Here is a 118,221-nt window from a genome sequence, read left to right as displayed (position 1 = left end):
AGAGTGGCATATAAGGGGGTATAAGGCATAACTGGGGGGCAGGTTATAAAAGGGGAAAAATGCATTATTTCTCAATCATAGTTGTTATTAAATATAAAAAAAATTATTTACATGTGACTACCTACTCTTATAGGGTAGTCTTATATTCAGGCTTTTTCTTTTTTTCTAAATTAATATTCACATTCCTGCGTAATCTTAGCCCAACTCATGAGCAATGGCCTCCAGTTCAGTAATATTCTTGGGTTTGGGTGCTGCAACCACGTTCTTCAAATCCCACCAGATTTTCTATGGAGTTCAAGTTAAGTGACTGATGGCCACTGAAGAATCTTCCTGGGCTACTTCTGCAACTAAGCCTTGGTGGAAGTTGATGTATGCGTGGGATCATTGTCCTGTTGGAAGGTCTAATGACGCTCAAGCTTCAGTTTCCTCGCAGACGGCATGACATTTTCTCCTAGGATTTCCTGATACTTTAAATAGTCCATCTTGCTTTCCACACGCTGCAGGTTTCCAGCGCCAGAGGATGCAAAGCAGCCCCAGAGCATCACCGAGCTACCACCATAGATAGCTGTAGGCAGAGCTGTTCTTTTCAGCGTATGCTCTCTTCTTCCCCTAGACATACTGCTGATCCATCAGGCAGAAAAGTTCCAGTTTTGCTTCATTAGGGCAAGGAACAGAATCCCAAGACTGCTGTGGCTTGTTTATATGATTTTGAACATATTGGAGCCAATATTATCTTGCTTCTGGGTCGGTAGTAGTGTATCTCTTGGAGTTCTTGCATGGAAACCTGCGTGTAGTATGTGCCCTCCTGTACTCACTGAAACCTCAGTGCCTGTTGCCACCAAGTCTGACTGCAAGTCTTTTGCAGTCACTTGATGGTTTTTCTTAAATCTGGTTGCAGCCATTGGTAGCTTCTTTTTTGTGCCCCGTCCAGGGAGTTTACCCAATGTTCCTTTAACTTTGAACTTGCGAACTATGCTTCTAACGGTGTCTCTAGGAACATTTAGTGCCTTTGCTACCTCTGTATCCTGTTCCATGTTTGCTTTAGGTGATGGTCTCTTCTCTTTTGGACCAATTCAGCGGTTTGAATAATTTTGAGAACGTAGAAGTCATTAGTTGCGTTTTTAGTTGAATTTCGAGAAGCCACTGGAAGCATTAGATGTGTTGGGGTATTGAATTGCTTTTGTTTGATTTGTTCAATGCAAACAGCTGAAAGTCTGTAAATTTTTACAGTAAACCTGATTTTATTATTTTAATCTTATTATTTATTGTTTTATATAGCGCCATCAAATTCCGTAGCGCTGTACAATGGGTAGACAGGACATAACAAGTAGCATGTAATATAACAAAATGACTAACAGAGACAACAGGTGAGGAAGGCCCTGCTCAAATGAGCGTACAATCTATATTGATTTGCAAAGGAAGTTGACTGATTTTGATTGCAGCTGTAAATATACTTGTTTGAGCAGTGCCTTCTTTTCCTTTTTGTTTTCTATAATTCAAAATTGTTATGAGGTTGCTACTTGTAATGTCGAATTAACCCATTTTACAGCTCTGTGGAATATGATAGCGCCATATAAATAATAATATCCTTGTATCCGTGTCCTGATTTCTGTTTGCAAAGTAAGGGATGCGGCAAAGTTCTGTGTAAATTATTGTCTCTCTATAAATGATTTAACAAATCATTTGCGTTGTGGATATAGAAATAAATATAAAACTATACGTTGACTGGAGATTGCATTGAATAAAAATGTAATGTTCCATTTCCTCCAGAGGGGAGCAGTTTTCTCAGTGTGGATTAGTCCGTATGTTATGCTGGCTTGTCTATTGGAATTATGTAATTCTACTGTTTTGCCGCTGGGAGGCTAATAAATGAATCCAGCGTAACAATTAGGAAAGTCTCAAAGGGTGAGATTATTCATTTAGTATTATTATTAAAAACAATGTTTATCTTTATCACAACGCAGTCCTGAGTTTAAAAATACCCAATGTTTTAGTTTTTTTCTGCACATTATGGGGCAATAAGTACAGCTAGTGTTTTGCTATTTCAAAACCATTTTTTCGAAATCTGGTAATTCTTCCCCCCCATGTGCCATTTCGGGTATCTTTGGAGCCGGCCAATGCAATTTACCCCCTCAAATCATATATTTTTGAAAACTAGACACCTCTGGCTGTTTGGGGGCAAAAGGGCCACATTTGGGGCATGCACATTTGAACTTTGGCATTTGGTGATCCACTGCCCATGCCCTATTTGGTACATCTTTGATAATCATCTATCATAGGGTAAATGGACTGACTGCATAACTTGAATGTTGAGGAAGAGATGCTGGTCTTTCCATACCCTCCAGAATTAAATTACATCGCTGTGCAGCCTATCTGATGTTCTCTCCAAATACTCTCCCACCATGCTTTTGTTTGATTTGTTCAATGCAAACAGCTGAAAGTCTGTAAATTTTTACAGTAAACCTGATTTTATTATTTTAATCTTATTATTTATTGTTTTATATAGCGCCATCAAATTCCGTAGCGCTGTACAATGGGTAGACAGGACATAACAAGTAGCATGTAATATAACAAAATGACTAACAGAGACAACAGGTGAGGAAGGCCCTGCTCAAATGAGCGTACAATCTATATTGATTTGCAAAGGAAGTTGACTGATTTTGATTGCAGCTGTAAATATACTTGTTTGAGCAGTGCCTTCTTTTCCTTTTTGTTTTCTATAATTCAAAATTGTTATGAGGTTGCTACTTGTAATGTCGAATTAACCCATTTTACAGCTCTGTGGAATATGATAGCGCCATATAAATAATAATATCCTTGTATCCGTGTCCTGATTTCTGTTTGCAAAGTAAGGGATGCGGCAAAGTTCTGTGTAAATTGTTGTCTCTCTATAAATGATTTAACAAATCATTTGCGTTGTGGATATAGAAATAAATATAAAACTATACGTTGACTGGAGATTGCATTGAATAAAAATGTAATGTTCCATTTCCTCCAGAGGGGAGCAGTTTTCTCAGTGTGGATTAGTCCGTATGTTATGCTGGCTTGTCTATTGGAATTATGTAATTCTACTGTTTTGCCGCTGGGAGGCTAATAAATGAATCCAGCGTAACAATTAGGAAAGTCTCAAAGGGTGAGATTATTCATTTAGTATTATTATTAAAAACAATGTTTATCTTTATCACAACGCAGTCCTGAGTTTAAAAATACCCAATGTTTTAGTTTTTTTCTGCACATTATGGGGCAATAAGTACAGCTAGTGTTTTGCTATTTCAAAACCATTTTTTCGAAATCTGGTAATTCTTCCCCCCCATGTGCCATTTCGGGTATCTTTGGAGCCGGCCAATGCAATTTACCCCCTCAAATCATATATTTTTGAAAACTAGACACCTCTGGCTGTTTGGGGGCAAAAGGGCCACATTTGGGGCATGCACATTTGAACTTTGGCATTTGGTGATCCACTGCCCATGCCCTATTTGGTACATCTTTGATAATCATCTATCATAGGGTAAATGGACTGACTGCATAACTTGAATGTTGAGGAAGAGATGCTGGTCTTTCCATACCCTCCAGAATTAAATTACATCGCTGTGCAGCCTATCTGATGTTCTCTCCAAATACTCTCCCAACCATCCTCTCTACAGCCATCATTTGTGTATCTCTTGTGTTATCACTTCCTCTAACTCAAGTCTCTAGGATTTTCCCACAGGTGTGCTTATTCTCTAGAACTCCCCATCCCATTCTGTCAGACTTAAATGATCACAAAAAAAACATGTGTTCAGAGAAGCATTCAGTCTATCCATGTAATGCCTGTAAACTGCTTTCTGGAAACCTTATATTGCCTCTGTCTTCACTGACTTCTCCATCTGACCCAAGAAGTGCCACATCATCTGTACTGTTTCACTTCGACTAATAGTCTGTAAGCTCCCAAGAAGTTTTAATGTATGAATCATATTATTAATATATTGTCAATTTGAATGTTTGTTATAGTAATACAAATATTAAGGGTGCTATATAACACTAAATACAATTTATGTAATCATGATTTTCTGTTAGGGCTGCACAAATGTACATATAATTTAGGAGCCAAGGGACCAAGATGGTATAAACAGACCAAAAAAAAAAAAGGTTTTCTGCTGCAGTCTTAATGGGTCAGCTTGCTGTTAACTGCTGCAAAAAGCTATTTATAAAGCAAAGTTCGATAAGTGGTCTTTCTGCCATAGCAAAGGAACATAGCAGTCATCAGTCACATTCCTGTTGTTGGCATGGTTCTAACACCACATTTAAGAAAAAACATTATCCATGAATACCTTTTGCTTATCTAATTTTCATATTGGTAAAGTAAGCACACTTCTGCATAGACTCTGAATTACAGCTAAACCAAAAGTATTGATAGGATTGGCTTCATTAGCTTGTAGTGTAGGTAATGCGACTTTGAGTGGCAGCATGTTTTCAAATGCCTGCCCGTGATAATCTCATTTGATCTGTTTACTAGTAGACATGTTTTTTTAGATCTTCAAATCCTCGTCGATATGCACATTAGAAAGTGAGGTACATTAAGATGGAACCCAAATAATACAATAATCGTGCCTATGTAACAATGTACTCACCGGTCTACAATTTTAAGTCAAGACACGGAGGCTCATATTGTGCTTAACCCTTTCTTTACTCCCACACAGCAGCAAAGAAAAAATACAACAGTAAATAAGAAAAACAAGTAGGAGTGTACATACAATAACCCCTCCCACATAACATGCATCCCATAAAAGGTGACACACATCCCAAAATCCACCTCTTTCTTTGCTGCTCCCAGACAGCAGATAAGTATTCCTTGATTTGCTCTATATTGATATTACTGTGTTCATTTCAATTGGTGTGCCTGTGTTCGGACTGTGGGTTTCTCCCTAGTGGGGCTTCCCGTGGTCCGGACATTTATACATTCATTTGTACATTCTTTTTTTCATGCATTTATCTTTCTTTAGTATTTTATTGTTTGCTCTCCCTGGTTTTTCTTACCTGGTCTTAGAGTTCCCGTGCTCCCTGTCGGGCCGGGTGCTCGGAGGACCTATCTTGGTTTTGGCTGTCCTCCCCATCCCCCCCCCCTTTGGTGTTTCTTCTTGCAGGCTTCTGCCTGTCTGTCACGTCCTTCCTTCTGTGATTAGCCGGCTTTGTCTTTTCTTGCAGGTTCCTTTCGTCCTCGCCCTGTCTCCAAGATGGTGCCCTGGGACCTGAACCTGGTCCTTCGCAGGCTCATGTTACCACCTTTTGAGCCTCTTCAATCAGTTTCCCTACACCTGTTGTCTCTGAAGACGGCCTTCCTGGTGGCCATTACCTCTGCGAGGCGTATTAGTGAACTCCAGGCCCTTTCAATGAAGGAACCGTTCCTGCGGGTTTTTCCGGATAAGGTCATCCTCGCTTTGCCCCCAGAATTCTCACAGAATGCCCACAGACGGCTTTTCACAGGGACCAAGAAATTGTGTTGCCTACGTTCTTCTCGTCCCCTCAGTCGGTGGAGGAAGAAGCGCTGCATACTTTGGACTTAAAGAGATGTCTTTCAATTTATCTGGAACGTACGCAGCCTCTGCGCAAATCTTCTAGTTTGTTTATAGCCTCTTCTGGTCCCAGTAGAGGTCTTAGCATTTCTAAGCGTACAATGGCAAAATGGATTGTGTCAACTATCAGCTTGGCTTATACAGCATGCTGGCAGGGTTCCCCGTCCCGGGATTCGTGCCCACTCTACCCGCGCAGTTTCCACTTCATGGGCTGAACGATGTCTCGTCTCGCCTGAACACATCTGCAAGACAGCTACGTGGGGAACTCTGAGTACTTTTGTACGACATTATAGACTCTATCAGATGGCGCAGGAGGATGCGCTGCTCGGTCGTACGGTTCTTGGGGCTGTTCTTTCCCCCTTCTTCTTTGTTATATCTCTCATCAGTGTCACCTGGGATGGCAGGGAAACATTAAGTTCTACTTACCGAGAGCTTCTTTTCCCTGCCAATCCCTGGTGACACGTTTGGTTCCCTCCCTTCCTTTCAATAAATGTTTTTTGCAGCAGTTCTGTTTTCCTGTGTGGTCTTTGATATTCACTGAGGGTGCTAGGAGGGGAGGGGCCTTTTAACCTTTTGAGTCCTGCCCTATCTCAGGTACGGAGGAGGAGTCTCTCATCAGTGTCACCAGGGATTGGCAGGGAAAAGAAGCTCTCGGTAAGTAGAACTTAATATTTCTAAAAAGAATTACATGATCCCAGCTCACAATATATATAGATAGATAGATAGATAGATAGATAGATTTCTTGTGTTTTCTCCTATTTGATTTTATGGTATGTTTTGTAACTTGTATTCTGTATGTGATTTATCTCTCTGTATGTTTGTACACAGCACTGTGACGTCTTTTTGTCAGATTCAATGTTTAATTAATCAGCTCATGTCTTTGCTCTCTAATTATATGAACTCACTCTTCCGCCGGATACGTTACCAAAGGGTTAATTATATATATGTCTGATTAGTAAAGTAAGGTGGGTATACTATAATTCTAATGTGTTTGGTGTAACCTAAGACGCCCAGTTTTAACCCCTTAACGACAATTGCCGGTCCTGGCACGACACGGAAAAGCATGTGCTTTACGACAATTGACGTGCCAGGACCGGCACGTCTTTAAACGGGTGCAGAAAGCGATCTGTTTTCGCTTTCTGCACCCAAAAAACGTTGCTGAATGCCTCGACCTCGAGGCATTCAGCAACGCCGCGATCGGAACGAAAGGGCCATCTCTGGCCCCTCCACGGGGCGTCAACATCCGCTGTGATGTAATGTTATGTTGATTTGTGACACTGTTAATGTTGTTAATTTCCAAACTCTAAAGTTCTACCTTAAATACTAATATATGGTCTACCTTAAGTCCTGTTATGCAACTAGTTGAGGGGGCAGCAGGGGGAGAGGAAGAGAGAGCATAGAATAAAGAAGTTTCTGCCTGATCTGTCTGTCTTTATTGTACATACAACACATGGTACCAGGAGTGTATCTAAAGAATAATGGCAAGCAGCACAAGAAACATTCCTCCCCTGGATTTAGAATCTGGAAATGTATCAGAGAACTGGGCAAAGTGGAAGGAGCTGATAGAGCTGGTTTATGCAGGCCCTGATGCAGCACAATGGACTGATCAACAAAAGGCTGCATACTTTCTCATCAGTGTTGGCCAAACAGGCCGGGATGTATGCAGAGCATGGTGTGCAAGTGGAAACATAGCTCCAGAGGACAAGAAAAAGACAGAGGTACTCTTTGCAAAGTTTGATGAATATTGTAATCCACGAAAAAACACCACAGTGCAAAGAAAGCTGTTCTATGAGAGGAACCAAGGGGGCAGTGAATCAGTTGATGAGTGGGTCACACAGTTACAATTGCTTGCAAAAGACTGTGCATTTCATGATAGCAGTGATATGATAAAAGACAGGATATTAATGGGCAGTCAGTTCAAAGAAGTGCAGGAAAAGTTACTGCAAGAGGAAGAATTAACCTTTGAAAAAGCTATCACAATTGCGAGAGCATATGAGATGTCAAGAAAAGACTTGCAGGTACTGGGAGGTCCACAACCACAAGTCAGTGCAATTGAAAAGCAATCTAGAAGTCACATAAGAGAAAAAGCTGACTGGAGAGGGAATAAAAGAGAAAACAGAGCTAGGAACACAGAAACAACCTGTGGATATTGTGGAAACACACACTACAAAGATATGTTATGCCCTGCAAGAGGCCAAATATGTAATAAATGCAGAAAAAAGGGGCACTTTGCCAAAATGTGTCATAATGGAATGAGCTATAGGAAGCTACAGACACGACCAGTGTATAATATAGATGATTTGGACAACCATTCAGATGATGACACAGACGGCTCACAGATATACCTTGCATCGGTGCAGAACACACAACACTCTGCAGATGAAGCAGTGGTCACCTTATATCTAGGGGATGCTAAGATCCCTGTCAAGTTTAAGATTGACACAGGAGCTCAGGTAAATTGCGTGCCAGGGCACATATATCGCAAATTCCTCAGTAAGGAATTACAACTCGAAACGCAAAGGCTACCAAAGCTAAGAGGTTATGGAGGAGAGGTCCTGGATGTTATTGGACATTGTCATACAAAATGTGCCTATAAAGGATCTGAAACTAACTTACAGGTGTTTGTAATAGAAACACAGGCTCCTGCTGTGCTGGGTCTGCGGACGAGCCAAGAGATTGGACTTATCAAAATTATAATGACTGTTAACAACGGTGAAAACATACTTACAGCTCACGGCATTAAACATGATTTCTGTGATGTATTCAGAGGACTCGGATGTCTTCCAGGGAAATGCATAATCCGGATCAAAGAAGGGGCACACCCTGTTATACATGCACCAAGGAAAATACCTTTAACGCTTCAAAGCCAAGTAGAACAAGAACTATCAAGGATGGAAAAATTGGGAGTGATCAAAAAGGTCACAGAACCTTCTGAATGGGTCAGCTCTATGGTGGTGGTGGAAAAGAAAAACACAGGAGCAATCCGTATATGCATTGACCCACGTGATTTGAACAAGGTAATAATGAGAGAACATTACAGACTACCCACTCTAGAGGACATAGCACACAAACTTGTTGGGGCATCAGTGTTCAGTGTACTAGATGCACAGTCTGGGTACTGGCAACTACGTTTAGATGAGAACAGCAGTCGCCTCACCACGTTTAACTCCCCGGTTGGACGATGGAGATTTACAAGAGTACCTTTTGGTGTAGCATCTGCTCAAGAAATGTTCCAGAAAAAAATCACACGAGCTAATTTCAGGCCTGCAGGGTGTGGAAGTCATAATTGATGATTTATTGGTCTATGGCAAAGACCGTGCGGAACATGACAAGAACCTGATTGCTTTGCTTAAGAGATGTCGTGAGAAGAATATGAAGCTCAACCCGAACAAACTGCAGATTGGTGTTGAGGAGGTAAGCTACTTTGGGCATATCATCAGTAAAGATGGTTTAAAACCTGATCCCAACAAGATACAAGCAATCATTAAAATACAAGCACCAACTTCCAGAAAAGAACTAGAAACAGCACTGGGCATTTTCAATTATCTGTCAAAGTTTTCGCAGGGTTTAGCCCAACAAACAGCACCTCTACGAACTCTACTGAAGAAAAATGCATGCTGGTCTTGGGATGCTAATATGCAAACAACGTTTGAGAAAATAAAGGCCACCATAAGCAAACAGCCCGGACCCATCTTGAAATATTTTGATGTAAACTGTGATACTGTTCTTCAAGTAGACGCATCACAATTTGGGTTGGGTGCAGTACTGACACAAAGAGGTCACCCAGTGGCCTATGCCTCGAGGGCACTTACGGCAGCTCAATCCAACTATGCCCAAATGGAAAAGGAAATGCTAGCCATTGTCAACGGATGTGAAAAATGTCATCAATATATCTATGGGCGTCCAGTATTAGTGGAAACGGACCACAAGCCTTTAGAACACATAATGCTGAAACCACTAAGCTTAGTCCCTCCACGCCTACAGAGAATGGTAATGAAGCTGCAACCATATGACCTTACTGTCAAATACAGACCAGGGAAAGAAATCCCAATGGCAGACACGCTATCCAGAGTGTTTCCAGCAGGACATGACGCACGGGATGAACCTGATCTGGAGGAACAAGTGCACACAGTCTTAGTCAATGTACCCGTCTCAGATGTCAGATTGGAAAGTATTCAAAAGGAAACGTTACTGGACAAGCAACTAGAAAAACTTTGCCGGGTCATGTGCAATGGTTGGCCGGAGAAGCGCAAAAAAACTACCACCAGAATTACAGGAATTCTGGCCTGTGAGACATGAATTGTCAAATAACGAGGGCATTATCTTCATGGGTGAACGTATACTCATTCCTAGAAGTCAACGGAAAGTGGTTTTGGAACAAATTCACCAAGGACACTTAGGCATGGCTCTGTGCAAACGACGGGCACGGGAATTGGTTTATTGGCCTAACATAGACTCTGACATTGAGAGGTTTGTGAAGATTTGTGAAACCTGCAACGAATTTCAACGACGAAACAGAAAAGAACCCCTCATCCCCTGGAGTATCCCTTCTCGTGCTTGGCAACGACTGGCTACTGATATTTTTCATACTGAAGGAAATGACTACCTGATTATTGTTGACTATTACAGTAAATACTTTGAAATAGTACAACTGAAGGATCTGAAGTCCTCCTCTGTAATTTCGGCTTTCAAATCAATACTAGCCAGGCATGGTGTATGTGAAGAACTTGTCTCTGACAATGGTCCACAATTCTCCAGCGCTGAATTTCAATCTGAATGGGGCGTCAAGCACAGTCCCGTTAGTCCACATCTACCACAGGCTAACGGACTAGCTGAAAAATATGTAGGCATTGCCAAATCCATTCTAAGGAAAGCACAATCGTCCGGGCAGGATGTTCATTTGGGTCTTCTGAACTATCGTGCAACACCTCTGGAGGGCTTATGTTCTCCTGCACAGTTACTTATGGGCAGAGCACTGAGAACTACAGTGCCCATTTCTCCAAAGAAACTTCAGCCACAGAACCTTGCACACGAGCATGTAGCTGCGCAACGAAACAAAATAATTTCCAAACAAAAGCACAGGACAAGCTGTAAGACACAGAGTAGATGGAAAAACTTGGGAACCTCCACGTATAGTACGAGTATTGGAAACCCCAAGGTCATATGTAATCGAGAATCGGCTGGGTCAGGAACTCAGACGAAACAGATGTCATCTACGTCCTGACTTTTCAAGTTCTGCTACATGTACCTCAAATGATGCTGCAGCTTCCAGCACACCCGCCTTAACAGACAAGCTTGACTCGTTTTCTGAGAACAACACTGAACCATATAAAACTACCGACTCCCTGGGTTTAGCATGTTCTACGGCTCCAGAAAGAGAGAATGCTCTGAACACTCCTATGGAATCAAGGGACACCTACTCTAGTTACGGTCGCAGATTGAAACCTAAAATATGGGAGGACTTTACTCATTTAATGTGTAACAAATGTTTGAGGGGGAAGATGTGATGTAATGTTATGTTGATTTGTGACACTGTTAATGTTGTTAATTTCCAAACTCTAAAGTTCTACCTTAAATACTAATATATGGTCTACCTTAAGTCCTGTTATGCAACTAGTTGAGGGGGCAGCAGGGGGAGAGGAAGAGAGAGCATGGAATAAAGAAGTTTCTGCCTGATCTGTCTGTCTTTATTGTACATACAACACATCCGCCATACTTTGTATGGCGGCGGACGCCCGTTTTAAAAGCGTTTAGGAGGCGATCGATGATCGCCTCCTAAACTTAAATGGTGTCGCTGGAATGCCTCGATCAGGAGACATCCAGCGACACCAAACACTTACCTTTCGATGGGCTGTGACCACTCCGGAGAGCGGTCACAGCCGCAGCTGCCGATGATCTTCGCCATCAAGCAAGATGGCCGCTGCCCTGTAACAGGAACAAACAAATTTTAAAAGTTCGCTAGATGGTCCAGACCATCTAGAGAACTTTGGCTCCACTTGCAGGTTGAATACAGGTACTGCATTCACCATGCAAGTCAATGGAACCCAGCTTTCTAATCACAGTGTGATTAGTAAAAATAAATTAAAAAATAAAATTAATAATAATTAGAAAAAAAATAGTAAAAAACTAGTAAAATTTAAAAATTTCCCACTGATGTCACTATCAGGGGAACCTCCAAGTTGAAAAAAAATGTTAAAAATTTTTTTTAAAAAAAGACAAAAAATATATATATATATATATATAAAAAATATATTTTTGTGAGCAAGTCCTAAAATTAGCATATTAGCTTAAAACAATTCTCGCATGGAAAGAGTTAAAACACTGGCATATTAAATGCCCGTGGGGTGTCTACTTTTAAAAAAGGTATGATTTGATGGGGTAAATTGAATTGGCCGGGTTCAACAACGTCCCAATTAACACCGGGGGAAGGATGGCCACACACCTAATTTCCAATTAGAAAAATGCACACGTACCAAATGTGGCCTTTTAGTTCCCACAAAAATGACACACCCATGCATGTGGGATATCACTGCACTCAGGAGATGTTGCTGAACACATTATGGGGTGTCGTGTGACAGCGGCATATACCAGGAGCTGCAAATTCATACATAAAGTAGGTGTGTGTGGGGAAAATACACACACAAAAATACTACTGCAAACTTTGAAAACATGCTGGTGGTAAAATGTGTGCATGCAAAGAGTTAAAATACCAGCATTTAAAATACCCTGTGGTGTCTAGTTTTGAAAAATATATGGTTTTGTTGGGCACACTGAAATGGCCCGGCTCAAAGATGTACCAAATAGGGCACAGGCAGTGGATCCCCAAATGCCAAAGTTCAACATTGAAAAATGCGCATGCCCCAAATGTGGCCCTTTTGCCCCCAAACAGCCAGAGAAAATCATTCATGTGAGGTATCGCTGTACTCAGGAGATGATGCTGAACACATATTGGGGTGTTTTGTGATAGTGACATATACGAGAACTTTTTAATTCATACCTGAAGTAAAATGTGTGTGGAAAACCAAATGCAAAAAAATGACTACCACAAAGTTTGACAAAGACTGGTGGTAGATATGGTGCATGGAAAGAGTTAAAATACTAGCATTTGAAATACCCTGGGGTGTCTAGTTTTCAAAAATATATGGGTTTATTGGGCACACTGAAATGGCCCGACTCAAAGATGTACCAAATAGGGCATAGGCAGTGGATCCCCAAATGCCAAAGTTCAACATTGAAAAATGCGCATGCCCCAAATGTGGCCCTTTTGCCCCCAAACAGCCAGGCAAAATCATTCATGTGAGGTATCGCTGTACTCAGGAGATGTTGCTGAACACATATTGGGGTGTTTTGTGATAGTGACATAAACGAGAACCTTTTAATTCATACCTGAAGTAAAATGTGTGTGACAAAACAAATGCAAAAAAATGACTACCACAAAGTTTGACAAAAACTGGTGGTAGATATGGTGCATGGAAATAGTTAAAATACTAGCATTTGGAATACTCTGGGCTGTCTAGTTTTCAAAAATATATGATTTGATGGGGTAAATTGCATTGGCCGGGTTCAAAGATACCCGAAATGGCACATGGGGGGAAGAATTACCAGATTTGGAAAAAATGGCTTTGAAATAGCAAAACGCTACCTGTACTTATTGCCCCATAATGGGTAGAAAAAAGCAAAAAAACATAAAAACATTGGGTAGTTCTAAACTCAGGACAAATAGTAGAATCCATTTAGCAGGTTTTTTCATTACCTTTTATAGATGAGTAAAAGATTTTTCAACTAAAAGTTAGAAACAGTCATTTTTTTCTAAATTTTTCACCATATTTTATACTTTTTTTAGTAGTAAATAATATGATACAATCAAAACAACGTCATCTAAAGAAAGCCCTTCTTGTCCTGAAAAAAACAATATCTAATGTGTGTGGGTTCAGTAAATGGGAAAGAAGAAAATTACAGCTAAACACAAGCAGCGCAGAAATGTTAAAAAGGCCATTGTCACGAAGGGTACAAAAAGTAAAATCAGCCTTTGTCACGAAGGGGTTAAAGTTCTTGGTGGTGGCAGCGTGTTTTACACTGGGAGTTTTGGGTTGACTGGTTGGGGTTGGTGGTGGTTGCTTGGTGCACTGCGGGGAAAGTGACCAAACGCACCGGAAGTTTGATTGGCATTGTTATACCCATACACCGATGTCACGGCCGATAGCCCTGCCCGTGACACCTCCCCTGAGGCTTCTATGACGGAACTGCGGCGTGACTTGACCTCCTGGTGCTCAGTCATAGAAGCCCCGGGGGTAGTGCCTGGCACGCGCAGATGTTCACCGGTTGCCCCCACCAGACACCAGGGAGTCTGAAGCACGGGGGACTATATACTGTATGTAGTACTGCTGTTAACATGTTTAGCTGTTGCTGGTTAAGACCCAGACTGTTTAGTTTTGTACCCATCACGACCAAGGCTATTTTAGCACTTTTGCAGTGCTCATGTTTAGCTGTAATTTTCTTCTCTCGCATTTAGTGAACTCACACAAGGTATATATTGTGTTTTTCAAGGCAAGAATGGCTTTCTTCAGATCCCATTTTTGATCATATTCAGTTTACTGTATAATATATATATATATATATATATATATATATAGTGAAAATTTGGAAAAAAAGTCGATTCTACTATTTGTGCTGTGTTTAGAAATACTTTTTTTTTCTTCTTCTTCTGTAGGGCAGTAAGTACAACTAACATATTGCCGTTTCAAAACCATTTTTTCCCCCAAATCTGGTCATTCTGCCCCATTTGCTAGTTGGGCCATCTGTGAAGCCAGCTAATCCAATTTACCTCCTATCAAACCATATATTTTTGAAAATTAGGCACCCCAGGGCATTTTAAGTCTTGGCATTTTAACCTTTTCCATGCACTAATTCTACTACCACCCTTTGTCAAGCTTTGTGGTAATAATTTGTGGGTTTTTTTTGTCTGTTTCCATATAAATTGTAATTCAAGTATAAGTGTACAGCTCCTGAAATATGTCCCTTCAAAACACCAGCATCTCTTGGCGACAGCATGTGTTTGTCAGCTCATTTGGGGGCAAAAAGGCCATATTTGCGACATGCGCAATTCAGGTTTTGACATATGGTCATTCTGCCCCCGTGTCTTAATTGGGCCATCTTTGAAGCTGGCTAATTCAATTTACCTCATCAAACCATAGATTTTTGAAAACTAGACAACCCAAGGTATTTGAAATGCCGGCATTGCCTCCTAAGCTCTTTTAAATCAGGCGGCCGTCGCCAAACACTGTGTGGAAGATGTTGATGTCAGGGGAGGGGCCACACAGGGTGCCTGTATTAACCCCCTTAACGTCCATTGACGGGTCAGTCACGTCACGCATAAACTGTCATGACTTGCCTGGTACGTCATGGGGTTAAATGAGTTCAGAAAGCAATCAAAAGATTTCTCAGATGGTATTGCTGTAATACCTTGTTAGAGAGCGTTTATAGTAATTGAAAAGACGGCATGTCTTTTAAATATGGCGCCGCCTCTAATAGCGTTTAGGAAGCGATTGGCAATCACTTCCTTCACTCAGTTGGTGTTACTGAAATGCCTCAATATTGAGGCATTTCAAGAACACCAACTGAGTGGGAAAAAAACGACCTTTGATTGTTTCTTAAATGAAGTTTCTAGCGGCAGGGCTTTCTAGTGACATCAGGGCCTATAACAAGAACATGGGTGGGGTCGATCAGCTCCTACAGCCCTACCTCATAATGAGGAAGGCAAAGGCCTGGAACAGGAAGGTTGCAATTTATCTGATGCAAATTGCAGCCTGCAACACTTTTTTGTTGCAACTGTCTTTTTTGCAGTTTCAGCTTCGTTATTTCGGGTATCTTGTACCAAGATGCACCTGGTCCCGAGCAGTGATGAGTCTAGCATAATTAGGGCTACCCATTTTATTTTTAGAATTCCTCCTACAAAGCAGCAGAATCCCCCAAAAAGATACAGGGTACGCTACAGCACGGGGCAAAGAAAGGACACCATGATCTACTGTCCAGATTTCCCTGTAGGACCTGCACTCTGCATTGGTAGCTGCTTCAAGCTGTACCAAACAGCTGCCCATTTTTTTTTGATTTTTTTTTTTTGTTCCTGCTCCACTTATATTTACTGCTTTTTAGATTTTATTTGCTGCACCATTTGTATGAGCGTTTATTTGCACTGACAAGTGTCCCCTTTGTCTTATGTGGCTAAGGGTTCGTTTAACGATGCTAGATCAAATCCCTTCTCGGAGAAAGGCCAGGCTTTCTTGTAGCCTGCCCCTTGTGAAAGTTGGGTACAAAAAAAAATTGAATTACACATGTGCCAAATGTTACCTTTTAGCCCCCACACATCCTGACAACCCCATACATGTGGGGTATCACTGTACTCAGATGTTGCTGAACACATATTGGGGTGTTGTTGGACACTGACACATACCATGTATATTTATAACAAATAGTAATTTATTTATTTTTTCACACAATTTCTATTATAAAGTTTGACAAAGCGTGGTCGTATGATCAGTGGATGGAAAGGGTTAAAATACCAGCATTTGAAATACCTTGGGGTGTCTAGGTTTCAAAAATATATAGTTTGATAGGGATAAATTGAGTTAACCAGCTTCAAAGATGGAGGCAGAATGACCAGAATTACGGTTTGGAAATCGTAATATGCTACTTGTACCTATTGCCCTGTAACTTACCCAATGTTTTTTTTTGTATTTCTAAACTCAGGACAAATAAAAGGTGTGTTTTTTCAAAATTTTCACCATTTTTTATTTTTTTTTTATTTAGTAAATTAGATATGATCAAAATAATGGTATCTGAAGAAAGCCCATCTTGTCCTGAAAAAAAAAATAACTTGTGTGGGTACACTAAATGGGTGAGGAGAAAATTACATCTAAACACCGCAATAGTGTTAAAAAAAAGCCCTGGTCCCAAAAGGTACAAAAAGGAAAAATAAGTCCGGTCTTTAAGGGGTTAAATTTCAGTGTTGCTGAATGCCTCAACGTTGCAGCAATACCAGTTAAGCAAAGAAAGCAGTCTTAGATCGCTTTCTAAGCTTATTTAATGCCATGATGTGCCAGGCATGTCATTGGTCGTTAAGTGAGTTTTTTGCGTGGCATGCTTGGCACGTTATTGATCAGTAAGTGGGTTTATCCTTTAGGGATCAGGACATGTTTGTTTCCCTGTAGGAGGCCACGTCAATTAACATTTTTGCTATAACTACATTTAGGTGACCACCTTAGAAACTTTGTCTATGTATATATGTCAATGAGAAGTTAAAGTAGTCCAATACGTAATTTATAGTGTTAAGAAAAAGCACATCGTCCAAGATATATATATATATATATATATATATATATATATATATATATATATATATATATATATATATATATATATATATATATATATATATATATATATATATATATATATATATATATCCTACATAGCTGGCACTCTTAAGGGTTATGTTTTATTTTAAGTAAAGTCTCCCCCCCCTTAGATCTGAGAAAATAAAACTGGTGATGCAACAGCACAAAACTCAAATGGTTCTGTTCCAGTGAAGAGGAGAGATTGAATTTAATTTTATAATAGATTATGAAAGGCCAAAGCTGGTAGGTTTCCCCAACAAGGCGGCCTAAAATGGCCCTGTACAATGCATATTCAATAGGTGAAAATCTTCAGCAGAATCTTCATGATGTGTAGTGAAGGGGCTGAAATCAGTCTCCAGTTAATCGCCTATTCATCAATAATGGCCAGATATCATAGGTGAATTATATGCTCATCTGTGGTTTATAGGCCTTTTTGCTAAAAATGAGACTCCATACAAAAAAAAGACATGAAAAACAATGGGTGAAAATAAGTTTATATATATATATTATACATATTTATGTACAAATGAAAACATACATTGTCTATAAAGGCATATTTTACCACATAATGAGTTTCTACATCTCAGTGGTTTTGTTCTGGGTCATAGATTATATTATTTAGAAAAGGTAAGGTTTAAAAGAATATTAATGTTGAAATAACACTTCGTCTATAGTAATCAGCCTTCTGAACATGAAGTGACTAACCAAAAGTCTTTGCAGATTACTCTGAGTAATTATATACTCCATAAATTTATTTTCCTGGTGCATCTGTCACCTCATCCCTAGATCTACCTTGGATATACTCTGATTGTGGCTGGCAGGAGAGCAGCGGAATCAGGAAACATTTCTCGATTCAGCAATTAGGGCCGTACGCGACACCTAAAACCCGCTATTTCCTGAACCGGCAAGCCATTCTGCAGCAGATCTAGAATCATTTGTCTTTGCCAGGCCATTTAACATTTAAATAAGTGTTATTTCCAATCACCTATGGGAATAATACACTAAACAATTTTACCATAAGTCGATAAAAGAATGTTGTTTAAACGTTTTAATACTAAATAACATAGTACATATATTGACAAGCTTATGAACTTGAGTTCCCTTTTATATGTGAAAATGGTTGATAGCAGCTGCTCACATTTCAGTGTTATGAGGCGCACTGAGTGTTCTCTTCAATGTTTGCATTAACATACAGTACTAAGTGATTTGTCTACTACTCGTACCATTCACTGCATAGTAATAAATTCTGTATAACTATATACAGCCAAAATTATCTTAGTGCAAAAAACTTTTCCATACTGTAACAGCCCTTCGAACAAGAGCCAGATAAAATTTGTTCAGTACCTTGTAGCTACTATACAGTTACATTTTCGGTCGCCAACCATTAATAAATTGCATTATTTTTTTAACCTGCAGTTTGCTCAACTTAAAATCCTCAGACAGGATCTCTTCCGTAAGCTGAACAAGTAAATTCCCATCAATCTTTTCAGTAACAAAAAAGGACAAAACATCTTCAGATAAACCGATGAACCGGAGAGACTTTGACACCTCTTCTATAGAAAGTCCAGAAAGGTCTGATGGAGGCTGCCATGGGGAACCATCACCACATGACCTTGGAGCTAGTTGCATATGCAGAGGAGAAGAAAATGGGTATGAAATAGAGAAAATGTCCTGCATGCCCTTTTTTGCAAAGTAATGCTCCTCTGAGATGTATGGAGAAGTCTTCAATTCATCCTCAGCTCCATCTATTTTTAAAGGCAGAGGCAATGGTTCTGAAACCGAGCTTGACTCGCTGTACTTTGGTACACGTGGTGGTAAAGCAGGACATGACACACTTTGCTTTGTGCTGTTGTCTGCTAAATCTCTTTCTGTGGAACTGTCCAGGGAGTAGCTTGCAGACTTTGGGCAGCCAGATGTAATGTCAGCAAACTCATCAGGTGTCATTGGCACACAGCCTGCCAAGGATTCACATCCACTAAAGTCAAATGGAGCTGGGGGGTTTCTCTTTGGTGTGCCTGGGGTCTTTTGCCGAGGATAGCTGTAATAACTACGACACTGATCCATAAGTAAATCATTAGCGTTCCTACCTTCTGTACCACCACAGTATCTATTTGGCCAGGACAATCTGGAAGGAAGAATTTCAGAACTTCCACAAGGCAACTTACTATCAAGATCACTTAATTCGTTTTTAATCCAGTTACATGGATAACAGGAAACCTGTCCAGTATCTGCTGAGTTGTTCATCTCGTTTTCTGTGATTCCACTAAAAGTAACAAACAAGACCATAGTAAATAAAAATAAAATGAAATATATGTTCTGTAGGTCAATGATTTTTATGAGCTGTTGGTTTCTGTAACTGTATCAGCACATTAGGTATCCATTTCTGAAAGGCAGTAATGACTGCCCTGCTGATAATCTTTAACCAGTTCTAAGTCACTTGCAAGTGACGAGTGGTTACTTTGCACTCGGCATAAATCCTACATGCATTAATCCATCGGTTAGCAAAAGGGTGCTGCCCAATGTGACTTTGAAAGGTTAAAGGAACTCTCAGAATATCATATATAAGGATGTATTTAATGTTACTGTCCTTCACAATATAGGTAAGAAATGGAGTTTAAAGTTTTCAATTACGCAATAAACATATTCTAGTTTTTTTGTAAATATGTTTAACAATACACTGAGGCCAAACAAATTTACACAGAAAAATTAGTGACATTGTGAAATGCGTATTGACAACCCCTGTTCTCTTCTTACCATGGGGAATTCCTGTGTTTACATGTTTGACATTTGCCTTTACACATAATCAACTTTCTGAGAACCAGAATTGTTTCAAAACAGAAAAGACTTTTCAATACTATGATTTTTTTTATAAAGCAGCTTGTACTTTACAAATTGTATGTAAGCATATGGTCAGAATCGCTCTGATCCATAGAACAAATCTTAATTTGAATACTACGCACACACATATACACTAGTTTTTAGGGATGCACAGATATATATCGGCCGAAAATTCTCGTTCGCGGGGGCCAGGGTGCTTACCTGTGTGTTGATCGCACACACTGTGCGAGCAGCGTCTCTAGTACAGGCCAGGAGAAGCAGGAACTCAGCAGAGTCATACACATCACATGACTCTGCTCCCTTCCTTCCCCTGGGGGCGGGACAAGAGAAGCTGGAGAGGGAAGAAGCCGGCCCCTGCAGAAGTCTGCAAGTGAGAGATCTGCAGTTCAGGCAAGGGGGTGGGGGAGGGTGTATGAGCAAGTATGTGTGATTAAGGGAATGAATGAGTGAATGGATGTTTGTGAATCAGTGTGTGTGTGTGTGATAGCATGGATGTGTAAGTAAGGGGGGGGATAGCATGGCGTAGGGAGCCTGTAATCTATCATGCACAAGTTCTAGCATGTTTTGGCTGGCTGGCCATGATAGTGTGATTGCTGTTAGCAATTTATATATATATATATATATATATATATATATATATATATATAAACACATTTTTGTCCAATTTTGTTGTGTTAACCACACTTTCTATTAAAAGTAAGTAACACAACAAAATTGAACAGCAAAATTAAACAATATTTATATATATATTTATGATTAACAGCAATCTCATGCCCAGGCAATCAGTACATGCTAGAACCTGGGCGGGATAGGAGTGTGATTGCTGTTAACAATCATATACCGTATTTGCTCGATTATAAGACCCCTTGTCTTGTAATCGGGTCGTCTTCTAATCAGACCTCAAATGAGGTCTGACTATTAGACTAAGATCCAGATCCCCGCATCGCTGCAGGGGACCTGGATCCTCCTGTATGGTAACCTCAGCTGCTGCCGGCGTCTATCACCGAGCGCTGGCGAAAGTCCCGGCAGCAGCCGAGGTTGCATACGCGCGTACCTTCCTGCTCCCGGGATAGCCCGCCCGCTGCGGGGAAGCAGAGACGGTTGGGGAGATTGCTCCAGAAGCAGGACCGGAACCCAGCGGCACTGTGCCGTCCCAAAGCAGATCCGGTAGACCTCTTCAATTTTCTGGAGGAGGCGGGGCCTAGCGAGGTCACACAGCGTCATGCTGAAATCCCGTGGGAGCTGCAGCAAGCACCTGCTGAGGCATCGCAGTGAGTGGGTATATTAGTGTCTGGGTAGGTAGGTAAGTGTCTCGGTGGGTAGGTAATTTTCTGGGTGGGAAGTGTCTCAGTGGGTAGGGAAGTGTAAGTGTCTGGGTGGGTATGTAAGTGTCCCCCTATATGCCACTCTGTCCCATGATATGCCTTTTAACCCCCTATATACCAGAGTGACATATAGGGGGTTAAAAGGCATAACATGGGGCAGAGTGGCATATAGGAGGGTATAAGGCATGCCTGGGGGCAGATGAGAATAACTGGGGGCAGGTTGGTAAATAAAAGGAAATTAAAAACAAAAAAAAAAGTTTACATGAATTATTATTTACTAGTAAAACTTTTTTCCTATAGGGTCGTCTTATAATCAGGCTTTCTTTTTTCCCTAAATTAATATTCAGATTTTGGTGGGTCGTCTTATAATCAGCAAATACGGTATATTGTATTGATTTATTTTTTTTGCCCAATTTTGGTGTGTTACTTTTAATAAAAGTGTGTGTGGGGGGGGGTGTCATTTTCAGTTTCGGCCAAGTGAATCCTGAATTTTCCGTTTCGGTCCAGAATTTTAATTTCGGGGCATTCCTTCTAGTTATACATGTTTGCTTTCCATAATAGTGCTCCTCCATGTAGAGCCCTTTTAGTTAAGAACCCTTACTAGTGATGTAAGTAAGCAGTTTTTTTTTTTAAAAATAAATTTTTATAGGGATATTTAAATGCTTCAAATGACACACATACGTTGTCATTGTATTAATCTTACATTTTAAGACATTGACAAGACATTTAATACTTATTTTTTAACCGGCTGCTTAGCTAATGACCCCCCAATAGATATGATTTCTAGAAAAGAATCTGGCTGGCCCAAAATAAGTTTCAATATACATATATATAATATATATATTATATATAATAGTTGAAGAGCCTGTTAACAGAAATGCGGAGGCTTACATGCTGTGCAACCCTGAAGAATAGTAAGAGAGCGTAGGACTTGGAGAACGCGTTTGTGGCCTCGCTATTTTTCCTGTTGATGGAGGAACAGATGGGGTGGGGGACGATGGTTTGGAACTGCGTGGAGGCACAGGTGGAGCATTCAGCAGCCTGCATTCTTCTCTTACCTAGAATTGGAAGAAAAAAAATTTTTTTTTACTGATTTCCACTGTCCTAAATTAATACATTAAGATCACTGGTGTGCGACAAACTGTTCTGGAATTAAATTACAGAACATGTTGTGCAACTACATATCATAATGTTCCAAAACACTTTCTCGGTTTCTGACAAAGCAAAATCAAATATTAAAAAACACTGAGTTCCATTTCTATATAGTTGAAAAAAAGCCGGAGTGGTATGAATACTAACCCCCTAACACTGTATGGACATTTTAATACATGTCTTAATACGGATACTAGACAGGGCTCGACAAATCCCAGGTAAGACCGCCGCGTGTTCACGCTGGCCGCTTTAATTTTATTGGCCGGCTTGCACAGACCGTGAGGGGCAGTGCCTCAGTGAGGCTCTTCATCCCGCCCCTTTTAAGATGTGACGCTCAAGGGGGCGGGGCTCACAGAAGCCACTGTGCCCCATGGTATGCCTTTTGACCCCCTATGTGCCACTCTGCCTCCAGAAATGCCTTATACCCCTATATCCCATTCTGGCATTTAGGGGGTTAAAATGCATATTATGGGGCAGAGTGGCATATAGGGAGGTATAAGGCATTCCAGGAGGCAGAGTGGCATTAAGGGAGTTTAAAGGCATTGTATAGAGCACTCTGCCTCCAGAAATGCCTTATACCCCTATATGCCACTCTGGCATTTAGGGGGTTAAAAGGCATATTATGGGGCAGAGTGGCATATAGGGAGGTATAAGGCATTTCAGGAGGCAGAGTGCTCTATTAAATGCCCCCTTAGCGCCACTCTGCCTCCTGAAATGCCTTATACCTCCCTATATGCCACTCTGCCCCATAATATGCCTTTTAACCCCCTAAGTGCCAGAGTGGCATATAGGGGTATAAGGCATTCCAGAAATGCCCTATGCCCCCATTTAACACACACACAAGCGCACACACACACACACACCGGTGCTTCCAATTTCCTGCCAGTGGACGTGACACACCGAACAGCCACCCCAGGACGCGCCGTGACCACTCCGGAAAGCTGTCATAAGCGCCACTGGGAGAATTTGCCACTGGCAAATCGGCTGCGACCTTTCACAAAAAAACAAGTTTCCAAGAGGGTCTCTCCAGACCCTCCTGAGAACTCTGGCTCCCCTTGCAGGTTGACAACAGGTACTGCATTCAACCATGCAAGTCAATGGAGCCCAGCTTTCTAATCACAATGTGATTAATAAAAAAAAAAAATAGTTAAAATAAAAAAGGTAACCTGTAAAAATAATCCTCCACTGATGTCACCATCAGGGGAACCTTCCAGTTCCAAAGAAATGTAAAAATAACCAAATATTTTTTTAATTTTTTTTATGAGCAAGTCCTAAAATTAGGGCTATATCTTTGCAAATAATTCTCACATGTGAAGAGTTAAAATACTGGCATGTTGTTTCCAACGCTGAAGGAACACAAATTCCGCCCTAGTGTTCCCTTGTTATTCCTATTTCAGTCTCGCCAGCCACATACACTTCAGTAAAGAGCCATTAAAGTGTTTATTTCCTGTTATGAGAAAACGAGGAATTTATACTGTATTTTCTGTAGCTGTCGGAGCTTTTCTCAGCATTGGGGATTTTTTTTCTTTCAGCTCACAAAGCAAGGTGGATCTAGGAGGTATAGTAAACTATATAGTTATAGTAAAAATCACATGACTACTACAGACAACTGGCTTGCAATTTTTTTTTTAAGTATTATAATACATCACACTAAATGCTTTTACCAATTGCTTTTAAATACTGGCGTTTTGTTCTTTTTCCACCTGCGGTTTATCGCCCTTTTGTGGTGTTAACCGTACAAAACCTGATAGAGTGACCCGGGGCAGAGATCCCCAATACCACCTCCTGCAGGACCATGACCCGAGACCTAAGTAACTGCTGGCTCTAGCCCATTGTCTATAAGACACAAACGGCAGTTCACAATATCATGAAACAGAGGCGTGTTAGGAGAAGCCGCACTGTGCCTACAATGAAAATGAATTACCATTGGTAATCCTCATTGAATCCATGATCTTATAATACACAACAAATGGCAGAAGTAAAAGGATAACTGCACATGTGCATTAACAGCTCCTTATGGTCTTTATTTACACAGATTAAGTCTGTAGTTTCTATATAAAAAATTGTTGGCGAATTATATGTGATATAATATATACACACATACAGTCTGTGGCAAAGTGCATATGCATGCAGTGCTGTAAGCGTGTTTGCATTGTCACTGTACTATTCTTTTAGAAAATTGCTTTAGATGATTATACTTTAAGGCTTCGGTTTTATGTGAATGATCAGTTATTGTAACATGCTGAGATTAAGCACTATTTCTAATACCTGCCTCACAAACGCTTAAGCAGGCGTGGGTGTTTGGGTTCTAGTATTTATTATTCTTCCTGGATAATGGACGTGTGTAGGAGGCCGGCAGAGAACACAAGCGGCTTTCACTTTTCCCATAAAGCATATAGTTTCGCTAGACTATTATGTATACGTTATTCTGAGACCTCGCACAATAGGTTCTAAAACTATTGCATTTATTTTCTAAAACCAGATTTATATATACGTGTGTGTGTGTGTGTGTGTTTCAAATGCTATGTATGCTACAGTTTGCCATAGTATGAAGTAAAACTGCACATTTAAAAAAATAAACTCTTCCCAAACATGTCTCCCATGGTTGATTCCATATGTGAATTTGTTCACTAAAGAGGGAGTTGGCAGTAAAGTTTCATTGCACGTATCTTTACATTATGGAGGAATAGCTTGGATGGCCCCATGGCAAGGTTAATTTTGCAACAACAACAAAAAAAAGGTACAAGGGCTGCAACAACTAGACCGAAATCACGACCCCTGTAATAACTCCGAGTGAATCCCAAGCTCCTCTAAAGAGAAATATTCCTCTCTGAAAACACTGGAAATATCCATCATACTTAACGATCTTGTGTGTAACGACGCAGGGCGCTGCCGATGAATAAGTGACAAATGACTGGTATGCGGTTACATCTGCACTTGAAGAGTTGCGGGGAAGTGTAGAATACAAGTGTCCCTGCCCTCCGCACAAGCTTCCTATATATATTCTTCTGGCTGATCTAAGGTTTTATGTCTGTGTTATTTATTTTGTTATTATTTCTAAATTAAATACATAATAAATACAATTACGGTTTTCTTACCCAAGGCAATGCTGTTTCATTTTAATAACAGTATCTGGGTATAGAGACACCAGACAGTTCCCTCCCTGCTGTTGCCATTATCCTTTATGTATTAAATGCAGGTTTTGTCAGCAAGTCTAGAAATCCAGATTTCCATGTGGGTAATTTCTAGATTAGATCATTAGTAGCCAGTGGCTCTGTTAAGATTATTTATTGTTTATATAGCACCATCAAATTCCGTAGTGCTGTACATTGGGTTATTGATATACAAGACTATTATTATTATCTTTTATTTATACAGCGCCAACAATGACAGGCATCACATAATTTTTACCAACTAAAAACAATCAAAATCAAAAATGCTGCAATTCCCAGTATGGGCATTCCTAGGCTATCAAGCACAAACTATTATATTATTCTATATGCACAATCCATTTTTATTTGATAACTGATAAAAGTGACGTTGTTGATCTGGTTATCTGATTTGTGATCCTATATCCTTGATTTTGCCTATAATGGCTTAATTTAAGAGCCTGATGCTCAGTGACAGATTCATAAAGCTCAGATATAGAACAGGCTCTTATTTAACCAGCAGATGGCACCAACACATGAGGAGTGCCGGAACCCCAAGACAAGAGTTGCTATTGTTTCTTTTTGCCTAGCAACCCAGGGGCTCAGTTTGAGGTAGCGGAGGAACAGATTGTGGCAAACTCCTTTTTTAACGAGAAAATAAAGCCTAAAGGTTTAGAGATCCCCATTATAATCATATAAAGGATCCCAAGCCTTGCAACATAGTACATGTTAAACGGTAAAGTCAGTTTCTCACAGCTATGGTTACTTATAATTGGTGTGAGGATTACTTATTTAAACTACCTATAACTAACTTGAAGGAATTATTTTCAGAAAAAAGTTATCTGGGACATAGAAGGTAAGATGACCTATCCTGGCACGCACGCACGCACGCACACAGACACACACACACACACACACACACACACACTGGATTTATAATGCAAACCTATTGCTTATTTTAATTTGTATTGAAAAATTTGTTTTTAATTTGTCTGTTATGACAAGTTAAAGGCCGGGGTGGCATTTACTATTGATTGACTAATAACACCATCTTACTCTGCAGCATTGTACAAAGGGTGAGCAGGACATTAGTATATAATGAACAGTAGGGCTGCAACTAACGATTATTTTCATAATCGATTAGTTGGCCGATTATTTTTTCGATTAATCGGATAAAAAAATGAATGTACATTTTTCATTTATTTAAAATAATTTAATAAACAAATGATGTTAAATACAAACGCAGAATAAAAAAAAAACTGATAAAATGCATTTCTTGTCTTTATTTCCCAACCAGCCCCCCCAATTTATGCACATTTGAGCACAGGCTTGCCACGCTGCCTCCCAGACATGCCACTCCACACTGCCTCCCACATATACCACTCCACGCTGCCTCCCACATATACCACTCCACGCTGCCTCCCACATATACCACTCCACGCTGCCTCCCACATATGCCACTCCACGCTGCCTTCCACATATGCCACTCCACACTGCCTCCCACATACACCACTCCACGCTGCCTTCCACATATACCGCTCCACGCTGCCTCCCACATATGCCGCTCCACGCTGCCTCCCACATATGCCACTCCACGCTGCCTCCCACATATACCACTCCACGCTGCGTCCCACATATTCCACTCCACGCTGCCTCCCACATATTCCACTCCACCCTGCCTCCCACATATGCCACTCCACGCTGCCTCCCACATATGCCACGCTGCCTCCCACATATTCCACTCCATGCTGCCTCCCACATATGCCACTCCACGCTGCCTCCCACATATGCCACTCCACGCTGCCTCCCACATATGCCACGCTGCCTCTCACATATTCCACTCCACTCTACCCCCACATATGCCACTGTGCCTGATACGCCTTATACCCCCTGATACACCACTCCATCCTCCCCAGACATGCCACACTGCCTCCCAGACATGCCACGCTGCCCTCCCCACATATGCCTTATATATAGTATATGCCTTATACCCCCAGATATGTCAATCCATCCTCCCCAGATATGCCTTATACCCCCAGATATCTCATAGTCCCCTCAGAGTCACAGACCTGTTCGCATCACACTGACACCATACTTTTATAAATAAATACAGGGTTTATCTTCACTGCCCCCAGGATTTAGATTCCCCTTAGTCTGCCCCCCTTTACCTCTAACTGCGCCTTAAGTTAACTTTATTAAATTAACCCTCAGTCCTCATCATTAAATTAACACTAAACACCCTATTAACCATAACTACCCCTAAATTAACTCTAAATACCCCATCAAACACAACTACCCTAAATTAACCCTAAACACCCCATTAACCACAGCATCCCCTAAATTAACCCTAAAGACCCCCATCAACCACAACAGCCCCTAAATTAACCCTAAACACCCCATTAACCACAACTGCCTCAAATTAACCCCAAACACCCCATTAACCACAGCTGCTCCTATATTAACCCTAAACACCCCATTAACCATAACTGCCCCTAAATTAACCCTAAACACCCCATTAACCATAACTTCCCCTAAATTAACCCTAAACACCCCATTAACCATAACTGCCCCTAAATTAAACCCCACCTCCCCTAACTTTCAGCAGCCCAAATATTAATTTTATACTTACAGTTAGATGAGTGTCACAGCCATGTGGTTCTGGCCTTCTGGGAGAAGGAAGGGGGCGGGGCCAGTTGTCACAGTGATTACAGGGAGGGGCTGGTAAGTAGGAGCTGCTGCTGTGAGTCAGACTAAACGGATTATATAATGAGGGGTATTTTGCTCTGAAAAAACCCTCATTTTATAATCGATAAAAATCGATTCAACTAATCGATAATGAAATTCGTTGGCAACGATTTTCATTATCGATTATTATCGATTTTATCGATTAGTTGTTGCAGCCCTAATGTACAGTTTGGCTCTGCTCAATCATGCTACATTTTATAACACATCCATTTCTATTTTATTTCATCACATAATGGGCCACTTAATACACAACCTATTTGGGATGTGATATTTGCCTGCATAAATTGTATGATGTTGGATACGATACAAGCATTACATTTATTCACATTTTCTGCAGTACATCTATTAGTACCAATGTGAATGAATAGTATGTAGGCCATTTGTACAGATGTAAAAAACAAAAACAACTTACAGCTTCAGATTTTGGAGGCACTGGAGGTGGAGATACTTCTGGACACTTGGTTGTCGGTAGAGATCCCGGAGAGGAGAGCGAGGATGTGCCACCCTTGGGCTGTGAAACTCTAAATGAGTCACACTTGTTCTTGTCACTTTGTGAACGGGTGAGAGGCTGCCCTACCTTCTTGACAGATACTTGTTCTCGCCAGAGCTCCTCATAAGGTAGTTCTGGCTTGGCTGGTAGACATGTTGATTCTTCACTGGGTTCTGGAAAAAGGTAATCGCATCCACTATCACCTGAATCATGATACTGTGGGGAATCTTGAGGAAACCCAGCCCAGTCGCCAGAAAGGTCTCTATAGCCTTGTAAATTCACCTCACTGTTCCCATGAAGGTTATTTCCATACACACAGACTGAAAGCCTATGGAAAGACTGTGTCAGTTCATCACGTGCATAACTAAGAGAACTTGGTATGTGGCTATGGCCAGCACACCAGTTCTTTTTAGGGCTTTTACATTCTTCATTCCAATCCGCTTTCACGTCTCTTACTGCCCGGGAATACTCTTCTATATCGAACTGTTCCTGGCATATATTGTACCAGTGCTGCACCACAGAATCTTGCCAAGCTTCTCCTTTCACCGGGTTGTCCGGAAGGCTAAATTTTGGAACGGACAAATGTAATGGGAAATGCATGGGGATGATTTTGTTGGCACGCAATACGCAGCAAACCACAACAGTCTTGGTCTGAATGTTAACAAGCTTATACCGATGTCCCTCTCGTATGAAATGCAGATCATATGGGTTACGCGGAGGTGGGATAGGCACGGTCACATTTACCGGCAATCTGGTTTTCTCGACAATGTTGCGAATTGTATGTTCTCCTTCCTGCATTTGAATCTCCAGAGGGCTGCGTGTGCTGAATCTCCCTTTACACTGAAAAGGAAGGCTGATGCTTTCATTAGTTCTATGATTCATGCATATCAGACATGGCATTTTGCCTTTACCTAACTTGCTGATGGAATTCAATTTTCCAATTTTCTTAAAAATTGTGTTCAGACGTGACTTTTCCTTGGATGTTTTTGCATAAAGGATTTCAGCCTGCCCCATTAGTGTCAGCTCATCTCCGGTACATAGTGTGATATTATACACTTCTGTGTCTTCGTTGCACTCTCCAGAGGCCACCTGCAATGCACAGAAAGTGTCTTATTACTTCTGTTACGTTCAGCGGAACATTATGCATTCACAACATAGTATAGCAACTTTTGAAAACAATCTGAAATTACACACATAAAACAGGAACATGGCTCGTATTTAACGTGTACAGTAGCAAAATATCCCCAAAATGAAACCGCAAAAAGGGACGTGTAGTGCTATTATTTATTCAGTCTGCCAATGGAGGGGCCAAGGCCCTAAGTAAGGACATACCTCGACCAAGTGAAAAAAGAGCAAGCTGCATTTTACCCCAGTACCAGAAGTTTGTGGAAATCATTTAAAGTAAGTTACTCAAAACTATACTTTTTGCTACAGTAGATTTATTTTAAATAAACATTTTCAGTTATTACTTAGGGGACCTAAGAATATTTTGTAGTATTATAGTCACAGCTTTAAAACCTTGTTCTATCTATACGACGGCCTTGCAGTCTCTTGTCAATTTATATATTTCGGCAGAATTCCCCCTATGTGATTAGCGTCACATAAAATAAAAGATGATTCCAAAGATAGGCAGGAAATGCATTGGAGAATAGTGAACATTTTGTACTGTTAGAAGGTACGTAGAAACATAATATTGGAAGATGTGTTTAAAGCCATGTTACATTTAGCTATGCATTATGCAGGGCCAGCCTGGGCCTCCTGTAATGGTCAGTTAAGTGAGCGAGATGGCACATGAATAAGAATTTTAGCTTGCCCTTTCACTCATGCCAGTCCAGGGTTTGAAATAATCTGCCAACAAGAACTGGGGCCAGGAGTAATGTTAAATCTGCAAGCATGGCTTTGTGACGTCTCAGTGTTTCCTGAAAGGAAGCCATTCACATTTGGTGTTATCTAAACACATCTAATCGCTTCCTACACACCAATCCAGGAAGCTGTCAATGTATTATTGCTCTTATTAACACCCAGCATTATAAACGACCGACCTCATCCAGAAAACTATTTCTCCGTTACCAACACTTTATAAACACATCTGCAGCACAAAGGAACCTTGCAAATAAAGCTCCCAAATTTTTAAGAAGATCAGTACAGAAACAAAACGATAAATACTGTTACGATTTCGGCATATTTTCTTAAAGCATTTTCATTTACTATTTTTTTTGTGTATAAAACAGGTTTCCTAGAATGTACATGATCCTCCCTTATTCATTGGCTGTTTTTTTGTAATTGTATTTCTTTGTTAAATATTGTTCAACTGGAAATACATTATTATTATGTATTTTTTAAACATATCCAGTTGAATAAGAAACTTTTTTTCTGTTTCATTTTTTAAACAGAAACAGTAACAAGTTAAACGATTTAGAAAAACATTACTTTCATCAACATGAACTGTTTTTATTCACCTTTTATTGTTTAGAATACAAAAAGGAAAATAAATGGATAAAAATGAAAAGTTCAACTTTGGAGACACTATGTATTTGGAGGACCTGATGTAGTTAGTCAAAACCCATTGCTGTCACGTATATCGCGCTTGTGGATTAGATTTACCTGGGAGGACTGGTTCAGAATATCTATCTATGTATAATATCTATCTGTCTAGTCAGATATTATATATAGATAAACACATAAGAGCACAGAGGGAGAGATGCTCCATACAAGTTATATAGGAAGCAGCTGACATGAGAAACTGTTAGAAAAACATTAAAACAAAGTGCAGGACAGAACTTCGACACGTCAGCTCTGCGGCAAAACATCTGCACACAGTAGACAACCAGATACACCATAAATGACTGAAAATGGCCTCTCATTTCTAGCCATCTACACTGAATGGGTTACCCACCCCAACACCATAGGTGACAGAAGTGTTAGATAACTAGTATTGCAGACAGTTACTATTTTACACATTTTTGCGAACAAATACAAATATTGTGTTACAGGCTCATTCTCCTTCAAAATGTAACATATTTGGGTCTATAATAATAGTCTGCAAATTCCATTATGTGGTTTTACGATTGGTTGATGCAGCACAAATTATGCATGAACTTATTGATCATGTGGATGCTATTTGGGACGGTTATTTTTAGGCTGGAAAAAAAGCCTCATTACCCTTTTGAAAAAATGACTGTTTCCAGTTGTAACAATCCTCCCAGCATCACCATTCTTCAGGTGACGTATTGCAATCCACATAATTTTTATTTGCAATCCAACAGTGACGATGTCAAATAACGAAGTCTGTACAGAAACAAGATAATGGGTGGCAAACCAGCACAAATTTATGAGATTTGCGCCCTAATCAGAAAAGCGTTCCACCAAACACGGAGGGTGAGCCATAATTAACTCCTATTTCTTTCAGCTGCTAGCAGTAGCCCAGTATTGCATTGTTTCTTTTAGGGCTGAAACAACTAATCGATAATGAAAATTGTCAACGATTTTCATTATCGATTAGTCGAATCGATTTTTATCGATTATAAAGAGGTTTTTTTCAGAGCAAATGCTCTGAAAAACTCCTCTCCTTATATAATCCGACCTCAAACAGAGATCGGATTATAACACTAGAATCCAGATCCCCCGCAACGCTGCAGGGGACCTGGATTCCCCTCACTGTCGGCTGATCTCTCACTTCCGTCTCTCTCACCCTCCCATACATCACTCTGCCTCTCTCCCGACTCCCTGGTGTTTTGTGAACCTCCGTTGCTGACAGGCACTTTCACTGCAGCTTCATAGAAGCCTCAGCGTAAGTGAAGGGCAGTAACGGAGGCTGTCTGTGCGCATCGCGCAGACCCCCACCGGCTGACAGAGAATCATCCTCATCGCACAGACAGCCTCCGTTACTGCCCTTCACTTACGCTGAGGCTTCTTTGAAGCTGCAGTGAAAGTGCCTGTCAGCAACGAAGCCGGGTAGAGAGGCAGAGTGATGTATGGGAGGGGGGAGGAGTCAGAGGGGTGTATAGGAGCCACCCTCCCATACACCACTCTGGCTCCTCCCCCTCCCATACGCCCCTCTGCCTCTCTACCCGGCTCCCTGGTGTCTTGTGAACCTCCGTTGCTGACAGGAGGCAGAGTGGAGTATGGGAGGGGGGAGGCAAAGTGGTGTATGGGAGGGGGGAGGAGGCAAAATGGTGTATGGGAGGGGGGGAGGAGGCAAAGTGGTGTATGGGAGGGGGGGAGGAGGCAAAGGTGTATTGGAGGGGGAGGAGCCATAGTGGTGTATGGGTGAGTTATAGTGGTGTATGGGGGGGTATTATTAATTTCAGGGCATATAGGGGGTATAAGGCATATCAATATTAGGCATATCAGGGGGGCATAAGACATATCTTGGGGTAAAAGGTATATCAGGGGGCTCAGTTGCATATCACTGGCATATAAGGAGTATAAGGCATATTGGGGGCACAGTGGAATCTCTGGCATATAAGAGGTATAAGGCATATATGGGGCAGAGTGGCAAGCTGGGGGTCAGATGTGCATAACTGGGGGCAGTTTGGTAAATAAAAGAAAATATAAACAAGGCTTTTTTCCTCAGTTTTTATTAAATATGAAAAATAGTTTACATATGAATTAATATTTACTAATAACTTTGTATTAAAACCTAGTTTGAGAAACACTGTGTTTGGGTTCTTGTAGCTTTTATTATTATGTCAGTAAAATAAGAAGGTGAATAGAGAGAGGCCATTGCAGTAAAGAGATGAAAGTGTAAATTGTACGTTTTTTATTAAAAAAAATTTATCCGATTAATCGAAAAAATAATCGGCCAACTAATCGATTATTAAAATAATCGTTAGTTGCAGCCCTAGTTCCTTTACACCATGTTAGTGTGTTCAGCAGGTTAGTGTGCCGATGGTTACCAACGGGGTTCAATCAAGAACCCTGAATGTAGAGGAGAATGGATTGCCAGGAGGCAAAGAGCATCTGATGGGAAGCTGATGTACCTAAAAACAAGATCTAAATTAAGTCACAATCTTTAAAATTTAAGTTTGGATTAGTGTTGCCCTCATCCTTCCCCTATGTGTTCTTCTCCTTCCTTTGGAAAGTTATCCACAGACATTGGTGGCTGTGTTCTTTTGAGTATTTTTCTATAGATATAAATATTTGTGTATTGAATATATAACATGTAGCCTAATCCTGATATTTCATCTCTGGTGTGTGTGTGTATATATAATATATTAATTTTGTTTTCTGAACCTTAAAGGTACAATCCAGCTATCATATGCACTTATGACAGATGTGTCCCTTTAAATCTTTATTTCATACCCCTTGCAAATACAGAATCCCCCAGCTGCTAGCCTAACATCTCCCTGCTTGCCAATGTGTACATAGACAAATACATACACCCATGCACACACCCGGCTTGAAACCTTGACCATAGTGATCTGCACCAATCACAAAAAAGGGTGCACAACGTACTTCTTAGGGACTTTATTAGTAAATTACCGTATTTGCTCGATTATAAGACGAGGTTTTTTTCAGAGCAAATGCTCTGAAAAATACCCCTCGTCTTCTAATCGGGGTCGTCTTCTAATCAGACCTCAAATAGAGTCTGATTAGGAGACTAAGATCCAGATCCCCCGCACCGCTGCAGGGGACCTGGATCCTCCTGTCTCACCCCCCCCCATCATACACACACTTACCGGTGCTTCCTGCTGTATTGCCAGGGCAGCGGGTTGACGTCTACGCGATCCGCGTAGACAACGTCCGCTGCAGCCGGAAGGAGGTGTGGCTAGCAGCGGGGGTTGTCTGCGTCCGTCGCGCAAACCTTCCCCGACTGTCAGAGATCAGAGTTCCCCGCACCGGTGCGGGGAACTCTGATCTCTGACAGCCGGGGAAAGTATACGCGACGGACGCAGACAAACCCCCGCTGCCAACTCCACCTCCTTCCGGCTGCAGCAGAAGGCGACGTCAACCCGCTGCCCCGGCTGGAAGCACCGGTAAGAGAGGGCTGAGAGGAGAGGGGAGGGGAGAGTGTGTGTGTGTGTTAGTTAAATGGGGGTATAGGGTGTGTGTGTGTGTGTGTGTGTGTGTGTGTGTGTGTGTGTGTGTTAAATGGGGGCATAGGGCATTTCTGGAGTGGCGTTAAGGGGGCATTTAATAGAGCACTCTGCCTCCTGAAATGCCTTATACACCTATATGCCACTCTGCCCCATAATATGCATTTTAACCCCCTAAATGCCAGAGTGGCATATAGGGGTATAAGGCATTTCTGGAGGCAGAGTGCTCTATACAATGCCTTTTAACTCCCTTAATGCCACTCTGCCTCCTGAAATGCCTTATACCTCCCTATATGCCACTCTGCCCCATAATATGCATTTTAACCCCCTAAATGCCAGAATGGGATATAGGGGTATAAGGCATTTCTGGAGGCAGAGTGGCATATAGGGGTATAAGGCATTTCTGGAGGCAGAGTGGCACATAGGGGGTCAAAAGGCATACCATGGGGCACAGTGGCATATAGAGGGTTAAAAGGCATATCATGGGCCACAGTGCCATATTGGAGTGGCAAGCCTGGGGGCAGATGTGCGTAACTGGGGGACAGGTTGGAAAATACAAGAAATAAAAACAAAAAAAATATTTTTCTCAATCATAGCTTTTATTAAAAAAAATAGTTTACATGAATTAACATTTACTGGTAAAACTTTTTTCCTTTAGGGTCGTCTTATATTCAGGCTTTTTCTTTTTTTCCTAAGTTAATATTCAGATTTTGGGGGGGTCGTCTTATAATCAGGGTCGTCTTATAATCGAGCAAATACGGTATTATTTTCGCCTACAGGCTGAAGAATGCAACTTCCAAATTTCCCACATACTTTGAACTTCCTAAATCCTCTATAACATGAATGCCATCATTTCCCAATCGCCCGTGGTGTGTAATTTCATATGCTGGGTGTTCTTCCACCAACGAGTGAAATAACAAGAATGTTTTCTTCTCTGATTACCTTGTTCTGAATTAAAGTTTACAGAAATTCTCTCTGTTTCCGTGGCAGCTAGACTGTTTGACGTCAGGCAAAAAAATAGCGGCATCTGACTTTTTTTTTTTTTTTTATTAGGAAACTTGTTTTAATTGTATTCAGTGAGCTTTTATTTTGCTTTTTAGTCACATTGCTCAAACCAGTTCTCTTACACTTCTATGCTCAATGGAATGATTTTAAATTCATATAACAAATAAACCCCCAAACATCTTAAAATTTGGATCAGAGAATTGATTGTAGAACATTCCAGCCCTATTTGCCTTATTGATGCCAATCTGCAATTAATATGAAACCAGCTAGTCACATGTACGCTATGTGAATGCCGATGGCTAGCATCGTACGATTAGCTACTGCTGATGCCACTGATTGCATTGGGAGTGCTATGGCTCATGTGCTGGGAGTATGCTTCCTGCTTACACTTCCTGGTTTCAGTACAGGCACCTGGGGGGGAGGAGTTAAATAAGTAAAATAATAATTAAAGAATGCAAGCCTCAATAGGCTTCAACATACCCCCCCCCTGATATGCCTTATACCCCTATGTGCCACTCTGCCCCCCCCGATATGCTTTATACCCCCCCCCAACTTACTGATGCATCCCTAGACTTGTCCCCCGTGATCCAGACTCCTTGGTGTCAAGGGGGGGCAGCCGGTGGACGTCTGCGCGATGCGCAGTTCAATAGTTCATGTGAGGCACAACTTTGTGGATCTGTTTTATATTTGCAATGGACAGTGAATTTTCATATCCCTTTTAAGTCCCGATTACATTGTAAAGCTGTTTGTAGGTTGAATATACACAAAATATACAGAGCAAGTCTCTTCTGCAATACTTTTTGCAATTTCAAAAATCTATTATGTCATCCATTAATAAAAATGCACTTGTAAAGCAGCAGTATTATCCCTGGACTGCGGTGGCCTGGGTGGCCTACACTACGCTTCCAAACACAACTTTCTGTGGGTTAGGCTTTAACCAAACCCGATACGAGTTATGAATATATGTGACATAAAGGATATCAGATATCAGGGGATACGGGGTTGATAGAAACCTGGTAAAAGCATACCTCCCACCCAAATCTATTTGTCCCGAATAACTCAAAAAGTTACAATCAGGATAGAAACAGAAGGAAATATCTTTTAAGTGGTGTGCTACAGTCTCGTGAAATGTCTTGGTAAAGCAACGTCTCTAAGACATTGCAGAAAATTTGTACCGTTTGAAGTTGTGAGAGGAGGTTGGTCACAACGTCACTTTTTTAAATGGAAAGATTTGTACAGAATTTTTCTGGGACGTGACAATGTTTCACTGCCCCTTCAGGTTAAAAGTGAAGAGTTCACATCTGCCAGACAGGAAATCTATATACTGGCATATACCAAAATTATGATGTTGGCCTGTCGTAGACGATCCCAGTCCGTAAGCCAAGCAAAGGACACCTTATAAGAAATGACTGCAATACTTTAAGGAATGTACCCCACGTTTCTAGCAGCACAAATCTTCTGATGCCTGGTTGATGTAGACCAAAATTTTGCCGACTGGTTACTCAGCCTTCGCTCACGCCGTGCCCGGCCTAGAGCTTGTGCAAATTAATTCTCATTGATCGGTTACCACAGGGCTATGACGGTTTCAATCTGTTGAAAGCATACAGAACAGGTATAGATCTGCAACCCTTAAAAAAAACCATTACATAATGCATAAATCAACTCTGAACCAGGTCATACGAGAATGTTTGGCATAACCTTGCTATGTTTTTCTTGTAATTATACATGTTTTATACACACCTGCCAAGCATATCAAAAGCACTGCCACTGGCTGATAAATTACTACTTGGCACTTTTCCAAATGACAATAGTGGCCAAGGCTTGTAGGTCCCCATTGTGAAGTCATGTGAGCTCTATAGTGTCATGCCCATACACTGCACAGTTATAATGTTGGCAAGTAATTCACTTTAAATATAAATAGCCTAATGGCACTGGTTTGTCGAGCTTTGCCATACACTTACACACGCTAACACATTACAGTAACACATACACGAAACACTATATACTAACCTATACACTCATGTTAATGCCATATTGTAACAAACGCCACCATATGCTCTAGCACCACACTATACACCCACGCCGGCTAACACTAGACATATGCAGAACACACTAACACTATATACACATAGACACTGAATGTGGCACAACAATAACATACTGACTATACATTTACACAACACACCAAATGCGATTTCTAGTTGCCATGGCGACCTGGGGTTTGCCGAGCCCTGAAATAAGTATTACTACACATATGTTTAACTGAATAACAGGAGGTATGGTGGGAGACGTCTGACAGCGGGACCAAGGCTCAGTCTTACTCATCCCTCCTCAACCTCTTGGTAGATTGTAATAGAATGTTACATAACACTAATTATACATAAAATCAATGCAATCCTAGATGAGTTCTATAATCAATGAAAAAACATCGTGATAAACCAGTTTCCTTATGCATTAAGTACTACATGGAGTGTGTATTAACCTGACTTTCCTTTAGTTATTGAGTTTTGGTTTGGGCAAGTCATTTAACAATGGAATTGAGTACTCTAAGACAATGTTCATTTGTAACAATTGATACATTATGACTTAATTCGATTTCCAGTTGTACATTGGAGTCTTGTGGGGAATGTTGGATTCAAAGAGCTCTACTACAGTGCACTACAGGATTCAGTCACACACAATGAGATCCACACTGTTCAGGTACAGACGTATCTGCTACTGACTAATGGCTTTGCATCAAGCTACCCGCACGTAAGTCTCCCACGCTGAACTTAATATATAAGCTGCATGTTCTGTCTTACCTTCCTACATACGTTTAAAAAATGTGCGCAGGATATTTCAGGATTAGTTTTCTATAAAATCAGCATAAGAAATGAGAATCGTTTACATCTGTTCTTTAATACATAAAGTTTTATTTAGACTATTCTGCTGCTGCAGTCTCATCTGTGCCTTTTCCTGCAACACATGAAGTTAGCCTCCTTATCCTTGGCTGGAAGCATAACAGAAAACATACCATAGACATGTACCATGCCTAAAGGATCAGCACATCTCTATGGTTTCTGTGTAGGGTATTTAGCGCCATCCACCAGAGACGCCCTACAGTTCTCAGTATTGCCAAAGCACGCAACACTGGCACCATTACTCTCTTTATGAAGCCCATCTGCACAGTATAAGATTGAAGTCTTCCAAAGATACAAGTACATAAAGAAACTGGGGATAAATAACCTACAAACAGCAGTGCAAGACAAAATAATTAGATACAAACTGGGGATGTATGTATACTTAAGGAGGTACCTGGTATCAGGTAAGCTGTAACAAGTACTAGAACAGCAAAATTAGGTAATGATAGTGTGAATTACATTAATAGTAATATGCTGGAACATGAACAGTTAAACCTTAAATAGTTGCATGGTAAGTTGGTAGATATTAATATTGCTTCAAAACACTCTCAAAACGAATGCAAGAAACTTACTACAAAAATATGAGATCTCATTTCTGTATGGGTTGTGTGACCAGAGACTGACTTCTTCCTGCTTTAGATTGGGCACCAATGCGAAAGATAATAAGATACTGCACTGGTAGCAAACGATATAAAACAAAGGGCTCTTACCTTTTTGCCAAACTAGTTTTTTTATGTACTTATTTTTTTAAGACAGACTTTCCTGGTAGCCGTCTATGCTACCAAAGCAAAATGTAAAATTGTTGCTTTAATCTGCTTAACAATGTTAGTGTTTTGTTTGGGTTTTTTTTAGATATCCGTTTAACATGTTGACTCTTGAACAGAAATTAAATATGAATTAAGTAGCAATTGGGTTTGCACATGTTAAATGGCTGATGTATAATTGGCACTCAGTTCTGAGAGTTAAAGTGGATAGAACAAATTAAAAAGTGTTATCATAGGCCTTTCCGTCTCTGGTGAGACATGAGAACAGAGCAGTCGTGAGCTACTCAGAAAGTTTCCCTACTTCTCACTTGCCAATTAAAAGATGCAGACAGCATGCAATGACATCACTACTATACAACTTGCGTTATTACAGCATTTTGTCATAAGTATGACATAGGATTACTATATCACCTAAGTACACATTGTTAACATACAGTATGTTGCTGAGCAGCACATGCAATGTGCTATTTTAAAAAATACTTCTTCTGCACAGTAGTTGCCCCTATTGTACAATGACCCAATTTATGTTCGAAAAACCTGCACACTTTTTTATGTATGTTCTAGAGGGCCACATCCATCACTTACATAGTACTGTATAGGGTAGTATTTTTAATACTTCTGGGGTTGGGAGGTTATCATTTTTAAATTTAGTACTAGGGCAATGGAATGTAAGGGATTTTTTGGCACTTATCGGTGCAACACAGATAGAGATCACTTTAGATTTGCCAGTGACGTCACAGTTATATCGCTGTATTGTTTATATTTCATTAAAGTTCCATTACAGCTTCTCACTCTCTTCTCCCCAATCTCCCCTGCACTGATCACAGTGTGATCAGCAAGCAGGGCTCCATAGCTTTGCATAGCTGATCACAGTGTTCTATGCGTAAGTACAACAATCAAGATCCTGGCAGGGTCTACACAGACCCTGTTGAGTCTCTTCCATCCTCCAAATCACATTCCAGTGGGAATCAGCAGTGACACCTACTGGAAGGGAATGCCAGTGTACCAGTGCTTGCACCACTACACGATCGGTTGGCAATAGACAGCCTGATCTCCTGTTCAGCACCAGAGAGATGCCCTTGCCGCTGTGAAAAACAAAGGACGTACAGGAACATCGTAAAGTTGATTAGCTATACCTTTCGTGGACGTACCTGTATTAACAAATGGGTTAATGTGAACAATGATACATACGTTTTGAAATCGGAGCTGACAAATAATTGTCCCAAGGGCTACTACCTTAACGTTGAATGTTATTTCCTCCATGACGTACACCCGTTCGGGAAACGCTTTAGCCACCTCCTCCACGCTGTTAAAATACTGCACTGGTTCCTTGATATCTCGGTCCTGTTCCAACAGCTTAAATTGTCCTGAAAGCAGATAACAGGAAGTGTTGTAAGATATTTATGTTGGAGATCTGTCACTAAAAAAAAATTGTCATCTGTCACCACTATTGCATAAATTACAAGCAAGAATCTACTGATGAAATTAAACAAACCCAGGCTTCCCAAAACGCAGCTGAAAGGAAAAAAAAAAAAAAAAAGTTTTTTTGGCAGTGGCTGAAAAAGGTAAATAAAGCATTTGTTACGTTAGCATGAAGAGCCCCACCAGGTCATTTTTTATTTTTTTGAATTAGTGTTCCTGCTGTTAGGCCACGACCCTGTGCACAGCGAGAAGTTATCAATCCCTGTAACACTGCTCGGACTCTGACTTTACACCGCAAAACACTGCGGAGAAAGCTTATATGGAAATAATATAATAAAATGTGCTTTGAGCTTAAATAAACTCCACAACTGAAAGGAAATTCTCCCCAGTTAACTAAGAAAAAAGATTAACAAGAACACAAACAGTCATAATTTCTAACACATCTAGTGTAGTGCTTGGGGATATAAACAATATGAAGACTTAATAATGGATTCCAACTTAATGTATAGTTAAGAAAAATGTATATGACAAAGTGAGTGTGAAATACTTTCAGACTTGGTGCTAATTCTGTTTCTTGCATCAATGGCACGGTTTCTCTAATTTTGTGATTGTGAGTAGCTGCATTCCACTTCAAAGGTTTTGAGTCACTATATCCTTGACCATTATGGATCAGAATGTAGATATTCGTGTTCTAAATGACCCTTTTGCAATTATGTTACACATCTAGGAATTTTCATAGCTTTCCATGAAAACAGTGACCCCAAACTTCTGAGGTTGTGCACAGCGACTTGTAAATGTATTCACCCTCCTTGGCATTTTTTTCTATTTTGTTGCATTAAAACCTGGGATTAAAATGGATTTTTATTCGTATTTCATGTCACAGACATACACAAAATAGTCCAAATCTGTGATGTGAGAAAAAAAGTAAATACTTTTTGTTTTTTTAAACACATTTATGTTTTTATTTTATTTTTTGTTTTTTAAACTTCTACAAAATAAAAACTTAAACGTGGTGCGTGCATATGTATTATATGATGGAGAAGCACCAGCGGAAATGGCGGCAGCAGAGGTTGTCTCCCGGCGATACTAATCGCGCATCCCTGAGCTAAACCCCGATTATAGGCTGCACCCCCAGAAGAGACTTTTATAAGTCTGGATGGATAGATAAACACAACCACTGAGCAAGCGCCACCATGAAGACCAAGAGAAGCTCTCCAAACAGGTCAGGGACAAGTTGTGGAGAAGTACAGATTTTAAATCAAGACACGGAGGCTCATATTGTGCTTAACCCTTTCTTTACTCCCACACAGCAGCAAAGAAAAACAACAGTATATAAGAACAAACAAAGTAGGAGTGTACATAACAATAACCCCTCCCACGTGACATGCATCCCATAAAAGGGGACACATATCCCAAAATCCTCCTCTCTTTCTTTGCTGCTCCCAGACAGCAGATAAGTATTCCCTATATATTGTATGCTCTTGTATATGGTTATTTTTTGTCTTATTGTACTGTTCTCTGCTCAGGCCGCGTTTTCCCGTCCTTTGTTGGGCTGCCCGCGGCCTGGGGTCTTACTTTTGTGTATAATTTATTCGTTATTTATTTGTTCTTATTATCTATTTATTATTTGATTTTTTCCTGGTGTTTTTTCTGTTTCCCCTTACCTTTGCCGGTTCCTCGGGTGTCCCTGTCGGCGGCGTTGCCGTCCGGGGTCTTTTCATCTCCCCCTCCTTTCTGTTTTTGCCTTCCCTCCTCCCGCCCGCCGTGTGCGCGGTGCGGGAGTGTTCCGACGTGTTGCATCGATCCGTTCGCTCCTGGTTTGTTCGGCCCGGTTCAGAGGGTTCCTTCTCTCCCCTCTCGGCGGTCGCAGCTGATTTATACCGCCGTCCGGGGCCTTTTGTTCCCCCGTTGTGGCGGCGTGGTTGTCTTTGGTCCTGCGTCGGTCCGTCTGCCCCTGGCTCCTCCCACGCTCGTTCGCGGGCTTTCTTCTCACTAGTCCTCGGACGGAGTTGTGTGTTGGAGCCTCGGGTCGAGCGTCGGTAGTTTTATTATTCATTCTCTCCTGCCCTTTGCTTCATTTCTTCTGGTTTATTCCCGTTTTTTATTTCATTTTCCTTCCGTTTGTTTCTTAAAGGGGCATATCCCTATTACCTATTTCTTGTTTTTTCCTCTTGATTTTCTTGTGCTCTCCCTAGTATTATGGCTGGACGCCAATCTCCATCTAGGGAGTTATCTGATGTTGATTCCTCTCCCAGAGAGGATATCACTGCTGAGGTGCCTGTTATTGACCCTCTACAGGAGTTAAATAATTCTGTGTCTATGGCTATTGCCTCTGCTATGTCATCCATGACTACAGCTCTGTCTGCCTCACTGACCCAGGCCATTAAAAAATCTCTGCCTGCTCCTACCCATAATGCAGACCCACCCTCTGACTCTTCCCACAAGACATCTGGGAAAAAGGTTGCATTTAAATCACACCATACTGGTGTGCCTGCCTCCAGAACCCTTTTGAATGATGTGGATAATCCCATCCTAGATAGCGTTCCACCGAAGCGCAAACGAGCCCTCTCCCGCCGGGCAGAACAGGCGAGGAAATGGAGGAGTGCTAGGGCACAATCCTCTAGTTCTTCTGATTCTGATCCAGAATCTATTGAGGAGGCTTGGGATTCTTCTGATTCCGATATGGAGGATCAGTTGACTGGGGATTCGGTTCACCCTTCCGAAGTGGCTGCGCAGGCTAGCTCTTCCCAGACTGGTCAGCTTGTTAAATCCCCGGACTCTGCAGTCCTGGACCAGTTTGGGGAACCATTTTTTGACCCTGAGGAGCTTCACCATCCTCGCTCAGCGGAGTGGGTTCCGTCTGACCATGTGGCTCGTTACCTTCAGGCCAGAGTGCGCAAGCCCCTCAGTAAGAGTTCGCGTAGTAAACTTCGCGCTGAATGCCCACGGCCAATTATTCCGGGCAAGGTGTGTGAAACTCCCGTTGTGGACCCGAAAATGGTCCAATTTCTGGCTAAATCGGGTTGGAACCCCCGCAAGGGCCTGGAATCAGCCCTTAAGGCCACTCAGGACAAGCTCCTGGATATTTTTGGTCCCTTGACCAAGATGTTTCAGATCATTGAGGAGTGGGTGGCTTCAGGCTCCCCTCCGGACCCGATGGTTCTACGGGGTTGGATGCAGCGCGCTATCTGCATTGCTGGCAACACAAACACCTCCCTGTCTATTGAGCGGCGTAAGGCCATTTTGTTTAAAATTGAGCCCAAGTTATCTAACCTGGCCCTTACTGAAATGGGTAGCGAAGCCCAGGGCCTGTTGTTCGGGGATTCCTTTATCAAGGACCTCGGGCGATACGTGGGAGCCTTCACGGCCCTGGACAAAGCTCAATCCTCCATGAGGAAGGTATTTAACCCTCGGGTTTCTACCAGGGCTGGCAGAGGCAGGAGCCGTCTGTCCGGCCGGACTTTCCCAGGCTCAGCTCGCTCGAGCCGAGGCTCCTACTCGTCGCTCCAGTCTTACAGACCTCAGTTCCAGGACGTCTATACCAGCCGTCAGCCGTTTTTTCCCCAACGCGGACGCTCGTGGCGGTCCAGAGGTCATCGCGGATCCCAGTTCACTCGACGTCCCTCCGGTAAGTCCTTTTCCGTCTCCCCCTTTTTCCCATTATCCTGTCGGGGGCAGACTCACCCATTTTTTACAGGTCTGGCAGTCCATCACCTCGGACGCATGGGTGCTGCAGACGGTGAGCGGTTATGTCATCGAACTGGTGGGTTGTCCTCAGATGTCTTACCCTCCAAGTCCTTTCCGCTTCTCCCAACAGGAGGCAGAGCTGGTGGATGCCGAGATTCTTTCCTTGGCCGAGAAGAACGCCATCGAACGGGTTCCTCCGGGCACCCCAGGTTTCCACAGCAATATCTTCCTGGTCCACAAGAAAGGTGGTGGCCTCCGGCCGGTGATCAACCTCCGTCACCTCAACGGTTTCGTCCGATACCGCCACTTCAAGATGGAGGGCATCCATCTTCTTCGGGATCTCCTTTTGTCCAACGATTGGATGGTCAAAATCGATCTCAAGGACGCGTACCTCACGGTTCCGGTGGCGGAGGAATCCAGGAACCTTCTCCATTTCTTCTGGCGCAACGTCTCCTGGCGTTTCACTTGCCTGCCTTTTGGTCTTTCGTCGGCTCCTTGGTGCTTCACCAAGCTTCTCAGGCCTGTGGTGGCGCTTCTGCGGTCCCGGGGCGTACGTCTGATCATCTATCTCGACGATATGCTCCTCATGGCGCAGGACAAGGAGGTTTTGCGCCTGCACACCCGCTGGACGCTAGGGTTGCTCCAGCGGTTGGGGTTCCTCATCAACAAGGACAAGTCCCACCTTGTTCCGTCCAGGCGCTTGGAGTTCCTGGGTTTCATCGTGGACTCCGTGGAGAGTGTCCTTCGTCTCCCGACCTCCAAGGTTCATTCCATCAAAAAGGAAATCCGGAAGGTGTTGCGATTGCGTGTGATCTCTCTACGCCACCTGGCCCCGCATCATCGGCCTCCTGGCCGCCTCTATTCAAGCGATTTTCCCGGCTCCTCTCCATTATCGGGCTCTTCAGCGCCTCAAGATTCACCACCTTCGCTTGGGGGCGTCCTATGCGGACCTCGTCACCCTGGATGCTCACACCTTGGCGGAACTGCGTTGGTGGCTTGCCAACATGTCCGCTTGGAATGGCAAGGCAATTTTCGGCACTTCCCCGGACCTGTCCATAGACAGGCTGGGGCGCGAGATGCGGAGAGATCTCCACGGGAGGCCCCTGGTCTCAGACGGAGACGGGTCTCCATATCAATTGTCTGGAGCTCCTTGCGGGCTCGTTTGCCATACGGAGTTTCTCCAAGGATCGCATCACCTCTTGCATCCGCCTGCGCATGGACAATGTCTCGGCTGTGCGGTATATCAATTGCCTGGGCGGCACCCAGTCGGCCGCTCTGGCGGACTTGGCCAAGGATCTGTGGTCCTTCTGCTTGGAACGCAACATCACGGTGCAGGCAGAATACCTTCCTGGTCTTTCCAACGTGGTGGCGGATTGGAATTCGCGCTATCTCACGGACGCCAGCGACTGGACCCTGGAGTGGGGGGTGTTCTCATCTATTATGGAACTCTGGGGTCCGCTCCGCATCGATCTCTTTGCTTCCCGGCTGAATTCCCGTCTCCCTCTCTTTTACAGCTGGCGGCCGGACCCGGACGCGCTGGCGGTGGACGCCTTCCTGCAAGATTGGTCCGGAGGCCGTCATTACGCCTTTCCCCCTTTTGCTATGATCCCCAGGACGCTCCTTCACGTCCGCCGTCAGCAGGCCTCGGTAGTGCTAGTGGTCCCGTTCTGGCCTTCCCAGTCTTGGTTCCCCAGTCTTCTGGACCTTCTGGTGGCGGTTCCTCGTTTGCTCGGTTCTCACACTCATCTCCTTCTCGATCCTGCGGGGGCTCCTCACCCGCTGATTCAGGACGGCAGCCTTTCTCTCCTGGCTTGTTTGATCTCCGGGAGTCCGGGCAGTCCGTCAGCCTTTCGGTCTCAGCTCAGCGACTCCTGGCCGGAGCATGGGCGCCAGGTACCCACAAGTCTTATGGTGCAGCCTGGCAGGCTTGGTCTTCTTGGTGCTTGGAACGGGATTTGGATCCCTTTTCAGCCCCTCTAACCTCCGCTATTCTTTTCCTCACCTCTTTGTTTGACCGGGGCCGTGCGTACAGGACGGTCAACTTGTATCGTTCCGCTATCTCGGCGGCTCATTTTGGCTTGGACGGGGTCCCTCTGGGTAAGCACCCGTTAATTTGCCGCCTTCTTAAAGGTATTCGACTCGCTCGCCCGCCTAGGCCCAAGTATTCCTCTACTTGGGATGTGGCTTTGGTCTTACATTTGTTTCTTTCCTGGCCCTCTAATTCGGAGTTGTCCTTGCGTCATTTGTCGGCTAAATTGGTGATGTTGTTCTGCCTCATCTCCTGTAAACGCGTCTCGGACGTTAGGGCCCTCGATTGGGACGCTCGATCCTTTATTCCGGAAGGGGTGCGTTTTGATATAACACGCCGTACTAAAACCGCTATCAGGTCGGTCACTTACCCGGCTTTTCCGGCCAATGTTGCTCTGTGCCCAGTGGCTTGCCTCCAAGAATATGAAGCTCGCACTTTGAGTTTCCGCTCGGATCTCTCTCCGCAGTTGTTTCTTTCTTTCCGTGCTCCTCATTCTCCTGTGTCGTCGGCAACTTTGTCTCGCTGGGTCAAGTGGGTTATGGCCCTTGCAGGTATTAATGTGTCTAGGTTTGGGGCGCATTCCACTAGGAGTGCTGCGGCATCCAAAACACTGGCGCTTGGAGGTCGTCTGGAAGATCTTCTGCGTGCGGCGGATTGGTCCAGGGAATCCACCTTTCGCGACTTCTATTTCAAGCCTATTGATCATGTTTTTTCTTCATTGGTCTCCTAGCTTTAAACTTGCACAATATGAGCCTCCGTGTCTTGATTTAAAATTGTTGGATTTTACTAAAATATGACGTAAAGTCATGATTTTATGAAAGACACGGAGGCGAATATTGTTCCCGGCCCATTCGTTCGTACCCCCCCTTTTTGTTTGATTGGCTGTGCCTCTGCCTGGCAGGTTTGTGGTTCCGGGAGTCTGGTAGGTTTCTTTTTTCCTTCCTGCCTTGCATTTGGGGTGTTTTTTCCTTGTACTGTGTGTTTTTTCTATGCATCCTGCTGTGTCTTTTTCCGTGCCTTGTTTTCCTGTATGGTTTATACGTGTTGCCTACTCGGCTGTGTTGAAGGCTGGCTGACTAACTCGTGCCTACGTCCTTTGTTCTCACCTTCTCAGGTTCCTCCTTCTAGGCCTGGTCTCCGCGGCGGTGGTTGAGGTCGGCTGTAGACATCCTCCTTCCCTTCGGTGTTCCGTTGGTGTTTGTGGTGGCGGCGACAGTCCCTGTTGAGTCAAGTTGCCTGTTCCGGTTTGGAGAGTTCGGTCTTCGTCGCAGCATCGAAAGAGGAGGATTTTGGGATATGTGTCCCCTTTTATGGGATGCATGTCACGTGGGAGGGGTTATTGTTATGTACACTCCTACTTTGTTTGTTCTTATATACTGTTGTTTTTCTTTGCTGCTGTGTGGGAGTAAAGAAAGGGTTAAGCACAATATTCGCCTCCGTGTCTTTCATAAAATCATGACTTTACGTCATATTTTAGTAAAATCCAACAATTATGTTTGGGTTGTCGTGTCGACGACATTGGGAGGAGTAGCAGCATTACGGAAGTGGATCAGAGGACTCTTCGTGGTAGCGCTGCTACAAAGTTTGAAGCCTGGACTCTAACATCCGAAACGGAGGACAACAAGTTTGCCTTTCTTTTATACATTAAAATTATCGTTTTTATCTACTCCCCTCCGCTGCCTACCTTCTTTATCTACAAGTACCAGTGTGGGATAAAGAAACTCCTAAAGAGATCATCACACTCTATGCATGGGCATATTTATGCCCTTTAAATTGTAAGCGACCGATCTGCTTAATAGCTTTTTTTAGACCTACTTTGATATACTACACCATTTTTTTTTCTTTTTTCTCTTCCCTTTATATATGAACCTTTTGGATACTGTGTGTGGGTACATATTTTTGTGTTGCACATATAATTTACTCACTTATTATTTGGGTGCGCAGACACTTGTGTGGTTTTCACCTCATTAACTATAACTGCCCCTAACTTTCAGCAGCCCAAATATTAATTTTATACTCAGTTAGATGGGTTCTTGAGCCATGTGGAAGCTATAGGCAATTTGCACTTTGGCCCCACCCCTTTCTCCCTGCCCCTCCCTGTAGTCACTGCCGATTGGCCACGCTCCTTTATTTCTTCTTGTCCCTCCTTGCAGCCAATCGGCAATGACTGCAGGAAGTGACTGGAAGAAGGAACTGCTACTGTGAGTCACGCTTAAACCGATAAAAATCGATTCAACTAATCGATAATGAAATTCGTTGGCCATGATTTTCACTATCGACTATTATCGATTTTATCGATTAGTTGTTGCAGCCCTAGTGTTAATATTATAAATATATAGCAACGTATAGTAGGTTTGGGTTTTTGCCCGCCCTCCCTGCCCCTCTCCCACCCGCCCCAGTGGTGTTCTAATATATAGACAGTTAAGTACCGGATCTACTGGATCACGCCAGTAGGGGGCACCACACTGTGGATCCCTTTATTACCCACTACTCCCCATTAAAGCATTCCAAATCCTATCCCTCCCAATCTCTCTGCTGTCAAAGCTATCCCAGTACCTCTACACTCAACCTGTATATGTGAAACCTACCTGCATTTGCTCTACCACTCCTGTCCTATTCCTATCATTCTCAACCAGCAAACTCAATCAACATGCGCAACCTAACCAATCTTATTCCTATCATCTCCAACCATAAACTCCCTCCCGTCTTTAACTGTGCCCTATGGAATGCCCGCTCGGTATGCAACAAACTCGCTTGTATACATGACCTTTTTCTGTCTCATGCTTTTAACCTCCTAGCTCTTACTGAAACCTGGATCCCCTCCCAAGACACTACTGCTTCTGCTGCACTCTCCTTCGGAGGACTACACTTCAGCCACACTCCTAGGCCTGATGGCAGAAAGGGTGGTGGTGTAGGCATCCTTCTCTCACCTCACTGCACCTTCCAGAATATACCAAGCCCTCCCTCCCTCTCATTCGGTTCCTTTGAAGCTCACACAATCCGTCTTTTCTCTCCACTCTCTCTTCAAATTGCTGTCATATATCGCCCTCCAGGCCCTACCTCGCAGTTCTTTGACCACCTTTCTGCCTGGCTCCCTTTCTTCCTCTCTCCTAATATCCCCTGTCTTATTCTGGGTGACTTTAACATCCCTTTAGATATATCTAACAACTCTGCAAGCTCCAAACTCCTCTCCCTGACATCTTCCTCTGGTCTCTCTCAATGGACTAATTCCCCTACGCACACTGAGGGACACTCACTCGATCTGGTTTTCTCCAGATCATGCTCCCTTTCAGATTTCTCCATTTACCCCTTCCCTCTGTCTGACCACCACCTCCTATCTTTTTCTCCAGTGCTAACCCCTAACAAGACATACTTACAACGCTCACCTCATACTTGTAGGCCATTACCAGAAAATACCATTACCCAACTGTCAGCCTCACTCGAACCTCTCTTACCTTCCATGTTAACCCTTTCCTGCCCAGACACAGCAGCCTCTTTTTACAACAACACACTTGCTTCATCCCTCGACACCATAGCTCCAATTACTACAAGTTACCCCCGACAATTTAAACGCCAACCATGGCATACCAAAACCACACGGTATCTTCAGAACTGCTGCCGCACAGCTCAGCGCTACTTCAGAAAATCAAAATCCAGCGATCACTTTACTCATTATAAATTCATGCTTCACACCTACAACTCTGCCCTCTCTCTCGCCAAACAGCTCTACTTCTCCACTCTCATATCCTCTCTTTCTTCCAACCCACGACGCCTTTTTTCTACTTTCAACTCCCTTCTCTGTCCCTCCACACCCACACCACAAACCTCTCTCACTGCCCAAGATCTTGCTACCTACTTCAAAGAGAAGATCGAGACTATTAGAAAAGACCTCTCTTCCTTACAACTCCCTCCTACACCACTCACCACCACCCTCTCTACTCCTACTATACTAACTGCCTTTTCCCCTACAACCAAAGAAGAGATAGCCACTCTTCTTTCTTCCTCTCACCCAACAACCTGTCCCCTTGACCCCATCCCTTCACACCTCACAAAGTCTCTATGTCCATCCCTTGGTCCATCACTTACCCACCTATTCAATCTTTCTCTATCATCTGGATCTGTACCATCTGCCTTCAAGCATGCGCTAATCACACCAATTCTAAAGAATCCTTCCTCAGACCCCGTCTGTTTGACTAACTACCGCCCTATCTCTCTGCTTCCTTTTACCTCTAAGCTGCTTGAACGGATTGTGTACAATCGCCTCACTAACTTCCTCTCCTCTAATTCCCTCCTTGACCCTCTACAGTCTGGTTTCAAATCTCTTCACTCTACTGAAACAGCTCTAACAAAAGTCTCCAATGACTTGCTCTCTGCCAAAGCTAAAGGTCACTACTCTATTCTAATTCTACTGGATCTCTCTGCTGCTTTCGATACTGTTGATCACCACCTTCTTCTTGACTCACTTGCTTCTATGGGCATTCGAGATACAGCTCTCTCCTGGATCTCCTCATATCTGTCTAACCGTTCCTTCTCTGTCAACTTCTCAGGCAACACATCTTCGCCCCTTCCACTTTCGGTTGGTGTCCCCCAAGGTTCAGTCCTTGGCCCTCTGCTGTTCTCTCTTTATACTTCCTCTCTTGGCAAACTAATCAACTCATTTGGCCTCCAGTATCATCTATATGCAGATGATACCCAAATCTACCTGTCTTCTCCTGATCTCTCTCCATCTCTCATGTCCCGGATCACCAGCTGCTTGTCTACTATTTCTTCATGGATGTCACAACACTACCTGAAACTTAATCTTTCTAAAACGGAACTCATTATCTTCCCTCCCTCCATCTCCACTCCACTACCTGAATTCTCTATCACCATTAACAACACAACAATCTCTCCTACTAACCAGGCCCGATGCCTTGGGGTCATCCTTGACTCAAACCTCTCCTTCATCCCTCACATTCAGTCCCTCGCCAGATCCTGCCGCCTGCACCTAAAAAACATCTCTCGTATCCGCCCATTCCTCACCCAAGAATCCACAAAAACTCTGGTTCATTCACTTATCATTTCCCGTCTTGACTACTGCAACACTCTTCTGGTTGGCATTCCACTGTCTCGACTCTCTCCACTACAGTCTATCCTTAATGCCGCTGCTAGGCTCATCTTCCTTGCACGTCGCTCCTCTTCTGCTTCCCCCCTCTGTGAAACCCTCCACTGGCTTCCGATTACCTTTAGAATTAAATTTAAGATCCTGGTACTGACATATAAGGCCATCCACAATACCGCTCCTCCGTACATTTCTGACCTCATTAGCAAATACTCTCCTACTCGATCCCTACGTTCCTCCCATGGGCTAAGGCTCTCCTCCTCACTCATCACCTCTTCCTTTTCCCGTCTACAAGATTTCACTCGAGCTGCCCCATATCTCTGGAATCTGCTCCCAAGGAACCTTCAGAATTCACCCTCCCTCCCGACATTCAAGAAACATCTAAAAACCCACTTCTTCAGAGAAGCATACCATCTTAGCTGCTAGAACATCCTTGTCATTGATACCCCCACAATACCTCTCACCCTTTCTCTATGCCTTATGTTTATCACCCCATTTTCCCTCTAGATTGTAAGCTTGCGAGCAGGGCTCTCTCCACCAAATGTATCGGTTTGTCTTAGTCTGTCAATTCTTGTCTTGTCATATCCCTTGAATTTATGTATTGTATTAAGCGCTGCGTAAACTGTTGGCGCTATATAAATAAAAGATAATAATAATAATAATAATAATAATAACTGCTTCCCTGCAATAGCTGTTAACATAAAAGTTCATGATAAAATAAAGGCAAATATACCTGAAAGGATTCATTCATCTGTTTAATTTATTAAAACCCTCTTTATTACAATGATGTATCTCTTCATTGCCAAAACACAGACCAATAAGAGTCAATTACTCTACTGCGCCGGCGGCAGCAGCAGCATAGAGAGTGTTTATGGGAATTGCTCCAGATTCCTTTTCATCTGGAATTTGCTACAACAACTAGTGTAATGCAGTGTGCAGAAATGTTATTTGGAAATGAAACCCGTCCAAAAGCTTCTGTGTGGGGGAAGAATTTACTTGTAGGCGCAAACTACCCCAGTCCCACTGCCAATGTTTTACTATTCTAGCTGTTGGCTAGGAATAAAAACAATGCCAGCTACGTGAGCCACGAAACCAACATGAAGCCAGATCTCCGTTACGCTACTTGACTTAACATTTATTACCCACAACAGGAAATTTCATGTCGAACAAATCCCTGGACAGGATCCTTTGGTAATATTTTAGCCAAGGTTTGAAAATAAATACATAAATAAAATAACTCGGCTGTTTCTTAGAATTGTTCTTTCCTCCAGCTAATTACCAGGGGGAAAAATTGGAGTGTGGCCTTATTTCTGTTTAATCTGTAATATCCTATTCAAACCAGCTCCAGGGACAGGAAGAAAATAAACTGATGCTGGGATTAGCGATAAAATCTGCTGGTCTGCCAAGGCATCTGTTCGGATGTGTTCCTGCCACAAATGTTAAATGTAATTTACCAGCCGGTCACTCTCTTTGTTAAACTTCTCTAAGGAAAATGACAATTTGCGGAATGCGTTGCTCCGGACAAACTATAGCGTGACCTTCAGCATGCATGTCTAATGAGCAGCCTGCCTGAGGACCAGCCTACAGGGAAATAGAGTGCTCCGGGCTACCGGATATCCAAATACTAGTTTACAGCATTTTGTGGAAGAATAATGGGGAATGTCCCTAACACGATATGGAATAGAACATTGTCGGCCCAGCTTTGGGGTCGTAGGTTTACAGGAGACCTACAACTGTTCTTTAATTTCTTAAGTTTTCAACAATGGATGTTTTCCTTCATACATTCACAGAAACATTACAAGTCTCAAACATGATGTAATGGATTTTCTGTTAATAGCTTTTTACAAGGTACAAAGCCGTTGTGTCTGTAGTAAACTAAAACCACTGCCTCGAAAAGAGGGACACGAACACAGTCCTGAATTTGTAGACAATGATAACAACAGTACTAGAAAAAAAGAAATCGTGAGAGATACCAGTTACTTCCCAACACAGAGAATGGGACAACAACCCCTAACCCAATGATCCTGCATATCCCAGACACAGATTCCATCTCGCTGAGAATTCAGTTATATACCTGTAGCTCTTGTTTTTTGTCATTCATTACATAAATACTTTAGATATATTTAGTAAAAAGTTCTCATGGAAGCGGATATCTGTGACCAGGCATCTAATGTCCTTTCCTAAATTCATCACCGTTCTCCTCATAAGAGGTGCATGAAACAAAAAGCAAAAAAACATTTTGTGGAGATCAAATGGAAGGAATAATTAAAAAAAAAGGATTTAAACATACATGTGACAGAATGACCTGTCATACAAGGCCCAAAGGTAGTCAGATGGCTCCAGCCTGGCTGCCATACAAAGATTGCACAGGCAGGAACTCCATTGTGTAAACTAATCCCATTAACAGGATTGCTGCCAGGAGGAGATTCAGTAGCTAAAGGGGATTAAAGGTTGGGTTGTCCACATGTACCTGTTTATCAATGTTAATGAAGTTCTGTGGATATATGAGTATGTTTTACAACAATAAACTGCTCATTCCTGCTGTACTCAATTCAAGGTAGTTGTGTCTACTTATTGGGTACACATAGCAGGGTTCCAAGGTGTGCATGCTGGCTGGTGCTGGAAGTGATTCCCATGAAATGTCCACAAAGTGCTTATTTTAATATATAAACACAATAACATACAGAACTGTTAAAGGTACTTGTGTATTATCCATTTGTGAAAAGCAACAGATCCACTCTTAGAAAGCGTGTTATAGAAAGAAAGGGTGTTCTAGAAATTATGTTTTGTCTTGTGTTATTTCCCTAATGCAGTTTGAGAAGTTTTTAACTATAATCACGGCTTGGTCTTCACGCTTCTGGAACTCAAACGGTTAACAGATGTCCAGGCATGTTTATAAGTGAGTTAGATTGTAGACAATATGGCCGTCGCTTTGTGCCCCCATTGAATAGTAAAGCGTCATTTTACACCTCCATGAAATGCCAGTCTTCCATTGCAGACGTGTATTTTAATAATTTGTTTCTATGTGCTGTTTTTCGCTTCTTGCGTGGGAGATAATCAAATGACAGTCTTGGCTGGGTTTGGCAGCTGGACAAGATTTAAAAGACATCAGCAAATTACTGTGTAGCTAGACATTTCTTAACGCAACAAAGTACCCTGACCAGCCACCTTGGCCAGGGTATGATTGGCATCACTCCTGGTTAACAGGACACAGATCAGATTATATAATATTACACATTAAAACCACAACTAGACTTCTAAAACAAATCATATAACACTCACTAGGAACAAAATTACTTTGCTTTGGCAGGACCCAATGCTAAGAAAAGCTGCAGCTGCAGGGAAAGTAAAAGAGTGATGTTCCCGAATCTTCCACCACTTGATGTTACAGAAGAGCGTCAGTGAAGCAAAAGCTCTTTGATTCACCAATCCCTGCTGGGAATTCTGGCACATTTCTACCAACACAGCCTTTTCCCAACTATACACCCACAAGTCTTTCCATCCTTCAACTGTGTGGTTCTGCTCCACAAACACTGAACTCAACCTAGAAACAGACAGCAAATAACCCTTCGGCCCATCTAATCTGACCATTGTTCCTTAATCGGTCCTTGGTCTTGTCTTAGATTCAGGATAGCCTATGCCATGAATCCTTAAATTCCCTCAAAGTATTAGCCTCTAAAACTTCTGATGTTAGGCTGTTCCATTTATCTACTGCTCTCTCGATAAACTAAAGCTTTCTTATATTATTAGTTTAATTAATACTGTGCCTACAGTGGGGTTTTAGATGATATAGCGGCCAGGTAAATTAGAGCATGACTAGAGCGGTGACTTGCTTGTATATCTCGGATCCATAACTGAAGCAGAGGTAAAGTTTACTTGTAGAATACACAAACACCACCGCACAAAAATGTTAGGCCAGGGTGACTGCCATAGTAAGGACACTGAAGGCTAATCTATAATGGCCCAAATTTACAGAACCGAAGCTGGTAAAGCTTTGGTAACTGAAACTGTGGGAGGAAAATAAAAAAAGTCTTAATTCCTGGGCATAGCTAATCCTGAATAAATTAACTCACACGCCAAGAGTCAGAACATATGCCCTTTATCCTATTCTTTATTAGTAATAAAAGGTAAAAGCCATCCTTTCCCCAAGGCGTCACAGTTAAGGTGTCCAAAATCATTGTGCTCTTAATAAACGGGTCAGGCAAGCGTCACCAATAACCTCCTTCCTATGGGATGTGGGGAAAGGTGAACAGGAGCCAAAGAGCTCACAGATTCGCACATAGATTGCAGATGGCATATTCATTAAGTGTTTCACTTAAGGCGGATATAAGCAGTGGCCACAGGAGATGGAATCAGTATGGAAATGCAGTACAGAAGCCATAAATGTGAGAAAAGCAAATATTTTATCATTAAAGGCATTTTACGCATAAATATTCCTTTATGTAATGTGCAGTTTAAAAAATCAGGACCAACAAAAAGAATCAATATGCTAAAATGTAAAATGGTATGTATAGATATTTTAATGTTACAAGAAAACATTTGGTAATAAAGGCCAAGCCCGGATGACATCATAGCTCTGCAGTACTTTATCCTTGACGTTCTGGTAGCTCACTGCTCATAAAACATGGCAAGCAGAACAGTGGAAAACTAGAATTCTAGAGTCTTGTGTATGAGTAACATTTTTTATATATAGAAACATTACCCTGTTGGTTCTTATTCCCTCTTGACAAGTGATCTCTGACAGACTGCTTGTGAACGCCTACACTTGTACTCCCACTCACCTTTGAGACTTGCCAATAGGTTATGGCGAAAACAAAACAATTGCTATACGAGCTCAGTTTCAGCTCATGTTATTCCGTCCCAGGTGTTCAGCTATGAAGATCAGTGGAAGTGTAGGGAATACAAATTCTGGGAACAGATCGGCTGAGCCACTGGAAGGAGAAGCTCTCTTTTCTAGGTAGAATGTAGTCACGAACGGTTAACACTTCACATCACTATGTTGTAGAATAATAGGTTCTTGGCAACCGAAAGAAAACAGTTAATGTGGAAGTTATAAAAGCAAGTTTACCATTTCTCTACAAGAAGGGCCAAGTTGTCCCTTTAAAATATTTTACACCGGGTATTGACTAAAATGTTTAAAGCTTTAAAATACAATTAAAACAATACCTTTTTTTTCCTATTTATAGTTGTCCACATAATGCCCAGGCTGGCAGGGTATCCTGCACACCACTTATGAAAACATGGAGGCAAAGCCGTTTCCTCCCTATGGGAAGAATTCAGTTCTGAAGTATACTGTGATCACTTTACGCTTATAATCTAAAAACTGTAATATTCTGCTGCTCCCGAGCCGTGCAGTACTTTGCCACAAAACGATGCACTTGAGTAGCATGGATACCATCTTGATTGATAAGGAAAATGCACATTTTCCAGAGGAATGTTTAAATACATTGACACCTTCAGTCATGTCAAATTCAGTCATGTAAATTATGTTTAAAAGTTGGTGCAATAATAATGTTACTCATAAATTTGAATTTTAAGCTTAACTAACAGAAAGCAACTATAGGTTAAAAAAAATACAAAAAAAAAAAAAAAAAAAAGATCATATACACAGACCATTTTATTACCCGTATTGATTTGGTGCCCTCATAGTTTTTACTTTGTTCTTGAAACACAGGCGATTCCCAGCATGTTTAACTTTTGCAATGAGCATAAACAATACTCAGGGTCAGTTTTGAAGGTTGGAATATATTTGTCCGACCCGTGTTTAGTCCGGGTCAGTAGTTACTTTTTCTAGAGCTAAAGCTGGAAAGGCAGTGCAAACTCTTCATACTCTCGCTCAGAATTTCTTGGTAACCTCAAGTAAAACAGTGTATACTCCAAACGTGGTTTACAAAGATTTTAGATATGCAAGAATTATCATCCTGTCCGCGGGCTTTATTATATAGTAAATAAATTATGCAGCCCCCCCACAACATAGCATTTTATACACATACACTCGGACGTGCGTGAGTTTTGACCTCCACATAGTTTTCTATTATTCCCCAAAACGCTCCATTCATAGCATTAAACACAAAAATTAAAACTATGTAGGTTTTCTGCTAACGCTAGCAAACAACGTATCACTTTCCGCACTCCGGCTCGTACTATCAATAGTAAACTCCAGAAGAATGTCGGTTTGTATAACTACCCTTGTTCAAATGGAACATTTGATTCCAACATCCTACACTCGCACCTCCGCCTGTTTAACATGGAACAAGGTCAAGGCCACATTAAGAATGCAGTTAGGAAACCGAGCTCTGCATGCTTTAAATGCAGCTAAAGGATAGGCAATGTGTTTTTGATGTGAAATGGCTAAAATTGTGAAAATCGCAGGAGTGACAAGAGTGAGCGTCTGGAATAAGAGCAAGTTTGTTTTATTGTGGTTTGAGTGTAATGTCAATTAATCCACAACGGTTGAGGAACATAAACTGTTTTATTTTTAAAATACTTTGTATCTATCAGTAATACAATTTTATTGAGACTACGCAACAAACCAGGAGCAGATGTGCTTCTTTAGGTGCAGTGGGGACTTAACCCCTTCAGTGCCACTGGATTTTAGTACTTTTATGCCATTTTTACCATATGTTTTATGACGTTTATGATTCCTCTTGTCTGTGTTTGATATACCCACGCAAATTACTCATCTATTTGAAACCATAGGAACATGGAAAAAGAAATAATTTTGAGTGCAAGTATGTCAGTAAGTAGGGGCCACTGATGGACAATGACCCAATTTATGTTCCGGCAACATTCCCCCCTTAATTCTCCTTTAATAAAAAGAGTAGTTATCGATTATTGGTTCAGGCAGCATTTGTAAAGGGGGTGAGCAGCACAACACCAAAAATTGTATTATTCTGGCCCTTCCACAGACTGCCACTGCTCTGTTTCCACGAAGGTAACTTTAAAATAAGTAATCTCCAAAATAATTACATTGATTAACACAAGTGATATGTAAATATAATAATTACATTTAGTTACGCTACAATGTATGGCTCAGACAATAATCCTTTAACAATGGGAAGAGACTATCATACAGATCCTGTATAAAAGGTATTTTCTAAAATAAACATGAGCAACATTTGATGTAAACTTATTTTACTAGTGATTTGCAATATTTCATTTTATAGGTTTGTGTAGAAACATTAATTTTTATTTAATAAATGTCTTAAAACTGCTTGTTAATTTTTAATGAAACCTAATCTAATGCTTCTAAATTAATAGGACTTTTTCCCTGTGTTTTTTTCCACCCCTTTATCACTCTAGATTTTTAGTGAATCTAATAATAAGCAAGGACCACTTTTTTGAGGGGGCTTATTTGAATAGCAGATATGCCCATTTAAATATAAGGAACCATCTTTTATCAGTCTATTCAGAAATATTAGTAGATGATGCAACAATCAGAATTTGCAGTCAACTAAGACACACTTCTCAACAAAGGCTCTAAGAACTCATATCTTTGTATTTGGAGGCTTTCAGTATAAAAGCTTTGCTGAGAAGAATGGTCAGAACCATCTGTGAATGGGGAAAAAATATCTAAGGAGGCATCAGCCAGATGGTGTCCAGAGGACATTATTTCTTTGATAGGCTTACTCTTTAGTCTCCAACAAACCATTAATCTTCTAGACTATTCATTACAGAACAATATCTAGCGAGATTTATAAGAATCCAGTTTAGTACAGTATATTAGTTCCTACTTGGAGGTATATTAATCCAGCCAGGCTCAACTCTACTTATGACAAAGCTCAGCAAAATCCTTAAATGTCCCTGACACCCCCTCTAAAGAAAAATGCATATTAAAGAAAAAAGCATTTATCTGACCTAGAAGTTACTGACCTGCTACAAAAGCTGGCCTTTTCCTTTATGCCTGAAGCAGCCGATAAGTGGCAGTAAAGCTTTCTTATTGATATTAAATTGGACTCTTTGTGCATGTGCAGAGGTGTATGAATATAATCCCCCGTGAATTTGCATAACGGACACCACAAAAAATTAAAGGGACCATGCAGCTGTGATAGGTAATGAAGTCCTCATGATGGCTATAGTGTCCCTTTAATTTTCCTTAACTCACATTTCCCAAATCTTCCTTTAGATGATTTTGTGTGTTTATATATATATACACACACACACACACACACACACACACACACACTAAGATATATTTCTACGAATTCTAATGCATCCTTATTGACCCTGACCCTAACATTTTGCCTTGTAGTACTGTGTACCTAGTCCAGCATTCTGACCTCAGCTAGGTCAGACCTGCTTTATTTTATTTAAATGTTATTTATATTGGGAGATGCTGTTTTTGTTCACTTGAGGAATCTCCAGACAGACCTAGATACCAGTCCTGGACTGGCCACCTGGAGCACCAAGCTAATGTACAGTGGGTGGCTTGTCAACTTTTCTGTATTTATTATCTTTTTATATACTACACACTCAATCTCCCACTGAGAGGGTAGATCCCGTGCTACAGTGTGTCCCCCACCAGCTGGATATGCCTGACCGCACACCCCATGAGCCCGGGAAAATCCAGCCTCCGGCCTTGTGTTTCCATATTCCCTTTTTTCTTCCAACGTGTACAAAAGTTTCTTCAACTAAACTTCGTTAGTAAGGGACTGCACCATTTCAATGGCCCTCCTTTGAAATTTCTCAAAATTACTTACATCACTTGGACGGACGTGCGCCAGAACAAAACTGAGCAAACAGTATTTTGTGCCAATAAAAGCTACAACTGAGAACATGGAGACTTTGAGCTAACTCACTGGGATAAATAGAGACCTCCAAGACGCTTAATGAACCTTTATAACTGTTACAGTAGCCAACCGGTTCTCCTCCCCACATGCCATATAGTCCCAAGCAGTCTGTGATAACGAGGTGCAGTGAATAATAAAAAGGGTAACATTCCCCCTCTTTGCCACATCTATTTACAAAGCCTTTATGCGGTAAACTTCCTTGTTTCTGTGTATAAATTGCGAAGGTAAAATCCCTTGTAAATAAACACGCGTGACCCATGTAAAAAAAAAAAAAAAAAAAAAAAAGGATAATTATACTAGAGATCCACACTCTCTCAGCTGCCTTCATATGCAGCTAGTGCCGCTGCTGTAACATATCTCTTAGTACCTTCTGGGATTATTTTGAGAGAACAATCTTAATTTTTGTTTAATCAGAAAAAAAATGTACGTTTGTCTGAAAAGAAGCCCTATCATATGACATCATGTGTATGATCACATCTGTATTCTATATTAACACATCTGTTTCCCAAAAACAAAACAAAATCTGCCGCCAACCTTTTATTCCCCTCCAAATCACCACAGCTATCTTTATAAGTGACAGCTACCTCTTAAAGGTATTACAAAGTAATCCGTAATTAAAGCTTTTATGTGGTTTCTGGAGTGTACTCCGAAAAGAGGCTTTATTTAAAAGGACACTCCTGCTATTATATGCACTTTTATGCATATAATAGCTGATTGGTCCCTTAAATTATAATTTATTCCCCCCTTGCGTATGTATGCGCCTCTTTCCAAGCCCCTCGGTTGCTAGGCTTGCAGGAGAGGTTTGGCACATGCACAGCATACTCACCACCAGCCAGCTCCACCAAGGGGTCTAAGAAGACCACCCTGTGTCCGCATTCACAGAAAGTACTGACCTGCTGCTGAATGTCTCAAGTGGCTACAGTGCTCTCCATGATGCTGCACTTTACCTTAAAGTTAAGCGAGTAGGATAAAGAATGTATATTTATATATAATAATAGGTTTTATTTGTTGGAAGTATTGCATGGGGCAACGAAGCATCACTGTTAAACTGTGAGGGAAAGAACAACACTTGCCTTAAATTGGAACCGCATATTAGGCGTTAGACCAGGGCTCGACAAATCCCAGGCGCCAGGTCGCCATGGCGACTCAGAATTTTGTCCTGGCGCCTAAGAGTTTGTCAGCCTCTTACATCCACAAAAAAATGCCCCCGCGTCACCACGTGGGGGCGCTGCTGCTGCTGTCTGCCCAGGAGTCTGGGCAGACAGCACAGACACTCAGAGCCCGCCCCCGAGCCTGAGATCCCTCCCACGGAGTGATCCAGTATGCTGAAACCGCGATTGCAGGAAAACCTGCAATAGCGTTTTCAGCTGCCACAGGCAGCTTCAGGAAAGGGGGTTCATTCCCGTTTTGTAAGGGGCTCTGCTGCTGGTGGTCTGCTTGGCAGACCAGCAACAGCAAAAACGAGCCCCCACAAGCCCTTTGATGATTCCTATAGGCATGGAAGCCTACAGCAGTCATCAGAGACTCCCCCCTACAATGGCTGGTCTATAGACCAGCAATTGCTTCCCAGCTGCCAGAGGCAGCTTCAGGGACAGGGGAGAGGGTTCTTCAGTCTCCACATGAGTGTGGGGAGCAGCCCCAACACCCCCCTGCTGCCTGATCGCTCCCTGAGAGCGACAGTGCAGCGTTAACCCCTTCAATTCCACAATTGTGTATAACACATTTGTGGCATTGCAGGGGTTAACATTTGTCCCCACAAGCTTGTGGGGACTAAATATCAGTCAATGCTGTGCTCCAATGGAACATCAGCATTGAAAGCGTTAAAAAAATATATATATATAAAAAAATAAATTAAAAAAAAAACAAAAAACAACAACAAAAAACAGCACTGACCTGAAAGTCCAGGGTGCTTCCAGGTCAAATGCTGTGAGTTTAGTAAGTGGGCTGATGATGATCCAATCACTCCTAAACAACTGTTTAAAAAAAATTCCTGGCTCCTAACTTTTTTAGCTGGCGCCTAGATTCACAACAAATTTGTCAAGCCCTGCCTTAGACTTGATCTACTTTTCCTACATTGAATGAAAGAAGGTCTTGACCATGAGCAAACCATACATGGTATTTGAAGAAGTGAGAAATAGGTGCATGGCATGGTGCCTGGGCTCAGTAATCACCACTCACCCCACCCACAGAAAAGACTCTGCTCCAGACACAGGACAAAATTATATTCATGAAAGAAGTCATAACATCCGGCCCTTTATAAGAAATATTAACCCTCTCCCCCTTGCACATAGGAAAGTCGGCATACATGAACGTGCAATAATCTCAAAAGTGCAACCTATTAGGGAACAGGCAGGAGCCATCAGGAAAGTGAATGAGCAATGATTGTGTGTGAAAGATTGCCAATTCAGCTCATTTGGCACAAAGAAGTGTTTCAGGACATTGGTCAGTGCTGCTCCAAAACTAACCATGAGTACTGGCAAGTGTGCAAAGACATGCCTCAAATTGCCAGGCTATGCCCCGTTAACCAGTTCCACGCACTTATTACTGAGGGCATCCCGTTTCCCAATATGCACAAAGCAAAATCCACTCCATCTACAGCATGAAAAACTCATCTTCTTTCACACTAAAGTACCACTGTGACCCACATAAGGACAGGGGATGGTGAGAATGGATTAACAAACACCACATATGTACTATTCAGTAAAGTCCCAAACATGAAAGAGGTTCCATAAAAGAATCACTTTGTCAGAAAACACTGAAAAGTATCTACACGATGTATTTGTAGGAACAGTAGTCCTACCAAATGGCACCACAATGAACAATGGCAATAGGAAATAAAGAACAAGAGGCTCTCTGTGCAGCCATTCCATTGTAGGCGTAAGTCATTCATATCTAACAAATCTAACAAACATATACAAGAAACAAAAATACACGCGTAAAAAAGAAAAACACAGAAAGCAATTACGAGTAAATGCAGCACTTTCTGATTGCATCGTGTCATACAAAAAACGCGCATTGAAATCCACAAGTCACTGCTTCATAAAAATATCATTCAAGGAGTCCAAAGTAACACCAAAGTTAAATCTACAAAAGCTGACACTCTAATTACAGAGGTGGGGGGTTCCCAAACCGCAGCCCCAGCACCGAGCCATCAGCATAAACAGGCGGAGCACGATAGCTAGCCATATTTTCTAGAACGTATACATTTCTGGACAAGGACGTGTAAAGTCCTGCCCTGCAGTATGTGCGATGTATAAACAATATCTGTTATGCATCCTTTATTCTTAAGGTCAGCAACATGCAAAACATATGTGCGTCCTGTAAATATGGCACGAAAAGCACCACAATGGTAACTTCTAATATATTACTTCTTGGCGCTAGAAGTCTGGTTCGCTTTGTGTGCACCCAATGCAAGATTAATAATGCCAAGTAGCATTATGTTTGTATAATTATAATCAGCCCATCAAGAAATGATTTGTGACTTACTGTGATATCAGCCACTATTACTGTGGTTGGATAGCTTGAAAGATAGATGTCAGAACCCCGGTTTGAATCTTTAATAAGACAAAATTACCCTCTCTTCTTCATTTAATCAGATCTCGCAGTCAAAACAATTATCAGAGGCCTGGGAAATCTTGTACAAATCAGACAATTCTGTTTATAGCATCCATAGACAGTTTTAGTGTACCTACAAGCTTAGTAAATATAGTCAGAAGACATCTAGTGTATTGAGCAGACCGGGCACTGTAGCTAAGTGGCACACATGCGCCCAGCGACTATGACTCTATAGCATTATGAACAATGCCACAACCCATGTAGGTAGGGAATTGACGAGTTCTCCTATCAACCAAAACAGGCCGATGTTTGTCAGTTTGACCCCTCTGAAGGCTTTAGGGACGTCTGTTGTGAACAAAATAATGTTTCACTTTTTTTATACTGGGTTTCGCAGAAGAATGGTGAAAGGAAGAAGCAAACAATTTCTGTCAATAATAACAATCTATGTTTTTTCCCCATTTTCAATCTCTCATAAATCTAGCAAGCAACGAAAACCAGTCAGAGAACAGATGGGCGCGTGAAATGTAATTAGTGAAGTGCGTCATAGCAAAATGCCTTCATAGCAACAAATGGTCCCCAGATTTGCATGCCGACTTCCACCAGCCCAGCACTTATGTTTCAGCGTGCAGTTCCCGAAACATTGGCAGCACAATGACCGCGGTTGTGTGGAGAGTTTGACCCCCTGTGAGCCGGATTGCTGGGCTCGGCCTGTAGGCGGCTCGGTGACTCAGACTAAATCACCGCATTCTCTGATAGGTAACAGCAATCTTTTTAAAGCACCATCTTCCAGGAAGACGATCAAGATTTAGTAAATTTCTTGTTAGAACAGCAGGTATCAGCACAAACCACACAAGACTCGTGTTGCTGGGATTTTTATTGCCACATAAAAGCTATGGCATTTTTTTAAGGCAGCATAATACGACTGTTTTTCCATTTTAAGTTTTTTTTTTTTTTTTTTGTTTTTTTTTTAAACAAAGCCACATAGTTCAGACAAAAATGATTATGCATTTCTAGACACAGACGAAATGTGTAACAAAGGCTTGTTTTTCCAGATAAGCTGTAAATGAGAAAACAGCATTAGCGTCTGCAGATCATGGGTTCATTATGTCACGCTGTGGGCACATTTTTTTTTATTTTTAGAATGAGGCTATAAAATGAAGTTAATTTTGATGTGCCAGAAAGCTATGGAATATATTGCTTTAAAACAGTCTCCATATCTCTCAAGCAGTGAAAATATTTCCCCCCCGCCATCTTATTAGTTTCATACAGTTGCCTTTTGGCTTCTTCCCAGACATCCTGGTCTGCAATCCAAACGTCTCGCAAAAAAGATCTAATTAATTGGGTACACACATTTAATTAACATTTTGACACTTAATATTGCATTATACTCTATAGCAATATCCACCTAATCACCATGAGAACAAATTAAAACGGATAAGATTTTTATTGCCAAGACTTCAACTGTGGTTGAACCTGCACAATACCAATACTGTAATACATTTATATATACACACGGCAGGTGTTTGGAACAAGCCATTTGTTGTATGTATGTAATATATATTATATATATATATATATATATATATATATATATAAAATACATTAAGCAAGCGTTGGAATAATGCAAGTTTTTTCTCCCTCAAGGAAAGATAATCAATTAGGGACAAGTACTAATAGAGTGGGTCTGTATTGTTAAATCAGTAATAGTTCTCAAATTTAAACTCAACAGTAATGAATGTCCTACTTTGTTCCTCTTGCTGGAGTAACAAAACCTGGCCCTTTATTATACCCACTTTCTAGAGAAAAGTCAGTCACTCTACTTTCCTTACTTGACAAGACTGCGCGCATGCACACCTTTCCTATCAAGCTCGTAATGTAGCGATGGCACAGGAAGGGCTTGATTGGATTCAATCCACTCCCACTGCCTTTGGGTGTATAAGCAAAACAAAAATGATGACCCGACATCCTTTATTCAAAGTAAAGCAGACATGTTTCTAAATCTTCAGGTGACAAAAAAAATACAATTTACAGGAACTGTATTCACGTCCAGAGACTCACCCAAAGGACTTTGCCCATCATGTTAATATCCTGGTGGATTCTGTTGAGCTCTGCTATTTAGGAAGATACAATGAGCATATTTTTCCAGTGGTTACTTTATTACTGTTCAGTGGGATCTAAAAGCAGGAAGTGGGAATCAAGGAGTAATTACACCATATACGTGTATCCATTGGCTGCTCTTACAACTGACACCATGTGCTTAACGGAGCATATCCAACACGCAGTGTTATGTGCCAACACTTCAAAAATACTAAATGAAAGCTCTAGTGTCCCATAGAGTTCCACCCATAAAGAATGCGCACATAAAACATAGGGGGAATTCACTTATGATGCATATGATGGCTGAAGTGCCCCTTTGAAAAGTAATATTCATACGCTAGGAGTGAAAGTGTGAACAAGAATGAGAGTGCGAGTGAAAGGGCCTGCGGACATCAGAAGAAAATTCGGAGCCTTTTGCTCCGTTTCGTATGCTTGAGGGGGGCTCTGGACTTGTTCTTGGGCTTCATATGAATCCGAATGCAGAACTCTAGTGTATATACGCGTTTTTACGAGAAAACATATGCAACAAAATTAAATATACACATACTGGTGTTCATTCACTAAAAAGACATTTGCAGTTTCATCGCTATCACATTATGAAAGGCCAACCCAGTGAGGTTGTGTTCCAATAACATGGTTAGTCCAGTATAAAACATTTCAAACTGGTGAGATTCTGTGAAATGTGCTTCACTGATTGAACTGTGCATTGTGCAGGGCCAGCTCAGCACCTTTTCTAAAGTCACTTGCCCGGTACGGCCCCTCGCAATGCATAGCAAATTCAGAGTTGAAAGCAAAGTTTTAGAGAATAAATCCCATTATTCACTTAAACCTATGGTTTTCCAGGGATAATTTTCTACTAAAAACATTGTAACACGTTAAACATGTATTGGAGCTTAATGCTTTTGGCGTGAAGGTACCCATTAAATGCCAACCAAAAAGATGGCTACATATGTCAATAATGGTTGGTATCCATCAAAACAATTGAGTTTACATTTTACGGTAAGTAATGAGCTTTAAAGAAGGGGAGATGTTACATCATGGTTAAAACAGCTGTTTAATGTTAATATTACTAGTGAAGTATACATTATATAATAAAGTACACAAAAGACCACGGTCTTGAAACAAAATATAGCGTAGGCAAAGTCTCCGACGTCTAAACAACTTGCGCAACAAAAAGAACGCGTGGAAAAGCATTGCAAGCGTAACACTTAGGCAATATCATCCAGTATAATAACAGGATGTAGCCGAGTAATGAACACTTATTAAGAAACATTAACTAATCAAACCAGTCTTAACAAGTTTTTAACAACCCACTCATATCAGCCCACAGACACTCACAGCTGTTCCAACTTTTCACGGGAGAACATTCATGGCACAGAGATTTCCAATCCGCATTAAAAGCACAGTGCATTTTATACTCACACCGCCTCAAATACGATTAGAAACACACGGCTGATGTAACACAAATTAGGTTTTACGTACATAAGGAAAAAAAAGCGTGCAAGTTCCCTCGCCACAATATTCCACCTCGGCACGCTTCATAGCGCTGGCTGAAGCAATGTTATCTTATATATTGTTTTTGAATGGCGGCTTATCCATTAAGTACACTAAGCTGGTACCTAGGGGGCCCTGAGTACTATTAAATAATTACTGCCACTGGTCTCACAGCAGTAGGGGCACTGTGTAGACTACAATAGCTGGGTTCTCAGCACAGTCAAGTTACATGACCCATTATTGCAAGCGCAGAAGCTCCCATCACATGGGTACAGAAGAAGACCCACAAGGTAGATGTGTGTGATTGTGTACATATGGGCTGTCCACCTACCCTTACGGTCCAGAGTCTTAATCTGTAAGAAGGTAGTAAAACCAGTGACATTTCTTTATTATGTTGGGCCAGCTGAGCCAAGACACTAGCCAGTGTGGGCCCTTTATATTGCATAGTGAGGTCAACAGCTGAAGCCACAACTCTCCATTTCCATCCAACTTTCCAGTTAGAGACTAAACCCCACTGTTTAGCTTTCACAATACACTGCATACGGTACAGCCACACATTTCACAATATGTATGCTCCATTTTTTTCTTTGAAACCTAAAGGGTTGTAGACACTCTGCAAAACACAGAGGCATGTGTATAAAATACAAATTGAATATCTGTGCTGGCTACTGATGCGTTGGGTTCCGTAAGCACAGATAATTCCATGATGGTTTATTTGATATCACTTTTAACAACAGACTATATTTAGACAGAGAAGGAGCATCACCCGCAGGGCCTGGCTGAGGATGACTAGGCCAGTGTGGCACTTTAGGGCCAGCAGCCGCATGTTATGCTTTTATACTCCCGCCGTGTGTGGCCGTACACTGCAGGACTCTATATCCGTCTGGAGTGGCATCCACGTGAAAAATAAAAAGTTAATAGGAGCAGATCAGATCAAAGCAAAGCAAGAACTACCAATAAAATCCACAGAAAGGAGGATCATGAGCCGGCACCATGTTTTCCTTACTTGTTGAAGTAATCACACCAGTTCATGGGCAGCATTGTTCACTTACTATAAGCGATTAGAAGAATCCCTCCCTGCAGTTTCTTGCAAAAACCCCATAACTATAAGGCGACACACAGCTATCATCTGGATTAACTGCATAGGATGGTGGAAGAATACCTGTAACTTTCCTCTGTAATCGTGTTGGTACCATAATCGCTAGATTCTCTTTCATATAATTACTGTACTTAATATCAAAAAGCTTACCTCCATAATGCACAGGAATCTCAATCTTTGGGCCAATGACATAATGCCCTTCTTCTAAACTATGGGCTGTGATTGTTGTCCACTGCCGGCACGAGTGAATTAAGAGATGGTCATTTTCCCGCAGACCTTCAACGCCTTCTGCTATAAAACAAAATAACCATGTCAATGAAACAGAAAAAACCCAAACACCCGTAACCTGAAGTATGCATTCTACAATTACCTTAATAACCTCAATAAGTGGGAGAAGTCTTACACTGTGTATTATGAAAGCCCAAATCCATGCGCAAGGGCTGAGCATTCACTGAAGGTCCTGTAATTTCACTATTTAACTATTCATTATGCAGGGCCACAACAGACCAGCTTGCAGCTTGCAGTAGAAATTCACTGGAGTTGTCTAAAATATAAAGGCTTTATTTTAAATTCACCACAAGTGACTATTAAACCAGATGGCTGAATGTCTAGGGGAACAGCTGTGCATCATGTAACATCAGCTGAAGAAACTTTACAGGAACAACTCAAGAAAAACAAAGGGATGAGAAAACAGGAGCAAAGAGTGACTAAAAATAACATGAATACTAGCATAATCAACGCCCAACAGGGACGAGGACAAGCAATTTTACAATTTAAACCAGAAGCCCTGTTTGGCCGTATACTAAGTTGGGCTAGAAAAACGTACATAAAAACCATGGGAACTAGAGTCAACTTCATCCCTCTCCTTGAATGGTTAGAACCCATACATTCACAGATGTAAATGGAAAAGAGTTGGCAGTCCCGATTCATGAACCATGTCAGCAGAACGGCCAATGATGATACAAGGAGCTTTCAGACCTTCACATGGCCTTGAGAGGTAACAGACTGAGTCACCTCCTAAATAAATGAGTTAAAAGTACAGAAGTCCATACATAGGATTAGGCCTCTGTGAAACACTAATAAAATGCACGGGATCTCCTATAAAACATGAGTTAGGGACCATCTCCTTTATTATTATTTATTGTTTTATATAGCGCCATCAAATTCCGTAGCGCTGTATGGGCAGCCTCCAGTAATAGCGTGTTTGGATCTGTATAAAGTATACTGAAGTCCCCTCACTGACTGAATGCTGTGTATTTGGATTCCCTCAAATGCTGCTTTATCAAAATAGATTAAAAACACCATTCACGATAGATCAGTGAGGTCTGTTAGAACTGCCTAGCCTAACAAAACCTGATTAACAGGAATATACTGCATCAGCACCAACAGGGTTAACGTGACCCAGATTAGACCATTGGGGTGGATTACGGATATTGGAGGAATGAAACGGCTACAAGGCATTGAGTCTAATTGGGACATTTAATTGCCTGTTTGGTTGCTAGGATATAGCGGTTATTAGCTGAAATCTGCAACCGAGCTTTAAGCTTTGAGGGTTCGCTATTGCTCGGTAATCAGTTTCACCGAGATAATAATGATCAATTTGGATTTTAAAGATTGTCTTATCTCTACATGATATTAAAGAAGAAATGCAACATAAGATAACACCTCGTGTGCGTCCCCATCGCTGAGGCTATCTGGCCGTCACTAGATCTAGCCCCACACATTGGGAGCGTTTTATGGGGTGACTGCCGGTGGCCCCGGGGTCCTTCTATTCTAGGCAGCTGCCAGACCAGTAAGATTGGCTCTGTTGCTAGCACATTCTGTAGAGCTGCAGATAAAAATTCTCCTGAGCCTCATACGATTATCAGAACTTTAAATTAACAACTAATTGAGAATTGTCAAATAAGTATGACATAATGGATGGAATCTGGAATAAACCAAAATATATGCTTAATATAATGTAAAAATAATAGATATTGTTATCATTGTTAGCAAAGTTAAGGGATGAGCAGCATTTGTGTCTCCCAATACCGTGGGTAACAAATCATAGGAGCCAAGAAATCAGAGGTGTCTTGTTTGAGACACATTGATTGGTGGTGTACACAATTCATAGACACAAAAAAATGCAAAAAAAAACAAAACAGCTTTAAACTTCAAACATAATAAATGTATCATGTTAACCTGTAATGAACATAACATACATTAATGGAAATAAAATAAAAAAATGCTAAATATTTTATATTCTCATGAAGTATCCCACTGTACTTTTTATTAATGGTAACCCTTGATAGGTCTAACAATATTGCATTGTTTTGTTTTTGCTTAATATTTGCTATATTGTACGTATTTTGCTCTATAATCATACCCAAATCTTCCAAAAACGCCCTGCCCTTGGCATGCTACCTTGTGGTATAAAACAGAAATTCTTAGTCCATATCTTTCCAGAGAAACTTTCTGGCTCTGAGGTTGGAATAAGGTTTATTAAAATGATACAAAACAAAACCTACTTTTAGGAGTCCTATAATTTCTATAAAAAATTTAAAATCTGATTTTGTGGAAAGAAAGAAAAGAAAAACAGCGTGCTCCATTCTGCAGACTTCAATGACATAAGCAGATAAACTGGATTGTCTGCAGGTGCTTTTTGCATTGTCTTGTTCCTATGAGATCGCATTTCTCAAGAATCGACTAACTCAGCAAAGTGATGTCTGGGCCATTTCACATTCTTCATGAGAGTCATCAATGAAGTCTCCTATTACTTGCTTTACTATTCACAGAGCTGGGGGATCAATACCGTGCCCTTGTAGGTGACCTTCATTAAGCTGCACTGATTTATACTCCTAAAGGCCTTTTATGAGGCATCACTATACCAGTTAAAACATCTCTGGAAAAATCCATGTTTCCTAGCAGCTATTGTTAGACTGCACATCTCATCACAGGCAGTCAGAGACGTTCAAAAATGTTACACAAACAAGATTGTTCCTTTTAATATAGAACATATTAGTTCTGAATCTTTGAGAATTAGCAAGGCCATGCAGGGCCGGCCTTAGGGGTGTGCGACCTGTGCGGCCGCACAGGGCACCATGGCAGCAGGGGCGCCGTCTGGGACTTAAATTAAAACATTGTTTGTTTGTTTTTTAAACTTTATTTAACATGGAGGATGTTAAACAAAAAAAACCCCGGTGTTTTCATTTAAGTCCCGGGCAGGGGGGCCGAGCAGTTGCTCATGAAGTTTTCAGCAACTGCTCGGCGCCCCTCACTCTCCGTGACTCCGTCGCGGGTGCCGGCGTTTCGCGCCGGAATTATTCTGGCGCTCTGCTGTGAAGCGTGCAGAGCGGGATGACGGACGCCTCCCGCTCCCACCACAGGACTCCGGCAACAAGGTAAGTAAGGACAGGGGGGGTAGATAGTGATAAGGGGCGGGCAGAGGGGGGAAGGCAGTGAGATGGGGCAGAGGGGGCAAGGCAGTGAGAAGGGGCAGAGGGGGGAGATTTTTTTTCCTTTTTTTGGGGATGGGGGCGCCAGAGGAGTAGTCCGCACAGGGCGCCAGAACACTTAAGGTCGGCTCTGAGGCCATGTTTTGGTTTTAAAATATTAATCCAAATCCCTGTTTCTTATTCTTCCCCTGTCACGCTCTGAACACCCTCCTTTCAGGTAATAAGGACAGTCTAAACTCTCATGCAGCCCAACCAAAGAATGCATACTTTGCAAGTTGTTTGATCAATACAATTATAATGAATTTATGCATTTGCATGCAAAAATGGTGATTTAGAAAGGCGACACTTGCTATTGTATGCAAATATGAGCGTGTCTCTTTATCCTTCGTGTGTTTCTGTTCTATTTTTAAGGCACTACAATATTATAAAGGCATTTACTGTATATGTCTGGTGGTAGTGGTGTGCCACGCAACACCAAATTGTCTATTTGTCTGCAATGTACAGACAGACAATTAGTACTTTCACTATTATTTGAATTACTTACACTGCACCTCTCTCCCGTCTCCCTTTCTGATGTCCTTTTGCTCTCTTCCTCACTACCTATTCCTTCACATCTCCTATCTTACCAGTCCAATGTGGTAATAAGTAGCCTAACTCATCTCTTCCAAGTGTTTCCTTTCACCCACCCTTCTAACACACTCTTATCTCTATCTCTTTAAAGAAACCTTCCGAAGATCCTACATCCCCATCCAACAACCACCTTGTGTCTCCTTTCCACTAGAGAGAAAATCACTAACAGCCTCCTCACCACTAAAACAAAAAACTTCTCCTTTCTTATCCTCGTTCTGCAGCCTTTGACACTGTGCTGACCGCCTCCTTCTCTTCTGTAATGGAGGGTTTGTAATCTATGACTTGACTCTTTCCTGGTTGAAATCCTACCTTTGTAACCATACCTTTAGTATCTAGTCTGGTACTTTTTGCTCACTGCTGATTTCTGACCTAGAGTACAATCAACAACACTGCACCCACGGATATATTCTTATCAGTCAATACTCTCCTAACAGGCCCCTCCACCCTACTCAGAACTTGCATCTCTCTTTGAACGTTATCACACTTGTGTATCCAGGATTGTATCCATGCTGTACTGGTTACATTCAGGTGAATCACACAGCCTTCATCTTAAAAAGGAACCATCTGTTATCCCCACAACCAACTTCTCCACATGACCGCCCCTACATGTCTTCCACACCCAAGCAATCCTCCTCCTTTCCTTTCAACCTCCTAATAGACAGTCAGCTCACAGGAGAAAAAGCTTTCTCCTCCCTCTGTGCCAGTATGTGTTAACATTACTGCCAATTTTAACGGTCACCCACGCTCCCTATTGTAATAGTGCTACAGAATATATTGGTATATAAATAAAATGGGTCTACCATAGCTTGTCCCGGTAGTCTGCAGCAAAAATTGCTTGTCTACATGCGCAGAAAATGCATCTTGCCGTAGGACCTGTGCGGGACAATGACCAATCAGAGCATACTAAGTGCACAATGCCTGGTCCTTGGCTTCAAGCCCATCCAGCATGACCATTCCCAAAGGAGACATGCCTTTTATATGTATAGAAATAGTAACATCAGTAAGGGGCAAACTCCTGGTTTAGTGAATTCATCCTTTCAGCCAACCGAATTGCTATAGAGTAGATCATTAAGGTTTATTCTAATCTGTGATCATAATTTGAAGTCTGCTCTGGATAAGTATTTTTTACAAATTAACGTTATAAGACACCCGAGTTTCTGTGAAAAAGCAAATAAAGCTGTCTGGAGACCTATAACAGAACAAAAGTCAATTCTCTGCTCATGGGATAAAGAAGCATAGAAATATATTACAGAAAAGTGCGGTTTGTTACCAAGGGGCCAAAACTGTCAAATAAAGACAAGCCTGTCCCGTAACGTAATCTGCAGATGTAATTTGCTAACATGGACTTTCTGTTGGGAGTATTATATATGTAATGTTACACCCTCCCCTCTTACGGTTTTGTCATAGCATGTTACCAAAACATTAACCCTTAGGCGCCAGAGGGGTGAGGAATGCATCACTAATTAAATGTAACAATGCAGCATACGTCTACAATTTAGAGATTTGCATAGAGAATGGCGATCCAGCTAAACAGTAGGGGAAGACACTCAGTAGGCGATGTTACCGATTACAGGTAAAGCGGTTCATAGTCCGCTAGCAGTTCTGTAATGCGGTGGATGGAAGAATGCAGCTTTCGTCGCCTGCTCTTTTCTCAGTCAAATGTTTTAGGGATTTTTTAAATAAGGAGCTATGCCATGCTCAAGTCTTCTCCGTTCTTACCCCACCAACTAACTTCCACAAACAGCTATGTATCAGGTAATTTATATTCATGTCAATAACACGAACAAGCACAAGGTGTACAGACTAGGATGGGTGCGACAGTCCCAACAGAAAGGGCATGGGAACGTATATTCCACGGAGAGAAAATTACAATACACGGCATGCCAGCCACGCTTATAGTTCTGAAACACTTGAAAAACCTGCACTGGCTACTTGAATACACAAAAAGTGTTACACTCTGAGCAAAAAAAAAAGCAAAACATTCTTTCCAGGAGACTGTTGTGGTGCTGTTCTGTACAGGGAAATTATATATATATCGTATGTGGCACTTAATGACCAAAAGTAAAATGAATACATAATCTCAGAGTATTTTGGTACAGCAGGACCTAGCAGTTCAAATGCCATAATATATATATAGGTATTGTTATGAGGTATAATTAATCGTACGTAATAACATGGTTAAAATATAAAAAGCATTACAACAATTGTGATGAAATATTCATCCATAATAAATAATTCATTAGAGGGAGGCTAGCAGTTATTATGCCAGCGTTTATGCGCAACCTGAACATAAAGCAGAATAAATTATTCTGTGATTAACTCCATGTGGTTTCGATGCCAAGACAGGCAGAACATGGAAAGGTAAAGTCTTGCATTAATGCGAATGACTTTGGGGTCTATTAACTAAAGGAGGACTTGGCATAAGACTTGGGTTTCTGTTTACTGCCTTCACTGAAGAAAAGCCAATGAGCTTCTGCTGCAGGAGGAGCTTGGCTGGCCCTATATAATGTATAATTAAGTCACTCTTCCTTCAGCCTGACCTAACCCATTGAATTATGTTCTACAAAAGGGACAGATTAGTCCTTCAAGCTGGAGAAACTTGACAGCATTGACCCTTCATACTGATATCTGGTAAATGTCTTCCATCTGATCTGATGACTGTCGTACCAGACTATTCTCTAGAGGTCGTTTATTATGCTGATATTTTTGTCCTCCTCAACCATAGATTTTACAGTCAGTGCTTTCCTTTTTTCATTTTTAAAATTCTGATGAGTGTTCTTGATCGTTCACAATAACGGCTACAGTTATTGTGAAACAGATATGTTCCTACAGGATATCCTTACTTCCTCACTAAGGTTTTATCCTCACTTCCACGGCATACAGGACCTCCGCGAAACCATTAGGAACGCAATAAATGCCAGGGCACACTCAGAAGCACAAAGATCCACCCAATCCTAGGGAGAGGAAATGAGATAATTGGAATAATGTGGATCTAGTGACCTATACATTTGCTAGGCCGTATAAGTTCCGGTCATCTTTATATGCCGGAGTCGTTTAAGGGTTCCAACAAAAGAGTTGAGGACAGTTAAATATCGGTAGGATCTCTGTTCAGAAGAGTGCAGAGGATTACTTACTACTGTTAGAAACAGACTGAGTCTGGTGTCGGTCTGTTAATTTAAGCCTCGCTGCTTATACATACATTTCTCATTTAATATGTCATTGTCTCATTCAGATATTGCCTTGGGATAGAACAGTGAATCTTCTTCTAATATGAAGGACAGAGAATTGATTAATAGCGCTTGTTGGACTATCAGCATACGCTGAGTATTTGTCTGACACTGCAACCAAAATGTGACCCATTAAGATTCCACAATGTCAAAGTCATTTCTCATTAAGAGAAAAACAAAAGGAAAAAAAAACTACATACTTAAACACTGAAAATCTACCACCCCCCCAAAGCTAAATTTGCATTGAAGAAAATTATGTTGTAATTGCACAGCCCAAGGGGGCCATAAAAATAGTCCAATGGATTAAGAACAAAAAAAACCCCAAAAACATTCTATGTATTCCAATTGGCTTACAGACAAAAATACACAAAGTTCTGCCTTTAATCATATGCTATAGAAAATTAAGGAGGCCCCCTGCGTTAAGCTGCTTATCCACCTACTGTGCTGCATTTAAAACCGTTGTACTCAATGCAGGACCATATTAATCAATAAAGAATAATAACTAAACACAACAACATTATAAATACCATTTCTGGTACCACGGAATTACCCAACTACCCAAAACATCAATAATTCTTTAACCATGTGATATCTCTGCCTTATTCTAAAGATCATTGTGTGACACAAAAGCAGGTACTGGCTGTCACCATACAAACCAGGGGGGGGGTCTTCAATGTTTGTGTGTTATATTTATGTGAATAAACCTTCATGTAAATATCTATCCCCAGTGGTATATTGTGGTAGTCATTTAGTGGTGGGTCCTCGTAGACCAGTGTTATATAGGCCTTGGTGCAGTTTTAATGACAATTTTGGGTCACTTTGCGGTTTTCATGGAAAACAATAATATGCCTTTTGTATCAAATGCTCATGTGCACCAAACTAGTAGTTTTTACTTTGTCAGGAGAACGCTCATTGGATTTTAATATCAGCTTTTAAAATATTGTACTGTTACACATCAAATGTTTTATACACCGTAAATCTACTCTGAGTATATGTTCTGGTTCTGTAATCCAACCCAGTAGAAGAACATAATGCCTGGTGGCAGACACTAGGCTGTATACAGATACAATCGCACACGTTGGGGTGTATTCACTAAAGGGAGAGCTGGGATTTCAGTCATTATGCGAGTATATTCTATTACAAAAAACAAAATACTGTCTGCGCTTCTCACCCTAATAAAGTTTTTTCTTTTCCCTGTTTGAGTATATTCTATTAAATAACCATTTGGGCGCGTTTTCACAGGGAAAGCGCCTTTAGTTTCCACGTCTACGCTTGAAAATGAATAACAAATAACGAGAGAACATTTCCTTTCAAACCAATTGCACCGTGTTTGGAAACCACTTATTCTGTACAGACAGAATGCTATCAAGGAGCTTAATGCACATTTCAGATATAAATATACCTAAACAAAAAACGTACAGCACAGAAAATTACAGCACAGCATTAAAAACAGAAGCGACCCCGAGCGTTCTGGCCATACTGAAACACTACCTATTGTGAAGCGGAGTACATAGAAGAAACGTCTAGTGGATAATGGTATACATTAATGCACGGAATGTACATCAGGATTTGGCTAATTTATTTTGAAGTTCGGGACGCACAAATCTGCCAGCTAGCTTGATATTTTTGCGCGGTATGAATGGCACAAATGGCCTCATTTAAAATAAGATAATAAACGCAGCTTGATTCTCATTGAGAAGAATGGGCATTCTACTGAGCACGTCCGAGAAGCATACCACAGTATGCTCCCTGCTTTCTGTAGAGGCAGCTAGGAAGGAGTTAAATGAGATTGAATGGTAGTTAGGCTGGGATGTTAATATTCAACATTCCACATTGGCTTCGCACACACACCTCAAACGATATCTTAGACTGTATAGGCAAACTCACACAAAACAACCCTGCACATGCCCCGCAATTAAATTACTGCACTTTCCCAAACATTATATATCTCAAGAACAGGCAGCTTATTTAATATGTACTGTGTGTTCGTCAATTGATTTGGTGTTTTTTGGGTTTTTTTTAAAGGAAAATGTGTTTTCAGAGAAAAGGCACAACAAAGTAATCCCTCTGATTTTTCTTCCAAATAAAATGCAGATTGTCTTATATACAGAATAACTAGAAGCTGCTCCTTGAGGATGTGACTGCAGCAAATAACTTGTTTATTACTTTATTTTTAATCACATTAACGCAGTTAATCGACACTCATATGTTGTAGGTCTAGAATATATATTATAAACGCATGCGGCTGGCAGAGCATTCAAGGACAAGTACCATTTAATTAGTGATAAATAGATGTTAAAGATACCAACCACCCACACTTCAGATGCTGTTCCCACCAACACAACCAATGCTAATTAACTCTTGCATGGCCAGGACATAAAGCCACACTTACTTATATGTATTAGACGAGATTTTGAAATGTTGACTCCAAACATTTATTAGGATAAATGGTGTTATGTGTGCGTGTATATATATATATATATATATATATATATATATATATATACACACACAGTTACAGATGTGGACACAGGCTTTAGCAAAACACTTGTGACCTATTGATTTTTTTTATTTAATAGAGTAAGGCATTAAAAAAGGCAAACAATTTATTTACAAAGTTAAATGTATAAACACATAGTCAGCTGTTTTCCCAGTATTAAAGCACTTATGGCTGAAAAACAGTCTGACCTCCTTGAAAAGAAAAAAAAGGGGGGGGGGGGATTTGGCTGAAAGGGAGATGCCTCGTCTGTTCATCATATCCCCCTTTTAACCCCTTAAGGACAATGGGCGGTCCCTAAACCCATTGAAAACAATGCATTTTGAGCCAGTACATGTACGGGCTTTGTCATTAAGTGGTTAAGAACATTTCTGTAAAAAACAGATTACCTCTTCACACCGGTGAAATTACACAGACCTGTACGTAGCACTCAACACATCAGTATATTACTTCTTTACATATCTACTCATCTGGGTCACAGAGACCTAGCCTTGCGTGACATCATTTTCAAACACCACAGATTAGTGGGATATTTCACAAGCTCAGCCATATGGCTCAGAAATACGGAGGCTGAAATATGCATTTGGCAGAAACCATTATTCAGTCCTGTCCAACATACAACTCCCTGCCTGGTAGATCCATAAAAGGAGTACAGAAATCATTCAAACATTTTACAAAACAACCAGGCCCAAACGAAAGGCAGTAAGGTGGGAGCTGGGATAAGTTATGATGTAAGAGAGTGTTTAGAAAAAACCTCTTCAACGACAAAAACCCCCAAACTATTGCAGAGTTTGGGTCTTGTTATTATAGTAGCTGAATAGATAAGATAATGGCCGAGCGACAGAGAACTGGAGGGTTTAGTCAGCGGTGTATATTCAAGGAAGGACTCGTTACTAGCGGGGATCGGTAATCGGGACCCGTGCTTTTTAATATCTTTTATTAGTGATATTACAGAAGGTTTTAATGGTAAGGTAGGTCTTTTTGCGGATGATACAAAGGTCTGCAACAGGGTAGACATCCCAGACGGTGAAACGACCTAAGTACCGTATTTGCTCGATTATAAGACAAGGTTTTTTCCATAGCAAATGCTCTGAAAAATACCCCTCGTCTTATAATCAGACCTCAAATAGGTGTGACTATGAGACTAAGATCCAGATCCCCCGCAGCAATGCAGGGGACCTGGATCCTCCTGTGTTATGCCCCCCCCCAACTTACCGGTGCTTCGCGTAGAGCTCTACACGTTGCCCGGACTAAGCACCGGGGACTCAGATGCAGGGGACCTGGATCCTCCTGTGCTATGCCCCCCGCCCTCAACTTACCCGTGCTTCTGAGTCCAGAAGTTGTGTACGCGAATCGCGCAGAGCTCTACACACTGCCCGGACTAAGCACCAGGGACTCAGAAGCACCGGTAAGTTTGGAGGAGGGAGGGGGAGGGAGTGTTAAATGGGGGGCATAAGGCATTTCTGGAGGCAGAGTGCTCTGTGAAATGCATTTTAACCCCCTTAATGCCACTCTGCCTCCTGAAATGCCCTATACCTCCCTATATGCCACTCTGCCCCATAATATGCCTTTTAACCCCCTAAATGCCAGAGTGGCATATAGGGGGTCAAAAGGCATATCATGGGGCACAGTGGCATGTAGAGGGTTAAAAGGTGTATCATGGGGCACAGCGGCATTTAGAGGGTTAAAAGGCATATCATGGGGCACAGTGGCATATAGGGGGTATAAGGCATTTCTGGGGCAGAGTGGCAAGCCTGGGGGCAGATGTGGGGGGCAGGTTGGAAAAAAAAAAAAAGGAAATAAAAACAAAATATTTTTCTCAATCATAGCTTTTATTAACAAACAATTGTTCACATAGTTTACATGAATTAACATTTACTGATAAAACTTTTTTCCTATAGGGTCATCTTATATTCAGGCTTTTTCTTTTTTTCATAAATTAATATTCAGATTTTGGGGGGTCGTCTTATAATCAGGGTAGTCTTATAATTGAGCAAATACGGTAAATTAGGAGAGTGGCAGCTCCAGTTCAAAGCTGATAAACGTAAAATAATACACTTGTACAAATCCAAAGGGAAAATAGTGCACTGAGGGACTTGCAAAGCACTGAAAAAGCAAGCAGGGTTCTGGGTTGCATAGATAGAGGCATTCTAAACATAGAATTTGACAGCAGATGAGGACAGGGGAACGATATAGGGAATACTAGAGACAGAGGGGGGTACTTTTTGTTTATAGGAGACCCAGGAATGAGTCCACACTAGACAGGGTGTTATATAAAATATAGTTGGAGAGTTAAGACCCTACACTCATGATCAGGCTTAGTGGGGAAGGACCTTTGCCCTGAACAAGTCGTGTCCACACGTCCCTGTAGGACAGATCCCTTATCAGACATTACGACTGCTCGCCATACTCAGCATCAGCCGTTCTAGTAGCTGTATTTAGACACGCAGATTAATAGAACATTCTTCTTTCTGTGTCGAAACTGGCAATGCAGCTCTTTACACGGGCACTGACCGGTGTGACAGGTATTGTCAGATTGTAATTCAAAACATATTTAAAGAGGAGGGGTTACATTCCTTCACATGCAATTCCTTCACATAATGAGGTCAGCAAAGAGATTCTGTCAATTATGCAATATATAAACAGGCATACAAATTAAGGGGTTCCTGATGGTCGGATGAGCTGACTGAATGCCTGATTAAAAGGTTTGTAATGATGGTGCCTTTCTGATTGAGCGCGGTAAAGAGTGTGGGGGCAGCATGGTTTAATGCCCCGGGACCTGAGGCATGGGGAGGCATCAGCTCTTTTAGTGACAAAGCAGGCATTCTAGCCTGAATCATGAACCGGTAGTTTGAGATGTCAAGGGCTTGAAGCCTTGGCTACTGGGCCTTTGTATCCACGGCCAAAAGTAAAACTGTAAACGTATTTGGGCTGGGCAGAACGGTACTGTTTAGTCATACTGTCCTACATCACTTAAATCTGCTGCTGCTGGTTTGTAAGGAAGAAAATGTTCCAATCCAATGATGTAACAGTTGAACAGATGACAGCATGAGTCAACAATGCAACTCAGACACACTATTCAGTAACAAAGGCAGCTAAACCCAGGCAATCACGTGTTAATTATGTCTGCGGCTGAAACCACACATCACTATCTGTATGATTATTATTAAATGTTATGTTTTTATTTATTTAAGGATCAACTCATTATACATTAACATAAAAAAATACACATACAGACACATCAGGTGACGAGAAACATGCCTGTGAGCTTGCCATCTAACCTTCTATACAAAGTTTCATTAAGGAATGGTGGACTTTTGAGGGCCCCGCTCGTGAGCTTGTAATCTTTTAGGAGATATATATATACATTTTTTTTTTTATTATGTATATAGACTTTTTGGCTCTGAAACCGTATCCATCTTCACCCAAAGCACAGCCAGTGAATTTCATACAGATTTCCCTTCCCTGCACGTGAAATGAACATTAGAATTCTACTCTAAGCACAAGAAACGTTGCAACACTTTTCTCGTGCTTTTTTGCATTGTTTTAGAAAAACGTTGAGAGAAAAGAAAAAAAAAAAGAAAAGAAAGAAAAACTCAACTTTCCCTCCCATCTCATCTTCCTTACAATTTCCGCATTCAGCATAGCAGCATGTATACGACGTGCATTACTAATCACATTGCGTATTTGCTGGGAGTGGGAAGCTGGCCAGGACAAGATACGTCAAGGAGTTGTTACTCAATCTGTGCTCCACCTGTACACAGCATACGCAACTAAGTGTACCGTATTCATTGTGATAGCCGTCTTGCGTTCACCTTTTGCCATTCACCGGCGTTTTCTGGCATAGGCCCGGGACGGCAGGCACAGTGGGGCAGACATTGAGCTTTCGGCCCCAGGTGCATTTCTACTTTATGGGACGGTTACAAGGGAGAGCTATGATCTTCCCAAACAGCCCACCGACACTATGGGGGACTATGCCTGGCCAGCAGCCCCTGTAGTTTGGAGTGCCTGGCAGAACACGACTCTATTATGTCATATTCCAGCGCTCGGCCATGAAGGCTGCTGCTGGGGGCAATGCCCTGAATCAGGGTTATGGCAGCACCTAAGATGCCACTGTTGCCCTCCTTAGATATGTTGTGTTTATACACATTATCAGGGTGATAAAATATATATATTTATATAAATAATTTCCAATCATACGATCATATACCCTGTGAAACCACATGTATAAAATGAATTAGTAAGGTTTATATGGGGCATCAAAAAGTTATAGATATTTTATATCTGTGTTTGCACAAAAACTAAATATGGTGTAAAAATATTTTATATCTCTGCACAAATGAAACAATATTTTAAGTTAGAGGTTTCAGGATTTGTTACAGTACCAAGTACACTGTGGGCTGCATATAAGGACGCGGCCTGCTTATGGACATGGGAAGTTCCAAGGAAGCATTGGAAGTGTTTCAGACGCATTGGATAACAAGTATCAGGGCTTATTACTTACGACGTGTTCAGTAACTTTAAAGGCGCAATGCGTAAAAAAATATCTCTACTCTTAGACGTTGTGTAAACAAATGGCCTTCAAAGGAATCTTTAGAAAGGCTGAAGTAATTAGAGCTAAACAGCCAGCAGCATTAGCACTAGATCAAAGAGAAACGTTCAGATGAGAAGTCACAGGGCTTTATTCACTAAAAGAAAGAAAAGAAAGGAAAGGAAGAAAAAAAAAAAGGGGGGTCTTATGGATATTTGCCGTTTCAACTCACAGACTCCCATGAACTTCAGCTCTAAGAATAGTTTGGACACTAACAGGGCGATATAAATCATACATAGAGTGAACTATACATTATGCAGGGCCAGCTCAGCTTCCCTTGTAGAGAAAGTTGCAAGGCATGGCTTTTTTATAATCAACTCCCAATTTAATGACTAAAGCCCATTGTGTAAAACTAGAGGGACAGAGGCTTGGACGTAATGTGAGTTTTACCGCACTGAATCAGGTAGATAAATGGAACAGCCTTCCAGAAGAAGCTGTAATGGTGGGCATACGGCTATCCAGAATATAAGACCAAGGACCACGAAAAAATGGAGCAAATGGTTATTAGCTGCTGTTAAAAACTCTTCTTCTATTCGAGAACGTGCCGCTATTACCAGCACCGCGACTCCACACAAACCGACGCTGCAGAACTACAACATGCCTTAAACTACTTCACCAAGTGTCTTACGATCCGCCAATCACCCCTGCCAGCCTTACCCATCACATACGTCTTTTGGATATAGGGAACCGATTTAGCTCAGTAAAGCCAAGTTCAATTATGTGTTTGCACCCAAACCTGCGTTACTAGTCTCTCCTCTTCCTTAAACAGGCCTCCCTTCTCCTAGTCCTCACTCCCCCTTCTAGGGTTCATCTAAAGGAGAGACAACTTAATGTTTTCAGGATTTGCATTATTCTTCTTTACAATTATGTATGTGTATAAATATACACACACACACATATATATATATATATATATATATATATATATATACACACACACACACACATACATATATACATGCACATTCAAAAGGGTCAGGTTAGCCAGAATTCAATTTATTAAATGGTTTAAAAAATAGATTTCAAATCAAGCCTGCTTGCACTCAGTAATTGTTGTATATGTAAGCGAGGAATCTGTTCCTGTAGATCGCTAGCTGCAGCACAGGGACAGAATCATTCCTGTTTGATTAAGATTAGGTTCCGTATAACGATACATCCTCTTCATAACCCCATCAGATTTATATAAAACTGTAGTCTCCCCAACACCACAGATTACATGTTTAAATTGCCAGTTGTACAGCGTTGCGGAATACGCTGGTGCTATATAATACAATAATAACCAGTCATTTTATATTTCTGCCTGACGTCTGCAGCTAGAAGGTTACAAATCTTCTCTCGGAGCAATAAAGTATTCTAAAACAGAATTTTACCAAAATAATACTTTCGCATTACATATCCACCTTATTAGCATCTGTAACAGGCTCCCAACTATCAATGTTTTGAGAAACCAGAACTATTACACCGGAAACCAAAACGGCAGAATATCATAAGCCCTTAGGAGATAATACAGCCTGAAAACGCCCGGCTTCGTTGAAGAGTAAAAAAGTTCCTCTGGGTTTTGTAAAAAAGCAAACAAATGAGCATAAAAATTAAAAACAAATATTTAAAAGGAACCCAGTGATGTCATTTAACACACAATTTACTTATTATAATTACATTAGCTGTGTCTAATTTAGAAATAAACATTTCCATTTTTCCAGTGTCTATCTTGATATTTTATATAAATGTTCCCGTGAACACACACAATACAAACACAACACAATACATACACATAACACACACTACATACACACCTCGTGTGCAGACACTAAATAGAGATATTCCAGTGAAACAAAAAACACTAAAACCGCTTCTGTCCTTAAGTGGTTAATAAATGTGTGTGAAGAGGCTAGTGTGTAGGGGACAGGGGCTTTTCAGAGAGAAATGCTTTCATCCACAGAGTGAGTTATGTTCTCGGCTCCATGGCTAACATTCATGTATCAGTATAACAGGTATACGGTGTGTATATATTATATATATATATATATATATATATATATATATAGTCCAGCGTACCAGGTATACGGTGTGTGTGTGTATGAATATATATACACACACATATATATATATATATATATATATATATATATATATATATAGTACAGCGTACCAAGTATACGTTATATGTATAGTTCAGTATAATAAGCTCCCAGAGAATAAGCATACAGACCAAAGAGGTTTATTCACTAAAGGTAGGGAAGGGGTGAGTGAGAGGGGGGGGAACCCTCGCTTCTCTACTTATTTTGAAGGGCCAATGCCACTAGCTTCGTTCATCACAACGGGCTAGTCTGGGCCGGTAAAATGTATAATTTAATGAGAACACATTGATATAACTGTGCATTATACAGGGCCAGCCAAAGTCTTCCGGCAGCAGAAGCCCTCCACACTATACAGTGAAGGAGCCTATCTCGCAGACTCGCACTGTAATGAACACACCCCAAAGTGTCCCTTTAAACACACTGCATTCACCGCCAGGCATCTGACGCCACAGCTGGCTCACCGAACCGCTCTATGAGGTAAAAGGCGCCTTCCACTCCGTTCCATTCATGTCAATCTACGTCACCGGTGATGCCCCGGGCTGGGCCACCCAATCACGTTTGCGCTGTGCTATTATTTATTACGGCAACATGGCAGCTGCCATGGAGAATCTGAGGAGCTCTAGACACAGTGTAAGAAAGTAACACACGGATAATGCAGGGGCCACAAGCTGAGGGCCAGAGGGGCCAAATGTGGGTACAATACACCGGACACAGCCAGGAGTGCTACGGGGTCTATTATCATTACCGCCTGCCCTGTGCGATATATATATATATATATATATATATATAGTATACCTTATAAGCGCAATTACCGCGTTACCCCAAAGCCCATCGCACACAGGCCTGGGAAGACACCAGAGATCACAGCCCCTATGGGTGGTCTCTGTAGCGACTTACCGCTGTCCAGTCTGACCAGCTGAGGCAAACGGTACGAGCTAACAAGCGAATCCAACGGTAAAGAGGCCGAGCTCCACTTTACATCCTTCAGCGAGGGGGCGGAGAGGTCCATCTTGTGTCGGCAGAAGACACGGGGATGGGGCTCCACGGGGCAGGGAAGGAATGCACTCAGCTGGCGCTGGTCTGCTCGGAGCTGGGGCTCATGCTGCACATGGTCTCCTCATTCCAAGCAGAGGTCACCGGGAACGGAGCGGAGATCCCGGTCGTGTGCCTGTGATACGGTGCGCGCTCCTCCGCCGCGGACACTAGGAAACACCATAACAGCGCTTCAGCACTGACTAATGAACAGGGTGTGCGGCTCCAGGAGACCGCCTCCCAAAGCAGCCTTCCACAGGAAGACACTTCCCGAGATCCACAGCACGGGCAGGAGCGCTGGCAGCGAAAGCAAAGCCATAGTCATTTGGCGCCCCACAGCGGCCACACGCAGCACCGCAAACAGGGTCATCGATACAGAAGGGACAGCGTTCACTGCCAAGGCCACCAGAGCAGGCTGTGAGCCCTGCGAAACTCAGAAGGTTAAACCGTCTACACCCCAGAAGGAGCTTATCTCCCTTTACGGGCTGAATATCTGCGCGTAGAACATCCCTCCCCAGCTAACTTATTGCACGTTTACTCAGCAATCCTTTTATCTCGGAACAATCTGTTATATATTATATTAGAGTAACTTCATCTAGCCCGCTGTATGTACCATTCGGTAACAACCCCCGGGGCAGCCTGCATTAACAGGCACCGAATATACCGCTGTCTTAAAAAGAACCCCAGGAACTTTTCAAGAGCCGCACCAACTATTAACCCAAGTGTTACAGAAAGAGGAGACATTTCCCGAGTAGTGATGTCCGGATCATGAACGAATCGTTCATTTGATCCGGTTCTTTTTAGTGATCCGGATGAGTCGGTTCACTAGACTGAACGATTCGTTTGTAACGGTTCAGTCTGTGAATCATGCAGCTGTAACCTGATCCTAGCGCTGTGAGTCATCTGCAGAGCACTCAGACACAGACTCTGGGGTCAGGTTACAGCTCATTAATTCACACAGGAACGATGACTCTTAGAGTCAGAGAGTCGTTCAAAGAGTCGAATGATCCGAAGAGTCGAATGATCCGAAGAGTCGAATGATCCGAAGAGTCGAATGATCCGAAGAGTCGAATGATTCGAATCTTACAGGGATCCGGATCTTACAAGGATCCGAATCTTACAGAGATTCGAATCATTCAGAGAATATCACTGATACCATACTTTTATAAATAAATACATTAATAATGTTCACACTGCCCCCAGGATTTAGATTCCCCTGAGTTTGCCCCCCCCTTTACCTATAACTGCACCTACAGTTAACTTTATTAAATTAATTAAATTAACCCTCAGTCATCAGCATAAAATTAACCCTTATACCCCATCAACCATAACTGCCCCTGAAATTAACCGTAAAGATCCCATTAACCATAACGGCCCCTGAAATTAACCCTAAAGACCCCATTAACCATAACGGCCCCAGAAATTAACCCTAAATACTCCATTAACCATAACTGCCCCTAAATTAATTGCATGTACTCCAGATAAATTACCTAATAAATTGGTATGGTTGATGGGGTCTTTAGTGTTAATTTGGGGGCAGTTATGCTTAATGGGGTGTTTAGGGATAATTTAGGGGCAGTTATGCTTAATGGGGTCTTTAGTGTTAATTTAGGGGCAGTTATGCTTAATGAGGTGTTTAGGGTTAATTTGGGGGCAGTTATGCTTAATGGGTCTTTAGTGTTAATTTAGGGGCAGTTATGCTTAATGAGGTGTTTAGGGTTAATTTGGGGGCAGTTATGCTTAATGGGGTCTTTAGTGTTAATTTAGGGGCATTTATGCTTAATGAGGTGTTTAGGGTTAATTTGGGGGCAGTTATGGTTAATGGGGTGTTAAGGGTTAATTTTAGGGGCAGTCATGGTTGATGGGGTGTTAAGGGTTAATTTTAGGGGCAGACATGGTTGATGGGGTGTTTAGGGTTAATTTAATGGTGAGGGTTAATTTAATTAATTTAATAAAGTTAACTTAAGGTGCAGTTGCAGGTAAAGGGGAATGTAAATCCTGGGGGCAGTGATTATTAATGTATTATTTATAACAGTATGGTGACATTCTCTGAATGATTAGAATGCCAATGAAGGCAGAGAGTCGTTCAAAGATCCGGATCTTACAATGATCCGGATCTTACAATGATCCGGATCTTACAGTGATCCGGATCTTACAGTGATCCGGCTCACTGTAAGATTCGGATCCCTGTAAGATCCGAATCTTTGAACGACTCTCTGCCTTCATTGACATCACTGGAGGCAGGGGGGAGGATTCATAATGAAAGGGGCGGGGCCAATCGTTAGTGTGCCTGCACGGAGTTACTGGAAAACAGTAACTCCGTGCAGACACACTGAGTGATCCGAAGATCCGGATCATGAATCGGATCATTTCAGTGAACGAATCGAAATGATCCGATTCACTTTAATGATCCGAACTTCCCATCACTATTCCCGAGACCGCGTAACCCCGCCCATACGCATATCTCAGCCAATTACTTCCCTGTCTCCCAACTACCAATGGCCGTCTGCTGTTAGTCCTTACCGCAAAGTCAGAACGTAAGGTTGCAGTGATTGGTTGGCTTCTCCTCACAGGCGTGGCGCCGCCTGCCAAATATAAAAGACAGACTACGCCGCTTGCTTTACAATGCGACTCGTTGACTTTGTTTATTTATTGTAGGATAAGCTATTTTTTTTACTGAAAGTAAAATAAGGTAATCGTATAACCCATGTTGGCCAAACCATTGTGTAGTTACTCATCAGCTGAGGGTATAATTAATGTCATCTTAGTTACTGACACAAGATATGTTTATATGATATCTCCCAGGATGGTGGTAGGTAAATGAAACAGCCTCCCATCAGAAGTGGTAGAATGTAAGCCAGTAAGAGAATTTAAACATGCACGGTATACGCTTAAAGCTATCCTGAATCTAAGACAAGACTTAGGACTAAGGTCTGCGTCTCTACATCAGGCGACAGACTAGATGGGCTGAATGGCTCTTATCTGCTGTCAAATTCTGGATTCTGGTTTCTATGGAAGCAAAGCTCTGTTTGTAAACGTCTTCATCTACACAGAGACCAAAACAGTGTACGGATTAACCCCTTTGTACCATTGGGACCGAGGCTGTTTTAACACTTTTGCGGTGTTTGTGTTTAGATGTAATTTTCTCTTCACTCATTTAGTGAACCCCCCATTTAGTGAACCCACACAAATTATATGTTGTTTTTTTCAGGACAAGAAGGGCTTTCTTCAGATACCATTGTTTTAATCATATTATCTAATTTCCCATAAAAAAATAATAAAATATGATGAAAAATGTAAAAAGAAACCCACATTTTCTGACTTTTACCCCAAAAATCTTTTACTCATCCAAAAAAGCTAATGAAAAAACCTACTAAATATATTCTACTATTTGTCCTGAGTTTAGAAATACCCAATGTTTTTATGTTTTTTTGCTTTTTTCTGCATGTTATGGAGCATTAAGTACAAGTAGCGTTTTGCTATTTCAAAACCATTTTTTCCAAATCTGGTAATTCTTCCCTCCATGTGCTATTTCGGGTATCTTTGAAGCTGGCCAATGCAATTTACCCCATCAAATCATATATTTTTGAAAACTAGACACCCCAAGGTATTTCAAATGCTAGAATTTTAACTCTTTCCATGCACTAATTCTACCACCAGTCTTTGTCAAACTTTGTGTTAGTATTTTTTTTTTACACAAATTGTACTTTGGGTATACATTTATAGCTCCAGGTATACGTCACTATCAAACAACACCCTAATATGTGTTCAACAACATCTCTCGAGTACAGTGATACCACCCATGCATGGGTTTGACTGCTGTTTGGGGTCAAAAGGCCACATTTGGGAAGTGCGCTTTTTTTTCCCTATTTTGGTCAGTCTGTGCCTATGCCCTATCTTTGAGCCTGGCCACTACAATTTACCTCATAAAACCATATATTTTTGAAAACTAGACACCCCAAGGTACTTAAAATGGTAGTATTTAACCCTTTCCATGCATCAGATTCTACCACCAGCCTTTACCACACTTTGTGGTAGTATTTTTTTTTCACACAAATTGTACTTTGGGTATAAATTTATAGCTCCAGGTATACGTCACTATCAAACAACAGCCTAATATGTGTTCAGGAACATCTCCCGAGTTCAGTCATACCCCACATGTATGGGTTTGTCTGGTGTTTGGGGTTCAAATGCCACATTTTGGAAGTGCGCTTTTTTTCCCCCCATTTTGGTCAGTCTGTGCCTATGCCCTATCTTTGAGCCCAGCCACTCCAATTTGTGGTAACTTGTCTTCTCCCCATAAACAAAGGGAATAGGTTAAGGTGGCTGTTCTTAGAATCCTTCCCTCCCACAGTTCACTAAAGGAAGTGATGAAACAGGATGTGATGTCAAATGAAGGGTATATAATATAATACCACACATGGACTCCTTCAGTTCTTTTTCCTTTTCCTCCATGGTGGATGTGGTGAGAGTCAGCTCCCAGAAGTGAGCTATTATCGGATCTGGAGGTTTAACATTGGGTGAGATCAAATTGTGTTGAAGGGAATTGTTATATGTATAGAGAGAGAGATAAAAAGGGGTTGTTGTCCTGTGGGGTTTGGCTAGGCGTGTGTATATGAAATAAATGTGTTTGCTGTGTTGTTACCTTATAATAAATACCTTTTAATGTAGACGAACCTTTGTGAGATATATTTGGTTTAAACACCACACAATTTACCCCATCAAACCATTCATTTTTTTAAATTAGACACCCCTTGGGTATTTGAAATGCTTTTATTTAAATTTTTCCACGTCAGGATTTTTGGGAAGATACAGCGCTAATTTTAGCACTTGCTCATAATAATAAACTTTTTTTATTTTATTTATTTTACTCTTTTTGGACTTTTTTTTTTTTTTACATTTTGCTGGAACTGCATAGTTCCTCTAAAGCATAATAGTTTTTAAATGTTACCATGTTTTTTTTTAATATTTTACTAATCACATAGTGATTAGAAAGCTGGGGTCCATTGACTTGTATGGTTGAATGCAGTACCTGTATTCAACCTGCAAGTGGAGCCAGAGTTCTCTAGAGGGTCTGGAGACCGTCTAGCGAACTTTTTCAACTTTATTATTTTTTTTTCCCGGGCTGCCGCCATCTTGCGGATGGCGAAGACTGCGTGCAGCTGCGGCTGTGACCGCTCTCCGGAGCGGTCACAGCCCGGCCTGGGGTAAGTATTTGGTGTCGCTGGATGCCTCCTGATCGAGGCATTCCAGTGACACCATTGAATTTTAGGAGGTGATCGTTGATCGCCTCCTAAACGCTTTTAAAACGGGCGTCCGCCGTTGACGCCCCGGGGAGGGGCCAGACATGGCCCATCACGCCGATCTCGGTGTTGCTGAATGCCTCGACATCGAGGCATTACAGCAACACCGTTTAAGCTTAGAAAGTGATGGTTGATCACTTTCTAAGCTTGTTTAAGTCTGATGACGTGTCAGGCACGTCATAGGTCGTTAAGTGACCGTTTTGCATGACGTGCCTGACCCGGCAATGGACGTTAAGGGGTTAACCGATAGTTACCGCCATTAGTAAACAGACATTGCCATTTATACTCTCAGTTCTTCTCAGGTCAGTGAGGCTGGCTTCTTATTCGTCCGGTTTCTATACTATATGTTTCTGTTATACTTTCATCCCAAAGCGGTGTTTTGCCGCATTGGGAGCTCTACTGAATCTGCTTAAACCCCTTCAATCCCAGGGGATTTTGGTACCTCAAGTCCCAGAGCAATTTTGCCATTTTTGCGCTATGTCCGTTCAGCGATTATTCTCCTTTCCTGTGAATAGTGTACCCATGTAAACTATATATTTGTTTTTCAAGGAGAGATAGCGCTTTATTTTGATACCATAGTTGGATGATTAGTTGAAAATTTAGAATGAGAAATTTAGTAAAAACTAGCGAAAATTTGAAAAAAACACCACTCTGGCATATAGGGGATTAAAAGGCATATCATGGGACAGAGTGGCATATAGGGGGGTAAAGGGCATTTCTGGAGGCAGAGTGGCATATAGGGGGTTAAAAGGTATTTCTAGAAGCAGAGTGGCATATAGGGGCTTAAAAGGCATTTCTAGAGGCCCCTCCCCGAGTTACCACTGCTTCTGGTGTCTGGTGAGGGCATCGGGTGGAGGCCGCCATTCATGAAGTTAAAGGGGCCGGTGTGCACGCACCGCGCCGCCCAATGGTCGTGCCTCAGCTCTTTGTCCCACCCCTTTCAATATCGCTCGCAGCCGCTGTTTTGAAGGTTGGTCTGCCGCCGACCGGTCCACAGAGCGACCGGCCCACCGGGAAATTTCCCGGTATCCCGGTGGGCCAGTCCGGCCCTGGTATTGAATCAATAATAAAACAAGGAGATTGGCATTCACGTTTCTATGAGTTTCCAATTATGATAAAATATCCCTTTATTTTCATCTAACAACATCCTAGGGATTATGACAATCAATTTGTGTATATATATTACTTACATCACCAAGAGAATAATTTATTTTATGGTATATATTTTAATAAATTATTAAAAGTCACAATTGCTTTGTTTTATATATATATATATATATATATATATATATATATATTATACACAATCACCAACCGCTTTATTAGGTGCACCTTGCTAGTATTGGACCTTTGTGCCTTCATTCTTCGTGACATACTTTCTACAAGGTGCTGGAAACATTCCTCAGATTTTGGTCCATATGGACATGATGGCATCACACAGTTGCTGCAGGTTTGTCGGCTGCACATCCATGGTGTGAATCTCCCGTTCCTCCAGATCCCAAAGGTGCTCTATTGGATTGAGATCTGGTGACTGTTGAGGCCATTGGAGTTCAGTGAACTCATTGTCATGTTCAAGAAGCCAGTTTGAGATGATGTGAGCTTTGTGACATTGTGCATTATCCTGCTGGAAGTAGCCATCAGAAGATGGGAACACTGTTGTCATGGTCGGCAACAATACTCAGGTAGGCTGTTGCGTTTAAACGATACTCAATTGGTATTAAGGGGCCCAAAGTGCGCCAAGAAAATGTCCCTCACACCATTACACCACCACACCGCCAGCAGCCTGAACCATTGGTATAGGGCAGGATGGATCCATGCTTTCATGTTGTTTACGCCAAAGTCTGACCCTATCATCTGAATGTCGCAGCTGGAATCGAGACTCATCAGAACAGGCAACGTTCTTCCAGTCTTCCATTGTCCAATGTTGGTGAGCCCGTGCGAATTGTAGCCTCAGTTCCCAGTTCTACTGTAGTCCATCTGCGTCAAGGTTCAACGTGTTGTGCATTCAGACGTAGTATTCTGTATACCTTGGTTGTATCGAGTGGTTATTTCAGTTACTGTTGCCTTTCTGTCATCTCAAACCAGTCTGCCCATTCACCTCTGACATCAACAAGGTATTTTCGGCCACACAACAGAGAGAGAGAGAGAGAGAGAGTGAGAGAGAGAGAGTGAGAGAGTGAGAGAGTGAGAGAGTGAGAGAGTGAGAGAGTGAGAGAGTGAGAGAGTGAGAGAGTGAGAGAGTGAGAGAGTGAGAGAGTGAGAGAGTGAGAGAGTGAGAGAGTGAGAGAGTGAGAGAGTGAGAGAGTGAGAGAGTGAGAGAGTGAGAGAGTGAGAGAGAGAGAGAGAGAGAGAGAGAGAGAGAGAGAGAGAGAGAGAGAGAGAGAGAGAGAGAGAGAGAGAGAGAGAGAGAGAGTGTGTGTGTGTGTGTGTGTGTATATATATATATATATAAATAAAATATCTTAATTATGGAAGTAGCTTGTGTGGATATGCGTGATAAAATCCCTCTAATTTAACAATGATGACATTTAATCATGATACATACTGCAAGGAGACTTTACTCGGACTAGGTTCCCATGATGAAGCTAATGGTCAGTTAGCGAAGCACACACCAGACAGTTTTTCAATAGCAAATTTAAATGGGAGCATAATTCACTCTTCGCTATAATGTAGGCCTCCTTATTTGGTCCTCTCTTTCTTAGCTCAGATCTTACGTTAGTTGTTTGTTGATATAATGTACAATAAGGTTAATTTAAGTACCAGACATAGGATACATGGTTTAGTTAATGAGGGTTTACATTTTTAACCTCCGCTATTTTTGTTTAAATAAATAGCATACTTTTAGGGTATATTAATAAACGTTTTATTTTTAGCATTTTGCATTGCTGTGATGACATCCCCACCTAAATAATGGCCTATCCATTATATTTACAAATCCATTACAAGAGCACAGCATAATAAAACAATAAGTCATTCCCCTTATAAAATACACTTACTGTACCATAAAAGGTTTTGTGTACATCTAGATTGCATCTATATTAGTTTTTAAGACACTTTTCAGCCCTTGCTGATTGATACGTGTACAATTTACAGTGCAGAAGGGCACAGTGCCATCTAGTGGCCCGTGTGTGAATGGACAGTGCCTTGACTTCCTTTTTTTATGGCAGATGTTTAAGTAATCTGGCAGCCAAGAGTTAACACTTAAAGCTCATACTGGTTTGTATTTCTAGTAGAAAAGCAGGCTTGACCTTTAGAAATTAGATTTTAACCTGTTCAGGAAGAAAAGGTTCCTGATGTTGATAAATGAAATCGCAAGTACCCAGTCCTCTATATTGCACCCATTAAATATCTGTCTCTGATTTTATCACACCCCATACTATGTCAAGCACTGTATTAATTCTCAGTGCTAGCAACTGTTTTATGATGATGATGATTCAGATACATGCAAGAGTCACCATCCCAACTTGTGCGAGTAGCAGGGAAATGGCCATTTAATCTTTTCTTCAGATGACTGACAGTTGACGCATTTGCAAGCTTCTGAGCAGGACTGAAATACAGGTATCTGTCATGTATTGGTCATCACCGAGACCACACTGCATGGAGGGGTCTGCAGTGCTGTATGTGGGCAATGTAGAAAGCACAGAAACAGTGGGTTTTAACACATTAATGTAAAGCTATGTACAAACTTTGCTAAAAATTTATTACAGACACAAAGTAAATAACATTGATCATGTCTTAGTTTTGGTGTTACATTAGCACACAGTCTCCCGGTAATCTGCGCTCTGCTGTTTAACTGCCACGCGTTCTGTCTAGCACAAGTACCGGTAAGAAGTTGAGTATAAGAGTATAACCCCGCTATAAGTTTTCTATAAAATATCATCCGCACGGAAGAGAATGCAGTTGCATTATTAATTACGATCTCCTGGGCGCACAAAACGTCATCGATGTGTCCCTGATATGCAAGAAAAAAGGTGTGAGGTGGGGAATTCAGACATGTACCTCGATGCAGCCGGAAAGGATGCCAAATTTCACATTCTGTTCGAAAAGGAAGCGTAACAAATTACACGGCAACCTGAGTTTGTGTGAAATGTTTTGTAATGGAAATACCCACGAGCACAAGAGTGACTCTCATAGGAAAATCTGGTAGTCCTGTAAGCGACGAGTCCAGGTAGACTGCACGCTACCCTAAAACACCAATGAGCAGGTGAAAGGAGCATAGTGTGGGGCACTTCCTGCTTCGATCAGAGGTTGGTGGGGAAGAAGCTTAACCAGCGAGAACTCCAATACCTAAAGAAAGCCTGTACCTTCCCATGGAAATAGGACCGGATTACTCATTTAATAGCATTAAAGGCAGTACAGAAGATATGCCACCTCACAGCTGCTTTATACTGGAGGATTTTGTGATAATGGCCTTATAGAGAACAGCATGATTGTAAGCAATTATACAGACCGAAGTGCATGTAGACCCCGGATGAGTGTTACAACCTCCTACTTAGTCTAATAGTATGATTCTAAAGCAATACATCTGTAGGGATCATGGGACATGCAGAACAATTCGTTTTAGACCCCTTAAACTATATGACCTAATGTATATGGACACCTCACACCTATAAACAATTGTCAGAAATCCCATTCCAAAGCCATGGGCATTAATATGGAGTTGCTGACCCTCTGAAAATATCCCAGTTTGCTTATAGAAGTCTATATCACATGGGAAAACCAACAGCATCAGTCCCTTGCAGATATATGGTAGGAGGACTGAGTTTTCTTTAACCACAAATCAAGCAGGGTGCCTTTTTCTTTGATTCTTTCAAATCCACCACATTATGATCAATCAATAAAAACCTCTGGAAAAAAACAAACATGTTTTATTAGTTATTTGCGTTGATTTTTTTTTCCATTTACAACAAAAACAACATTACATTATCAATGCAAGGGAATGTATGAACACTGCAGCAAGATCTAGTAATCAATAACTGACTAAAGGAAATATTTAAAAAAGGAAAACAGTAGAATCCATGCACATGAAGTGTTTCCCAACAGAATCTTTACAGTAAGAACGACCTAATACTTAAGACCATCCTACACATCAGTGACACCTTGTCACATAAAAAAGGCAGAATGCAAAGCAAGTCATAATGGAATAGCTGTGATGCAGCTGGATGTGACATCATAACGCATGTTTATGATATAGCGAGAAAAGGGGTCAACATGTAAATCCCCAATGCAGGTTCCTTGACATGAGACGATTATTTGGATGAAGGTACGGCTGAGCAATGTAGTGCAATCAGGGCCGGCCCTATAATGGGGCAGACTGGGGCAATTGCCCCAGGCGGCACTTTAGAAGGGGCGGCACTTTGCCGCCCCAAGCGCTTTTTTTTTTTTGAAGCGGAGGAGAGAGAGAGGGGCACCGAGTGGTTTTAGCTTACCCGCTCGGCGCCCCTCTCTCTCTCTCCTCTGCGGCGAGTCTCCCTGTTCGGTCCCGGTGCCGGCTTGTAATGCAGAGCGCCGGAAGTGACGTCAATTTCCGGCGCTCAGCATTACAAGCCGGCACCGTGGCAGAGCAGGGAGACTCGCCGCAGGACTGTTTAAAGGTAAGTACCGGGGGGGGGTCGTAGATTATGCCGTCGGCGAAGTTTAAAATGCCGCCCCCCCCCCCCCCCCCGGCGTCGGCGGGGGGGCGGCGTTTTAAACTTCGCCCCAGGCGGCGTTAAGTCTTCGGCCGGCCCTGAGTGCAATGATTTCAAAACAGCTGCATCTTTATTTCTGCAAGCATATTTTAAAGAAGCCCAGAAAACAAATATTTGAAGACACAACCAGGAATCACGAAGCAAACAGCCTGGACTAGGATTGCTCCTGTTTGTTATGGATAAATTGCATGTAGTAGATTCAAAATAAGGTATAAATCTCATTTAGCACACAGATCCAAGTCCTGTGTAATTTATAATATCGAGTATATACATATATACACACACAAAATGTACTTTATGTAAGAAGAAATAAGAAGCCCCTTGCGCAGGTGCATGCACACTAATACAGGAGAACCTAACAGCAAATCCCCCCACAAGCTCAGCAACATAAGCAGCTGCCCTTGATATACCGTGCCCATTTCCAGAAGAACAGAATTTTACCCACATAATTGCCATGAGACAATACTTTTAATATTTAATAATCCATCCTGTTAATTGATCCCGAATTATAATAAAAAATAAAAGACAAAAAAAAAACCTACCCTTGAACGTATAGCCTTTGACAATGTTAAAAACGCTGTTTCAACGTTGATATTTTTTGTGGCACTTGTCTCAAAAAATGGTATTCCAAACTCCCAGGCAAGCTAGAAAAAAATGAATTGGGTGCATTTACGAACATGTAAATGATAAAATTCACATGTTAAAAGGTAACTGAAAGACATTAAAAGCTAAATCTTGTCCTAAATGGGAAAAAAGCTGCCATAGGCGCAGACCCTTATGTATTATGTATACACACGCACACATGTGCTCTGCAGAAGTATTGAGATCTGTTTCCAATTCTTTTATCACTGAATTACAAATAGTGCATTGACAATTCAATTATTTTGAATTATTTTTGTATTTGCCTGCTGCCCAGTAGGATAGTAGGCATGGGTATGTCTGTCTCAATCTGAATCCCCAAGGCACTCATAAAAGATGTGGAATCAGCAGTGTTTCAGAGGACAAAGGACTTGGAATGCTTGTGTACCATAACAGCATAACTTTCTTCATCTCTCTATCTTATTCAAAAATTCTTTGGGCTTGGAGAATCAAGGTAACTCCCTCAAGTACTTTAGTGGTGTGCTCTCAGGCTCAGGATGAAATTGGTTGCTTATCACTGTTCTTTAACAGTCACATTATTGGATGCCTAGGTTCCCCAGCCTTAATGGCTCATAAAAGCCCCTCCAGAGGCAACTGGGCTTCTGAAGTCTACGGCAGAGTAGTTTTTATTTTAGTAAAAACGATCAGACAATGGCCAGTGTCTTCCATCCTTCCCCACCTACTTGAAGCCTTATTCGAACAGGGCACAGTGGTCTTGTAGCAGGTGCACTGGGCCCATTTTTCTAGGGTGCTCATACTTCAGCGATTTTAACAAATGTCATGATTTGTAGAAAAAAAATTGGAAAGAGAATCGAGAAAGAAATGAAAGGTCTCAGTAAAAAATAGGTTTCTAAAGTTTGAGGTGAAGAAAACTTTAGCAGTTGAATTAAGAGACATTTTTCATACCTTCTACATAACACAAAAAAAAGGTACAATCAATATTGTGAAATGAGAATTGCTTTCTCAGCAACATTACTTCCTAATGTTCCAGCTGCATGGTCGGGTGCATTACAGATGCAGTGTACCCAGCTAACTCAAATACTCCTAGATGCTGAGATAATCAACACATACCTTTTCCCCTCTTTCTCTTGAAACTTCACGTTCGTCTTCCTTGTCACACTTATTTCCCAAGAGAATCACCTCTACGTCTTCACCAGCTTTCTGTAACACAGCAGCAAATTGCAAAGAGACAGTAAGCACCTAAATGGATTGGATTTGGTGAGCACTGAAAGCAGACATCCTTTTACATGACAAAAGTCTTACAAAATGCATCCAATGCTATGGGAGAATTTTATAGATTGACATTTACTGCATTTTCCTTCAGTATTAATGCAGACTTGAAATCATTTGATCTGTTATAGGCTTTAAACTCTTGGCGGGCCATATTCTCATGCACTACAGTGGAAGATTAGTTTGGGGCATAAAAACAAAACAAAAAAGGTGTTCAAGTTGGTAGAATGGGCTTATAGTAGCCATGCATTTATAAATATTCAGTGTTCCTACTACATTCAATACAATGTATTGCAAAAGAGAGCATCTTACTTGGAACAGGAAAACAAATTTTGCAATTGTCGGGGCTGCGTGAGCCTTGCTAGATGTCAACACAATGAAAAACAGTTGACTGTTTTTGTTAGAAAGGAGACTGGAGTCAAAATTGAGGGAGAACGAAAAGTAAGCCGAGCTGGTTCGGGATTTAAGGGATTATCTTATTTATATAGCGCCAACACATTTTTTAATTGCAGTTAAAGTGCTGTCCCACATCAATGTTTTTTACCCTGACATTCCTGGATTTTATTTTTTTTATTACGTACTAATATGGAATGCATCTTTTTAAAGCATACAATTTTGCAGTTTTCTTACTGACAGCATTTAAATGGGGCCTCTGAATCCTGTCTCCATTGCTAAGCCTGTCCATCTCCGACATCACAGAAAGGGTATTACCTTTAATACATGTGATACATTGCTCTCCTCAATCAGTTTCATGTACAATGCAAAAGCATCACAAAAGAGTGGAAAATCAAAACGTAAAATGCTTGAATTTTTAGTGTAAGAGACGTGTAGTCTTTGGGCACACAGCTATTACCATAAGGGATCTCTACCTGGTCTTCTTAACGCCGGTTAGAGGTTTTGTCGGTTTCGTTTACAGACAGTGAAGATCATTTTATATGTATTTTAAAGTGTACATTTAAATATGTAGCTCACCATATGTATGTCTCTCATCCACATTGCTGTATTTTCAAATGAGACCATGTTTGTGATGTCATAAACCAGAACAAAACCTTGAGCTCCACGAAAATAGCTGACACTTAGGGTGTGAAATCGCTCTTGTCCTGCTGTATCCCTGAAACAAAGATTATATCCAACTTTACAGGTGCATTCTCAGAATAACCCCTCCGTGACTCCAAAATCAAGACACCAGACATTTGCAAGGGGACAGGCTAGTGCCCCACCACCTACTTTAACCCCTTCAGCCCCAGATCATTTCCATTTGATGAACCCGCACAAATTATACATCATTTTGTTCAGGAGGTAGTGTTATAAAAAACATAAAACATAATTGTCAGTAATAATAGATATCTTGCTTGAATTTTCTTCTATACTGTAAGGGCCACAGCTGAACAACGACCTAATTTGTAGGGCTGCAACTAACGATTATTTTAATAATCGATTAGTTGGCCGATTATTTTTTCGATTAATCGGATAAAAAAAAAATGCAATTTTTTTAAATTTTAAATAATGTAATAAAAGACATACAATTTACACTTTCATCTCTTTATTGCAATGGCCTCTCTATTCACGTTCTTATTTTACTGACATAATAAAAGCTACAAGAACCCAAACACAGTGTTTCTCAAACTAGGTTTTAATACAAAGTTATTAGTAAATATTAATAAAAACTGAGAAAAAAAGCCTTTTTTTTTACCAAACTGCCCCCAGTTATGCACATCTGACCCCCAGCTTGCCACTTTGCCCCCATATATGCCTTATACCTCATATGCCAGATTCCACTGTGCCCCCTGATATGCCACTGTGCCCCCGATATGCCTTATACTCCTTATATGCCAGTGATATGCAACTGAGCCCCGATATACTTTTTACCCCAGATATGTTTTATGCCCCCCTGATATGCCTAATATGGATATGCCTTGTACCCCCTATATGCCCTGAAATTCATAATTCCCCCCATACACCACTATAACTCTCCCATACTCCACTCTGCCTCCTCCCCCCTCCCATACTCCACTCTGCCTCCTCCCCCCTCCCATACTCCACTCTGCCTCCTGTCAGCAACGGAGGTTCACAAGACACCAGGGAGCCGGGTAGAGAGGCAGAGTGGCGTATGGGAGGGGGAGGAGCCAGAGTGGTGTATGGGAGGGTGGCTCCCATACACCCCTCTGACTCCTCCCCCCTCCCATACACCGCTCAGCCTCTCTACCCGGCTCCGTTGCTGACAGGCACTTTCACTGCAGCTTCATAGAAGCCTCAGCGTAAGTGAAGGGCAGTAACGGAGGCTGTCTGTGCGATGCAGACCCCCACCGGCTGACAGAGAGGATGATTCTCTGTCAGCCGGTGGGGGTCTGCATCGCACAGACAGCCTCCGTTACTGCCCTTCACTTACGCTGAGGCTTCTATGAAGCTGCAGTGAAAGTGCCTGTCAGCAACGGAGGTTCACAAAGCACCAGGCAGTCGGGAGAGAGGCAGAGCAGTGTATGGGAGGGGGGAGGAGTCAAGGGGGTGTATGGTAGGGGGGAGAGAGACTGAAGTGAGAGACCGGCCGACAGTGAGGGGAATCCAGGTCCCCTGCAGCGTTGCGGGGGATCTGGATTCTAGTGTTATAATCCGATCTCTGTTTGCGGTCGGATTATATAAGGAGAGGAGTTTTTCAGCGCATTTGCTCCGAAAAAAACCTCTTTTTATAATCGATAAAAATAGATTCGACTAATCGATAATGAAAATCGTTGACAATGATTTTCATTATCGATTTTATCGATTAGTTGTTTCAGCCTGATTACAGTCACACCCCACATATTGTTTTAAGTTTCAGAGCACATAATGTGATTAGTAAAATATGTAACAAATAAAATACACAAAATAGTTGAATAAATATGAATGTTGTAAAAGTGATGTCGCTATCTGGGGAACTACCCAGTTCTAAATTTAAATGTAAGTTCTAAATTTAGAGCTATATCGTCCAAAACAAAAAAAAAAAAGGGCATTTAAGGAGTTAACTAACATACCAGCATTTGAAATACCCACGTGGTGTCTAGTTTTTAAAAAAAATATGGGGGTAAATTGAATTGACCTGCTTCAAAGATGTCCCTAATAGGTCAAGGGGGCAGGATTGCAATGTTTGAGGAAAAAACGGTTTTGAAATAGTAATACTCAACTTGTACTTGCTCTATAACAAAAACAAACATTGGGTATTTCTAAAAATTAGAATCTATTTAGCAGTTTTTTTCATTAAGTTTTGTAGAGGATTCAAATCATGGTAAATTAGATGAAAAGTAGAAAATAAAATAAAAAATCCCAGCTCAGTCCTTAGGAGAACAAAGCAAAAGGGGGGATACAAACAAAGCTTTAAATATATGAAAATAAAAATATGATATGGGGGGTGACCCCTGCTTGTTCATACAAATCTAAGGCACACAGCAGTTTTGTAATCTGACTCATTACAGAAACACTAAATTTTTAGCTTGCTCATTGATGACACTAATGCACTACTGGTTTTCTAAATTGCTTTTCTTGTTATTTAAAGTTGTCTTTTAAATAAAGGGAATAATAACTTAAATAGAAAGCAGCAAGTCTATTTGCTGTACGCTATACAGTTTCCTACTTTTATCTTGTCCAGATGTCGGCAGGAAATATGAGATCTGCCATTAAAATTAGGCACAGATTTTTTTGAGTTACTTTTCCTACACGGAACTCTAAATTCAACTACACTGCTCAAAATAATAAAGGGAACACTAAGATTACACATCCTAGATCTGAATGAGTGAACTAATCGTATGACATACTTGCGTCTTTACATAGTTGAATGTGCTGACAACAAAATCAAACAAAAATTCTCAATGGAAATCAAATTTATCAACCCATGGAGGTCTGGATATGGAGTCACACTCAAAATCAAAATGGAAAACCACACTACAGGCTGATCCAATTTTGATATAATGTCCTTAAAACAAGTCACAATGAGGCTCAGTAGTGTGTGTGGCCTCCACGTGCCCGTATGACCTCCCTACAACGCCTGGGCATGCTCCTGATGAGGTTGCGGATGGTCTCCTGAGGGATGTCCTCCCAGACCTGGACTAAAGCATCGGCCAACTCCTGGACAGTCGGGGGTGCAACGTGGCGTTGGTGGATGGGGCGAAACATGATGTCCCAGATGCGCTCAATCGGATTCAGGTCTGGGGAACGGGCGGGCCAGTCCATAGCATCAATGCCTTCCTCTTGCAAGAACTGCTGACACACTCCACCACATGAGGTCTAGCATTGTCATGCATTAGGAGGAACCCAGGGCCAACCGCACCAGCATATGGTCTCACAAGGGGTCTGAGGATCTCATCTCGGTACCTAATGGCAGTCAGGCTACCTCTGGGAAGCACATGGAGGGCTGTGCGGCCCCCCCCAAAGAAATGCCACCTCACACCATTACTGACCCACCACCAAACCGGTCATGCTGGAGGATGTTGCAGGCAGCAGAATGTTCTCCACAGCGTCTCCAGACTCTGTCACGTCTGTCACATGTGCTGAGTGTGAACCTGCTTTCATCTGTGAAGAGCACAGGGCGCCAGTGGCGAATATGCCAATCCTGGTGTTCTCTTGCAAATGCCAAACGTCCTGCACGGTGTTGGGCTGTAAGCACAACCCCCACCTGTGGACGTCGGCCCCTCATAACACCCTCATGGAGTCTGTTTCTGACCGTTTGAGTGGACACATGCACATTTGTGGCCTGCTGGAGGTCATTTTGCAGGGCTCTGGCAGTACTCCTCCTTGCACAAAGGAGGAGGTAGCGGTCCTGCTGCTGGGTTGTTGCCCTCCTACGGCCTCCTCCACGTCTCCTGATGTACTGGCCCGTCTCCTGGTAGCGCCTCCATGCTCTGGACACTACGCTGACAGACACAGCAAACCTTCTTGCCACAGCTCGCATTGATGTGCCATCCTGGATGAGCTGCACTACCTGAGCCACTTGTGTGGGTTGTAGACTCTGTCTCATGCTACCACTAGAGTGAAAGCACCGCCAGCATTCAAAAGTGACCAAAACATCAATTGCAAGCTTTCGAGACCAAGTTCTTAGGTCCCATCCTCAGGCAAGTGCCAACAAAGAATACGGTTTAAAAATATTCAAAGGGCTTTAGTGGCACTTTGACATTCCATAAGTAGCCAATGGATCAGACACACTGATATGTTATCATAGGCAAGAATAGTCAGGCAACTACAAAAAACAAAAAGTGTAAAAATGAAACAAACATTCTTTCAGTTTTTGTAGCATTGGTGAACGTGTTCCTTACCTACACTCTTTACTTTATAAAAAGTCTTAAGAGCCATAGAATCAATCATATAAAATGATTAATTTGTCATTTTTAAATAAAATTCACAGGGATCGTTGCAGTGACCATTGAGTAATCTCATGTTTGGAGAAATCTATAAGCTTCAGCTGGAGAACAGAGACGATGAGTATTGGTTAATTCTTCTGCTCTACTACCAGTCTTCCTATGCAACGTTTATCAACTGGGTCCACAATCCTAAATTAAACCATAATACCACAACTCTCCATTACCCATCAACATTCCCAGACAAACTGAAAAGCTATAAACAGATCAGCTCTAGGATTTAACAGTTTTACAAGAAAACAGCATGAAAACTACAAAGTAAGGCCGAGCTACATCTAACTTGTGTCAGTTTTGTCCTGCACATATGGGAGCACACCTTTCTATGCTCTTACAAATCAACACAAAATATATTTTAGCGCTTATTGCGGGAAAAAAAAAATAAAAAAAAAAATAAATAAAAAAACGCAGACGGGACACAACTTAATTGGCAACTCCTGTACTTATCCTTCGTGCAGCAACTGGGTCATTACTTCAATGCCACTATTTATAATATCTCTACCCAGTAATTGACTTAAGGTTTTTGCTTTGACATACCAAGTACTTGGCATTCATTAATTGCATTGGTAGTTATTTGCAAGTAATTTGAAAAATATGCACACTTACCATATCTGAAGTTTTATTGTTTTATCATCCACATTAATTGTCTTTGTTTTAAAATCAATACCTGGAATACACAGATGAAGAGAAACCTAAGGTCAAGCTGGAAAATACTTAACATACTAATATGTAAACACCAACATGTTGGTGGTGGTAAAAATTGTTGCTGTGGCTTCCTGGAGTTAAGATGTGACATACCGGTGTATACATGTATCCAACATTGGATTGCTCAACTCCTTCACTCTGATAAAGGTCTCATGTGAAGCGCTGGGATGTTGGATGTGATAAACAAGAACTGGTTCAGTACTACAGACACTAAATCAACAAGTCTCAGAGAAGTGAACTCTCCTCGATAATTCACATAGACCAGACACTTTCTGCAAACCCTACACTCCATGTTATATAAACCTACGTAATGATGTTCAAAGATTGACATTACGCTATTACTCCCCTTATACTAATGGGCTTATTGTTGAGTTTCCCAGGAAAACTCATGGTGGGACGAGGAAGAGCGAGAAAATGCATATAGACATACTAGTTGTCATTTCTGCCATCGGTCTCAGCTTTCCCGAGATTAAACAGTTTCTTATTTTTCAAAATGTATATCTACGCACCAATTGAAAAACAAAGTAAAAGCTGTAGGCCGTTTTGACAGATGAATTTACTTAACCTATAAGTTGTTAAGGTGATAGTAACCCTTAACGTACGAGCTGATTAATTAGGATCTTTGAGAACACATTAACTAATCAATGTTAAAATCATGACAGGTCAAGACTGTTCTGTGTCCTCAAGCTTTGTCCTAATACATCATAATTAGTTATATAACATCATTCCCTGATGTCTAAAATCAAGATAAAGTGGCTACATTACAATTGACTTCTAGTGAAATATAGGCGCATGAGTTGAAGTTAATAAACAGTTTTAATGGGTGTCCAAGTCTTTTGGTTTCTGAATAGTAGACATATTTGGATCTATGTACATAAACACAAATGTATCAATAAAAAGTTAATATGCATATTGTTAATAGCTAGGGGAGCTCCCAGTTGTAAGAATGTTAGATCTAAGTTTGTACTCTAACCATAATATAAAAAGCAATTGTATATGATACAATGCATACAGGTTGTGCAAGATATACATGGTCTATAGAAGGGAGGGCCAGACTGGCCTACCGGGATAGCATAGTTTTTTTTGGTAGGCAGCTTCCCTTGGGGCCGCCATCGAAATATTGGTGCGGCTGTAGCTGAAGGAGAAAACAGCCGACAGGGTTCCAGCTTCCATTGAGCCGGTCCAAAATTGGTCACCAAGGGCTGATCAGATCTGGACTGTGTCAGCCCAGTAATCAATTCTGGACAGGCACAAGGAAGCAGGAATGCAGCAGCATTAGGTTACTTGAACCTTGGTTAAACCAAGGCTGCTTGCACAGTGCAGGTGAGTTAATGGGGTGCGAGAGAATGAGCATATATGCATAAGTGTGTGTGTGTTAGTACAAATGTGCATGTGTACTTGTGTAGACGTGTGTTAGGCGTGGGGGGTGCATGGGGGGGCAGAAGTGGCACAGACAAGCTGTTAAGTGGCTAAGATTGCAGATGCTTGTGAAGTCAGGTGGTTCCTAGTTATGCCCTGTGTTAAATTATATGAATTAATGAAAAATACTCTTGAATATTGTATTAACACAAAGGCACATGCTAAGGGAAGAGTATCAAGATGATAGGGAAATGAAGGATGGGTATAGAGATGATGAGACATGAAGATGGAGTGGGATGATTGTGGTAAACTATGTTATCGAAATGATGATGGGGTATGAATATGTAGGTTGGGTATTGGAATTAGGATGCTACACATGCACAGACACACAGCCCCTCCAACACCATACACATAGCCATGTATTTACACAAACACACACATACTCTGACACTACACACAATCTAAAGCCATACGCTTACATACACACACACTAACAATACACACTTACACAACGTATATACATACACATTCTCTCTCTGATAATGCATGCTGATCACACACGTTCCTCTTACAATTTCAGTTTGTTTTTTTTGGAGCGCTACAAGTTTAGTTGCAATGTTTATTACCCACCTACTGTGAAAGTAATTTCTCTGTTTCAAATAGCTTTGTTTTCAGTAGTTTAAATACATTTGAAAATTGTTAATTTCATATTTAAGATGTTTTTATTCTGCTTTATATGGACTATACAGTGGTCTCTTAGTTGGTCCAAACTCATTACATGTATTATGAGCCACCAGTGATATTAGGAACCATGTATCTTATTTAAGACCATTTTCCAGATATACTTTAAAATTCATCCCTCTTAAGGATTCTTCTTAGCACACTGTTCTAGGGTTATAAACGACAGAATCATCATCGTAATAAAGAATATTTATAGTATATTCCAAAGTGTGTATTTTACAACAACTCAAAAGTGAAAACAGAAAAATAAATCCTAGCTCTTACTAGAGCACTAACTTTAACAAAGCAAGTTCCTGACTATCATTAAGTGGCTAAAGTGGATTACCAGCCACAACAAAACAAAACATAGCATTCATACACAAATTTTCAATCCCAATAGATCTTTTCCTCTCTGCAATCAGCGGAGGAATCCTTAGCCTCACTTTCGCTGACCCATTGAAGTAATTTAATCATTAAGGTTCGGTGTTGTGGCTCCTTAACTACCCCTCACCTGCAGTGCTGCCTGAAGTTTCTTTCTAGGTGCTGAAATGGGTGCAGACTGTAGGATTCTGATTCCTAAATACCTTCCTTCATTACACCTCTGACATTATCGCATAATTCTAAGTCAAGTGAGTTAGTAAAGAAGGAATCTGATATGTAAAAGTATAAAATAAGTGATATATATGATTAGCAAATAAAAATAATGGAGGGATGGCATTAATACAGCAGTCAAACATTCAAGTTTATATTAATTAAGGTATGTAATAAGAAAGTAAACTATTTTGCAGAAACAAGAAGAAAACGGAAGTAAAACTACAGATAAACGATGCACATTATGGTGATGTGAAAAATCTTTAGTTTCATAAAAGAAAAAGAAAAAAAACAGGACGCCCACACAAGTACCCAACATGTCCTCAATATACTAACCCCTTCATCAAGGCTTGTATGCCAAAACGAGGAATGGTACCCATCTCTTTTTTAAAGGGACAACCTACTGCCCCAAACATGCATGTGTATTAACCGGAGTCGTTTCAATATGCATTTTTATCTTGGGGGGGGGGGCTTACAGGGTTTATGCGGATGTGTTTACATGCGAAGGAACTGGCGAAAGAGGTAAATGCATAGGTAGGGTTCTGCAGAATCCTCTAAGCATTTCCAAGGCGGCCCTAGCAAAAACCTAGAAGGACATCTCAGCGATTCTATGCATTAAACCCCTCTAACTGGTGAATAGGGAGGAATAATCAGGTAGTTCCAAACGTAAATGTTTCACTAATACTTGAAATGAAAAACAGGCACGACTGCACCATATACCATCTCAAGCACAAAATATTCTATTTACCAACATCTGCTAAAATGATTTTGTGTGTTCTAAAGGGCGAGATAGAACAAGGCTCACCTTTCACCTTCTTGTAACAATGCTACAAAACGTACTCCAGAAGCACTATAAAAGTAAAATGCTCTATAATTCATACACACACTCAAAACACAGCAACACCCACAAGTGTGAAAAGAAAATAGCAAAATAGGTCATCAAAACACATAATTTTATGAAGTAATATGGACACAAGCAGCATTAAAAAACAAAAAAAACACACACACACACAACATAGCCGGATTCATGACCACAATTCGAAAAAGAAAAAAATAGGAACCAAAGAAATGGTGCGGCCATCAGGGATAATAATCATGAGTTTTAAACACAATCTGCACAGAGTGAATAAATAATGGAGTCAGTGATAACTGCAGTGAGTGAGGAGGGCAGTTCAGGGCTAGACCCTCAGGTCAGGTTACCTGCCTCAGGACACTCACCTACAGTCGAGATGTAAGAAGGGATGACGTTATCCGTGTACCTGGTGAGAATACACGTTTTCCCAACGTTGGAATCCCCAGTCATCACCAGCTTTATCTGAGCCCCGGCCATGCCCCCCCCCGCCGCGGATAGCACTGTCTCCCGTCTACTCCGAGCCGAGCACCGTCCCGCACATAGCTCACCCTTTTCACAGCCCGCATATCAAGCTGCGTTGCTAAGGGGAGCGGAACAAGCCGTTGGCTTCCGCATTGCTAAACCGGGTGATGCTTCCTTCCTGAGTTTAATAAGGACAGCGCATAGTTATATTTTATACAAGGGCAGATCTTCAATGTCAAGTATTACATAACCGCCATGCTCGCGACCCCACCTGTACCATAGCACAAACGCACCATGGCGGCAGCACACCGCTGCACTGACTGAATAAACACAAAATAACGAGCAACAGGTGACCGGTACCAGCTAACTGACAGAAACTCCTTCCCGCGCTCACCTGGCTTCGCCCACGCTCTGAGTTAGCCTGTCGTTGGTTTCCTTACACGAGAACCACCAATCACGGCGAGGTTTATCACTGACTCTCGCCTGCTATCACTGGCCTGTCCGGGAAGAACTACCAGCCGTTTTATTCCATACACAGACGTACTATCGGCCCGCACCACGCAGCAGCCTGGAGTTGGCAATATTTGGAACCCGTGCCTTGCCATTCCAGGTTGCTAGTCCTGTGTCCTAAATTACGGAGTAATATGTACCTCATTTTAAATGTTTACCGCCCTAATATATGGCAGCCCTGAGTCATAATTTTACTTTAAAGACCAAAATAGTTTATTGGTGTCGGAGTCCATTATACATAAATGATAAACCTACAAAATTGTCAGGTTTGGACGCTGTTATGCTTCCGGCATGTCGACAATGCATGATGTCACAGGATGTACCAGTCGCATGACATTGGTAGCATTGTGATATCAGACATTAAGCCCACAAAACGCCTCATCGCTGCCATTTTGTTGCACGTCCAGTGCCCAAGTGTCCAGCAATTGGGTGTATTCACTAAGGAGCAGTTGTTTGAGAGTTATATTTCAACTATGACTTAACTAATTCTTATAAAGGGCCAACCTCAATGAGGTTCTGCTGCCTGAAGCGCTTGTTAGGCTATGTATAGTTAAATCAGTGAGATTTCTTAAGTCTCTTCACCCTTTGAATTATGCAGGGTCAGCTCAGCACTGTTTGCTGGATAAGCTTGTCAGTGTTGGCCCTTTATAAGCGAGGGAGTTGAGATCCCTGCTTTCTTACCGACTCATACTTTAGTGAATAGAACAGTGTGGCAATCTTCATAAACTGGAAGTCTGATGGCCAGCAAAGACTCAGGGCGTAAGGCTTGTTCTCATGACTGTTTTGGCTAGTTTGGGACTGTAACTCGCCAACCAAATAGTTACCCATTACCTATGCCATGTATAGTCAAGTTTCTTAATCTATGGTACGTGTACTTCATGATATATTTGCGAATAGACAGGGAGTGTTCCTTCACGGGATTATTTTGAGAAGCTAATGGTACTGTAGACTCACCAAGAGAGGAACGTATTGGAAAAAACTATTACTTGTCTGGAAAAGGTTGAGAAATCCAGCAATGTATATGAGTAATACTATCTGTTTGGTCTGGATTTTTCCATAAGAGATGTTCTGAGGCTAAGAACTAAATTTAATAGTTTGTATTACAGCTGTTTTCCTTTGCTTAAGTGTAGAGCTTAAAAATGCTTCATATCGTTTTGCTTGTTGTTCTTCCATGCATGAACAATCGTCTTGATGATGCATTCAATCTATGAAAAATTTCAAATTGAAAAAAGCACTCTTGTATATTTTAAACACCATGAATCATGAAAAACTCATCATACTATGGTAAAAACATTAGCATCCGACTGCTCTTAGCAGCTTCAGGAAGGAATTTTGTAACAGTATTGCGTGTTACAGATGAATGAAAATATTTTCTAAATGGGAAATTTAGCGCTCCCGATGCTGATCTGTTCATGATTACTTGAAGCTCGCAATAGCTGTTAACACGTCATTGTCCTTTAGCTGATGTGTGTATATCTAGCTCAACTTCATTATTTCCATTTCCGTTTGCCAGAAATTCCATAACATATTTAGAACACAATTATTAGGTATTTATGTGATTGTGACATCATCTGTGTGTGCCGTAGACTAACTACCAATGTATCCCCTGGACGTTATGAAGTGAATCCCTAAATGTGTATGCTTTGGTGTTCCATTGTGACAAGTAGGAGTCTTGCGCCAAAGACACACTTGAAACGCATATGAGTAACTTCATGTATGGCATAGTCATAGGTGGGGCCCAGGACAACTTGACTTTTTCTGAGGTTCCATGTCATGTAACCTTTCTTTTTGAGAAATTCTAAGAACGCAAGAGCTCAATGTTCTCTCACACAGGGTGTTGTTATGTTATAAAAAGATCTGGATCGGGACCTACCTTTCCTGCTAGTTCTTTATGTAAATATGCTTATAATTGTAGTAATAGCTTCATTTTACACGTTAATGTATTGTATAAGTGTTTTCACCTTGATAAGGGCGTTTGTTCACACCGAAACCGGTCGGTGTTTTCAGAAATAAAGAGGAGAACTGTTTTTGTCTATTATCCTGGCTGAGTTTTCTTAGTCCATAGTTCCCCTTTATGGTACGGACCACCCTGGCTGGGTTCAGTCTACTTGCTCTAAAACCTAACTCATTCTATCACACACTCACTCTGACACCATACATTTACATATACAAACACCTTTGTTTCCCCTGTCTCACTCACTGAGAACTTTTTTGTATATTCATTGTTGCTACCTACAGAGTGGAGTCCACGTTATAAGCAGCTCTGGTGATCCTTTGCTATACATTTTAAGCTTTATGGCAGAGACAGTCAGGTGTTCACTTAATATCTGTGCATTTGAGTCCGTGATGCCACGTAACCATAAAAAATATCCAGGTCCCCTGGAAGAAAAACAGCCCCAAAACAGTAAAGAGCCACCGCCATATTTAACCATGGGCATGAGGTACTTTTGCATATGGCTACCTCTCTGTATATGCCAACCCACCTCTGGTGTTTATTACCAAAAAAACACTATTTTGGTTTCATCTGACCGTAGAACACGATCCCATTTGAACTTCCAGCAGTGTCTGGCAAACTGAAGACATTTAAGTTTGTTGTTGGATGAGGGTAGCGGCTTTGTTCTTAAACCCTTGTAAACCAATTGTGGTGATGTAGGTGAGTTTGGATTGTAGTTTTGGGGACTTTCTGACCCCAAGACACAAGTAACTTCTGCAATTCTCCAGCTGGGATCCTTGGAAATTTTTCGGCCACTCAAACAATTCTCTTCACGGTACATTGACACAATATAGACACGTCGTCTTCAAGGTTGATTCATAACATTTCCAGTTGACTGGAACATCTTAATTATTGCCCTGATGGTGGAAATGGGAATTTTTGCTATTTTCTTATAGCCTCTTCCCATTTTGTGAAGCTCAACAACCTTTTGCAGCACATCACAGCTGTATTCCTTGGTCTTACCCATTGGAATGAATGACTAAGGGAATTCATAGGGGTGCCATTTTCTTGATAAACCTGTGTTGTGTTTGCTATTGTATCCATGAGAGCAGAGTATTTTGTGTATTTTTTTTAAGAAAAGATGAAAGGAATAAAAATAAACACAGTTTTTCACAGCATTCTTTGCTCATATTTACCAATATTTGCCAATATTAGTGGAGGGCACTCAATAAAAAACTGATTGACAGGAGTTAGAGAACCTCAAAAAGACACCCACACTCAAGGCACCAATTGGTGTACCATGATATCATTAACTCAGAACAACATATGAAGACAAACAGCCCCAGACTGTTTGACCCTGAGAATCTGCCCATTCACCCTTCCTCTCTAATGGTAAGTTGTTGTCTAGTAAGCACTGCAGTACAGAATGTGTTACACAGACTCTTTTAATAAGTTAATTGTTATTTATGCACATCCCAGTGACTAGCAAGTACTTCTGCTATTCATGTGGTGTCTGGAAACCCCGAGGAATTCATGAAAAATCAATGCCTTCTTGTTCGTCATCATTCTTCTTTTTATTTATTTCCTGGCTTTATAAGTTACTGACTGTGTCGCATCCTCACAGAGTATGATAAAGATTTTTTAAGTCATTAGAGCTGCTTTGTGATCATGTATGAGTCGGCACACTTCACAACATTTTCTATCAAATGAATATTGTCACGTTTAGAAAAAATGAAATGCCCCCTGTTTCTCATGCCTGTTAAGGGCTTACACTAGGTATTCACACAGCTTACTATTTGAAGAGTTACTCATATTTAAAACATAAACAAAAAAGGCTAACATAATAATTGCCAGTGCTGGCAGACCAAGCACATTCTTACAATGCCATGGTTGTAGACAGGGGCAGGCTAATCAATCTGAGGGCTTTTACTAGAAAACTAATCATAGAACCCGAAAAAAAACAGAGTCTCTATCTATCATATTCCTCATAGGACTTTCCCTCTGCAAATAACAAGCCCTTATTGAAATACGAATGCTAATAAGATTCAAATATCATCTTTATTAAGATAATTAAAAAAAAATCTAAATGACATATTATTCCCTGTCCCTACACCTACTCCCTCTAATTTAACCCAAATACATTTATACTACCACCAAATCCAGACCTCAAATATCTAGTGTTAACTGTTCTGAGCCCCGCGATGCAAGATCACATTCTATACCTGTTCTTGAGATAAGTCCATTCTATATACATAGTGTTGCGTGCAGGTAAAACAACAAAGAAAATAAGAAAAAGCAATGAAACCCAACGTGTGACTTGTATTTAGTGGTAGTACCAATTTATTTGGGTCCTTAGGTTTTTTAAATTATTTTAATAAAGGTTATATTTTAATCGTATTAGCATTCCTATTCCAAAAATGGCTTTTTATTATAAAACACCTAATTGGTGATAGAGTGTAAACTTTACATCCATTCAGAAGATGACTGTTCTGTCTTTAAATGTATGGAAATAGAGCCAACTAATGTTCGCTTTTGTTATCTTGCACATACGCTGTTTGTTTGCTGTAGCAGATGTCATTTTGCCTGCCATTAATTAAAATATGATATTTTCTTATCTACGCTGACACTGTTCCAGTAGTTTGATACTTTGGTTATTTTTAAAGAGTGTTTGCTTTTTTTATTTATTTTGCGTTATTTTTTTAACATACAAAGGATATTTATGTGTTTGTTTAAGTTCATTGCATTTCAACTTTTGGATTTGGAAAGCAGTCAAAAGCATTGTTGTTGTAAGGCTGTTAAGGGGAGACAGTATGCTAATTAACCAAATTAACAAAGCGGGTGAATCATGCAGTAACCCTTCTTGAAAGCAAGTGCCCATTTTGAGATGCTAAATGAGAACATAAATGCAGTCAGGCATAGATTTCTTGAAGGATGAGAGGTATAAACCAGGCTGGTAATGTAGCTAGCCAGATAAACCCAAATATGCCGCAGTTAGATCTGAAGCTGAGCCTTATAAGCTACAAGTACGTAGGAAATCTGACACAACAGGGTGTGAATGAAATGTATTAAAAGGCATAAGGCCAAAGGCGAAGTATCTTTACCAACTGCTATGTGCATCAGGATTCTTTAATCTACATCCTGGGGTGTCTCATTGTTCTAGAAGATCATGGTGGCAACATCTCATTAACCCCTATAATGCCAGGCTTCTGCCAAGAAGTAAGCTCTCTAACTTCAAATTGTGAAATAAGCTATTAGTCTGTGACAGTGCTGTTACTGCGCACCGTTAGAAAAGCATTAACCCTGCGCTGGACCGTTATTCATTTACTTTGAATAACAAAAAAGATGAAGCTTGGACATATTGACCTATAAGATTTGCCTAGGAGGACACCACATGGGAATGATGCTTATATCATGGTTGGCTTCAGAGCAGAAATTCTCTATGCATCAAGGAAGCTCTTACTGGATAATGTGCAGAAGCCAGTGTTGTTCATCACTGTCAATACTACAGTTGCGCTGTGTGGAGTTTCTTAATACAGCATCATATCCCAGCAGTCTGCACAATGCAGTGCCTTGAAAGAGCAAATCAGAGATATCTGTACTAGAAGGGCACAACATTTGTATTGTTTTCTTAGATATATTTTGTAGTCATATCTGTATATTTTAATTTATATGACACAGACTGTCAGGGAGCACGACAGGCATGATAGGAGCAGGAGTGCCAGTACCAAGACGGGAGAAGAGATGATCCTTGCATTGGCATCAGATGGCTGCTTATAATAAAGGTTAAGATGGGCTGCCTGTGCTGATCCTCAACAGCACATAGAATGTACTCTTCTCGGATTAGTTGCCCTTCTCCTTAGAGTAACATGGAGGTGGTAGGAGCCTATCCATTGACTGCTACACTTAGCACTGGCTGTTATCTGCTTATATTTGTGTTCACAAATGGAGCTATGGTACTGTACTACTAGTGATTTGGAATAGGAGCAGTGGTCCTTCCAGAAATTACCGTGTTTGCTCGATCATAAGACGACCCTGATTATAAGACGACCCAAATCTGAATATTAATTTAGGAAAAAAAGCCTGAATATAAGACGACCCTATAGGAAAAAAGTTTTACCAGTAAATGTTAATTCATCTAAACTATTTTTTTGTTTAATAAAAGCTATGATTGAGAAAAATATTTTGGTTTTATTTCCTTCTATTTTCCAACCGGCCCCCCCAGTTATGCACATCTGCCCCAGAAATGCCTTATACCCCCTATATGCCACTGTGCCCCATGATATGCCTTTTAACCCTCTAAATGCCACTGTGCCCCATGATATGCCTTTTAACCCTATATGCCACTGTGCCCCATGATATGCCTTTTGACCCCCTATGTGCCACTCTGCCTCCAGAAATGCCTTATACCCCTATATGCCACTCTGGCATTTAGAGGGTTAAAAGGGATATTATGGGGAAGAGTGGCATATAGGGAGGTTTAAGGCATTCAGGAGGCAGAGTGGCGTATAGAGGGTTAAAAAAAAGGCATTTCTGGAGGCAGAGTGGCGTATAGAGGGTTAAAAAGGCATTTCTGGAGGCAGAGTGGCAATAAGGGGGTTAAAAGGCATTTCACAGAGCACTCTGCCTCCAGAAATGCCTAAGCCCCCCCATTTAACACCCCCCCCCAAACTTACCGGTGGTTCTCACTTCCCTGTCATGTAGCCGGGGCAGTGTGTAGATCCCACGCTGCAGCCGGAAGGAGGCGTGGCTAGCAGCGGGGGTTGTCTGCGTCCATCGCGCAGACCTTCCCCAATTGTTAGAGATCAGAGTTACCGGTGACGCGCCGGTGCCGGGAACTCTGATCTCTGACAGCCGGGGAAGGTCTGCGCGATGGACGCAGACAGCCCCCACTGCTAGCCACGCCTCCTTCCTGCTGCAGCGGAAGTTGTCTACGCGTGGCTTACAGAATGTTGTTCCCAGAGTACCCGAGAAAGGTAATGGCAACATTCATGGGATCTCGGCTACAGACCCCGGGTTCCCATTACACCAACCATTTATCAACCATGTGTACAGGACAGGTAAAGTAGGACTAGACCAAAATACTGGAGCAGAGCTCTGCTCTAGTTCAGGATGAGCATCATTGTCTATGAGGCTTACCAGATCTCTGCCTTTAACTTTGTTCTGGTCTTTCTTCTGGCCATTGATATAACTGTCAAAAGTGACACGTCATGTGGCATACCATGAGCCACCTGTGATGTTTGTAAGGGGGCAGTTTAGTGGGCTGTTAACCATAGATCTCCTATGCGTATATGCCTGTATAAACACTTCTAAAAAAAATTTTATATAAAGCTATAATACATTTTACTACTGCTTGCTACTCAGGAAAACAGGAGAGTTAATTTCGATAAGCAGCAATTAGTTTTGTGCATGTTATAAAAAATATAGGAAAGGAAACGAATACAGAATCATTGCTCAATATCGATGAGAACATGTGAGCAATACAGCAACAGATCAGATACCATATATATAATAACAAAACGTGTTTCACAAATAAGGAACACGGATTGTCTCCATGTCTTGGACTTATAAATGTAAATTTTTCTCATCTCAGGAGAACATTTTAATACATAAAGGGATCTAACAAAGAGCAGGAGGGGACATTATTTCAAAGGAGGAGAAACGGAATAAGAGGCCATAATCTAAAAGTGTAAGATAAATAGCCTTCTAGCAGAAAACATAGAGGCCAATACAGTGAGGGAATTTTGCATAGGGTAGGACATATGGCTATCCTGAATGTAAAACGAGACCAAGGGCTGATTAAGGTCATTACAACAGAAAAAAACAGGAAGAGTAGATGGGGGAATGGTTTATGTTATTTTGTATGCTGTCCTTTGTACAGTGGAGGGCTTATGTCCCTTTTGATCCACCATATGCTTACAGTATTGTTGGCTAGATTCTGTTCAAGATTCACATTGGATGTGCTAAAATAAGTCATGCCCATATTAGCATGTTTGTTTAAATTTACCATACAATACAATAGAATATCAACTTATACCACTTTTTTTTTCTTAAGTTACCGTGTTAGGTCACTAAGGCATAAAGACACCATGGTGACCAGATAAGTGCATCTTACCACTAAGTATTCATACAGCCCTAAGCACTCTGCTATCTACTGATGAATTATTAGGTCGAATGACTAAAGTGAGAAAGCCTGTTTAAAACTATTCTTGCCTGGAGTAAAGGCAATTATTTAGTGAAGTGAAAGCAGCATGAGGTGGGCAGAATAAACCATTCAACTGTGATTCACGTTTTCCAAACTATCCCGTAGACGCTGCAAAAAAGGCATAATTATGGTTTGTTTTGTGCCTACACGTGTGTGAGTGTTAATACGATCATGAAACCTGAATTGCTTATGGAAGTAAGGTCCAACTAACAGCATTATTTAGTTCCCTTTCCCCATACTTTTCTGTCTTTATAGAGATGATATCTCTAGTGATCTGTCAAACTTATGGCTACTGCTTGAGTGCAACTCATGTGCCATTGGGTGTATAAACCCTTAAAGGTCCATTTTACAAAAATATAGTGGAAGGTCTTTTAACTGAATCTCAAAACCCCAACTAAAATGTGATTATTATTTGTAAAAAGCACTAAAAAGCCCAGTGGGTTAAGAGTTTTAAAATACCGGTACTCTCTTTAACAGAACAATACAAACCAGGATGCAAGAACCAATGACCTTGTAATCTTAAGAGAAAATAT

The 118,221-nt window shown here is 41.4% G+C and overlaps 2 protein-coding genes and 1 non-coding gene across 3 annotated transcripts; 1 reads left to right on the top strand and 2 right to left on the bottom strand.

The window, feature by feature from the left end:
- Nucleotides 1-15,739: 15,739 nt before the first annotated feature.
- LOC149287789 (small nucleolar RNA SNORA35) lies at nt 15,740-15,867 on the top strand. The gene has a single exon (XR_016277434.1). It is a non-coding gene; the product is annotated as a small nucleolar RNA SNORA35 (small nucleolar RNA).
- Nucleotides 15,868-18,307: 2,440 nt separating this feature from the next.
- Nucleotides 18,308-86,090, bottom strand: LOC149287788 (GRB2-associated and regulator of MAPK protein-like). The gene is made up of 6 exons (XM_089492467.1): nt 85,979-86,090; nt 68,775-68,915; nt 40,588-40,718; nt 28,567-29,733; nt 22,000-22,166; nt 18,308-19,208 (listed from the first exon to the last, which is right to left on the bottom strand). The coding sequence occupies exons 1-6, from the start codon at nt 86,088-86,090 to the stop codon at nt 18,308-18,310; spliced, it is 2,619 nt and encodes an 872-aa protein (XP_089348593.1).
- A 10,095-nt stretch (nt 86,091-96,185) lies between these two features.
- On the bottom strand, nt 96,186-109,058 carry LOC149287787 (ras-related protein Rab-8A-like). The gene is made up of 6 exons (XM_089492405.1): nt 108,947-109,058; nt 104,960-105,020; nt 99,948-100,086; nt 98,817-98,906; nt 97,649-97,750; nt 96,186-96,263 (listed from the first exon to the last, which is right to left on the bottom strand). Exons 1-6 carry the CDS (start codon nt 109,056-109,058, stop codon nt 96,186-96,188), a joined length of 582 nt encoding a protein of 193 aa, XP_089348531.1.
- Nucleotides 109,059-118,221: the final 9,163 nt, after the last annotated feature.

This window comes from Sceloporus occidentalis, unplaced genomic scaffold, assembly GCF_023333645.1.
Source record: "Sceloporus occidentalis isolate IW3139 unplaced genomic scaffold, rSceOcc1.0.p SCAF_56, whole genome shotgun sequence".
Classification (NCBI taxonomy): domain Eukaryota; kingdom Metazoa; phylum Chordata; class Lepidosauria; order Squamata; family Phrynosomatidae; genus Sceloporus; species Sceloporus occidentalis.
Note: the sequence above shows the minus strand (reverse complement) of the source record. Positions and strands in the feature narration are given on the sequence as shown.

Coding starts and splice junctions, on each gene's coding strand:
- LOC149287787 (XM_089492405.1), bottom strand. CDS start 109,058: ATGGCCGGGGCTCAGATAAAGCTGGTGATGACTGGGGATTCCAACGTT. Junction 105,021..108,946: donor TTCTTACATCTCGACTGTAG/GTGAGTGTCCTG, acceptor TGTGTATTCCAG/GTATTGATTTTAAAACAAAG. Junction 97,751..98,816: donor CAAGAGAAAGAGGGGAAAAG/GTATGTGTTGAT, acceptor ATTTTTTTCTAG/CTTGCCTGGGAGTTTGGAAT.
- LOC149287788 (XM_089492467.1), bottom strand. CDS start 86,090: ATGGACCTCTCCGCCCCCTCGCTGAAGGATGTAAAGTGGAGCTCGGCC. Junction 40,719..68,774: donor GATTCCTGTGCATTATGGAG/GTAAGCTTTTTG, acceptor ATCTGCTTTCAG/GACAATTTAAGCTGTTGGAA. Junction 29,734..40,587: donor AAATAACATTCAACGTTAAG/GTAGTAGCCCTT, acceptor TGTGCATTGCAG/GTGGCCTCTGGAGAGTGCAA.